The following is a 144,179-nucleotide window of genomic DNA, read 5'->3' as shown; positions in this document are numbered from 1 at the left end:
TTGTGCCCCTGGTGAGTCTCGTGGGGAGAAAATGCCACTCCGTTTGGCGAAATAACAGGAGTGCAGACTCTCAACAGTAATCCCACTGCCCCCCCACTCACAATCTGGAGGAGTCCAGCGTGACAGCAATTCCTCTCCCCCGGCAACACCGACAGGAAAAGGATCCCTGGAGTATTTAGTGAAGTAGGAGAAACAAGGGCGGACATAATAGATGAGACCAACATCACTTTCGTAAATATAATTAAATTACCCACAAGGACAAACAAAATATACCAGTGCAGTTAGGAATGATTAGTCACCAAGTCATATCACTTAAGTTGAATTTGACAGCTGCTCTGGGTTTAGTCGAGTGGCCCCACTCTGTTCATCCAGTCAAAATGACTGTGCTCATGCTATAATGGGTCACTACCCGTTGCAGTACGGTTAAATGGTTTGTTGATTGCATGAATAAGAAAAAGGGGTATTAAAGCCAAGAATGAAAAATGTTTAACTCTTTCCTCCACTGCAAGCTTTTGTTCAAACCTAGCAAATAAGATCTATTGCTTTCTCCTCCTAAAAAAGTGCTGATAGATGCGGTTCACTCAACCATTGCTTATTTTATGTGCCTCTGGTGAAGAACACATAGCAAGATGAATGGTTTAAAGCAAAGATGAACATTGAGATGTCTATTTAAATGACAGAGGGGGATCGGGGGGTGAAATCGTGTTTATAGTTTAAAGCTCTGTAGAAAGGTGATACGGTTGAAAATCTGACATTGTTATAGTTCTTGCAAAAAAAACAAAACAATTTCCTTTCATATGAATATGAAATTTCCAGCAGTTATTAGGAGTCCTTTGAACGTTACATGCTTCCCCCAGTTTTATCTCCCTGTCTAAAATGAGATGATGTGACAGGTGGGGAAAGTGCAACTTAAGTTCTTTAATCTTTATACTGTCACAATTCTAAATATGGAAATGCATTTAAGATGAAGAAGGCTTTGAGTCATTCACAGTAAAACTGACTGTGATCGGCCTGCTGTTGCAGGCTTCACAGAATGCACGCTTAAATTTATTGTCCACAAATTATCCTGTGATTGTGTTTTATGAGGTACTTGTACTAGATCTTAAGGGTTTTTGTAGAAATTGATTGCAATGCTCGCTGCGAACAAAATACTATGCTGTGAGAGCCTTGGGACTGAACCGAAACAGTAAATGTACAGCTGAAAGACTCTAAAACTCTAAAAAAGCTGGTGATAATTCTCTGTGACACTTTTCACTCATTTGAGCTATTGTTCTAGAAAAAACGATTATAGCCACTTTACATTGTTGGTGTACTCTTTCTTAGAATCGTTTGAAGTACTTTAGCCACTGTGTTTGAAATATTGGTTTACATGCAGGGTAACATTTGACATTTTCCCAACCAGACCAGACAAGGTCAGATCAGGTCACAGATCAGTCACATATCAGTCACATGGTGCCTGTTGACTTCTGGCTCACGAGGATTATGCAGTGATATCATTTAGTCTGCCGTAATGACTGAAGAGACTTGCCAGATGAGCCAACTCTTTGCCAACTTGCTTTTACCACTGACATGTGTGACTCCAAACAGATGCAGCCTATTTGCTGAAGTGCGGCAATAATTTTTCGATGCAGATTGCAGTTTATTTGTGTGTCTGCTGTCGCTTGGCTCTTTTTTTTCCTTTCCCTGTGGCCACTGAACCGTTCCATCACCCGCAGCCATGTCAACTCCTCAAACGCGGTTCGTCATTGGTGGTGAAAGCTTCATGATTCCAGTCTGCATAGCAATCATTGTCTCTCCTTTAACCTAAAATCTAATTTCTTTAGGTCCCCTTCTCCTCTACTGCCCTCCTTCTGAAGCCACTTCCCTGTACACAATACATCTTCTTTCCCCCTTGAGCAGTCAAATTCCTTGTTTCTTTAATTAGTGTTTCTCTATTATAAATGGTCATTCTTGCTACACTGGAAGATTTGTTACATTCATTTTCAGGCCTTTGTGGCGTTGACTCTTGCACTTCTACTAATGGCCTTACTAATACTTAGCTGTAATTAAGCTGTAACTAAGCTTCGAATCTCCTTCTTGAATATAGCTTTAGTATTTTAGTGGCAACTTTGGTCCATGCTCTCTTTATCCATTCTGACATATTCCTGTTTTGCCGTTAACAGCTGTATCAATATCGCACTTTCATGCTGGGGATGGAGAGACATGTTTCCACGCCAGCTGCCACAGCTCTGTGGGCTGTTTTTCTTTGGTATCTTGACACAAGTCTTTTGGTGCAGTCATTAAGGTTTTGTACCTGGCCTCACACGGTTCCCAAAAAGTCAATAAGGGCCATTGTAGCTGTTGTGAGGCAGCAGTATGAATGCAATCAATGGCAGATTTCACAACTGTGTTCACACTTTTAGAGGGGTTTATATGTTAAGAAAACACAGGAGTAAAAGCACTTTTGTCCTGAAAAGACTCCCTGTCCAAAGTAAATCACACCACAACAGACTGAAGACTTGTTTAGAGGAAGAGAAGTGTAATATATTGGTAAGTGAACTCACCGCTGAACTGTGAATTATTACCTGACTGGTTGATTGCAGTGTTGATTAAAGGACAGTAAAGATAAACTGAACTGCCCTTCATTACATGGTTTACAGCCTGACCTGACATGAATGTCAAACTCAGGATAATAATGATTACTGAAGAGAAACACTGCTAACAGTTTTCAGCTGCAAATAACAGCGATAAAATGTTTTTTCTTTAGTTATTTAAATTCCTTCCAATATAGAGCAAACTAAAACTCACCATTAATCGGAAAAAGCAACTTAAATGCACAGGTGATGGCTATTAATGCGTATGTACACCTTGTATTCTGTAGCATAATATCCATATGCTCCTTCTCTCCCCCTCATTCTCACTATCTGCCTCTTTCTTTTCCCCACTGGGTGAAGGAGCTATAAATTAAAGTGGGGAATTACTGCTAACTGTTGGAATAAATTAAGGCGCTTTTGCGTCTGTAAACACCGTCTGACTGCGTAATTACACCCCCACTCCCACTGAGACACCATGGAGAGGGAGGATAAGTAAAGAAATGCAGCATAGATGGAAAGCAGTGACAGTGGGAGAGAGGAAAAAATGAGCATAATGTCACAGTGGGGTTTGAGGGGGTCAGATATTAGATTCACTCCTTTACTGAGTTGTGTGAGTCCTGGGCACTCCTATAGATTATAGGAGGAAATGTGACTTTGAACATAATGATCTCAATCATACTGTCAATCATGCTGCAAACAGCAAAGGTGCAAATCTTCACCTTCCTGTACCTGGGATGCTTTGGTATAAGAATTACAAATATGAGCAATTGGATCTTGTGCAAAACAGTGTGTTGAACATCACGCACCACTCAAGCTTTCACTCAATCTGCAATCTAATTACAATATGGTTATGTTAATGATAAATCAAATTTAGCAGTGCAATAGCTCAATGGATGTACTCAGAGCCACTTTATCACAAAAGGATCTTAGCAGCTGGCTGTAACAGGAGCCAGATACCCACAGCCTTCAAGGACAGTAACGTCATCGGCCTGAGCATCGCAGGCCACAGCTTCCCTGTAGCTTATTATGAGAAGCAGGCAAATTTAATTGACACATTTGAAATTGTGTCATCACATTAATTGCTGACAGGGAGTCATGCTCTCGAACAAGGTTGCTGACATTAGCCACAACTGGTGTAGTCATACTCCCAGTGTTTCAACATGCGGCCCAAGCAGCCAACTAAATGAAGGACAGAAAGCTCAGTTCATCTTACCATTTGATTGTATAGCAGCTGGAGTACATCAACAGTCAGCCTGCAGAGCCACTGAAACGGGTAGACCTGCCAGCATGACCGCAGCGGTGATTGGAGCCTATCGATGACTCGCATGCACATAATGGCAGGTGGCCCCTTTGATGGTGTAGTATTCTTCTGGCAGCACATGTCTGAGGAGCGTGCACATTCAGCTTAAGACTAGTGTTGCACAGTATGGCACGGACATGCACCCTTTGATAAGCGACAACTACAAATTATCCTTACTCACCAACCAACACCTGAAAATTATCTATAGTTTTAAGAAGTTGTGCCAGATATCCAATCACAAGGATGGAAAAGGCTGGAGTTTTGTGACTCCACACGTAATTGTGAAGGTATATTCTGATGAATATTATTAGGTTCCTTATTACCACAAACACCTGATCAGCATCAGCACACAGACTCAAGGCCCACCATAGTGCTGAGAACGCTCCTCAGACAGGTTTAGTTTGAGTTTCTTTTGAGCTTCACTTCTCAGTATGGAGTGCTACATGTGTAGGTTACTCACTCTAGACACTCAGTCACTTCAGCTCTCTGTTCAAAGGGCTAATGTTGTCATTTTTGTCACGCTTTAGCACTCTCAAATGCTACAGTAATTGTTTCCTGGAAAAACACTGACATAAATTAGATGCACACAAAAAATACATCTAATGCACTGCCAGCACCGGAGTGCATGATGGCATATCAAACTATAGCTGCATTTTCATTTTTACAAGGTCCTACTGAATCATTAATGTTATACGATGATGTTCTGCATTGTAATTATAGCAGCCACCGCTCCTTGCTTACAGTTTTGACTTATAAAATTCTGCTTCTCCAGACAATCACAAGCCTGGTTTTTCATGGTAGAAAAAGAGTGAGGGGTGTAAAACAGTATCAAAACTTGAGAAGGCGGCACATTTCTTGACATGTGCCAATGAAGGGAGAGCTAGGCTAGAGCGGTGCCACATCTAATCACACCAGCTGATTCATGAAAATCTCTCAAGCTGACAAGTATTGGTTTTTGATACACAACTGAAATGTAAGCAGCTGGTCTGAGCTCAGGCCCACCGGTGGGATTCACAACACTCACACTGCTCAGCAACCCCTCCCACACACCCACACCCACCCACAGCGAGCAGTGGTCCACATCACTCTAGGGACCGTAGCAGATGTCCAACCAATTTGAGGAACACTTTGAAAACACACTGTCAAGGTTCGGACTAACAGTGCCATAATTGGACAGAATGGTAACCTGACCAACATGATGTGCAGATCAGAGTGGAGCTCTAATTAAAAAAGGAGAATAAAAAAAACCCAACAACATCCACCAGTCTGAGATAGAGGGGATGACTGGGACCTGCCACAGAAAACTGATGTGGGAAGTTGTTGATTTTCAAAATGAAAGAGAGACCCTTGGTGATGATATTATTCATTCATAAAGATGGATTTCTGGACAGACACTGCAGGCATGTATAAGGCATGAGCCGATAGATAGATAGATAGATAGATAGATAGATAGATAGATAGATAGATAGATGTAGGATTTTGGTTCGACATCAATTAATAATCTATATTGCCGTTTGTTCAAGTTCACAATATAGTCAATAAACAGGGAACAACTGAGTGAGAGACAGAGAGAGGGTGAGTGAGAGACAGAGAGAGAGAGAGAGAGAGAGAGAGAGAGAGAGAGAGAGAGAGAGAGAGGTTTTGGAAATATGCACCGTAGCTCACTGTTATTCAAAGGACATATAGCCTAGAGGAAAGGCTTTCACAAATGTGTTCCAGCTTCCTCCTCCTTCTCCTTTAATCCTCTCCATCCTTTTACGCCTCATTCTTTCTCCTCTTTGCTCCTCTTCTTCAGCGTCAGCCGGCAGATTGTTTTTTTTTTCTTCTTCTTCTTCTTCCTCTCTCTCTTTCAGAAAATAAAACACGTTTCAGCGTCTCGGGGGCAATTTATTCAGTGCAAATAGCGGATATAGCTGAGAGCCAGCATATTTTGCAAAGGTGCACGGATGAGCAAGCACGGACCGGTCCGGTGACTAATTACCATAATAAGGCGCACAAGTTCGCCAGCGCACGTTTCGTTTTCTCCGTATTTCTATGTAGCCAGTGCCGCAGCGGGGAGATAATCGGGCGGAGGGAGCAGTTACAGAGAGGAGACAGAGAGACAGAAAGGAGCTGGCAGCATATGATCACACAGGGCTATCCAGTCACTCATCAACTGGAGCGTTCATAATCGCTCTGGCTACAACATATGGGAATACAACAAGGCGAGATTGTGGTCACACCTGGTTCTGGAGGACACCGGCGGACCCGAATCGGAGGGACTTTGCATCAAACACAGTGGAGAGAGAGATAGAGAGATAGAGAGAAAGAGAGAGAGAGAGGAGAGAGAGCGTGGCATCAGAGGCACCATCCGGTAGGTGAGCTTTCATTGATGTGCACGGACTGCCAATATGCTTTTCATCATCCGATCCTGCCAAAAATTGACATCCAATCAGTGTTTTATTGCGCCTTATAACCCAACAAGTATTTGACACATTTTAAAAATATAAATAATCTGCTTGTGGCACGGTTGAGGAAACAATTAGGCCTGTCTGTGAGACAATGCAATCGACTCTTTGCAATTTGCCAAACCACTTGATTGAGGATGCGGGTTTCAGTGAATAGCTGGCAGTCAGATGTATAAGCAATGGATTCTGGTTGAAAGGCCCAGTCTGGATGTATATTTTAACAAAGGAGAAGACACAAGATAAAAGCTTACAGGGATTAAGCAATGATTGACGCAGGTCTTCATGCGAGGAAAAGAAAAAATTGCATATTGAAGCAGCAAAATGTAAGTTGATAGCTGAATTGAATGCCTTTGCGCTTGTAATGTGGAGGCTATTTTATGGAGGGAATGTCTGTCTGCGTTTTTAATTACAATTAGGCAAAGAACAATGGGGTCTGTGAAACAATGCTTTCACCAAAAAAAAAAAAAAAAAAAAGCAAGCCTCCATTCTGGTTTAGCGGGTTAAAATTGATCAGGTGAGTTCTTGATAACCTGCATCTCCTCAAACCAGCTCCCATCTCCAGGTTTTCATTGACTCATCTGAAAGAAACATGTGGACAGATTTACTGCATGTTTTACTCTTGCAGCAGTGCCTCCTAACATGTTTGCCCATTAAATCGTCATTAAGTTGGTAAAACAGTTGGATGCTGCAAGCTGAAACCAACACAATTCTAAACATGTAAATTATAGAAATACTGTGCCTCAGAGGAGCAGTCACATAAACAGGGAAGGGCTCTTGGATCTACAGCATGGAACCCTCGCTGATCTAATCAGCAAGAATATAAAATTTCAAAGCATCTTGTGTCATAATTTGAATCAGTAGAAAAGTCAAGACTTGTGCAGGTAGATGTCCAGTCTGTGTCTGTGCTGTACTTCCACTTGATTTAATCACCTCTGAACAGCTAAACCAAATTGCAAACATTAGTGTCTGATCATGGAAGGATTTTGGGAGGCAATGTTGACCAACCCACTGTGCATTACAGCCCCACATCCAACTCATTGATTAATCCTTCATGCTGAATCTCAGGTTGAAGGTAGATGTGGCTGAAGCCCACAAAGGGGGAAACAAAACAGGATGAGGAGGACCCATGTGAATAAAGGGACTGCAGAGGCTTGAGACATGTCTGCTGTAATAACTTGATTTAACCTGCACACATGGCACCCAGGCGATAGACAAACAGATGGCATCTCCAAAGGAACTCATCTTGTGAAAGTTGGAAGAGATATTCTTGGATGGACTACCCTCTGACACGCTGGCAGCGGGGCCCACGTCTGGCAGTTATGGTGAATGGCCTCGCTGATTACACCCCTCAGTCTTATAACCAACCAGGATTGTTTTTTTTTTATTCCTTTAAAAAAACCAACCCAATCTCAAACATCCTTTTAGTGGCACTGCACAGTAGCTGCGATGCTCATGCTGCAGAGTGTTGCTGAATTGATTTGCATGGCTTCATCATACATCAATAGATATGCAGGCAATTGAGATTCACAATTGCATGACCAGCTCAGGCACAATGCAGTGTCTTTCCAGTGCTATTAGATGCCCGGTCGTTAACATGGAAATTGAATAGTATGGCTTTCTAATTTGTTCATTTGTAGATAGAGCAGGCACAAAATAGTACAAGGTCTTTGAAGTAGAGAGGTCTTTGAAAAAACCTTTTTTTATATTTGTTGACATGACTCTGTTACTGTAAAACCTAGATTACACATTATTTTGAGAGCACAATACTTTATTTCATTGCCTGTCAGTATGCCTGTTTATGTTGCTATTGTTCCCTTTCTTTCACAGTGTAGTCATGGCTGCCATAGCTACAAATGTCTCTATGGCTGCAGTACTGAAGTGCCTTGTTAATTACTTCAGAACATTTAAATCAGTATATTGTGGCACATGATTCATGTCTTTGGTAAGCAGCTATGTAATAAGCAGGTTAATGCATAGGGAGCCATTCACTATTGCATTTCGCCTGGGGCTTACTCTCAATAATGGCCAGCTCGATGTACGTGTGCCTTACTTGGCAACATGTAGCACATCACAGACTGTTGCTGCCACTGATAAGCAAAGCCAGTCCCAAATCATTAATGTTCATTTTAACTGGCCGTGAATGCAAAGCGAGATTACTTACAGGCATTTAACGTATTGATGTTATTGATGTCTGACAGATTATTTTATCCTGAACTTTGACAGATTCATTTCAACAAATGTCACATATCAACAGGGATGTATTGTGAAGATAATCCAAAACAAAGAAAAATGATGCATCAAAGATTTTACAGAAGCGAGATGAAATTGGGCTTCAACGCTGCCGGAGACCTTTGTTTCATGCTTTTAGCTCCTTTTAAGGAATTATAGATTTCTCAGTGTTGCCACAAACAAAATCCGAAAGAAAGGAAGCAGCATCAACCCGGCTAAGCTAGGCGCTCTCAGATACAGTAGGTTTCTTGTTCAAACTGGGAAATATGTGAACTTCCTGTCTTAAGAGCGCAGCCATTATATTCATGACAGCACAGTCATTATAGGAATGACAGCCTTCCCACTACCCATTGTTGCTGTTACAGCTGAAAAATTGATGGTTTGCAGTGTCTGTAGTGGGCAGTAGGTGGAAACCTGTCAGAGTATAGTCGCAGTGGACTGAAAAATGGGATTAAAACAGCTAGTAAGTAGAGTATGATTATGATGAAAAGCACCTATACTCACTATTGACTCATATTGTTAATTGCAAGGCAGGCCATTACAAGAATCCTACTGTGTTATTTTCAATGGTAATGTGGTAAAACTTGATGATTAAGTAGATTCATTAGTACTAATTAGTATTAGTGTGTAACAAAATGGAACATTTTATGAACATATGTTTAAATGATAGGTACAAAAATGACTGTTTGTCCTGAAATATAAGTGCTCATATTGCATAGCAGGGAAATTCAACCAAAATCTAGAAGTGTGTGTAAAAAACCCTCTTTTATGGCTGAGGCATTTCTCAAGGCCTTTGCGCTCTCAGATCTTCTCCATAAATAATCATATTAATGCAGAAAACTGTAGGTTTTCAGCAGTTTTGCAGACTTTTTTTCCCAAGATCTAATTTCTGCAAAATGTCTGCGGGCATACACTAGGGGGCTTGTCATTTTCTGAAAGCATTTTACATCCACTGTTTGTGCTGTTTTAATGAAAGCCGTTCTTGAGCCATTTGCAAAAGCAAGGACAGAAACACAGTCCCTCTCTTCTCCACTGCTCCAAAGCCTCAGAGGGGGAGGAAGGAAAGAGAAGGGAGGGCTCTCTGGAACCAGTGAGGCCTTTGGTGTTGGTACCCTTGCCACAGGCCTGCTCTGAGCTGGACAGCCTCTATCTTTGGCCATGAACACAAATTAATTAGTTGTACATTTGCAGGGTAAACAGCACGTTGAACTACTGCTGACAAAACTGAGGTTCATTGGATCAGTGTTAGTCAGTTGGCTGGGGTTCAAGAGAGGGGACAGCTTGTGACATGATGTGTTTCTACCTCCAGCTAATGGAGCCACTGCATCTTCATGCGTGGCCTGGTCTCAGCTCAATATCCTCTCACAATATCTATCGTGCTCTTTTTCATGTTGTAAAGTCTCTTATTCAAATGATAAATACTTATTAAGTTCATTTATATGTAAATTAAGGTATTGCATCATCTTCTTTGTGTGACTTTTCGAGCAGCCATTAGTGTATTTCATTGCAGAAGAGTTGGCAACGCTGTCTTTCATGGTTGGCAACATTGTCTTTCATGGATTTATCCAGACATTTATTGTAAACTTCCCGCCATCCTGTGCAGCAGACGCCTGAGTTTTATGAGTGCTATTTATTTGGCAGAGTGGGAATGGCGATATCAGCACGCGCACTCCAAACCTAAATGAATCCCTGCAAGGCAAATAAAATACAAATGAACATGAAATGGACATTTCCAATCGTCCCCTAATTGCTGTTGAGCAATTGTTGTTGTAGTGTTGATTGGCAAATTAGCATGAAATATGATATTCTAATCAATCAGTATTAGCCAGCAGAAAGTTAAACATATTTTAGCAGTATCTGGTCTTTACTACTAGTCATTTAACTGTTCATTTATTGTTTTAGCTTAGTTTTTTCATAAAACTAAAAAAGGATTTGTGTACAATAGAAACACAATCACATTAGTTAAAGCCTCTGCTTCTCTATACTGGCTCTGTTTATTCAACCTCGCCACCTTTAACAGCCACCTGAGAAAATAAGTCTTTTCAGGTGCTGTGATGCATGAAATTAACATTCAAACATGGCATTTTACATGCCATCTCTAAGATTCAAAATGTAATGAAGTCAAGCATTGAGAGCCTGCAAACAGGCCACATTGACCATGAATTATTGTGCCTGTGACACAATGCACGGTAAGCATCAGTGCTGATGCTGTTTTAAGTGACACTCTGATTGAAATGACATGAAACGTATTATAACTCATCATTTGAATCCATTTATAGATTCATATATCTTAACACACAATGGACAGAAAACATAGTTCATCTATGTTTGAACAGACTGAATCGAGGCGTAACGGCTGTTGTTCTTCATAAATGTGAAATAAGTCAGATGTGAAGATCATGCTTTCAAGGTGAGGAGGAGAGGTGTCTGTACCTGTAAATGTGGACAACACCCATAAGTCAGTATGTGTTTATGCCTCTTTAGTGCCTTATATTGACAGCTGATACAAGTTGTTCTGTTTGCACTGGTTGGTTTGGTGGAAGCCAGATGGATCAGCTGTTTCTTCAGTCTTGTAGAGGTTGATGGTGATGTTGGAGTGGATTTCATGGAGGTGTTGCAGCCTATAGCTGAGCATAACATGTGATGGGGCAAGATTAGTGATTCACAACTAAAGGTTTTAATGAGGTACATAAAAAATGATGTAGTAGCTTGAGTAATTGGAAAGAACAGAATTATGATTTGCTGAGAAGAAAAATTCATATATTAAGTCTATAACACCTGAACACCAGGTGTGGTGATTAATGCCAATGCATGAAAACTAGATGGCAAGCAAATATTAAATAGTTAGTAATTGATTAATATTAGAAGTAGATCAACACCCAGACACTCAGCACATCAGATCGCCAGCTTTGGTTAATGTGCATAAAAAGAAGGTTGGGTTTAAGCTCATATTTAAAAATTGTGTAAAAGTCAGTGCAGGTGCAAAGATGAGAGATAGACAATTTCATGATATCACTAAAAAAGACCAGACACAAACTGTTCTCCCTCCCCTGCTATGCTTCAGTCTTGCTGTGTGTGCACTGCATATCTGTCACTGATTACATCAGCTGTGATGCTGATATAACTATTTACTGTGGTTTGGGGCTAAAGTAGCAAATCCTTCTGCATTCATTTTGTCTTTTTGAGTGCTTTGTGTGTCTGCCATTTTGACAGAAGAGAAACCTCTTGATGTCTCAGTCTTTTCAAAACAGAAATCGGACCGTTGGCTGAGACCAAAACTCCAGTCAGCGGCTTAATTCATTTACACCATATGATCGACAAAAATTTCAATATATTTTTGGTCTTGCTAAGATTTACTGCCGTGAGAAACTGAGTTGCTGTACTGCGGCTGTGCATGCAGAGCGATCGGTCCATTCACAGATGAAAGCTTGGTGCAGAAGAAAGCTGTTTGAGGATGTGGGGTCATCAGCATTGATGTTGTTCAATATCTGATTGTACTTTTGAAAATGGCATCCTAGAGTGCCTGAATTGAACTCTGAATAACAATAGTTTTGGGACAGATATCAATAGCTAGAAGCTGATTGTGAGAGTTTACTGAACCGGAATAAAACCACAGTTTGTCTGTCTCGTGAGAGTCAGTGTTGCTCCACCACAGGCAATATTATTTCCCCCTTCATATAAGTACTGTACATTCCATTTTCAGAGACCCAAAAAGCAAACTATGTCCTCTCAATTTTAATATGTCCTTCACATAGTAGCAAGCGTTGTGTATGTACATGCAGGAGAAATAACATTCATATTCCTACCTGGTTGTGTGAGCACAGTTGGTTGTGTCATTGGTAATATGAACTTCATTTATTACACTTTTTAAGCCAAAACACACTTGTTGGGTCAAATGAGCCAGTGCCAGCATCTTTGAAACAATATGCAGCTTGTAACATGGAAACCAACTGCAATCTAATGCAGCCTTGAAAATAATGTCTAATTTAAGCCTGTACATGCATGCTGGGTGGATTTATGAAGTATTGTTCATGTGGTGTACATCTAATAAATCTTACAGTGTAACACAGGAAAGACTGCTGGAGGCCTACAGTGAGGCTAACATGCTGATAATTATTATTTGGGTAAATTATTTAAAAAGTCACCATAGCGGTTTCTATTCATTTACAAAGCTGCAATTTTTGTAATCTGAAATGCAAAGCAGCAGCAGTTAACAGTGGTTTTCCTTTATTGTATTGAGGCTCTAAATGAGGCGCGCAGGAAGCTTTCTGAAGGCCCAGTAGTATTGACATTTGTAGACACTAAAGCGTTTGAATCCAGCAGACGTCACCGAATGTGTCTTCTAATGATTTACTGATCTGTTAAAACCCTTGTACTCTGTAAATCACAAACCACTGTGTCAGTATTCATGCTCGGCTCTTTTTGTCGGCAATTCAGTCAGAAGAAGACATTTCTTCACAAAATAGACACACAAATTCAAAATTGTGAGCGTCAGTCTAGCTACAAAGTGTTGCTCAGTTGTATTTTATGGGCCACGAATTTTAAATATTAATGTTTCCCATGAGGAGGAATATGTGTAAGTTGTATCTGCATGTGCCATGCCCAGTCGAGTAACATGAAAGGCTTCAAGATACTGTATGCATTAATCTTCAAATCTGCTGCAGCAGAGCGAAGAATATCAAGAAACTTCATGTCAAATCCAATCTACAGCATGTGCTGATAGACAGTATTTTTAAGCCAAACCTCTCCACACATGCTGCTTACACTTTTTTTTTTTTAGAGTAACTAAGCTGAAATTCTCTGAACAGCACTGTTGCTACACTGATTGATCGTGCAAAAGTCAGAGGGAGAATTCATGACATCAGATTTTGTACCATGTTGTTAGTGCAGCAGGCTCCATTACGGGTTCACAGCAGTCTCTACTCATCATTAAAGAGTAGAGAACAAGCTTTTATTAAAAACAGAGTGTCCAGTTTTTCTCCCAAATCAGTATTTACCAGTAATAGTAGCACTAATGGTTGGATGGCAATATAACAAGGAGCAACCAGAGAGACCTTTAAAAATATGACTCCATTTAATTGCTCAGAAACCTACCTGTAGTTGGTGCACTTGGCTCAAACACAATGCCAAATGTGGCACCAAGAAGACACTTCACATTACATTTTTCACCCATTTGTATTCTCTTCACATTTTGTCATCGCTGGCATAATAAACCAGGACCTGCGCCCGCCTAATGAGATGAAAAACTGAATCTGAACCCAAAAGGATGCATTGTGTGAGGGTCTGTTTTTTTGTTTTGTTTTTTTCTGCACGGGCTAAAATGTTTCTTTTTTGTTTCTCTTATGAGGAGCTCCTCTTTGCACAGAAGAGCTTTATTTTTTCCCCCAGTCTGTCCTAATTAGTCAGAGGAGTACTGTAATGAATACTGCAACAGGCTGTGGGTAAGCCTGTAGTCCTCTGCAAACAAAGCAATTTAAAGTATGCATAAAATACCACATTGTTGTATATGGTTATTGTCCTGGTGGACCCTGAGGGACACTCATTTGGAATAATGCATTAAGATTCGCTGTGTTGTGGCCTGCATATTTAGTAATTTTGCTATCAACATAAAAAATGGTTGGTCATATTTTCTCTCCATATCTTTCCTTCAGCATTGTTTTCTTCTTCTTTTTCTGCCTCTGATGTCGACCTCTTTTCTTTTGTGCTGCCATGTTTTTTATTATCATCAGAGAGACAAATGAGAAATAAGAGCGAAAGAAAGCCTTGGGGCTGGTGTCCTCACATCGTCCCTTTATCTCTCTCTCTCTCTCTCTCTCTCTCTCTCCCTCTCTCTCCACTCTCACCCCCTCCCTGTTCTCTATCCTCCATCTTTCCGTTTTCCTGAGTGACAGCTGGCAGCCAGTAGGGTACAGTGGGCATGCCAACCCAAGTGCAGATATTTGCCAACTGACCTGAGAAAACACACATTTGAACGTGACTGACTCATGTGTGCTGTAGCTCTGCGTCTCCCACAAAGCTCCATGGGCAGCATGGACTGTATTGTGCCCAGCGTATGCTCGAGTTGTCCAAAAAAAGAGCAGCAGCGGTCATTAAAAATGTGCAACAGTACGTTTACGGAAGACCTGTAAATGGATCCATTGGGACACGGTTCAAGACCGAGGCCATGCAGTCAGCTGCCATAAAAATCAACCTTGAACACAGCAGTACGTGGACAAACATTGATTAGAAAATAACAATTACACGTGGATTGATTTTAAATTTAGGCAGACTTTTAGTTGGAGACGGATTAATGTTGACATCCTAAAATGAATTCCCTGTATGTTAACATATAATAATGAAAATGTCTGTATTTATTGCTTCTGGAAAGCTACTACCATTAGATTCTTTTTTGTTTTGACTGGAGTAATAATTAAACTCTGCTTTGTTGCCCATGTGGCCCTTTTTCCTCCCTTTTCCCACTCTCCTTCTCCCGCTCTTTTATATTCAGGAGCTTTATAGCTCACAGCAAAAGGAAGACATCTCCTGTAATGACTCTGCAATATGCAAACAGCACCTTTTATTATACAAACAGTGTGTGCTGTCCCACTCCCCCCTGTGCGAAAACACATACACACGCACACACATGCACACACACATACACACACAGTGTGTGTATATATATATATATATACATATACATATACATGTGCTTCACACTACATACAGCTCAGCAAGCTGTATACAGCAAGTCTCAAATATCAGACATTGTGACTGGTAAATGGTGTTGAAAACAGGAGGAGCATCCATTACCATCATATTATTGTTTCATAATTTTCACTGTTTTCTTCTATTTCAAGAATTCCCCAATGGAAGACAGTTTTCCTTTCATTCGTTTCACCCTAAATGGAAAATGACATTTGGGTCAGGTTCTCTGGTTGCTGTAGACTGAACAGCAGCACTGACAATGCAACATCTGATTAGTGTTTTGTGGATGCTGGATTGCTGCATTTTACAAAAAATTATGGAAGCGTAGAGGTCGGCGATCGCCAACGAAAATTACAGTGCACAAGATTGGCATTTGAGGTTATTCATAAGCAAGGAAACACACACACACACGCACAGTCAATATCTATGTGTAGATGAGTAATCTGGGATTATTCCAGTACAGAAGAGGCGCATGACCAGCACTTCATGCACTGCAAAAATACACAAAATGCATGAATAGAAAAAAGGAAAGAGACAAAACACAAGGCTCAGACTTGAACCTTGAGGGATAAAGCAAGACAAGCCGTAATGAAAAACGAGAGATACAGAGATTTGTTGTTGTGCTTTGATAGGGGAGACAGACAGAAAGAAAGAACCTAACTCTGACACAGAAACACCAGCAACAGTAATCAGCTGGGAACATGAAACAGTTCACAGACATTTCCGTATAACTTTGACGTGTATGTGAATGTTGGTATTTTTATTAGAAGTGGTAAAGATGTTAACGTGCAGCACTCTAACACTGATTGCTACCATTACTACAATAACAGTGACATTTGTATAATTATCATAACAAACAGAGCAGCCACCACATGGCCTTTACACTACACATGGCATTCTGTGTCACTGTCAGCTGGAAATGTGATGAACTGCTTTATGACATAGACAGGACAGGAAGAGAGTGTTGCTCTTGCACTGGCAGAATAATTATCTCCGACATCCTTGAGTCACAGCGATTAATCTCTTAATCTATTAATTAATCTATTGTCATGAAATTAACCTTTTCAAGTAAAAATGGCAAAAATTAACAAAGTTTCAGTTTCTCAAATGGGAATATTTTCTTTTTTTTGGTCCTCTATGATAGAATGAATATCTTTGAGTTTTGGACTGATGGTCTGATAAAATAAGATATTTGAAGACATCTATGGTGTCAAAATTGCAATATGCTTTTTAGCCAGCATTTCAAACCAAACAATCTTATTCTTTGCAATAATAACAGATTAACTGATAGTGAAAATAATCACTAGTTGCAGTGATCCCCTTCAGTAAAGGAACAGATAACACATTTTAATTAGCATTCTAGCTCAAAACATCACATACTATTAGAAGTTTTCACAGTGCACAGGCGTCAAATTATTTTTAATCATAGTTTTCCCTCGTCTATTCTTATTTCTTCCTCTTTTTAGCCTCTCCGTCCTTTCATGGTTATTTACAGAAAAAGAAACAAGAATGAGGGATGTTGTGTACCAGCAGTCTCTTTCACCAAAGTTGCAACATTCTAGATGTGATTTGTAACAGGAGATCATTTCCTCTCCTGTTGATTTTGTTGTTTAATTAATCAAATATAAGCCCATACTTGCTGTCCATGTGTAAAGCAATGACAGGGTTGTAGGACTCAGAAATGTATCTGCTATTTGTATGTGACAATTATTGAAACAGTTCTTTGTCACCATTTGCAATCTTCTGATAAACAGCACCTGCAAATAATTTCCATGAAACAGGCTCCAGAAGCAGAGTGGTGCATTTTGAGCTTGTCAGCCTGGTGAGGTGGCTCCACCCTCTAGTCATTTAAGTCACACTTAGGTTTCAGTGGTCATTGGGATTCCTTTTAACGAGCCCACTGATCAATCAATCCTGTAATTCAATCCCTCGATCAATCATGTTTAAATGAATAATTCACAAGCCATCACAGAAAGCTCAGGGAAATGGCTCACACACGCAGAGCCCTGCCCTTAAACTGCAAAGAGAGCTGAGTGGAACAAGTCTAAAATCAAACTGGATAAAATATCAAAGGGAAATGGACATGTGTGTATCAAGGTGGCGTATACAGAAAATCTGTTTATGTGGCTAATATGAAAAGCTTCCAATGACTGATTTGCATACTGTTGTGATTTCACACTATGATCAATAAGTGCAAAATGGAGAAATGGATGAGAGGCTGATTACAGTCGATCATAGTGTCTCAATTTTTGAAAGCGACATGAATAAATGTGTGCAGGACAGTTAAGAGTTCAGTGGTGTGCTGAGCAAGGAGTTTAAAGACGCTGACCATGTAATTCCAGTGTCCCCAGTTTGAGTGTGGTTGTAACTCAATAAAGTTTCACAGCTTTATTGTCATATGCACTGAGAGCAAGTAGCTGTCCTCTCTGATAGCCATCCGTGGAATGAAAATACTAAGTGAAACAAGCAAGGGCAGCACAGGATAGTAAACAGAATGGTGGAGAGGAAATCACTTTAAAGTATAAAAATGACACAACTGTAAAGGTCTATTGCAGAGGATACTAATAGGCACTGTTCTATCTGGATCCGGACCTGTAACTGATGAAATATTGAGGATTGTTAAATTTTGTCCAAGCGTTTTTATTTTAACGGGTGCAGCTTCTCCAGCTATTACGGTAAAAGCAGAGCGTCCCTCGGGAACTCACAGACCATTGCACACGGAAAAAGTGTTGAGATGTTTTGTTATAAAGTTATTAGATGTGAAATTAAGTTTATGGTTTAAATTAAGCTTAAAATAAAAAAAAAGGATTCTTTTTTATTTTTCTAAAAGTACTTTATTTATTTTAGCTTTCTGTAATGCATTTCATTTTAAAATCATTATGAGATATATTTAATTGATTTTTTAACTATTTAATTATTTATTTGAATCCCATCAGTTCACTGTAAATACTAATGAATGAATTCTACTTTATTTATTTGACAGTCTACAATCTAGCCACTAGACACAGTTGCTCATGGAACTACAATGCTACTTAAAGGTACTGAAAAATAACACAGATATTATGATGTTCTGGACCTTAACTTGAGAACATTTTCAATTGAATCATTTTAATTGAATACCCCATATCTATTGTGTTACAGTACTGCAAATCTGTTCAGTGCAGTAACAGTGTGTAACAGTAGTGTGTGTTTGTACATTTAGATGTATACTTTAGCAACACACACTTTAGCAATGAAACAAATGTTCTCACTGGGGCAGCTGTAATAAGATCTCACAGTCAAACCTTCATAATCACCACTCTGCTCGAACAATTAAGATGACACCATCATCATCATCATCCGTCCATCATCATCGGCATCACAGTCTCGGGAGAGCATTGATATCTTGTGACTGGGAGTTAGGTTTCACAGCAGTGTGTACTGTGTCTGTGAGGTCCAACCTGTGAGAGGCTGACTCTGCTTCAGATGTTACATGTGTAGGCAAGGGCAACATGACTCATGATATATAATATTCTGTATGTGTTAGGTTGTATACATTCCCACATGGTAAACATATTTGCCTGTAGGATTCATTAACCTCACAAATGATCACATGATATGAATACTACTGCTCACGGCTTTTAATTTGTCTTGTGATTTTTCAGCTTATTGTTTCATATTGGAGCTTCCCATTTAGTGCTTTGTTGGCGATAGTAATTGCTCTGGTAAAACAGCAAATGCATACATAATGTGACTGTTCAAACATTGTAGATGCACAAGACCAGAACATATAAGCAATCAAAGCCTGTTGCACCACCCACAGATAACAGCGTCACATCAGCCGCTTGCAGTGTGGACGCCCTGTCAGGGTGCAATAACCACCAACCGGCACAGACGGGGCCCAGATGGACAGGTTTACTGTTTCTGATTTCCTTCCTTCCTCCTGCCACTGAGCAGTCCCCCTCTCTCTCTCTCCCTGCTTCACGCTTTGTGCTTTGTGAAATGAAGTGCGATGATCAATTGCACTGAAAATTTCGCCAAAGGTTTAAAATGGAGTTCTGTGGTTGAGGTCTGCCTATGAATTTTTTAACTTTCCTGTGTGCAGAAAGAAAAATGGCTGCCCTTTATGGAACAGCCTCAAGCAGTTTGATTGTTAATACTGTAGGTGTTTAATATTACAGAAGAGAGTTGTTAAATATATAAACACATTACAGTATATTTCATAATATATGAGCTTTTTAGAAAATTGCATCAAAACCTTTTTATACCAGGATCTGATTTCTCCTTCTTTTTTCTTTTTTTCTTTTAGTAATGAAACCGGAGCTTTTGACCCCTTCTGGGAGTCCTTCATGTGTATTTTTACACTGTCACATTTCACAATCAGTCATATGGCCATGGATCACTTCCAGCACACACACACTTTCTGAGAATAAAGGAATGAATTGCGAATAATAAAAAAAAATGCCAGGAAAACATAAAATTTCTTGACATTGAGGTTATTGGCTTTGTGACTAGCGAGTAGGTTTATGGCAGGGTGCTTTTCAAAGGCTAAAAGGAGACAAAGGAAGCTAATCTCACTTAGAACGGTAAAATCTGCTATATAGCTAATGAAGTATTATACTGTGGTCAATGAGGTATAGGCACTGCAGAGCCTACGCAGTGTGTACGTGTGTGTGTGTGTGTGTGTGTGTGTGTGTGTGTGTGTGTGTGTGTGTGTATGTACAGTATGTATGTGCGTCATTGTACTTTGGTGTATGAGTGGGGGTTTGTTTGTCAGGAGGTTGTGGTGATAATGTTGGCATCAAGAAGTGAAGTCTTTCAAGGGAGAATGAGCATGTACATCAACAGGAGTGGGAGAGAGAAAGAGGTGGAGATTTTTGTGGAGAAGAGCACAGAGAAGGAAATATAGAGGCCAAAATAAGAAATAGAAAAGCAGTAGCCTACACATATTATGACAAGAATATTATCCTGTAAGGATCAGAGTTTTTGTATAATGCAGCCAGCCATTGGTTCAACCTGTTCTTCCCACGTTGTCAAATGCTGGTGCTTTGTCATGCCCCCAGGTGTTTGATACTGATTCACAAGGCATCCTTTAGCATCTGTATAAGACTCATCGGGCATCCGAATTATTCCATTGCACACCCATCTCTCATTATTATTCATTTTCCAATGTGCAGTATCAGAGCAGTTTCTGAAATTTAATCTATATAATGTATTTCAGTTGGAAGTATCTTTCGTGCCTGCACCAACTGTTACAAATCACTGTTAAAAAAGAATGATATTTTATAGTGTGACAATGCTGTAGTTAAAGTCTGGTTTAGGTACAAAAACCACTTGGTTCGGGTTAGGAATAAGATGACATGATGAATGATTACATGAAAGGTGATCAGAGGTGAAGTGAGTAGTGGTCTCCTGCAATATGATCTAACTTATATAGATGTCATCAGTCTCATGACATCCATTTCAGATGTTGTGTTGTGGGAGTTCTATAGAGATCCTTTGGACTACCTTATGTTGAAAAATGATGCTAACGGCTACCCAGTTCATTAGAAATTGACACCACAGCTCAATGTTTTGGTTTTCTGGCTCACAGCTTTTGGTGGTTTTGGTCCATGGTCAACATTCATAGTTGTTTTTAGCTTTAACAACTCACTGTTTTCTACCTGCTCAGCACCAAATAGCAAACAGACAAAGTTAGTGACTAACTGGTGAATACAGTGGAGCATTTAGCAGGAAAGACTTGCCTAAAGTTTTCCCTTTGGTGGAGTTGGTGGAGAACAAAACAGAGCTAAAAGGAGAGTGAATACTGGACTTACTGTACATACACTAAGTCACACGATTCCAGATGTTGGTCCGTATGTGCTTCATGTGTAAATAGACAACTGTTGGTTAAGATTTCACCATATCATTTTTTAAGGTGATAGTGCTGTGTTCATAACCAACATCTACTGTCTCCATGTTTCAAGTGTCAAATCATTTTATATTCATGCCATACAGAGATGAATGCAAACTAATTGTTGCCAAAATAAAACTGTAGAATGGGCATAGGAGCATGTAGCAATCTTGTTAATAAAGTGAATGTTTATTTAGTTCTATAAAATATTGTCAGTGTGACGATGTTCAGACACAAATCAAGGTTGAGTGTCTCTGTATGCTGAGTCAAGGGCATGTAGTTGGAAAGATGACAACTATATTTTCCTCAGCAGGAGAGCAAATGTCATCAGTCCTGAAAATATGGCTGAGCAGCAGTGCTGTGGTCAGAGGTCACAGGAGATAGTTTTTACCAGCAGTGTTTGTTTTTTTGTTTTTATTTCCAGAGACCTCATGTTGGTTGTATGGAAGCCAACAGGTTAAATGAATGGGATAAAAAAACACGTTATCTAACCAGGGGAAGACAGGGCAAAAATACAGAATCCTGGAGACTCAGTGAGACCCTGCTACTGAAACTGCTTATGATTGGCAGTGTCCACTCAGTAGACTGTGCATGTACACGAATCACTTCAAGAACTCACTTTATACAGTGCAAAACCTACCATCTGAGCTGAAGAAGCAAGAACCAAACCGCCAGAATAACATTTTAATTTTCATAATGTCAGATTGATATTTTGTCTGCATATGGGGCAAATTAAACTGCACATGAAACTGTTTGTTAGGGTTCTTGCTCGTCTTGGTTCTCATGGGCCACCTGAGGAAACCCCATAGTCTTTTCCCAGCAGTGATGGAGGGCACCACCTGCTCTTCTCATTGCTGTCTTGGTATCTGCTGCTCTCCATTTGTCAAGTCCTGTATCATTTTATGCTTGGCTCTCTTTTCCTATTACCTCATGTACAAACTGAATGGCAGCCCATGGGATATGTCAACATGCAGGCCCATTAAATTATTAGACCTCGTTTATTATTAACTCTGTTGCATACACAACTGGCTACAACCTTTTAATATTCATGCGGCATGACTGTTCCCAACTGATGCTAACATGACCAAGTGGGATCCGATTAATGCAGTCACACACACATGCAGAATGAGACAAACCTATACACATGTAGCTTTTTTAATAATTACTGCTACTTCAGGCCAGCATAAAGATGCACGCAGTATGGAGAGGAATGATGAACGCACACAGAGAGAGGGATCTTTAGAAAGATAGAGTCGGTTGTTTTGTGCAGCAGCCTGGTCAGATTGACGTGGCCAGTTGGATCAGCTTGGGCTATTTCTGTACTTTTTTGGTCCAAGCTTGCTGCAGGCAGGAGAGGCTAGAACACTGTCTGCCTGGCTGAGTGGTCGAGTGAGGGCAGCATCACGCAAACGGGGAAGACTTTTTAGAAAGAACATTTTGGAAGGTGAAAGTGCTCACTGAACTGCACCTCCAATGAGCTGCAACACGAACATGTGTTAAAGCTGCGAAAGCTGAAAATGGTCACAAAATGTAGTTTGGTCAGTGATAACATGGTCTGTTGCTCTCTCATGAGGCTGTAAATTTGTCATTAAACAGGACATCCAGACATGAGTCATCTATGAGATTAGTCTTTGTTTTCTTCGTGCCCTCTGTCCCTCTCTGTCCCTCTCTATTCTTATCCTGCGTAATTTCCTTTCTGTCTCACCCGGGTTTTTTTTCCAGCATGTTGACCTTGTCCCTTATTCCACCTTGTTCGATTGTGAGATATTCTACAAAGTATGTGTGACCGTGTGTGTGTGTGTGTGTGTGTGTGTGTGTATGTGTGTGTATGTGTGTGTGTGTGTGTGTGTAGGGGGGGGGTGGGGACAAAGAGGAAACATAGAGGAGTGAGAGAGAGAGAGAGAGAGAGAGAGAGAGCAGTGAAGTGTCCAGCACTTAAATTGCCTGTTTATTTCCAGTCATTGCATCAATTACACCAATACCGCTTACAAACGGGTGCACTGAGCATGTTTGCATGTGTGTGTGTGTGTGTTTGTGTGTGCGATGGGGGTGGAATAAAGAAAGAATTAAGAATGATAGATATGGAAATGTTGGTGCTATAGTATGCATTTTCTGGCTTCATGTGTGTCATAAAAACGCACACATGAGGGCAGGAGAGAAGAAATGTTAACAGATTAAAGTCAAACTGTATTCTGACTGTGAACCATTTGGCAATTAGGGAATTCATGCGTAACGATCATACACCTATGTGTGTGTGTGGAGGGGGGCTGCATGGGTGTGTCGTAAGCGTGTGTTATGTGGGGTCGGCCAACGGCTGCCCTGAGATCAGGAACGTGTTCTTCTGCTCTCTAGGGAAGAGGGGCGTGTCCGTGACAGGCTGCAGTGATTAGTGGAGCTCAGCGGACAGAATTTATCAGACTCAGCCGAGGCCACGGACCATTTCGGCCTGCAACTCTGCAATTTGTCTCCCAGTTCACGTCCTATAACTGCCTCAATGCAGCTCGCGTGTGCACATTTGTAACATAGTACAATTGAGCCTCCTACTGTGAGGTAAATAATATAAATATCAATGCTGGTATGTGAATGGTGAAATGACAGCAAATCATATATCTGTGTTTTTATTGTAGGGCGATGTATTGCTGTGCCTTTGATTGCTGCTTATTTTATTTTATTCTGTGGCTTTAAATGCATGTTGCATTCAATGGTTGTTAAGGGGGGGGGGGTTGTTAAGAGATTTATCTCTTCAGTTCGATGCTATGAAAAAATCTGAAGTCGATTACTTGATTACTCAGTTGAGATATGATGAATCAACAACAATTTTGCCACTTTACCAAGCAAAACTTCTAACATTTCAATGAGGACATGCTGCTTTTTCTTTGTCTTATATCATTGAAAACAGAACATCTTTGAGTTTTGGACTGTTGAGCAGTCAAAACAAGCTAAATTTTATGACAGCATGGGGCATTTTTAACGATTAAAAAATATTTCAAAGATGAAACGATGAATTGATGAATCAAAAGAAATTGTGAGAGATGAATCGCTGATGAAAACAACCATTACGCTCATCACTGTTATGAAGCCATTAGGTTTCCTGAGTAGAAAGTAAATCCATGTATTAGAAGAAACTAGTTTTAATCAGCCACTGAACAGCCAATCATACTGGCCCGGCTCATTACTGTCAAAAGCAGAGAGCATGAAAAACATAGATGACAGATTTAGTGGCCTGGCTCTATCCCACTGGGATGCATACACAGTTTTTATGGTAAGGAAACAATTCATCATAGGGTAATTCATCAGTGGATAACTTTTAATTAATGTTCAAACGGGCAGACCTTTTAAAATGGCAACCTCAGCTTGCACCCTCCCTCCCTTTCTCCCCCTCTCTCTTTCTCGAGTGTCCGCTCTGTTTGTTCCCCTCTCCAAACGTCCGCACACTCCTTCTTTTTCTACCTCAAAGTGTGGTTGGTGTGTTTACTCATCCACTTTCAACACTGTCCCACTCTATTTTCACAGCTTCTCCTTCCTTCTCCACTCTATATTCCCTCCATGTTTACATTAGTTTCACTGGCAAGTCCTGGAGGCTCAGTCCCTGCCAATATTTGTGTTTTGGTGAATGCTGCCCCTTATTACCAGCGTTTTATCATCTTAACATCTCTTCAGACCAGCTCATTTATTTTCCGACATTAGTTCCCCCCCCCCCCCCTCTCCTCTTTGTCCCCTCTCCAGCCCTGAATTAGGAACATCAAGGCTGAGAATTAAAAGAAATGGCCGAGCAGTGAGTGCAGTGGAAGAAGAACGTATTGAAAAAGCTCAAAATGGAGCCGGCACAAGCAAATTGGATAGTCATGAGCACAGAAGCGGGCCTTGATGTAGAAAAGTACACATTACAGGGAGGAAAAAAAGAGAATCCGACAGATTGATTCTGAATGAAATTAAAGAGGACGAGAAGGAGAATGAGCTAGAGTAAATTGAGCATTACATACTGCATTACAGTGTCCCTTAATTAACCGTGTAAAAGCTTTCTTATTAGGACTGATGCACTCCTCAGTTAACGAGGGAAGAGAGAATGCTCTTTTAGTTGTCACTGAGATGGGCCTCAAAGGAAAAAGTGAAACAGCGAAGCACTGAATAGAAAGGAGCGAGAACAATTTGGGGACAACGATAAAGAAAGGTCCGAGTTAACTGAAACATGTGAAATCATCTCACTCTTGTGTGTTCTGTCTCAATTATGTGTCATCTTTGTCATCCTAGTCCACACTGCTCCCCGCCACCTCCCTGTCAGTGAATAGACATTATGTGCAGCTGCGTTGAAAGTCTGATCACATCGCGGGGTATCTGTGTGTGTGAGAGTAGCGTGTGTGTGTGTGTGTGAGTGTATGTGTGAGAGTGTCAAATCATTTCAGCTTCAGGTTCTGCACCTTTACTGTCTATCACCATTTAATGGCAGTGAGATATAAACAATTCACAGCACATACACGCATTTGAATCTTTTATTTATATCCAGATAGAAACAGTAACTTAAGGATGAGCAGTAATAACAGAAGTGAAACAATGTCTGAGCTTCAACCTAAGAGCCTGGCATTTTATAGTGACGACATACTGTACACAAACATGCAAATACAGATTATAACTTGAAGAAATTGTTCAACATTCTGTTAAAGTATCTCATTTGCTGTCTTTCTGAATTAGGATGGTTTTAAACTATTTAATCCAGAGAGTCAGAGCAGCTGCAGGAAATAGCTCCAAAGCAGACTCCATTAAAAAAAAAAGAATGTAATTTTTACATTTCTGTTCATGCACAGATTAAATAAACATGAGACATGATGTAAATAAGATGGTTTAAGATGTGTTGCTTAAGGTATTTTTTAACTTTGGATAGAGCAAAGTGAGCTGGTTCCCTTTGCTTCCAGTCTTTATGCTAAGTTAAGCTAAACACTCCAGCTTCATACTTGAAGTGGCTGTAATCGATATTTGGAGGCGTTGCTCGTAGTAATGAACCTACAGAGAATTATCAACGGCTCTGCAGCTCCTCTCGGCTTTACAGACTTTTATAGTGAGTCTAAGTTCATTATTTAGCTGTCTCACTGTAACTTTAAGCTCAAGCTAGGTTTATATTGATGCAATGTCCCTGGTGCAACCGTGCTTGTACCATCTGTGCATCTTTTCCATCAAGTGCTTATCAAGTTGATCATGCAGCTCTGAATAAAGTGCATTTCCTTGTCAATAGCGTGCATCCGCCCTTATAATGCAGCTATATTCCCCATTAAGACATCTCTTCATGTAAGGGACAGGCAGACCATCTCCTCTTGGTTCACCTTTGTAGTTTTAATAGCTATAAGCAGATAAAGTCTTCCTCCAGGGCAATGGTTGCAGCTCTGTTGGAGAATGATGCACTTCAGGTAACACTTGCTGAGTTCCTGCTTATTCATAGTAGCTATACTTTGTTTGTACGCCCCCTGGCATTTTGGAGAGTAGTGGAACGAATGACGTGTTGAGCACTGTGCATGCCGGAAGCTTGCACACCATTTGTGGAGGCCTGCACCACAGTGTCTTATATGTGTATGAATAAGGCTTCAGACTACAGGAGTTTTGTTGTCTGAAGTCCAACTTTACCATTTTAGTTTACTCTCATTCCATACATTTTGGCCACAGCAGGCAGCTGTTTCCAGAGAAAAAGCTCTAAAAATGTACAGTGCACCTGTTCAGCAGCAAATAGCTAACAGACACAGTTAGTGACTATCTGTGAACATAGCGGAACATTTAGCAGCTGAACAGCTTGATATTTCCCTCAGGGGTTGTTAGAGATTTAAAAAAGGAGAGTTAATATCAGACTTAGATTCATCAGGTAGACAGAAAGCTAACTCTAAATAAATGATAATGTTGCTCTGTAACAGCTGGATGTGTAAATAAGCAACTGTTTGTTAACACATTCGTCAGATTAATTTAAAAGGTAACTTGTTTCTGTTGCCCCTCAGTGACCAAAAATGTGTTCATGGAGGTTTAAGCAACAAAATAATTATATATTTTGCCCTGCACTATTGTTGGCCTATAATGTTAGTCCAACAATACACTTTTTCTGCTAGAAACTAGCTACCGTATGTGTCTTTTGGGACTTGGAAGGTCAATAAATCTGAATTCTGTGGCTCTTCCTCAACTCAACCACTGACTTGCTCGTTTCCACTAAGAATGTAATGACTTTTGTCAGTCAGACAGTTGAGTAGCTAATACTAAAATATTTTTTAGAGAGAACAGCTGCTAACTAGTAACATTCCATACAAACATAGCATGAATTTGCAGGTAACATTGCAATATTTAGAGATACAGTATCAAATATGTGCATATGTGGTGGAGTAACAGCCTACATTAGCTTAACCATAATAAACAGCACGGCAACTGGCAACTGGCAACTGGCACTTCCCAAATACACAGACAGACATTTTCCATTTTTTTCATAACACTCTGACTTTCAAACTAATGTATTTGGAAGTTAGTTGAAACTGGGATCTCAGAAGCTGTGTGGTTTTTACTCATTTCATTTTTAAAACTATAACCATAGTCAACACTCGATTGCAAGGTTTTACTCTTGTTTTTATTTCTTTATTTCAATTTTATCAGTAGCCTACAGTCAATAGTATGCATCAGTCCAGTGGGCTTAACAATACAATAGTTTAATGTTAAGGCCATCATTCATTATTTCTCCTTCGATTCTGAGAAATGAAGTTTTTTTTAAATCAGATTATGATAGCAGTAGGCTAAGGAAGGACATTGTGACGTGGGTGGATGTGGCACGTTCGACTACTGTTTTTAGTTGTCTGACATTGATGGGCTTCATGCCATTTCAAATTGCTGCCGGGCAGCTACAACCCAAATTCAAACATCATGTTAAGAAAAAGCATTTCATAGCCTGAAATTGTAAAATAAGAAGTTGATCATTCAATATGTGGCAGATGATATTTAATATGAAAACATCTTTCTTTCTCATCTTTCTTTATATTTCACGTTCCTCATTTAATCCCTGCACTTGTCACTTTCATATATTTCATCAAACTGGACTTTAGACTGTGTATTGCATTCAAACTCCACTGTTACATAATTTATTTATGTACGTCACATTTAATTTTTGCTCCCATATTTCCTCTGAACAGTCAATAGCTTAAGTTTTATATCCTATTTCAAAACTATTACTGTTCCATTCCGTAAATAGATTTTAAAAATTCAATTTAACTTCAATATTATTATGAAATAACCTTTGTCTGTTTTCATTCTTTTGTGTTGCACTTTTTTGGAACAACTGCCGAGATGCATTCTTTGTATGTCTGCATAAAACAGCTAATAAAACAGATACTGAATACTTAATCATGCTGACAAAAAATCCCACAACCAAGAATCATAAAGATACAAAAATCTCCAGGGTCGTCTCCATCCTTCGCCCTCCATAGTAGTCTATGCAGTCAACCTATGTATGCCACTATTTGACAATGTGGCAATGAGAATAGGTTGGTCTTTTCAACCTTAATCCAAACACTTCAGGAATTCTTTCAAGCCTGTAGTAATGCCTTTGATTGCCAGCAGTGACTCATTTTGGTCCCTATTACCACTAAAAAAGCAAAACAAGGCCATACACAAAAAGCTTTATTTGATATATTGGGATGACCTTAATATGAACACTTTTTTTTTTTTTTGGATTTAGAAATGTTAAAGATAATAAGAAAATACTTCCGCCCATTGGACTGATGCAGACCACTGACTGTAGGCTACTAAGATATTTAAAACATTTTATTTTTTAAATACAAGGGAAAAAATCCTGTGATTACATGTTTAGAAATATAGTGGTTATACAATAATTTAAAAAAAATAACAGCACATCAGAAAAAACAATTCAGCTTCTGTGCACCTGAATCCCAACTGACATAACATGGTGCAGGCATAAAATATACTTCCAACTGTAATAATTTAGTTTTGAAAGTCATTCTGAGTGTCACAAAAAACAATGGAAAATGTGTGTCCATGTCCACGAGTCTATAGATTCAATTTCAGGACTATTTCACAAACTGCACAGTGGAATAAATGTACTTCTTGTGACTGTCAAAGCTCTGCCTGCCTCCATGTTTTTAGTGGAGACAGTGCATATGGTATACTACCACTCTCTATTACAGTAATAGACAACAAGCATATTTTAGTGCATTTTGAAGTGTAGTTTGACAGCTGCCTTGTTGCAGTTACGTTCAGTTTGCTCAGCCAGATCGGATCTGCAGTGTTCCCGATGATAGACAAAGAGTGTTTTATCATGCAACTGGGTCTGAGTCAGCACTTTTTACACACAGCAAATCTGCAATAGCGGCTCTAGCAGTCGGTGGTCTAAGATCAGACTAAACGTCGGTCTGGGCAGGAGCGACTGTGCTGATGTCATAGTGATTGACAGCTCCCGTTAAAGGAAGGATTTCTGAGAGCAGAACAGCAGCTCAGTCTTATCAAGGTCAATCAGGAGGCGTTTGGCAGGAATCCAATTGGAGGTTTCACCTAGAAAATTGGAGGTATGCAACCCAACCTGTGTGTTAAAGGGGGTGAATCAAAAGGTCAGCTTAGGTGTCATAGCAATGATGGGAAAACGTATGGGATGTGGTGACAGAGCTAAGGGGTTTAGGTATAGAGAATGAGGAGGGTTTGTCCCTTTTGGATAGGAAAAATTGGACTCGTCACGATACGTGTAACACGATGTTTTCTAAAAGCACTGAGTTCACAGGCAGCAACTCTTTAAACAATAACTCACACTTTCAATCAGTTCTTTTTTGTTAAAAAGCTTTGCAGTCACCAAAAAGACAGACCTGTCTCCTAAACAATAACGTCTAATTTCGACAAAATAACCTACACAGAGCAATGAAATAAATTAAGCTGTGATGTATGTCTGGCTGCACAATCTCTGCATCTATCTCTTCTTACAATATGACACTGTGTTTACTTAGTAGCAATAAATTAAAGGTGAACGTTCTTGTCTTGTTCATGTTACGGTCTGTGAGTTATAGTTGGATGAGTTATGACAGTTATTTGGGTAATAAAACCGCTGCTGTCTTCATTTGTGTTTGTTCCTTTGTTGCTCTTTTCTCTGACAGATATTCTAAGTTAAACATGACTACCACCAAACCAGAGTCACTCTCTTGATTTGATTCAGTGTGCTGCGTTGACACCTGATTGTTAAATCATAACTCAGCCGTGTACCTGATGGTGTACTGGAATTAAATCATAGACGACACAACAACACATTTTTGGCAACTGCTGCATTTGTTTCACTTCCAATTCGGTGGCAGGATTACATTTCTAACTCAAAGTACACACACCTCATGTCTGTTCATTTATCTGTTGTTTTGGTTTGGTTTTTTGCAGACAGCTTGTTCTTCAGTATTGGATCTTTTTTATTTTTTATTTTGAGCTCATGATGTTACATTTTTGGTATTTCAACCACACAGTTTTGGAGAGGTATAACTAACAGACACTGAGAGCATTATATTTGTACTCAAAGCTTGTGTCAGAGATCAGCGCCGTAAATTAGAATTCTGCTGATATATAAAAATATCTCAACAGTTAACACTTGATTTTGAGATTTTACAAAATGCGGCATGAAAAGACAACTTGGCCTTGTTATTTTCATGATCCTGGAAAAGATTTCTGTAGAGCTTATTGAAGGCCGCATCAAAAATGTAAGAAATACAAATGTCGAAAGGAGGAATATTCTGTATTTTTAGGTGTCTTATCTGATGAGGAGTAACTGACGAAGGAAGATGGCGTGCTGTCTCGTGTCACAAAACAAAAAAACACTTGATCAGCATCCGTATGAAGGAAAGGCGGTGAAATCAGGATGGAAGGGGCTGCTTGCAGAGTTTTAGAGCCTTACCTGGAAAAGCAAGAGAGGTGGTTTTGGAGTTGGGAGCTGCAGATGTCATTGACCAAGTTCTTTTCCAAGTATATGACACAATCCTCAAATACAAGGTGTGAGATTAAAGGCAAAAACTTGGTGTAAGGCTGCTAACTTTCAACATATTTTAGCTGTGATTGGTACCATTCTTCAAACTGATTCTTTGAACTTCATCTAACAACCTCATGACTGTCATGGTGACACAATCATTGACTGAGTGGAAAGGTGCGATGGGATGGAAAATCAAAGGAAAAGTAATTGGTGTTAAAAAAACAACAAGTACAGTCAAGTTTTTCTATCTATAAAGTGTTTTTGATGAAATGGAGTTACAGTCATTACAAACTCACATTTGATTTATTTGAAATGAATGCAATGACAGTTTGGTAAATAAAGAATAAATCACATCATCCTGCAAACAAGACTAGATTAAGGAAAGTAACACAAATAGAAAGTGAAATACTACATATGAGAAAACAGTAGAAAAACATGAAGATCTGTAATGGCATTACAGTTTCATCAGAAAATGTCACATCTTGATTGACATTGATGGTCAGCTGTGATCCCCGTATGATTTTTCTGTCATCTCTTTCTCTACAGAGAGTTGATCTGAAACCAGCGGTGGCATCTAATCGACATCGACTCTGAAAATTAAAAAACGCGGAAGACCCAGTTGGTCCTGATAAAAGTGGGAGGGCGCCCAGACGCAACACATCCTGCAGCAGAGTTTAAGGGCTGCGTGTCCACAAGAGCCGGAGAAGATACAGCTGGCAGACTTTGAAGAAATCGTGTCGGGAAGAAGAAGAGTGCAAATGGTGCTGCAGCACCTCCTTCCCTGGCAGCCCCACTTCAAAAAGTAAGCTTAATGTTAGTTTGATTTCACTTATTCTCTATTTACACAATGGATTGGTGTGTTTGAGCAGTTTATACCTTTTGTGATGTGTATTACTGCATAATCACAGCATTTTCCTCTGCATTTCAATGTGTCACTGACTGATGCACTCCTGCACAGTACATGTGCTGTGTGTGCTTTATGGTACTTAAACTCCCGCCCCAGTTTGTGCCTCTCATGTATCACTATCACATTTGCATCACAGTGGTGAGCATGTGTTTCTCTTTCCAGTAATATTTTTAGATTTTATTTTGTTTGTGTTTCACAAAAAAAAAGAAGGGCCATATGTAATTTCTGGCTACCTGGATCCTACATATAACAGTTGCAACTGGGGAAATGGATTAAAATATGTTTTTATCCTGCAGCAGATATAATATTTTTTCATCCAGATGGCCAGAAGAGTCTTTGAGGAGTCTGAAAAGATGTCCTCAAAACAGCGGCAAGCGCTGTTAAACGACCTTCTGGGTTTTTCAAAGATGGTGTGCTTCTTATTTTTCAGAGATGTGAATGCTTAGCAACCTTGCCCAAAAGTAATCAGAGGCACAAACTGGGGCTATTTTATCTCCATGTAATGTGAATTTAACTCATTGACCTTTGTACTGGGATAGAAATGAAAAGAAATAGCCTACAACAGACCCTCGTCTATGAAATGTAAAAAATACAATATTTTGTAATTACTGCTTGAAAGTAACAAAACTCTCTCTGTGCTTGGGATTTTTTTCATCCTATTCATATTTTTACGTGTAAAAAAAAAAAATCCATTCTTGCTCAGCGAGAAAGGGAAAGCGAAGAAAAAACACCTTAACTTTAACACCATAGCAAAAATATCCCAAGCCAGAAAAGAAGCTTGACTCTTCCCATGACTCAAATGGTGGCAGTAATGAAATAAGAGATAAATGAAGACATTAAACAAACTAACGCTTGTCACTGGTTAAATAGTGAACACTTTAGCTCGATTACCGCTCCTCATTTTCTCCTTTTGGGCAGGAGGCAATCAGTAAAGGTTGCACTAAAAGCCAGCACCCATTAACATAATATACCAAGTGGCTGCTATCAGTCAATGCTTTGATGTGGACTGTATCACCACCACGACTGCCTCAATTTGCTTCACAATTACAAAGCGTGTTGGTTCACAAGGGCAGGATTTGACTTTTTTTTGTATTGTAATAATAATAATCTAATATATCATCGTCAGAGATTTATCTTCTAAATCAGGAAAATAACCCACAATATGTTCTCTATTTTGAACCCAGTCTGGCTGGATTTCAGGGGTGAAAGTGAGGTCACTGTGAGGTTTCATACAGTAAGTGAGTCAAGAGTGTGGAAAAACTGTGAGGCGTAGAAGGATTGGAGGCAACTTTTGCTTAAGATCCAAACACTCCTACAGCTGATATGTCATGCAAGAGAAACCCACACACACTGGGAAGTCAAGTGTACACTGCACAGGATCTTTTCTGAGCCCCGGAGGCGGCCTGTATGTATTTATCCACTTTTATCTCTTGTATGGTGAAAGATGAACGTATACAGCTCTAAGTGCGACAACGCAGTGCCAAGATAATATTTACTTCATTATTAACATAAGCCTGCCTGCATGCATAAACTAGTGCTTTTTAAACCACAACTGTAATTCCGTCACACAAGGAGAGCTTTCCTCAAATGTACTTATATTAGATTTATTAATTAATGAATTACTAAGTTGCATTGCTGCTGTAATTTTCTTTTGAACGAGGTTTTATGAGACAGAGCTGGATTCTTACTGAGTAGTATTTGCCAACATTTATTATTTCAATCAATCAAAGGAATAGAAAGTTAGTTTTTTCTTTTAGATTTCTGTTTGGAAGATATACATATTGTTTAAAATGGGATTAAGTAAAGGCTGCATTAAGACAGTCACACAAAGAGAAGAGAGAAAAAAAAGATGGAGATGCTGCTGAAGCTCTGGTTAAAAAAATAGAGGCAATTATGATAGTCATATCAACATGTTTGACAGTCGTAAATGAAACACAAACAGGTGACAGGTAAGATGAAAGTGGAAGGCAGACATGGTTGTAAAGGGGGAGGCATGATGATGAAGCAGAAACAGTTTGTGAATATATGTGAGAAAGTGAGAAACTGGGTCTCCTTCAGCCCCCTCATCGCTCTCATAAACCACATAGTGTACGTACACGAGTAGAGAAACTGAGACAGGGAAAGCATGAAGAAAAATATGCTGAAACACTGAACTGATTTTTATTAAATCAATGTGGATTGAGTCCTCTGATGTTCAGGCTGTGTGAATGAAGATGTTTTCATTTTGGAAAGTACAATATGGGAGTTGATGTGTAAATTATGAATTGAATGTTGTAGAAGAGAGTAGAAGTGGATCAAAGTGAGTGACAGGGAGATGAGTAATACTGTAGATTAGCAGCAACAGGCTGGAATCACGCAATCGACATGTGATGGAAACTGCTCTTTACTGCACATCCTCTTCTGGTATTATTGAAGTATGATCAGGTCAACCAAACCACATTTATAGTTACTTACTATATTGGTGGATTTTTGGATTAGGAAGTAAATGTTGCTTTAGAACTATGACAATGAATTCATTAGTTGAGCAACTGAAAATTAATCTGCAGCTAAAAATCAGAAACTAAAGTAATTTTTTAATCAAGAAAATGCTAAAAGTCTTTCTTAAAGGTGATTTTCCAGTTTCTCTACGATAGCAAACTGTATATCTGTGGCTTGTGGATTGTTGGTCAGGACAAAATAGGACATTTTAGATTACATCTTTGTTTCCCACATGTTATGAATCAAATACTTAAAATAATTGACTGAAAAGCAGCAATTTACTGAGGCTTTCTTCAACTTTGACATCACCATCAACAGTCTGTATCAGCATCAGGAACTTGAAAGGGAAAAACAAGCCATCAATCCCTGTTTTCTTTGGTCCAGATGTATAGTTACATTGTTATTATAATGCCAATACTTTGACAGCTGCCTGCAGAAACTGATGTGGGAGAATAAATACAAACCAAATAACACTGTGTGGGTTCCTCAGATGGAAAATGTGCAAATAATGTAAACTATTTGTTTTTATTTTCCATCATTTTCATTCAGATACAGAAAACAGAAAACTTGAACTTCTATGAGCTCCGAGTTACATTCAATGAAAGTGAATAAATAAAAGCATGAGAGATGATGCAGTGATCTTTAATAGTTGCAGTGCAGCTATGAATCGATCAGCCGCTGCATCAGGTGTGTTAACTTAGCACCGATGAATCTAAAGCACATTCATTTCCCACATCATTTTAGCTCAGTTTCTGTTTAGAAGTGTGTTCAGTTGTTCATAGCTCCAATATGGCTTTTCTTTATCATCTTCGCTCCTTCACCCTGAAAGCACAATGCTGTCTTGTGACTCAGCTGCCTGCCACCCACGGCCTTATATTTGTATTAAAACTTGTCAGGGTTGAATTCAAATTCAACCAATTAAGGTAACCATCCTCCCTCTCTCATTTCTTCACAAAAAAAAAATCCAATCAGAATCCTAGCTGAAGCGTGACAACCACATCCTTGACTTAAATGCAGGAGATACATTTGCTTTTATAAGGCCAGTTTAAAATGATCAAGTTTGTTTTCTCAAAGCGAAGAGTCCTTGAGAATAAACAATTTTCTTTATTATATGTAAGGCCAACATTATTGGAAAGAAACAGCAACATGAAAAGCAGTGCAAAATTATTTTAGAATCCAGCAAGGCCGTGATCAAACACTGAAATATGACCACTGACACATCTAAAGTTTATTTGCCAGCCTGTCTGCCAAGCCTGCTGTCTCACTGTATCATCCACCCATGTGTCAGAACAGATCTCCCAATAAATATAAACATCTTTATTTTACATTGAATTATAGATCAAATCCATGAGCATTTAACTCAGCTTTTTAGCTTTAATTAGCAAACAAAGCCAGGTATTGCTTGGTTAAGAATATTCAATTCTTTTCTGGCCTAAAAATTGGTTTAAAATTGCAACTATTTCTCTGACAAATTATTAAACAAAACATATTTTTGTAAAACTATCCAGCACAGTTTTCTATAAAGCCCCTTGAGAAACCTGCTGGATTACACTATTGATCGCAGTTAGCATTCGGTACATTGTGAACATAACCCTACCAAAAATCCTGCCAGCATCATGTAAGATTTGCTTTTACTTGAACACAATGCGGGAGCATATTGCTGCAAAGGAGCTGCGGTCCTTTTGTTAATGCTGAAAGGATTTACCTGTAATCTGGCTGTCTCTAGGAAGAAACGTAGTAGAGCCAAAAAAATTCAGAGGAGGGGGGAATTATACTGGTGGCATGACAGAGCATATTATAGCGCTGTAAAGGTAGAATATGTTATAGTGCTGTAGAGCTATATGTCAGGGCCCTGTGAGCTGCATACCCACCAGCAAACAAAAGCCTCTAAAATGAAGGCACATTCCCAGCTGTGAATTATGTGAAGCACTCCGTAGATGCTGTACAATCTCTATTCTTTGCTCCAGCATATTCTCAAAGTAATATCTGCAGCATTGCACAATATGAACAATGGATTTGTACGTCGGACATTCATTTGCACCGTGCTCCCTAACTGATTGTGTTCATTATACATTTCTTATTTATATCACGATTGGACAAAAACATGCAGAGTCTCTAAAAATGATTGAGATGAAGCTGACCATGTGTATCACATCTTGCCTCCAGATCCATTTATACACATATGATGTGTAACTTATTTGATACTGAATTTAATCTTTGGTTTGTTTGTACATGCAATTGAAGAATTTAAGCTTTTGGTGTGTTTTTTTGAAATAATATAATCTATCATAACACAATAAAAAAATGCAGGCCTTATATCGAGTCTATAACAAACATTTTCATCCAGAAACACAAATCTTCATATATGTCATACTCTGCGTCTTTGTGTCAGCTGAGATGAGAAACTGCTGAGTGCAATTCCAATCACTCCTTCATGCCAGGAAATGGGTGCATAAAGCAAGAAAAAAAACAACCTGATACTTATTTAGCCTTTGACATGTTATTCATTCTGTCTCCATATCATATTCACGTGGTGCGTTTTCAAAGAAGAGAAGATGATAAAAGATTCAAAAGGATTGTAACGCATCAGCAAACAAATAATTCATAATTTATTGTGAAAAAAATAACAAGGACTCATTTTGTTCGGTGGCTTTATTCAAGACACTTGAGCAGCATCAGTTTATTTTACATAGAATTGACATTGAATATCTTGATGTCGCAGACGCAAATGGTGGAGGGCAAAATATTTCCATATTTTTTATGCTGTGGTGCACATTTGTGCCTTCTTTGGGGATTAAAGTCAGTTTTTTATCTCCATGTTTTGATAGCTTGAAGATTATAATATATTATTGGAAAAACAGTGTCTCTCAGCCTCAGTATTACAAGAAATATTATACACACACACCAAAATGAAAACCTGCCGCTCCTCTGTGGCTCTAACAACCTCTACGATTAACCAAAATGAATAGGCCATGCTTCTCTGGCCTTGTGTACTTCTATGTCTCAGACCCCCGATTTATTCCTGTCATCACCATAGCCATCATGTTTTCCGTCATCCTTTCCTCATGTCCAATCTCTAAATCTAAAATACGACTCATAGACATGGCATGTAAGATAAGCTTTGGGCCACTATTATCTTTTCCCTGCCATCAGTAAAGTGGATCTCCTGATACGTCAGCAGCCCCTTCGGTCATCCTAAATCCGGTTTTCCAGATTTCCCAGCACTATCCCTCTGTGGGGGTCTTAATGGGGAGATGGGATTCAAAGGTCTTGCTCAAAGCTGCTTTCTGCCACTCTCTCCATCTCACTGATTTTTTTATTTATTTTTTATGTAAATTGATCCAGTCTTGGGTTCCAGTATCAGATTGGGGGTTGTTGTGTGTATACTCTACTCTGCCTGAGGCGGCTGGCTGTCTGGCTAACACATTACCCCACATCCATGCTTTGCTCCCCATGTACAGATAACTGAAATGTAGACTCCCACCATATAGATTGTGCACATATGGGTTAATGTTTACAATTCAATCACGCACGAATAGACAAACACACAATGCTTTCGGACCAGAAACATTCATGTACACAAACATAAAGGGCTGTCACGTACTGTTCATGCTTTTCCATTATTTTCCAACATAGGAGGCAAAATGAGTAACCGTGATACAAAAACCCCCTGAAATGTCTGTCTGCCATAGCACCCGCTTAATCCAGAGAATCACAGCTCAATATGCTCTATTAATCCCTGTGGCTCTGTGCACCATTTCAATCTCACACCACATCTATCTTGTTTTTAAAGAGCTGACCCAAATACTCCAGCATTCAAGAGACTCACTACCGAAGCTCCTGGGATTCAAAAGTCATCCATTCTTTAGCACTGCTCAGCCTCACATGCACGCATACACATGCACACACACACGCTGAAACCCTATGAACATTTACAATACAATACAGGGTCCAGCCTTCTTGGCCATGAAATGAATTCTTATCAAACTTCTTAAAGTGTATAAACAGTTTCAGCTTTTAAAGTTTTCAGAAATCATTTTACTCTCCACTTAAAGTACACTGACACCAATACACTGCGGATTGAAGTGGAAATAGGCACAAAAATCGATTAGCGGTCGTACTTTAATTCATCAGGGAATATGTCGTGGAGCAGCACACAAATGTTACACCTGCTGAAGAATAGTGAGTTTGAGAGTTAAAGGGAAACTTTGCCAATTTTCAGCTAGCATTGAATCATTACAGTGTGGGTAGTATATGCAAATGAATAATGTTTAACTTCCTTCTGTGTTGCCTGCACCCAGACCTCCCTGCTCATTTGCTGGCAAAAATGCCACTGGGTGATGCAAAACGTGTCATCCAGCAGACTTTGGAGATTTGCATTACACCACAAACTCCATTTTTACATTTTCAGTAGAGGTGCCTTCAAGGACAGTAAATATTGTAAAATATCAGTATATTTGAAATAAAACTAGTTTCATGATACAGTATGTTTGCATTGATCCACATACATAACTAATGCCAGCATCCTGATACTTTTATGATATATCCAGATTCTTTGAGGAAAAACATTTTATAAGTTAAAAATACGTCTCAGCAAAGAGATATAATAGATCTTTGTCTCTGCTAACTTTGTCTCTGCTGGATGTAAACATACCGTCTGTAGAGTCAGTCAATCTGATTGGATGAGACACAAGCATTGTGGTTGGTGTAGGATTTGCCCGTAAGAGTAGGATGGCAAATTTAGAGCCCTTTTCTCATTTTCTCTAGTCATAGGGCACCAATTTAAAAAATAATTATATATAATAATAAAATTACCATGTAGGTGACCTAGTTTTAAGAAATCGTTATATTCACAGTGGTGAAGTTTCCCTTTAAAAGATTATTTGACAGATGGTGACACAAATACAAGATCTAAAACAAGAATAGACTTGCAAAAAATGAATGACACAATATTTTTGGCCACAATTGCATTATTATGCTTTGTTTGTTGTTGATAACATTCTAAAATTTAAAGACTGATATCAGATGTAGAAATATATTAATAATACAAGATGATGGGGAATAGATGGTTTCTGTATGAACAATATCTGAATAATATAGAAAGAAAGGAACATAGAATACCAACAATGAATACAGATGTGTTATTATTCTATACTGAAGATAGCTGGACTAGAGGAAAGTTTGTCTTGAACTTCATTTTATTTCTAAATGATCATCCCTCCCACCTTTTAAATGCCATTTTTCTCAGTGTTGCTGTGTAGGACTGAGCAGAGCAGGGCACCATCAGTGAGGTTAAAATCAAGTGACACATTCTGCTGCAGCCAAAATATAAATTGCTTTCAGCCAGTCTGGATTTCTGTCATCCATTTTCCCATATATTATCCTGTGTTGCCTGGAAAAAAATGTTTTCTGAATGTTTCATCTCCTCCAATGCTTCTCTGTTTAATTTTGATGAGGACATCGTCTACACACACATTTAAGTGGAAGTAACCTAATGGAGAATGACTGCTTATCCTTCTTTTGTATGAAGAATTTACAAAACATTTGGATCGGCTAATGATAGACAGTAATTACTTTTCTATTAAATTATCTCTGACCGACTATGTTTAAACAACTGATGGAGTGTTTGCCATTTTTTCAAACAGCGATTCATTACAAATTTAAAATTAAAATTAATGTTGACAAAGTTGATTCTCTAATTTGAAATATTTTGGTAATGAATAAGCACTTACAGCACAGATAAATGTTTGCAAATATATTTTCAACAAAGTCAACTCCCAGCAGGGTTGCCATTTGTTTGGTTAATTATCATGCTGTCTAACTTAACACTCCTGGGAATCCTGTAATGCGTGTGAGAGCCGACTGGCTCTGGCAGATCACCTCGAATTTGTGTGGAAATCAATACTACAGGCTGAGTATGTCTGCTGCTGTGTGGGCCTTAACGGTTTGACTAATGGCCCTGGTTATTGAAGACTGCAATGGGCTCAAGTTGTCACTGAAGGAGTGTTGCAATTTACCAGTTTCCAAATCTCTGTAGCCAGTACTGTACTTACTGTTATGACATCTCCCACTTAATCAGTAACAACAACAAATGATGATGCCAATCAACGTCTGAGGACAGCTTATGTAGACTTCCGTAGTACGTTTATGGTGGCTGAAAAAGGTTAATTAGTTATCACATCATCTACATTCAGCTGCTGATGATATCACTGTCCTTTATTCATTCTAAACAACTAAATTAAGAAGATATGAATTGCAGAGAAGTTTTAATGAAGTTTTAAAGTGTCCATTGCCATCCTGACTGCTTAATTAGAATTTAGCTCTTGAACATGCTGTTCCTTCTTGATAGTGAAAAGTATCTTCAACTCTGTCTGGCTAATGCAGCCATCTGCTGGCAACTCCTTGTGGAGTTATGAAGGCTCTCAAGATCTCTTAAATAATTTAGAAGTTGAGAGTTTTCTCAAGACTTCATATTTATGCACAAGGCTTAATTCTAAATGTACCATTGCTTTTGTCAGTTCCAGAGTTGCTTTTCCTAAGACTAATTGTTTACTCTGCTTTGAACAGTCAGTACAGTACACACCAAAGATTAGTTTTATGGCTGTCTGTAATGTTGGATTACTGTATAATTATTTGCAGTTATTTTGGTGCTCATTTTGGCTCCTAATTGATGACAGAATTTTGCGAAAGGCTCAAGATTCAAGATGACTTAATTTGTCTCTAGGAAAATTTGTCTTGGACATAAAGTCTGCCACATAAAAATGACATACAATTATAGTGCAGTAAGAGACATAAAGTGCATAGCACAGACAAGTGACATGAAATGCATTCAAATACATGCAACACTGCCCCTCATCTCATATCCTCCTTATATCCTGAGTTTAGGAGATTCACTGATGGAAGCATGAAATATTTTTTGTACTTATTCAACTACCTTTTCCTGTATTTAACTGGAACCCAAACTCTAACTCAAAATCCCACTAGGACCTCATATACGCACAAACTAAAGCCAGAAAGGTCAGTGTCTGTATCCATAAATCCCAAGGCAATGGTGTCATTAGAAAACTTAACAGTAACAGCACTGGGATGATTGCTGTACAATCATTTGTATGTAATGTAAACAGAATGTAAGCGCTCACTCATCCTTGAGGAATGCCTGCATTAATAAGTTTAGATTCATATAATGTCTGGTTCACTCAGACTTGCTGGATCCTGTTGGCCAAAAGTGAGTGATACCACCTGATCATATATGGCTTAACAAACATCTGTCTGAGCTTACTGGGATGGATGTGTGGCTGCAGGCTATTAAAAGCAGAGTTGAAGTCTGCAAACAGCAGTCTGGCATTGGCCTTGGAGGTTTCAAGGTGTTGCAAAATAAAATGTGTTATAGTTAGTATTGCATCACCAGTGCTACGATTTTCTTTATAGGGAAACTGACAAGAATGTAGCTATCCATTTATGTTTGACTTCCACACCATTATCTTTTTCAGACATGTCATTACAGTAGAGGTCAGGGCTACTGGTCTATAGTCATTACTTTTCTGGGGAACAGGCTTTTTTGGAAGAAGAGTAATGATTGCTGTTTACCAAGAGATGAAACTATATGTGAATCAACAGACCTTAGAAAGACAGAAAGCCAGGCTGGTATAAGTTCCTCTGCACATGTCTTCAAAAGGATAGCTGAGACATCATTAGGGTGTGTTGTTTGTTCTTTTAAATAGTCCTGTGACTTCTCTGGGACTGAAGTCTATCCTTTGAACACCTTTATTGTTATGGTGTTAATTACACTGTCATGTTCTAAAGAGAAATCATGTGAGTCAATGTAGAAATTGTTCAAGCTGCGTTGTTCTTTTAGCTATATTAAGTTTCTGGTTCAGTTGCCTCGGTGCTGATCTTAGTTACACTTGGACCTTATTTATGAAAGCAAGCCTCTTATGTTTGATACAATCCTTGATGTCTTTAGTAATGTAGGACTTGTTGGGATACTTTTTGGTTGTTTTTTGAGATATCACAGCATCCACACAGCATCCAAATACGTGTACGGTGATTTCTGTGGATTTGTTCAAATCAGGCTCAGACTTTAACAAAAGGGTTTGCTCCTCTAAAGGACTGAATAGTAGACAGGAATGAGCTGAACAGTATTGTGATCAGAATGGGACAGCGTTGATTTGGCTTTAGCTGTATGTGTGTTCTGGATATTTCTATAGCATTTCTCAAGACTTTTACTGTTTCTAGTGTCACATTTGATACACTGTTCAATGGTTGAAATCCCCCCAAATAAGCATGAGAGTATCTGGGATATGTTGCAACTGCCTGTGTACACAGTCTGCTACAGCTCTCCCTGCGTTTCCACTTGAGGGCACATAAACAATGTTACCAAATCAGAAGAAGACTCAAACAAAATAGTCAAATGTATTATAAATGGGTTATAAATAATCTCTTGTGTGGTGTATTGCCTACAGGGCCAATAAATTGATCAGCCCATATTATTGGCCGCTATTGGCTTATCACAGATTTATCGGTTTTGGCACATATGTTGTTCAATATGCATATTTTATAGAGTTACAGTATATAGGCAGCCTTTTATGTATATTTTTTATTCTTTTTCCAATTCAAGTTGGAGGTTTTTGTTCAGTTTTTTTACTTAGTATTTATAATGATTAAATTCCCAGTGAAGTTTACTGTTTCAGTGCATTGAATGTGCATTTATGTGTATGTTCTATATAGATAAGTTTATCCGCCCATATATCGATTTTGGAATTTCTTTCCTCCCTAATATTGTATTGGCATCAGACCCAGTATCAGCTAGGCCCTAATTACCTACATCACTTATCATTGACATAAACACGTAGTTCCACCCCTCGCCTTACTTGACTCAAAACAAGTGAAGTTAACAAGTGAGCTAGAACTATCCTGATGCAGCCAAGTTTCTGTAAAAAACATGATACATGAGTTGTGGTACTTCTGGTGTAAAGTTTGAGTTTAATCAGTGGCAAATGTGGAGACTGTGATGGGACTCATCATAGAGCCAGCTATGTATGCTCATCACTCCAAAGATTTGATTAATAATTGTAAAAAAAAAAAAATTATTTAGTGCAACACATCTCTGTAGCTTCAGTGTAGATAATGTATGATCATTGTAGTAATAATTTAGGTCATTTGTCCATTAGTGCTGACTATAATTTTTCTTTGTTTTTCAGGGTGGAGGTCAGTGGATTCCAGCTCACCACAACAATTTGAGGATTAACAGCAGCACTGGAAAAGACAGAGAAATGCCTATGTTCACCATAATGGCACCTGTAGGTGTAGCTAACCTGCGGGCTTGGCCCCTCCTGTTGTTTCTTTGCTTGACACTACGTGCTGGCATGCTTCAGTTTGTTGCAGCCACGATACAAGGGTACATTGGAGAGAGGGACATGATATGCCCATCTGTATGCAGATGCGATGAGGATTTTATCTACTGTAATGACCGTGGGCTCAGCTCCATTCCATCACTGCCTCCTTCTGCGTCTGTCCTCTACCTTCAGAACAACCACATAAACAACCCAGGCTTGCCGACTTCCTTGGAACACCAGCTTACCGTCCGTGTGGTCTACCTCTATGATAACGAACTCGATGAATTCCCCGTGCACCTGCCACCATCGGTCCGTGAACTGCATTTGCAGGACAACAACATCCGCACCATTCCTCGTAGTGCACTGGCTCGGATGCCCTTGCTAGAGAAGCTCCATTTGGATGACAACTCTATTTCCACTGTCAGTATTGAGGACCAAGCCTTTGCTGACAACCCACGGTTGCGCCTACTTTTCCTTTCACGCAACCATCTGTCTAGTATCCCCTCAGGACTGCCTGCCTCTCTGGAAGAACTCCGTCTGGATGACAACCGAATCTCCACTATCCCAACCCATGCCTTCCGAGGCCTCACCTCACTTAGATGTCTAGTCCTGGATGGGAATCTTTTGGCCAACCAGCGCATTGCTGATGACACATTCTCACGCCTTTCCAACTTGACTGAGTTGTCCTTAGTCCGTAACTCCCTCCAGACCCCACCTGTCAACCTGCCCAGTGCCCATCTACAGCGCCTTTCTCTACAGGACAATGCCCTGACTCATATGCCACGTGGTTCCTTGGATGGCATGGGCAGGCTGCAGAGGCTGGACCTGTCGGGAAATAACCTGACCACCCTGCCGAGGGGACTGTTTAAAGACCTGGACAGCTTGGGTCAGCTGCTGGTGCGAGGTAATCCTTGGCACTGTGGTTGTAACCTGCGTTGGCTGTATGACTGGCTGCATGCCCGTGGTAACTCCATCACTGTCAGAGGTCTCACCTGCCATGGACCTGACAGGGTGCGAGATATGGCTTTGACAGACTTGGGCAGCGAGATGGAGGAGTGTGAGGTGGTGAGGACAGCAGGCACCAGAGACAGAGTGGGTGGAGGTGGAGTTGATAGCTCTACCACCAACACCCCTCCACAGGGCTCTCTTTTCACCCTCCGCTCAAAGCGACCTGGCCTGGGGCTTCCTGACTCTGGCTTAGATTACACTCTCAGCAGCAGCGGTGTGGGAAAGAGCCTGGCCCTCAATGTGAAGCCTCTCTCTCATAACAGCGTTCGTGTAACCTGGAGCGTGGCCCAACCCAGCTCCTCCTTCAGGCTGAGCTGGCTCCGACTGGGTACTGGTAACGCCATGGGGTCTATCACAGAGACGCTGGTCCGGGGCGATCGTCGGGAGTACCTGCTAACCTCCTTGCAACCGCGTTCCAGCTACATTATCTGCATGGTGCCCCTAGCAGCCAGTTCAGAAAGCAAAGGGGCAATTTCTGGAGACTCTGACTCTGATGAAGCTCTGGTGTGTGCAAAAGCTGAAACATCAGACATCATCCCAGTGGAGGAGGTGGAGGATGAAGATTCACAGCAGATGACAGTGCTGCCTCTGGCAGGGATTATTGGTGGAGCTACTGCCATTGTATGTTTGACTCTTATATTTGGCGTCTTCTGTTGGTATGGACGTAAGAGTGGCCATTTGTGTTCCCGTGACCATTACACTCGCAACAGCTCCCGAAAAAGCAAGAGCTATGATGATTACATTGAGTCAGGCACTAAGAAGGACAATACCATCTTGGAGATCCGTGGTCCGGGGTTCCAGATGACGCCTATGGCGGCTTGCCAACCAATGCAGCCTAAACCCCTACAAGAGGATTACATCATTCATACCATATTCCCCTCCAATGGCACTGGCCTGTACAAAGGTGCCAACCATGTTTCTAATGCAGGACATGGCACCAACCGGGGCTATAGAGACGGAGGAATCCCAGATATAGACTACTGCTATACATGATGTACTATACCAGATCCTGTTCACAGTGTTATTGGTAAACTGTATAGATGCACAATTTCCCTTCGCATGGACACTTCTGAAGCACCCCTCTGTGCCTTCTTCTTCTGGTCTCCCATTCCAAATTACCTGCTGTTCTCTGCACTGAAAGTACTGTATGTGATTAACTGGAACTGAAACTGTGTGGGAACAGTTCACTGCAGGAAGCAGCAGCCAATGCCCCAGGTGTAAATGCACAGCTGACTGTTTTGTCACCATCTTAGTAATGGCCTGTGTATGTTTTCCTTTCTGCTCTCTCCCTGTGACATGTAAGCAAAGAATGTATACACTGTGGAAAGGTCAAACTCAGCGGAAGTGCAGGTAGAGTTCCTCCGCCCACACACAGGATCCACAACTGAAAATTGATTAAGAAATGATGAGAAACAGACATTTTTCATTCTCATTTCCTGCTCACTGGTCACATACAGTATGAAGTCTTATCAACTCATTGTTCCAAATGCCTCAACTATATTGATGTGCCCTACCAGCTATCCAAGGAAAGGGCTTTGTAAAGCTGTGAATTGTTCTATTTCAAACAACCCGTTAACCACTTGTCTTAAAGTAAGCTTGTTATTACCTTATTCAGTAGATGGCAGGTTGATGATCTTATCATGGCTGATCAGCCTTGGTTATACCTCTTGAGATCATTCACCTGAGTTCAGCATTGTAGTGTTGCATCAGACCAGATGCAGCACAAGTGTGTAGATAATTTACTTAGATACCGACTGGGCTGTGTTTGAAAAATGCTTTGCAATTTTTATCAGTGTTTTATTTTTTACCATAAAATCCTGCATAACTCTCTTTATTTATTTATTTTACTCCTTATGTGATGTTTTTTTGTTTCTGCTAAAATTGCTTTTTAAATTTTCATCCTCCTGTGATGAAACCCAGTTTTGAAGATGGTGGATTGTTCTGTCCTAAACAACAAAATATGAGAAGTGAAGAAAACGTTCTGATGGTTGTCTGCAGGTTCCTGTTTTCCTAAATGCAGCAGAATGAATTCTTGAGACTTTAAAATGTGTAATTTGAAAATTAGACTCTACCCAAAGACTAGCATGTTAGTCCAGTGAGACAGTAGAGACCAACCTCAACCCCCACCTTTCCCATTTTGTGCCTGTGTGCTTAACCTGTGACTACAGTTGGTGACTTTTGGTTATGAAATGTTTCCTTCACATTCTTAAAGTGACAAATGAAAATCCAGACTGGACAAAATACTAAAAATGGGGAGCCTCCTGTACGTGGCAGACACTGAACTTCCAAATGAGGGAATGGACTGTGAGTTAAACTGAGGAGACTCAAACCGCAAACACTGTCGACCTGCACTGTGGGGCAGCGGCCAAGCTGTGGGTGGGTGGATGGACTGGTGGGGGGGAGTTTGGAGGTGGGGTGATGCTGACTCCTCAGGGAGGGGAGTTCACCAATGTTTGTTTTAGCAATGGTAAAAGGCTCCACCTTTTCCACCTCTTTTATTACTGAGCAGCACTAAAAATGTAAATGTGTTAGCACTTAGCAGAGAACAGGGATAAATGTAATGACAGGCACAGGGAGACGGAGGGTAAAAAAACATCTCCAGGCACTGACAAAGATGCAGAATTGATGGTTCTGGCGCAATGGAGTTCACCCATGCATAAATCTGTTTGTCATACTCAGCTTCTCCCCTTGAGTTTACTATAATATTGTCCATCAGTTGTTTACCACTGTGTTGCTTCCAAAGGGGGAAACCAGTTGTGCTTCCTCGACTGTTCTGTTTGCCAGACTTTTACACTGGCGTTCGACAAAATGTCAGTGGAATGTATATTTTATCTTGCACCCAAAATCACTGGCTTAAACAAATAACATCTTACTGGCCTGGATCATTCTGTTTTGGGGAATGTTGATATAGTGTAATTGTTATTTTATAGTCCGTCTATTCAAGACACCTACTTCCTCATCATTTGCATAAATAAAATCATGGCCATAGCCACATGAATATTTTTTTCTGGTGAAATTATAGAGAGTAATGGTGCCATAACTTTGCGTAAAAAAAAAAAAAAAATGTGAACCTGAGATATGTGTGGAATTTGCTTTATAAATTCATCGTCAGAGGGGATCAATAAAAGTTTTATAATCTTGTTATTACTGCAACCTGTCATTTCACCTCATGCCTGAGGAGATGGATTTTTCTTTAACCCAGCATGACTTTTTCGTGAACTGCAAATAACATTGCAGAGAGGTTTTGGTGGGAGATCAAAATCTATCCCAAGAAGCCGACTTAATGCGCAAATTAGAACTACATATTGTTTTCATTTGATGAGGGTAACACTGGGATAAAGTAGTGCCAGCTACAGCCTGAGGCCAGACACTTGGAAGCAGCTGCGATTATAAGATGGCGCTGAGAAGAAACAACAAGCTGCTGGCCTCGGTGTCCTGTAGGCTTACGTGCAGCCTGGGAGCCCATCTTCAAATGAACAACTTCATCAAAACACTTCAAATTAAATAGAATAATCAGCCAGCTGTGGTTCGGATGTAGAACGGGTTGCCCATTAATCGGAAGATCAGCGGTTCGATCACCAACTCCTCCAGTCCACATTTCAAAGTGTCCTTGGGCAAGATATTGAACCCCAAATTGGTTCTCAAGGCTGTGCTGTCAGTGTATGAATGTGTGTGGGAATGGGTGAAAGTTGGCATGTAGTATACAGTGTTTTGAGTGGTTGAAACACTATTTAAATGATATCCATTCACCATTTAGCCTCAAATTGGTTGAAATTTCAGTTCATCTGGAGGACTTTGCTTGTACATCAGCTGGATACCCTTCAGCTACCTCTGAGTTCCCACCTATGACAGACACTAGCTTGTTTGTTTGCAGTGTTTGCAGACGGCAAACTAAAAAATGAAAGATAAGGACTAAACCAACATACAAATGCTCACATTTGTCTTTGACAAGGCAAACGACAATGTTTTGTTGTAAGTTGGAATGAGAAATCTGTCCAAAAAACACATTCACATATTACATTATTCTTTGCCATTGTGCATGTCAAAATATTTGTCAATTACATCATCACAAGCTGTAGACACAGAAACAAAAACTCACATTGACTTGTCTGCTTGTACACAGTAAACACTGATTGGGTTGAAGTAGAGAACAGTCATATTGTGTTCCCGCAGTCATATTGTGTTTGGCTGTGTCAGAAGAAATCTTATTCATAATGTCTGTGGTCTGAATAAGGGAAATACTGGGTGTTGGACTGAAAAGGCACTCAAGAGGACCTCCAGCTGTGACCTTGAGGTACAAAATGTTTCAGTCTGCTTTTGTTACTTTACAGCCATTGTATTATTTTATTTCATTTTCCTTCTTCAATACAACTTGAATTTCTTGTCGTCACACATTTGATTGCCACATAACTAGAGCGTGGCACCATTTATTACTGTCTATGCCTGTGAGAGTGTTGTGTGTCTGTGAGAGACTTTAGGAGCATCGAGACAGATCAACAACCTAACTTCTGTTGCAAAGCAGTGTGAACAGTTTGTAATGGTGGCTGAATTCCCCATGCAGAGCAACAGAAGTTGATTGGATTCGCTCCTCCTCAACACGCTTGAGTTTGAGTCAAACCAATGCAAGTTAGTTCATTTCAAGGGTGAAAGTTACAGATACCCGTCAGACTCTGAATGACAAGCCAAGAGGAACAATTCATCTCACCACATCTTTGTTTCAATATACACAAATACATTTATAATCTGCAGGTTGATCCTCCTCATTTAGCCTGGTTTCAAGTTATAGAAACATGCACAAGGATAATTGTAGTTTTCTCAGTGAAAATATCCAATTTATTGTGGAACAGAGAGAAAAAAGGGGAGATGCAAGGAAATGCTCTGAACCTCTGAGGTGAAGAAATCTCCATCAGAAATCAGTGTGATTACAGCAACCATTCTGTAGCTAAACTGGGATTGCAACAAGAAAGATGATTAAAAAAGATGATTCTTTGCAGCCTTTGCGTTGGTGTCCAAGGAAGTCTTCACTGCCAACAGCACATATGTCTCAGCTGGTCCTGGACAGCGATCTCGGGCACCTTTTGTGCTCACAGAGATGAAAGAGTATCCTATTGTCATGGTCAGTCGGATCACAACTCAAATAACTGTGACCTGAAGGTTGGGCGGTAACCTATTTCTTGCCTCAGTCCTGGACGATTTAAGACCGTCCCTTGTAAATTTTATTGTGCAGCAAGTAAAAAAGGCACAGGAAATGAAATATGAGCAATATGACAGTGGAAATGAGGACAAAGGGGGATATTACAAAAAAGGAGATCGTGGAGATGCTGGCAATGCTAGTCGCTGAGATGTCTCACAGCAGATGGGTTTGCTTTGTTTATAATGCGAATGGTTTAATAATGTTTTTCCAAGATTTCAATAGTTAAGGGTTGATAAGCTTGCAATCTGATCATCTTTGATAAGTGTACTGCAATATAGGCCAACCATAGATTTAGGAAGGAAAATCTTATCTGAACCATTAAGACCTTGAGCAGAAGACTGTGCTGGCTACAGTCATAGTACAGCACCTAAAACAGAGACACACTGTACTGGTGGTTTTTGCAGGGTAAGGAGCATAGAGTTTAGAGTTTAGAGTATAGAGTTTGTTTTTTTGAGCCCTTATAGGGCAATCATGGACCTCAAAGAAGTAGCTTCATATAACCCATTACAATAGATAACTAAAAATGACCTTTCCTTTCTTTTGTTGCTTCATCTTTAATTACAAAATCTAATCTAAGTACTCTGTGTGCTCTGTAGTACAAATACAGGAAATAGTCCAAGGTCTCAACAGTATCCTCTGTAAAACAAATAAATAGAAGGTGAGGAACATTCAGTACTCTGCACCAGCAGGAACCTCAATGTTGTGTACTGGAAATACAATATATGCTCTTGAACCTGTTTGGCTTCAGCTGAGCTCTATTCACTTAAATGTGATGTGTTGGTTAATCAGTAAAACCACAGATGGAAGGAATGTAAATGCAGTTCAGGTTTTTGGTTTGAATGGTCTTACAGTATCTGGTTTTCTATCTCAGCCTGTGATTTGATTTTCTTTAAGTAATACCCCAACATTTATCAGCCAGGGACTAGATCACTTTCCATTTTATTACAGCACAATGATCCTGCAGTAATACTATATCTTCTGTTATTCTCCTCAAGGTCTCAGAGACAGCCTGATTCTCAGAAATGCTTACGGCTTTAACCTGCAGGCATACAGTATTGTTTTCTGGATTTGCTACTATTGTTACTAGATAGGCTTGCATTCTTTTGTTTTAATTAGTTAATGTAGGTGAAGGACTTGAGACTTATTTGTGTGTAGGTGTGAGAGATTTTTCTCTCCAAGTGGATTATCAAAGATAAATGTGTCTGCTGTAAGTAGCCTAACGTGTGTGTGTGTAAGCGTGCTGGTTATTCTGAAGTGGTATTAATGATGATGTAAAAAATGATGTGACTCACATTACAGAGGTGCTGCTCCAGACTGGAATAAAATTACATTTTGTAAAGCAATTTAGCCAAGCTGTTTTACAATTAGATCAGGGGAATATCACTGACTCAGTTGCTCTGGATGGACACAGATAGTAAATTTATTCTACAGGAGTCACTTAATAAAACTAATACCATTAAGAAAAAGGCGTACGTGCATGTTGGCTATGTGCAACATGGCCACTTGAAGTTTTTAGCATTCCAGCCAAACACCTGCTGTTACAATCACAGGGATTGCAGTTGGCAGGTGCAGACAGGTGCTGGTCTGGCAAGGTTTGCTTGTGTATGTGTGTGTGTGTGTGTGTGTGTGTGTGTGTGTGTGAGCAAACTTGCGGGAATCTCAAGTTCTTCTATATTTTTTCAAGTTTTCCAGGAAAATGGTGCACATCAGTGTTATCATCACACATACAGGAGGCCCGCTCGAACCAGCATGTGATCATGATTGTAATTTCAAATTCAAAACAGGATTGTGTGTTTTTCTTAAACCTTAAAGACTATTTGACTGTCAACAGGATCTCATCATTTTTTCTTTTCTTATTTAACCATATTTTCTTTGTGTGTTTTTGTAAATGACTGCCTCTGAGTAATCACACTCTTCTTTTGTTGGACTCTGTGTTACACTGAGGGGAAATTAAATATTTTGTAGAAAGGATGTCTCGTTGCTATGTGATTAAGCTAATTTTGGTTTCTTAATAGGATGGGGTTTATTCCAAAACACAGTAGTACTATAAAGTGTAATTTACTTTTTAAACAATGGGTATTGTTTTCAGTTTAGTATGATAGAGTACATCATAGCTATCAATGCAGTGAATGGATTGCAGGTTTTAGGATGTCACCTCCTGCTTTTGTCCTTGCACAGATTCATTCAACAAAACCATTGACTTCCATTGCTGTAGTCTCCCATTTGATACTGCCTCCCTCTAATAGACATTAACACACCAGCCCAGCTGTTATCATCACTGTCACTCCCATAACCACTCCACTTACATACTCAAATATGAATACCTATTTTCTCTCTTGTTACACTCACATTGTAAATGTCATGCACATTTTCATATACTTATAATTCATATCAGGTAAACAGGTGACAATGAAAAGAGTGGCTTCTGAAAAATGTTGGCAATAGATATTTTTCAAGCAGAAAAAAGAAATGGCCGCCTCATAAAATAAACGTGCTGTGTTTTTCTTAAGCTTTTCACATCTCTCAACACTGCGCTGACACTGTTGGATATCTGAAAGAGGTTGAAAAGAGGTCCCCATTTTCTACCAATTACTTTGAATTTACAAAATGTCTAACAGCTTTTTAGCCTCTGACATCTTCCTCCCAATTTTTTGAAAAACCTCATTAAATGCTCATTAAGTGCAATCCAAATTTGGTCCGTCTCAACAGTTTCATACTTCAAAAACCTCAGTGGAGATGAACAGGATATGAGTCAGAAATAGTTGTGACAAATTCACAATGACTACTCATCTTCATTTCAAGAGTTATTTTCTATCCATGACGGATCCAGTGGAGTGTTCATTTTTAATCATTTGAAAGTCAACCTCTGATATTGTCAACACAGCCGTTTTGATCAAACAGCTGAAAGGTAGGTGGTACTGACACATCACTTTAATGGTTCGTCTCCTTCCAATCACCATATCCATTACACTGATCAAATCACATTCATCACCAGAGCTAAAAACAACAGTGTCCTCTTGGGGTTTGGCTCCTAGCATTTTATCCGTGCGCTTGCTCTCATGAAGGAGCAGAAGGTGTGACGGACAAAACGGCAGCAGCCAAACAAATGAACAGGGGATTTAGGATGACAGCTGGCTTTGGTGTTTGTTAACTGTGTTTTGACACTGAGTGGTCAAGTGCAATTTTAGTTCAGGTGAACCGGGCTTTTTAGATCCACTGGGGAGGTGAGTCACAGATGGTTCAGCATAACTCTTAGACAGCTGCTGGACATTATATCCAGCCGGGGGGCTGAGTGGATGCAGCCAGCAAAGCCTTGCATCCTGACCCCATAACAGGAAGGGACACAACAAAGTTATCAGTGTAATAACTGTAGGATCTCTTGATAGTTGTTCACCTTCTCTCAAATACAGCAATTTTAGAAAAATATTTGGTAAACTGGGTTTTAACAGTGAGTCACCAGTGTTTCAGTGTACATGAAACCTGACGTAAGAGTGGGCTAAGGACGCTAAGAGTTAGTCAGGATCTGTTTCAAGCGAATAGGTGTCAAAGAGTGATTCATTCCACACCTTTAACACAAACAGCATAAGAAAAAAAACATTTGGAAGCTTATTTAATGAAACAGGCAGTAGTCATTGTGTATCCTTGGAAGTGATGATTAGCATTTATACCAGAGTGCATGCAGGACAACAAACAGGTGTCAAATTAAAGGAAAAACCTGAATAAATGTGTGGACAAACACAGCAAATGCAGATGCTTCCACACAGGTGCACTGCATGGTACAATTAAGCAATTAACCAGTCATGCTCTGTGGCCTGTATAAATGCTGATCAGGCCCAGTTGGTTTTGGTTTTGTATCAAGATGACAAGAGCAAAATATTTGAGAGACTTTGTAAAAGAATATTCATTGTTGGGGCACAGTAGGAGCTCCAGTCACAGAGACTGCTCAGCTGGCTGCTGTTTCAATGGGAACAGTCAATGGGAATGATATCTGTAAATATGTGCAGAAATCATAGTTGACAGCACACATTTGATGATGGTGATGCCTGTGCATTAGTGCGATATGAAAGGAAAAACAGAGGAGCAAGTTTTCCTTAGGTCAGCAAGAACAGTCCATCGTCACATAGAGAGGGATATTATAATAGGTTTGCAGTGCATAAACCCCTCATTACAAAGATGAATGCACATTTGAGAGTTCAGTGGTGCAAAAACAATAGACACTGGTCTATAGAGAGGTGGAAAAAAGAGAGATGAGTCATCCTTCACCTTACTCTGGACAAATGGGTGAGGACATGTGTGGCTTACACCAAGAGAACAGTACAGTCCTGAGTGCTTGACCCCTACAGTGAGGGGATCCAGTGGCTCTGCTATGCTGTGGGGGGCATTTTGCTGACCTGGTTGGGTTCCACTTAAGCCAGACTCAGACTACAGGAGTTTTGGATGATTTATCTCCAATAAATTATCCCTGACAATTGGAGGAGAAATCTGGTCTGGAACCTTGGTCGGTGCCGAAGTCTTGCTCAGATTATCTGTTAATGTGAGGAGTTTAGAGAGATCCAATCTTAAATATCCAGAGCTGGTGGCAAACTCACAGGGTCAGCCCGATAATTAAAAACATGATATTTAGGATTTAAAACCTGGACTACTTTTCAAGCAAGGCCCGCAACAGCCAATGAGAGAGACAAGACCACAAGGGGACGGAGGTGAATGAGAGGACTTGAAATGGTGACCGCAAAGAAAGAACAAGCTGTTGTACAGATGTGTTGGACAACTGAGATTGAGACAAGGCGGAATGTGGAAAAAACAGAACTGCCTTTGTAACATGTCTTCCAAGACATATCATAACTGCACGCAGCAAGAGAAGAGCTAAGCAAGTTGTTGCACCATGTCAGGCTTAATTTTCTTTACATCTGCTTCCTCATAAGATCACATGACATCATGTGAGGTGGTGCATTGCTCCCTCTGGCAATAATCCTAATAATATCCTGTGGTGTGTGATGAGCAATGAGATTCAAATTTTGTAGTGTGTGCATGTTTGAGATTAGAATAGAAGAACATCTGTGAAATTTCTCCTTATGAATGTGATGCAACCCAATTTTAAAACTCTGTAGTGTGAGCCAAGCTTTAGAGGGAAGGGTCACTATAAATCAACACAAAGTTGTTCTGAGTGATCACCTTTATCCTACATTTGTATCCTGATGGGGGTGGTGTCATCCAGGATGACAGCGCTCTCAAACACCATCATCATAACACCAAATGAGCTAATATTTTATGGAAGAATGTTGTTCATCCCTCTAGTAGTGTTCACTGTAGAATCAATGCCAAAGTGCACTGAAGCTGATCTGACACTTTATGTTGATTTTTCCTTTAATTTGTCACCTGAAGATACAAAATATGAGGGTAGAAAATAGATGATTATTGATAATAGATAATTGTGACACAAAGAGGAACATAAAAAATGGCACACTACATCTCAGGATCAGTTACTACAGTGTAACATGGGCACATTCTTGAGGCTGTGTTTTCTTTATTAAATAATTAATCAAGCAATAATTGAAGATTGATTGTATGTGACAGTGATGGTGCCATTTCTGCACCAGTTTGTATGATAAGCCTTTTTATCCCCGAACCTGATCTAACAGTTCTTATTGTGCTTCATCTGTATATTTTATTTATGCTCCATTTTCCTAACAATCAATCACAGGCGGGATGGGTCGCACTCTGCAACACAATGCCCAAGGTTTCTACCATGTCTTTGTCTATCATGAGATTTTCATGGGAGCATTTCCTCGCTCTCAAGCAGCATCTCAAGTTGGGTAGTGTCTATTTAATTTACTGTCTCATAAAGCGGGGGGCCCTTGAGACTTTAACGGTGATTACAACTTATCCAGGGAGCCAATAACAGCTGAGAGCTAGGATGGGGAGGGTGCCTTCATCCTCTGCACACCTTCACTCCCTTCCAGCCAGAGCACTTAATCCTTCCCTGCATGCTCTCTGTCTTCACGGGTGAAGCTCCACAGTAAACACCAGACACTGCTTCTTCTCATCTTGGTTGCTATTGTGGTGTCTCGATTTCAGAGAGGACGGGGGAAGGTTTGTCTTTTTTTCACCTGCAGAGCTGAAATCTTCTCTTTCTGTCCGCCATTTCAAGAAATCTGGATAACTGGTCGTTATGCACTATGGATTTGAATAATGTCATGCTGGTGCTTCTTCATAATTGGCTGAAGATGTGTATGGAAATTATTTCGGTCTTGCATGGTAATAAGAACTAATAATAAAGCTGATAGGGGGATGAATCCTAGGTGGAATATAACACATTTTAGCTGATTAATAGAAGCTTTGTAGAATTCTCTGCTGGGAAAATGTGCTGCTCAGGGCAATATACAGTATAGAGCACATCTGTCAAAGAAATTATTTCTTAGAAAATGTTGCTGCTCTTTTATCTGTCAGCAAACATGTGTCAGTGTTTTTATAAGCAAGTAAATGGGAGAGAGAATCTGGCAAGCTCAACAAAAGCACCTAAAAACCAATCATTCAATTGTATTATATTGTTATTAATTATTTTGCATGAAAAAAATGTGTCTGTTTATTCATTAAACTAAATAAGGCACACGTTGTAAACACATCACATGCAGTACCTGAGGAAGCAGTCATTTGTACAGCAGTGATGTTTTATCTCTCACTTTCTTTACCAAGCTCAGTGATGAAGACAGTCTAAGTGCTCCAGACCTCTCAGTCTTTTATAGAATTACAGGGTACAAAATTAAATAGAGGCATGTGTAAAGGTTTGGAGGCCAGGGAGGAGTCAGACAGGAGAGAGGTAATGTCACTATGTTTCTGATCTTTATTGGGAGCAGCCCCCCCCCCCCCACACACACACACACACACATGCATTTCCCTGTATTGATTAGTTGGGAAAAAGGGTTGAGGTCAGCAGGCATATGTCTGAATTTCTTTCTCTCTGTCTCTCACACTCCATTTGTCTCTGTCTGATTCAATACACTCCTTCCCCCATCAGGGGGCCGTGCTTCATCCATATATCTGTGGCTCCCCTCCCCTGACCCTCTCCAACACTCTGTGGTTTCTTTTTGTCTGTCTCGTTGTCCTTCACTTGACATACATAAATCAATCAGTCAATCCAATTTCATTCAGAGCAAAGCCTGATGGATTTGCTTCTGAGCCACATGTCCTGATAAAGCATCCACAGTGTAATTGCATTCCAAATTAGATGATGTGGTTATGACCATGGACTTGATTTAGCTTCTTTTTCAGTTATCACACACAAAGGTTCAAAAAGGAGGAAAAAGCAGAAAAGAAATACACAAGCATGCAGGCATTCAAACACTTCAAACTCCCTGGGAAATAGTGTAAACATCTCCCTAGAGCAGTCATTCTCATCTGGGACACACTGTTAGTGTTTCAAGTACTTTCTAAAATAAATACACTGTCCATTCTAATTTCTCCCCTCAGACTTTTCTTGTCAGGTTGCAAGCACAGGATGGACTCTATCTGGACCCAACAATGAATAATGTTTTCTTTTTCCTTTGACTCAAAAAATGTTTTATACTCATTCATGTAGTTGCATTCTCTTTTTCAGATTCAAAACGTTGTGTTTTCTAAGTACATTTTTACCATTAGCATAAGCATAAACATGAACAGTAACAAAGTGTTAATAATTTACATGAAATTAACTGGTGGGTATGTTGGGAAACATTAAGTTGTCAGAGTAAACAACAAATCCTTTACCACAGATTGCTGATATGTTATTTCCAATTTAAAATAAATATGTTCTTTGTTAATCTACTTGATCCTCTTAATCTGACATGTTTAGGGCCAATTAGAAAGCAAACAAATCTAGATTTTGTCCATTTGTATGCAAGATGCATACTGTATGAAAAAAACAAGAGTAGTGTGAAAATCATCAGTGAAGGTGCAAGACTTGTAATTAAGATTAGATTTGCAGACATGACATGACATGATATGTGGAAAATTGTTCTCTCAAGTCCTACAAACTGTGACAGAGCCAGATAGCACTCAAGTGTGGTGGAGGGAAGCTTCTCTCCCGTGTGATAGACCAGAAAACTAACTAAACTAAACTACAGGTTGTGTTATTTTGAACAGAGTTTAGAGTTCTCAGTGTTGTCCCTTTGGTTTAGCAAGGGCAACATCTTTAAAATAACAGAGTATTATACATCACCAGACTATCTGGATGTTCAGCACCCCTATGATTTAGGGCCAGTCACTTTACTGTAACATTAGGGAACCGATTCATTAAACAAGCCATGTCTGAATCTTAACGCTTTCCCTCACAGATAGAGCTGATAGCTAATCAATAGTTGCCAGACTCAATCAATCACTGTCCCCCACCCACCCCCAACCTCTCCTGTCGCTGTTTCAGGCCCAACTGCCTCAGCTGCAGGGCTGATTTGTCCTCCGGTGCTTCTGTCATTTGTCTTTAGATTTACCCTCCATCTGATAGCTGCATCGCTCTTCACATGCCCTTTCCACATGTCCTTACCCTCTGTCAGTGATTTATATGTGTCCCTGATCATCATGCAGGACATCACATATTCATGCTCATTTGCACAAATCATTTAGTCTCATATTCTATTTTTTCTTCTTCATAGAATTGAAGCAATTTGCCACTGGGCGGGAAATGATCCCATGTTTGCAGAGTTCCTCTTTTACAAATTTCCTATAAACAGTCATGTAACAAGAGTGGATGAATTGCTCTATTAAGATAATCTGCATCTTTAAAGGATGACAACAAGTTCATTCATTTGTATGTGAGTGAAATCATTTTGCTAGACAAGCATATTTTCACCTGCATTGCAAAATTTAAAGAGTTTAGTGCTACATTAAACATTTTTTTTTTATTTTCAAGAGAGCAAGCATGCATTATAATTTGATTCAGTGCTTTAGACATTGTAGATGTACAGCACATCCATCCTTTGCACTTCTTTGACTGTAGATGTTTATTCTTTTTGCTTTTTGCTTTTTCATTTTCTCATTTTGCTTTCTCTCCAGGCATTTCACATGTGCACTGAGCTGTGAAGGAAAGAATTTGCACCCTCACTCTCTAATACATAAATGGCCATTTACACACACAAGTACACACGCATACTGTAAAGACAAAAAAATCATTATTATGCATGAACAGACAGCACCATCGATGACATTACCATGCGTTAAAAATCTGCTTGTCAGTGCTTTATATACAGTCTTTGGAGAATAAGTTTTGGTTCTTGCTGTTTTGTCATCATGTACTGTGAATCTACACATAACAATAAATATATGTTATTCATAGTTATTCATAGTTATTAGGATGCATGGTTCCCAATGTGCGAGCTGTGAAGTCCCAGCTTTTTAAAGCAGCGATTCTGAAATATTGTAACACGGTTGGTGCCTATCAGAGATGGCTATGGTTTTTATGACAGCCATTTCCTTCATTTACAGTCCTTTCCTATCTCTTTTCTCCCATTTACATTTATGATATTTGGCAGACACTCCTCTCTAGACTGACTTTAAATGTTGCTTATTAGGACAACATCATCAGATCAAATGAAAATACAGATTTAGCAGCAATCAAACCAATTGAGTGATGTGCTGATCATAAGTGCAAGAGCACTTCTTGAAGACATCTGTTCATCTCTGCCGTTTACTTTTAATGAAGTCACAGCGGTAAATCACAGGCCTATGATCATGCAGACCTCTGCAATCATTGATCATCTATTACAAAGATACACATATAAACATGGAAAATAAATCATCTGCATCTGCAAAGGCTACATGCTGGGAACTGTTATTCTGATGGAAGATTGATCTAATTTTCTGTGCTGAAGGTGATGAGATACTGAACCAGGCATTTGTACATAATTTTGTAGTGGCATTCAGTTTGTGCGCCATCTGCTGACTAAATACACTAACTGCAATCTAATACAAACGAGCCAATACAAAAGGCAGGTGCTGAGTAAAACAAGCAGCTTTTTTTGGCTGCTGTCTTGCAAGGAAAAATGTAAAGGTGCACTTAATGAAAAACTAAAAAGCATGACAATTTCATTAATTGATAGCTGTCCCCGATGATTCAGCATGACTGCACACAGGTGCAATTTGCTATTAAAGATAAACACACATGAATCTGCATTCTGTTCACACTGCATATTTAATAGATACTCAGAAATGTTCAGGTTGCTTATCTATATTGTACATCTGGTCTTATTTCTTTTTGGCGCTGTGAGATAAATTAATTTCATCTTATCTTGTCTCAGGGTCATCTGATCAAGTGTCTTCAAAAGCTGTTACCTGTCTTTAAAATAAGAGGGTCTTTAGGATGACATTATTAACGACAGCTTTGCTTGAAAAACAGGACAGGCATGTCTACTATGCAAATTACTTATAGAGTCAAATTAAAACCAAATCAAATGTCTAACCAGTTCATCTCTGTGCTGGATTACAGTTTAATTATGTTTGTATGTAGCCTTTGAATTGGCTTTAAAGGATGGAAGGACGGGATGCTTTGTAAAACAATACAATTTGAAAATTTAATGTGTGAGAATCATGAAAGGGAACACATGCATCTATTGAATCATGAGGTCAGAATCTGATAAGAGAGACACTAATGAGGATGTCCATTTAACAGGCTACCTCCTCCTCGAGGGGATGACATTTTATTTCAGTTTATTTATCAGTGGCATGTGCAGACATTAATATGGACATGTAAAAGATAAATCTCCTCAAGCACAGCTCCCAGTACCACCCACTTCACTGACTAGGACTAGGATTAAGACTCAAACCATACACCACTCACTCATAGTAAAAAAAAGACTGATGCTGCAGCTGCAAATGTACAACAGTATGCATGAGTGTATTTACTTTATCTTACAATGTAAATCCCAGGCAGATTGCACATGTATATAATCTCAGGAACTTCTGCATATTGCAGATTTATGTATTTCAGATTTATTTACACAAATATCCAGTTTACTGTATATAGTATTTTATTTTATCCTGTTTTTGTATGTATTGTTGATTCTATTTTTAGTACACTTTCAGCCTTATGCCCCCCCACCCCCTCATATACATATAGACTACTGTGAGTTACCTAAAATATTCTAAAAAAAATTTTTAAAGAAAGGTAAGGAAGAAGAAGAAGAAGAAGAAGAAGAAGAAGAAGAAGAAGAAGAAGAAGACATTTATAGGCCTACACTACATGAAAGACAATAAATGATAACACAATTACAAAAAAAATGTAATTAGTGACTAGAATGTGAGGAATATCTATTTTTTTATTTATTTGGCTGGAAAGAAAACACTAAAATGAATGGCCACTGAGGGAGAATGAAGCCTGAGGGTGGCAGTAATGCAGCATCATGATGCCAACTGCTGCAACAGCTACAGGAGAAGAAGAAGACAGAAGCGGAAGAGACGTGGCACATAAACAGAGAGAGGAAGGAAGCAGCTACCTGCAAGTTTACTGATGACAGCCACTGGATCCTCCTTTCATGTCAATTTGACCAGCAGGCTTAAATGACAGCCGTTCAACTATCCCTGAAGCGAGCGGGACTTGATTAAAGTCTGTGTGACAGGTGACGTCTATTTATTTATCATTTGCGTAGGAAGCTGTTAGCTGAGCTAGCCTGTTAGCGTTACTGAGAACTTCCAGCTAAACTAGCAGCTAATGTTGCTATCAGAAGGTGTCAACGCCGACAAAAAGAATGAAGGGAGAGCAGAAAACTGACCCATGACCTCCTGAAATGTATGTGATAACTCATGTCAGGATAGAAAGAGCCCAAGATCAGAGGCTCAGTCATTTCTAGGTCAGCAGGTAGAAACCACGTCAACAGACCAAATGAGAAGATACTAGAACTCTGTGTCATCGATGACCCATGATTAACTTAGATACAGGGCATTTAACTCAATAACCTGTCGCTATTGATAATGTGACTATGATTTTATTAGGATGATATTACAATATAATGTATATAGAATATACAGTAGTAGTATACTATCACTGTCCATTAAGGACTGTACCATCCACTCCTTGAGACATGGCATGAGTAAAGTAGATATGCTGAACATACATGAAAAGTACAATAAGCCTTTACACCCAGGGAGAAAGAAAACCTATAGTATTTAAAATCATGATCCTCAAGTATCTGGTCTATATGTAATGTTTAGAGGTGTACATCACATGTCCCTTTACAATAGATAGTATATCAATTCAATGGGCAATGATTGGATGTTTGCCGGTATCACAAAGTCTGCCATGATGTGATTTTGATTTGATTGCCGGCGATTGATATGAGATGATATCACATGCTGATTTATCACTTCCATTCATATTAAATCACCAAAAGCAACTAGAATATCATTTGACATTTTTATTTCTCAGTTCAGCCTGACATTTAAATGAAAAACAATCTAGTTTTTTTTTTTTAAAGAAAACTGAAATAACAATATAATAATTAATAATAATAATAATAATAATAATAAGTTACTATTTTTATACATTAAAGCAGAATCTTTGCTTCTCTTTCAAAACTGCGGAGGAAAAAATGAGACCAACCACCTCACTTTGCCCAAAAGATGAGCAGCAGTAGCACAGTCCAGGCTGTTTATAGTCTGTCTGAAGCATTTTATGATAGACTTACCTCTAATCCAGCTGCAGATGCATTTCAGGCAGCTGAAATGTGATTGTGGTGACTGTCTGCTCACCATGGTGTTGCTTGCATTGTGTTTGAAGGTGTGTGTGCCCGGGCGGAGACCGATGTGCCAGGGGAATTTCAGAATAAACATATGTCTTGAATATGTTTCTTTACACCCCTAGTAAATCAAGATGTTATGCTGTATTTTGCAAAAAAGGAAACACAAATTAAATACCTGAAAAAATCAAGGTACTTGGTCTCACGGATGCAGAATTATATAAACAAATAGAATATTGCCCTAAAACAGTCCTTTTCATTGATTTGGAGCATTACTCACAATGTGAAAATACAACCACAGACATGAATGACAGATACCTGTAGGCGGTTGATGGGTGTAAATGGTATTGCAAAATCTCTTAAGCTTTTATCATCACATAGCATGTGTTGACACATCATATACCTGTACTGACATGTACACTTACTGGCCTCTTTATTAGGTACAACTAATGCAATATGATACAACAGCTCTGCTTTAAATTCTACATTTATGAAGTTTGTACATTTTCAGTTTTTTATTTACATTGTCAGAAAAATGATAATACTACTTTATGTTTATTATTGAGGTCATAGTGGGTGATGGTGGTGTGTTAAGGTGCATTAAATTGAATCGTATTTCTAATATTTTGTCTACTCCATGAACATATATGAGGGTGGCAAAATATTAGGAACACAAGTCAATATAATTCACCCCAGTACGCCACCACCACATAGTATGACCTCAGTAATAAAAATAAAAGTAGAATTTATTGGATTGGATTGAATTAGATTGTACATGTGCACCTAATGATACATGTTTACATTGTGGCAGTTATTGCTCTTCTAATTATTCCCCATCCGCATGGTCACTACTTATGATTATCTTCAACATTACTGTGACATAAAAATTGAGCACTCTGAAGTTTAAACCCTTCTCATGACTTTTTATTCAAAAGGAAAGTGAGGTTAGCTTGCTCCACTCTAAATTAACAATGTACCAACAGCTAGTGCATCAGGGTACATTTCATGCTGTCAAGAAGAAGCAAAGAGACCAAGCTGTGCTTATCTTTGCCTCTATTGTGTGTGCAAAAATAATAATGCATGAAGTCTGTATTAGAAAAACAGTAGCCTCAGGACAAATACATTTAGTGTACATGTCACATGCTTTTTCCATTAAATGAAGACAATCTAATTGATTTAACACCTTGGTAAAAAATAAACTGGGATTTGATCTTTTGTTTGTTAAGTCCTCTGTTTGCTTTAAACAGTAGGACAGTTTGTAAGTCACATAAGGATGAGAAATCAGAGTAATATTTTTTTGTGTGTACATCCATAACAAACCTGCATTTGTTTGCTTGTCCTGAACACATCACAGGTGGCCATGGGTCTCTGCAAGTGCCCGAAGAGAAAGGTGACCAATCTATTCTGCTTTGAACATCGCGTAAATGTGTGCGAGCATTGCCTAGTCTCCAACCACAACAAGGTCAGTGAACAAGTATCACATGACTCATTTTTGTGACAAATCTTTGACATTTTTTAATGACATATTAATTTTCTATTTCCACTTTCTGCCCTTTAGTGTATTGTGCAGTCATATCTGCAATGGCTTCAGGACAGCGATTACAACCCAAACTGCACTCTGTGTAAAAGTCCACTGAGTGCTCAAGAAACTGTCAGACTGGTCTGCTATGGTAAGTTTTTATTCATTAGGAACTTACTGAGAATTTATGCTCACATGTATCAAACAAATTCACTGCTGTCAAAGGATCCATTTAACCAATTAAGGAAAAAATCACTCACTTCCAGTCTTATTCGCTGAGGAGTTTAAATCTGTGCTAAGACTTCTGCCAATACAATAGAGATAAATGGATTTTTGCTTGTTGTGCTCACAGCATTGAAAAATAACAGTAACTCAAATACATTATAATTACATTATACTATACTATGTACGTCCCGACCCTGTTACTGTGCTGAAAACTGTTTTCTTCCTTCTTCCTACAGATGTCTTTCACTGGTCCTGTCTTAATAATTTGGCATCTCGACTGCCCCTCCATACGGCTCCAGCAGGATACCAGTGTCCCAGCTGTCAGGGTCCACTGTTCCCCTCTTCCAACCTGGCCAGCCCAATTGCTGATGTCCTGAGAGAACAGCTGTCATCTGTTAACTGGGCTAGAGCGGGTTTAGGACTGCCACTGGTAAGGGCCTGTTACTGTTACTGAATGCTTTGTTTGTTGATCTCACAACCATTCGAAAATTTTCCTGAAAGCAAATCAAGTGAGAAGAAAATGCACTTTTCCCAGTTGTATTTTAAAAAGATGTAATGCACAGATGTTGCGTGCTAAGATATTTATAAAATTGGATTTGCGGCTGACAGATTGAAGAGCCAATCGGAGTTCTTGAGGAAACAACAGCTAATGATGTCACAGATTACACTGACTGGTCTACATTTGATGGTAAGCCTACATGTTTAGTAGGCCATGATAAACAGTGTTATTTTAATTTAATCAACATATTATTCCTTATGATCGAATCAAACTCTCCTTTCCTCTTTCCATTTTACAGCACAAGAGCAGAGTAATATTTTCCCCAGCCACTCTTACAACACCAGCCTTGTCCCACCACCAAATGCTGTGCCACCCCCAGCACAGGAAGAGCTCGCAGTTCCTCGTAAAAACGGGGATCCAAGTATACCGGAGCACTCTGTGGTCAACTTTACTACTGCCACTACCTGTGACACAATTACAATAAACACAGGTAAAGTAATAGAAAAGCCCTCTGAACTGCTCTCTCTTCCCAAATTTCAAAGAACAGCTTCAGAAGCCTTGAATGTTTAGGGTCAGTTTAGAACATTTAGAACAATTTAGGGTCAGTTTCTTGCACTCACTGAATATACTGTGTTACTTTCCTGTGTTGGAAGACTAACTGTAATGTTTTGTTGTTATTCTGCAGCATCATCACCGAGAAAGATCTATGACACACGGGACACTGGTCACAGCTCTGTCACACAGATCGACTTTGACGATGACAAGTATCGGCGACGACCAACATTAAGTTGGTTCGCTCAAATTCTCAAGTTAGTATTCTGTCTATTAGAGCTGTCTTTGGTTGCTTTGTCATTAGTAATCCGTCATTATGGGAATGTTATTGTGATCTCTTATTCATTCATTCATTCATTCATTTATTTATTTATTTATTTATTTAATTATTTATTTCAGGAACCGCACAGGTGGAAAGCGGACATCTCTGTCCTGGAAGCAGCGAGTCTTTTTGCTCCTTCTTATCGGAGTTCTGGGATTCTTCACACTGATAATCATTATGGCTAAACTCGGACGTGCCTCAGCTGGCTCAGACCCAAATCTAGATCCTCTCCTTAACCCCAACATCCGTGTGGGGAAGAACTGAAAACAAGCATTGATTCATTCCTTCTTTTCCTTTCCGTGTTACACAAGATAAGCCTGTGTAGAACAAGCTGGAACGGGACTTTCTAATACATCGTTAGCCCAACAGAGGGAGCCGTTTACCCAAATTGAATGGAGAAGACTATAAGACACTGTGCCAGTGTTAGAGTGGAGGTAATCACTGGTTCCCTTCATTTCCATCAGGCAGTAGGAACATGCCTGGGGACTTAAGATGATTAAAAAATATATCTCACAACATTCAGGAGCTGCGATTCCAGCAAAGCAACCTCCAAACTCCAAAGGTGTACAAGGTCTGGTGCATATAGATGAAAAATCCACTTATTGTTGCTTTGAATAGCTATTGATGAAGAGGGGCAGTATTTATATTTACAGTTCTGGCTAACATTTGTCAGTGATCTTTGTAGGTTGATTTTTTTTCTCTCAAAAGCTCAATAGAAACTAAATAAACACTGTCGATGTTGAAGGAACTTCTTTTGCTGACATGTATGTAATCAGAAGTGTAACATTCGGTAACGTTTGCAAAGTTATGAACTGATTCCACTAAGGAGCAGTTGCTGCTCTCAGTCATTTGTGGAGTGGCCTTGTGCATTTCCACTTTAGAGAAGAGGCAGCCGTTAGAACTGGAGTCAAAAATACCCCACACATAATTAATACACAACTATTTATGGGTGTTTGCATTACTTCTAAAATTGAGTGCATTGCTTTTAGATTTGCCATACATACTGTATGTACATTTTCCTGCTGTTTTTTGACTGTACATTAAATGGGAATACTACAGAATTTCAGCATTTTAATGTTTTTTTAAATCCTATTATAGATTTATCTGCTGCTGTGCAAGACCAAAATCAAGAGTGAAGAATTTATGGAATTGTCGGTTGTGTCAGCTTCAGCGAGTCAGTTTTCTTTCTGAATAATATTGTTATAAAAGATGATAAAAATGTGTATTTGTATTACACATTTGAGAGCAGAAACTCAAATAATTTGTTTTCCATTGACCTGTTCTCAGCTGCTGTCCCAAAGCAGCTACCACGGAACTGCAGGGTGAGCTCTGCAGAGTGAATAAAAATGATGTTCTGACACTCATATCATCATCATCATCATCATCATCATAATAAACACAAATTGTTAAAGTGTTACATAAAATTGGATGAAATCTCACACAATAGAAGCAACAAAATGCACTAAAATGACATCACTTTGTATTCCACTGGTAAGACACTACATGTCTGTCTTCATAATAAACGTTTACATTCAAAGACAATGGTGTCTGTAACTTATTTCAACATGTATCAGATGCTAATGATTTTTTCAGCAGGATGCATCAAATCCAAAGAACTACTTTATCTACATCTATTTTGTGCCTAATGTCTGTCATAACCAAGATGTAAAACAGTTCCTGCTTAAATGATAAGGAACAGACTAAATACAGTAAATGTCTCATGTTCAGTTCTTTACTGGAGACAAAGTTGGATATTAGATTCTCCCACCTTGTACTGAACATCATGTACTTTCACTCACTGTGAAAATAAGGAGTCAGACCTACCTCATAGATAAAAACCTGACGAATGAGCTCTATGTTGTACATAACTATGAAACCACTCCACAAATATGTTGCACAGTACTCCCCCTGGTGGTGCATTCAGAGCTCAGGACCTCTTCAGTAATGTCCTCATGTACTCAGTGAGGTCAGTGTTAGGACAGAGACCAGAATCAGACTGATTTTTAAAACTATCATTCCATGTCTGCCAAAAAAAAATATAATTATGACATTTTATTATTAAATCATTGACATTCATCTTATTTTGTAATGTTCATGGAAATTGAAATATTGTCTTGTTGGCATAATACTAACATCAAGTTAGAGTTAGCTCTTTCTTGCAGATATGATTTAGATTTTCATACTGTTTGCATTCAAAGATTACCTCATTACTATTCATTTTTTCTTTTGCATTGTATTTTGGTTTTTTCGGTTCATATAATGTTTTGTGGCACATGGACATCTGAAACTAAACACCCCACTGATCAACGAATTCAAAGCATTATCCTACCTTAGACTCATTGTATGTAACTACATAGTGTAAGTCAACTTATTTTAAATTCATATTTATTTTTCTAATATGGAAGTTCCTCAGTATGTTTAGTGTTGTATGGGTCTGTCCTGTGTACTGCATGTATGATGGACTTCAGCAGAGGGTAGGCGAATATTGATCAAAAACTTTCACCATATCACCACAACAACATTCCCAAATACTTCTGCAAGTGACTGTAGAGCACTGCATTCGTTACTATGCTTATGACTGTGACAGATAGATGACATACTGCATTGCATGTTGTAACATTGTCACATACTGCTGTCCTTGATGATCTTTGTAATAACCCCCTTCAAGTGTAGACCCCAGTGTTATAACTATATTCACCAATATATCACGTGTTTGCATGTGAGTGAGTGTTTGTGTGTCAGTCGCAATCTCTAACTTTCCATTGCGTTTGCCAAACAGCCACAGCAGTGAAGGTCTGCCATTGATTGTCAGTGGATCTGAGCCATGTTCCACTGATGCAGGGAAAGCTGCCTCCGGTGGTGATTATTATGCACGCTGCAAAATGACAACTGGGATGACAGATCTGGCACCCGTACAGAACACAAGAGCTGTAATTTGTATTGTCTTGTATTTCTCTCGATGTGTGAAAATAGTTCAAGTTACGAGTGGTTTAATATAACAGCATAATGTTTTATGGTGTAATTGCTTTTGTCACTCTATTGGAATTCAATGTGTTTTTCAGTAACTTTGAGTTATTAGATGTCCCATTGCACTGACATAATAGGGACATTCTAATCAATAACTTCTCACTTTGCAGTTAATGTGCATACAGTAAGCAGCACAGCATGCCCACACCTCTGTTCAATACGCGTGACGACAATCATAAGTGGAAAAACCATCTTCATGATGAGCTGCTGAAATTTGCAGTGATTTGTTTTGTTTAATTTATTTAATTTGTACACCTCTTTGATGTACCACATTGAAGGGAACCTGACAAGTTGAAGAATGAGTGATGGAGGCCAGTGTCTTTTGGCTTCTGCAGTGATATGGATCCTACAGTAGATATGAAGACATCAATATATCATAAGTATTTATTCATGGTATTTTCAAATATGCTGAGATTCTCATTGATTGTAATATTTGGCATGACTATTTTGATTTCCTTAATCTTGCCATTGTTCTCTGAAAAGAAAGCAACATGTTTTGGTTTTTAAATCATTTACAATGAAAGTAATTCAAGAAATTAAGGAAAATAAATATAAATATAATTATACATAAATAAATAAATGACGTAATTTGATGAATAGAGTATATTACTTTATTGCAAGTGTAAAGCTTGTATATGTACATGTATTACTCATTAAAACTGGTATTATTGAAATACAAGCATAAACAGAATACAGGACAGTTTAATACAGGTCAAAGTATCTGCATGCAACAAATGGCCTTTCTGTCATTGGATGGCACAGGAGTCAATATTGATGTGTATATGTGTGTGTGTGTGTGTGTGTGTGTGTGTGTGTGTGCATGTTTTTTCACACGTGCTTCCCTGCTCATTTAGACGCCGCATCACAGAGAGAGTCATTGCGTTTCTGATACAAAGCATCAATGAACATCTCTGCCTTTGTCATTCCTGCGGCTCCTGTGAGATCGTAAGTACAGATGTTTTCTCTGTGGTAGATGTTTTAGTTAATAGTTAATACCTGAGTTAATTTCTCTGTAGCTGCTCTATTAACTAGAATAAACGTGCATTAGAACCCTAGAACTTGTTTTATAATTAAATGTTCAATAATGTTACTTGCAACTTAACAAAGCTGCTTTTCAACAAAGATGACTGCATGGGACTATTTACAGCTGCCTTTTCACAATATGCATGCATTTAACTGATCAGTAATTATGTTGTTGTTAAACTATTATTATTATTATTATTATTATTATTATTATTATTATTATTATTATTATTATTATTTCCTTTCTTTAAACTTAAAAAATCATTGAGGGCTGGCCCTCATTTACAATTATGTAAAGTAACAATGACTTTAAAAGATACAAAATAGATAACAATGCAAGATGAAAAACAAATGAATTAATACAGGTAGAAACAGAACCTCAAAGGTTTGTATCATAGATCTGAATCGACCAAGCCTTACTCAAGTATTCATTTTAGGTTGCTGAAAGCAGCTAGTCATACAGCCACATAGATGTGATAACAGATGGCAACTTCCCAATAAACTTTGAAGATAAACAAATACATATGCTTATCACGTCTTTCAGGCAGAGAAGATCATCCAACTCTTTTGAACAGAATACAATGATGAGTGCTACGAACATCACCAGTAATAAACCTACGTAAGAGCAGAATGATAAAAAGCATCCAAGAGCTTAAGAGTAGAGGCAGAGGGCCGATTAATCACATCACCATAATCCATAACAGGGGAAAACAGCTTCAGAAATCCTTTTTCCTACAAAACAAATGTTAGCTCATACATGTTAGTCTATTACCATATAAAAACAATTATTTATCATAATTTAATGACATAATTGTGTAGATGAAATTTTAATGTAAATGTGTCATCTATACGAATACCAATGTATTTATATCCTGTAACTCTTTCAATAATGAATCCAGTAGAAATAGTTTTTACTTTTGTTACCTCAAGCTCTGGAGAATAATGAAAATGTAGTTTTATTTGCATTTAATACAAGTTTAAGATCATAAAGTGCAGCTTGTAGAATGTAAAAAAAAATGTGTGTATAAATATGTATGGCAGTTAAAGATAAAAAAAATATGATTCATATAAATTGTAAAATGCTAGGAAAATGTATAGTTTAATGAGTAGTTTAATATGTAATGACATCTAATGACACCTAATTTATTGCAATTATTGTATGAATTGAAATGTGGATTAAAAAAATAGTACACCAGCATGAGACTGAATTATGTAACATTATTTTAAAGAAGTAAAATTATTTCCTCAGGGATCAATACCTTGCCAGTTTCTGAGGACGTCGCTCAGCTGATGGTGAAATATTTCATACCTTAATATCCTGATAAGGACAACAGAGGCGTCAAAGGGCAGAAGTCTGACATGTGTGACCATCAGGAGAAAGACCACAAGCACGGAAAGACCACAAAATCTCAACAAATGAAGCACCACCAAAATCAAGTCCACCATCATCACCATCACCAGCGCAAGTTGCATCAGTCTGACAATGACAGTCCTGAGTAAGTCAGGAAATTATTGTATTATGGAATATGTTACTAATTTAAAATAGACCATTTTAAATTCATTTTGACTTTATTTTTACATTAGTGGGATTCACTTAGCAGAATATCTCCGTCCATTCATGTGATATTGATTCATAAACAACTGTCATCATTGTCACATCTGGTCTTGGTATCCTGACTTTAAATGTGTATGTTTTCCTTTTGAAATAGCACCCATTCAACAGCTGAGGACAGCATTTTCAACAACCATCACCCTGACCATCGACATCAGCGTGATATTGACAAGACTCGTGACTCTCATTCTCACCATAACCATCGCAAGCAAAACCACCGCCATGTTTCTCTGTCAGGAACATCTTTGAGTTCTTCAACTGGTTCCTCTTCATCCTCCTCTTCTTCTTCCTCTTCATCAACATCCTCCTCCCCTTCTTCCTCATCCTCCTCCTCTTCCTCCTCCTCTTCCAGCTCTTCCTCCACTTCAACATCTTCCTCTAGCCTTTCATCTGAGACCAGCAGTGAATGTTCAGATAAAAATGCACTTAAGCATTCACAGTCCTGTACTGACATTTCCAGGAAACACAAGTACTTTGAAGACGGAGATGATGCAGTCCCTTTGATAGATAATAAAGGTCAGCAACACAGGCTCCCTGTCAAACAGAAACGAGAGAAAGGCAGGTCCTCTCATAGTGGCCCTAACCAGGGTACACAGAGGATTACAAGAGCCTCTAGACATAATGGAAGCTTCCGCAAAGCCAAATCCATGGAGGCCCTCAGCAGGCCCAGAGAAAGAGATGGACATGGAACTGAGGATGAACAAGAACAGGAGATGAGAAAAAATGAAGCCAAGAAGAACTTAATGAAGGAAAAAATGAAGTTTTCTGCGTTCCTTAATGAGATCACTCGGCAGGTGCTCAGTCCAATGAGACTCAACACCCTTGGGGTTACAGACACTCAAAGACCGAGCAGCCCAAGACAGGCTGCTGTTGGATCCAATAGGGTTGACGGCAGTACCGAGAAATCCAGACAGCAGAGGAGTCGGCCTGCCAGTGCAGAGTCAGTTAGCTCCAGCCAGTACTCCCACATAAGCAAGCAGTCCCACTCTTCTCGACTTTCTCACTCTAAATCTTTCCACCACCATCGTAGTGACCATTCAGTAGACTCAACCCATGACATGTATCCCAGGCCAAAAAGCTGCACTGATATAAGTTGTTCGAAAGGACGTAACTCGCGGCCTCAAAGTCCTCAGCATCATTCCCGTTCACCCTCTTATAAGCACCACCATCATCACCAAGGAGACCGTCATACTCACAGTCAACATCATCACCATGGTAACCGCAAGAGCCCAAGTTATCACCATCACCACAAAGACCACCACAACACAAGTCGTCACCCTCACCACAGACACCACCACAGTCCTGTCTATCATCATAAAGATGACCATAGCCCCACTTATGACCATGGTGAGCACCACAACACTTCTCATCCCAACAAAGACCACCACAATACATCCCGTCACCATCACTATGGAGACCATCATCATGGAGAAAGCTACAGCCCAACTCACGACCATGGAGAACACAATAGTGCAACTCATCATCATCACCATGGAGACCATCATGGCCCTGTTCATCACCACCACCATGGAGACCACCATGGCCATGCTACTCACCATAGAGATCCCCACAACCCAGTTCATCATGATCATGAAGGTCACAACAGTCCAACACATCACCATGGAGACCATCATAGTTCAAGACACCACCACCATAGCAAACACCCAAACACTGAACGCCCTACTACACCACGTCACCATGGACACCACAGTCCAAGCAATGACGACGAAGATCACCACAACCCAACACATCACCATCACCATGGAGACCACCATGGCCATGCTCAACATCACAACTCTGGTCATCAGCATCCCCATGGAGACCACCACAGTCCAGGTCATCAGCATCACCATGATGACCAACATAGGGAGGCTCATCAGCATCCCCATGGAGACCACCACAGTCCAGGCCATCAGCATCACCATGGAGACCACCACAGTCCAGGCAACCAACATCAGCATGGAGACCACCATAGTGAGGCCCATCAGCATCACCATGGAGACCACCACAGTCCAGGCCACCAGCATCACCACGGAGACCACCATAGTGAGGCTCATCAACATCACCATGGAGACCACCACAGTCCAGGCCATCAGCATCACCATGAAGAACACCACAGTCCAGGCCACCAGCATCACCATGGAGACCACCATAGTGAGGCTCATCAGCATCACCATGGAGACCACCACAGTCAAGGCCATCAGCATCACCATGGAGACCACCACAGTTCAGGCCATCACCATGACCATGAAGACCATCATAGTGAAGCTCATCAGCATCACCATGGAGAACACCACAGTCCAGGCCATCATCACCATCATGGAGACCACCACAGTCAAGGCCATCATCATCACCATGGAGATCATCACAGTCCAGGCCATCATCACCATCATGGAGACCACCACAGTCAAGGCCATCATCATCACCATGGAGATCACCACAGTTCAGGCCATCAGCATCACCATGGAGACCATCACAGTCCAGACCATCAACATCGCCATGGAGATCACTACAGTACAAGTCACTCTAAAAAAAATGACCTTGATGATGATGACCACCAAACTCATTTAAGGAGGGACTCTGCTGAGAGTCTGCCTCTATGCAGGAATCTAGAGTCTCTTTCTAGCAACCCAGATTCACCCAGGAATACAAGCAGCTCCTCCAGTCAAGACAAGGAACACACAAGCTTCACTGACTCATCATTACATAAAGTATGGCATTATGGAGTTAACACTACACCCATACTCATTAAAATCCCCTATAACATTCTGTTAATTAACAAATTATTGGTTAGTCAATAGTTCTCTGTGTTGTACATGCTTATTTACAGGTTATGCAATAATGTTCCACTCATTTGCTTTCCTATTGATTTGGGCCCCAGTGTGCATGTCACTGTGGACACTAGCTTAGCTATTACAGAGCAGTAGACTAGTTATCACACCCAAATAGTAATCAAATTGACATGTTGTTTGTAGTGGTATTACTGAATGTAATTTTTCTTGTCAAAGTAATTTTCTTTTCTTCAATACAGGAAAAGACGCATGAGCTGGGTAGAATGATGTAAGTATAATGTAATTATTTTTGTTTTTTTAACTAGTAAAAGTTGTGTCAAAGCTGTCCAAGTGACAGCCATGACAGTGATGCATACATGGGAATATCATAGGAAACACAAACACAAACATTTACACACATAGGAATGAGAGTAATATAAAATGTCTCATTCAATAAATATGCCTCAACAGCTCATATATATTTTCTCAATCAGTTTATTTTTCTTTTGTCTTGTTTAGGGTTTTCCAGGGGCAGAATGAAGGTCTGCACCAAAGTTTGCTGAAGACAGCAGTTAGGATGGAGTGTTTAGGAGAGGAATTCATGAGCAGCCAAAAGGTTTTGGAGGCAGAGCTTCAGAGGACACGTATGGAGCTCAGTACCCTTACAGAGAGGTTTAAAAGGTGAAGAATGACATTTTACTTCTATTACTTCATCTCATACTATTGCAAATACAGTATTAACTGACAATGAATTGTACTATTGTTAAAGTTAATAATTTCTTTTTAGACTGCATGACAACTGCTCCTCCGCACAACAAACCAATAATCTTCTTGAGCAAAAGCTTCACTCAGTGGTGAGATTGCAAGTATTTGTTTGTTTCGTGTGCACAAGCTACAAAAATATAAATTATTAAATTATTAGGAAGTCAAGTATTGTTACATAGAAACAGGTTTTAACACATGTTGAAGTCTTTTTCTACTTATTAATTCGACATTAAATTTGACTGAACATGACTTAAGTCCCTCACTTACTAAAGATTTATCTGTGCTTTCTGTACTTTCTGTGACAGACTCAGAGTTTGGAAGGAGAGCGTGAGAGGTTGAACCGTCGTATTTCAGCACTGACGGAGCAGCTCACTGATGCAAAATTTGCCAACAGTGTGGAAACGTACAATGTAAGATTTTTATCCTCATCTCAGAGACAGACAGTGACAACACAATATTCTGGTAGTTCTTTCTGTTTCTGTTACCTATGAGCAAGAGTGGACATATGAAGAAATGAGATATTGATAAGCCTGTGTGAAATTGTTAGTGCACATATAGCATATATAGCATATAGCATCTTTGAATTTGAAATATTTAATTGACAAACTGACCAATTTGCACACTTAACTTCTACTTACTGTAGGTAACATCAGTGCTGCACAAAACAGACCACCATTTTCAGTCAGATGATGCCATTAATCAGATGATTCTCCCCATCGCTCCCCCTCCGGCTCAGTTCATGGACAGCCTTAATTATGGAAAGGTCAAAGCTGCTGGGCAGGAGCAATCTCTGGGGTCAGTGCCAGAGGAGGAGGAATCAGACTGGTCAGAGATGGGAGAAGAGACCCCACGATTTATACTGACAGGATCAACCAGAGGTCAAGTATGGAGACACCAGGAAGGAGACTTGGACAAAGATAGTGAGTCAGGGGGTGAGGAAATTGTCAGACGCCCTTCTCCATATCCGATGCAGATACCTCATCTCCAGTTCACCATCCACAATGAGATTTTGCCAGTTGCCCAGACCAGTGCTTGTCCTTCTGGCTTCAAGAATCTACCTGATCGCATGACAGGTGAGGGTACATACAGGATCACAACAAGTCCAAACCATGGTTCTGCCATGCTGATCCGGTCAGCTAGCCTGGAGGAAATCCCTCTGGCATGCCATCACATGCAGAAGGAGCTAAGAGGCACAGAGGCCATGATGGACCTCCACCACCCAGGTGATGAAGCTATTGAAGATTCAGATAATGAGATCATTCATCACTGGAGAACAAGCAACGACAGGGATGCAGTTATTATGAGGCCGAAAAGCAGTCTGTCAGAGGCAAATAGCAGTCTGGCCAACCTGCAGTCAGCTGAGCGGATGCTTAACCATTTCATACGTGAGACGCAGACCAGTGAGGGAAAGGGGCAAGGCAGGGCTGAGGTGCATGGCTGGACCGGAGGGATTCCAGATGAGGTGTTGAAGGGTGAACGGACAAAGCTGTAACAGTAACACAAGTGAACTGTTCTCTGTGTTTGAATGCGTGATCCACTTTTGTTGTAAATTATGAGGGAAAGTTCAATGAACCTTTGAATTTAAACAGTGAGACTTATTATGCTCCCCCATTAGTTCAATAAAGATATACACTTAAATGTACTTATTTATATTTATTCAACACACTTGCAGTTTTAGCTAAATCTGTAAAAATTAGATCGTATATTATGTAGAGGTATTATGTATTTAATCTTACACTGTATTTTTCTGTACCTTGAAACATGCAGCTTAGATTTAGTCATAACATGATAAAATGTAAATGTTTATTTCTGTTTTATAGATACACACATAGGCATTTCTTTTCCTGCTCTATCTCACTGAATAGGAACACATCTACTTATTTATTGGCTTATTTATTTTATTTCATTGCATGAAACATTATGTATTCATATAAGTATATATTATTTTGTGTGGTTTGCCACAGTTATGCATTGTTGACTATTTAAAGCTGTATACTGCAAATGTTAAGTAGATCAGTTTTCCTGCTGTAAAACATAGATTTAGGTGTAATAATGTTTACTCACAGATACAGTCCTGTATTAGTATTATTATAATATGTTTATCCAAAGATATATACATTTCACAAGCTAGTGTAAATGTCATCCATGTAACTCTGTCCATCTAACATCTAATAAGATCTAATAAAATAAAGATACTACTATACTTTCTGATGTTTTTTCTGATAACCTTCTATTGTTAAACTCCATCTACATATCTATTTAGATGTATATACACTTACTGGCCTCTTTATTAGATACACCCATGTAATCTAATCCAATCCACAGCTCTGCTATAAACTCTGTATACATTTTCAGTTTTTGACATTGTTAGGAAGGTGATAATTCTACTTTATGTTTATTTTTGAGGTCGCACTTAGCGGTGGTGGTGTACTGAGGTGCATTATATTGAATGGTGTTCCTAGTATTTTTCCCCTCTCATGTATCTTAATGGAATGGACAAAATATTAGGAACAACATTATTTAATTCAATGCACCCTAGTACATCTCCATCACCCACTATGACCTCAGAAATACACACATTTTTGGTGGCATCTCTCTGATTCCTTGACATATACCTGAGTGTATGCACACACCTACTATATAAATAAAGATTGATTGATTGATTGATATGTACCAATAACCACGTTTTCACTTATCCAGAACTTCCAGAGTAATTGAAATGATGTGTATTATGTAATACAGACAATGCTTTCTTCTGCTTGAATAGTTAGAAGCTATATTTACTGTAACATTCCATGCTGTGAGGCTGGAGCTCCTTCACAGTGAGGGCCAGTGACCCTGGGTCAGATCCAGGACATGGACTACATCTCCCACTTTGCCTCAGTGTTCCTTGAGTAACAGAAGAAGCTGTCTTGTTACCACTGTGACACTGGCCTGGATATACTGTTTGGGCGTTTATAAAACGATGAGATAGTACCCTCCTCTGGCTGCTGTTTTGATTTTGCCTAACTACCTCAACTTTTGCAGAATTCCTGCCTTATGAACAGCACACAGGCCCTATAGAGAGAGTTTTATCTATCCCTCTGAACTTCTTATGGGTATTTAACATAATCAGCACATACTCTGGAGCTACATAGTCCTTTCTCCTTTGGCTTAAGTGAAACATTCCATCAATGTGATTTTTTTTCAATTACCTCAGACTTCAATATTTTCTTTGGCTGAAATGGAAAACAAATAAAGTGTTTTCTTTTCATCTCAAAGTTATTCAAGTCTATGTGGCATGCTTGAAGTTGTGTCATAAGGATCTGTGTTACCCAGTTAATAACTCCCTGTCAGGTTCAATTTAGTTTGTCATCCACGCCCCTCTGTATGTGTGATGGGTGCTGAGCAGACAATGGCCTGGATTCACAGAGCAGTTTAATAGGATAGGTAGGCATTAGAGGTAAGACGCTCCCAGCATCCAGGTTTGCCAAATCCACTGTGCCAAATCCACTGTGTGGCACCCTGGACGGTACACAGTGGTCGCAGGAGATATCTGGACTTTTTTTTACCACTTTTTGGGGAGACAAATAAGGTGAATTTTGATGCACTTATATCTGTTGAACTGAAGATGCACCAGTTGAGATGTAAAACTTTAAAACTTTCTTCTCAAAGGATTTTGCACTAACCTCTTAAGCTTTTCATTTTTGGATAAAAGTTTGTTTCTTACATTGCTATTGTTTCTTTTTATTTTTCATGTTCTGTTGCTACCGGTTTAATTTTCAAACGCAGAGTTGAATTACAGTTTTGTCATCTTCATCTCTGAGCCTTTAGAGTCCTGCCTCTTAACTCTTCTCCTTTCTCTCAGACAAAGAACAGCATCGTCCCTCGTTGCCACATCACTCTCCTTCCCCTATTCCCCCGGTAAGACTCGGATCCCAAAGCTGCAACCATGGTGTTGATGAAGATGAAGTTCCCCTTTGAAAAAAGGGTGAAGTTAGCCCAGGGACTGTGGCTCCTCTCTTGGACTGCCGCAGTCGCTGGGGCTATCACCTTCACCCTGGGGTGCATCCTCAAGACGGAGCTCCGGAAGAGACAAGAGGTACTGTCTTACGTCTTATATGCTACAACTTTGAAGCTGAGAACAGTTCCAAAACATTGCTGTTTCTGACTTCTTTTCTTTTTTATATTTAAGTTACCAGCAAAATCTCAATGCTAAATATTGTAATTACATATAGTTTTAATTGCAAAAGTGAGTGAGATGTAATGATACTTCTCAGTGTAACTGAAGCTATATATGAGTATTGGGAGTTGTACGATGGCTGTGAATGAGTTGATTACACATTGCTGTACTGATTTACACTAATTACACAATGAACACTTGACAAACGTCATTTGTGCCAATTGTACTTTCTTTGGCACTTGGTCTTTTTGGATGAAAACAAGAAAATGTGAAAACAAAAAATGTGTCTTGCAAAGAGAAATCCAAATTCACATTGTCAAACTTAATGTCCTTGTTATGTGAAGACAGACAGCTAAACATACCTGTGACCCACTTTGGGTCCTGACTCATCATTCGATAAACTGCGCTCTATCTGCAGACTTAATCACCTTAATCCCCATATTTAAAGGTTGTCATCACACCTTTGCATTATTAACAAACCTATTACACAGACTGTAACTAATGTGGATGTATTTAATTCCTACATTTACCTAGTGTGCACATTTAATAATATGCAAACTCATAAACATCATCTTTGTGCAAATATCACTGCGTTTTTCAGTATTTCTAGTACATCAAAAAAATTAATTTGCAGTCATGTGATCCCCTTAATATAAAGATTTTATCTTGTGACAGCTGGAGGATTACTTAGTGGCTGCAAAAAAAGTATAAATAGCTTTAATAAAAACATTATAAACAGGTACATTACATATAACAATAAATTAATTAATTATAGAAACATATAAATGTTACTGTCATACAATTATCTATACTACATTGTAGTTTCCACCACTGATTTTAATCCAATAATTTTAAAACTGTAATATTTCAATGGAATTTCATGTAATTCATCATCGCATCATGTGAAAGTATGTGTATACATTTAGCACCCTTAACAAAAGGCAATAAAAAGTGCCTTAGTTCCTCTGCATTGTCCAACTACACAGTCTGAAGGTCAACATCAACATATCCCTAAAGTACTTCAGGTTTGACTTTGTGTGGAGGCCTCCCACTCTGCTGAACATTTTTCCATCAATCCATGTTATAGTTTTAGGGGAGTGCAATTATTGAAACCAAGAAACAATAAGATTTGTATACAACATAAAGTCAATACATAATACATACTTAATACATTCACAGGGAAGCATCCTGATTCAGTATTATCACATTTGACAGTTTAGTTTTAAGAACTGAAAGATGGGAATAAATGCTGCTGGGATAATTTGGACACAGTGAGTGAATAAGATGAAACTGCAGTCATAATAGGTGTCCTTGACCAAGCTGAGGCTGAGCTGCTCCCGCTGAGCTGCTCAATGCTCAAGATCTGATTGAACTGACGCAGGCATAATTATGCATGGTTGTTATTGAATGTCATGCTAATGTAGAAAGTTATTATACATACATGCAGGACATCTTCCCTGTATCAAAAGTTTGACCAGGGTTAATCACTACACATGTTGTGTGGCTAGGCATCATTCCAACCCACAGAGTTTTAACTTAAAATTCAAGATTATAAAGTTAGGCTGAATCATTATGGGTTGTATATGAAATGGCACACAATACATGTTATAATTAACAGCTGTGCATCTAAACTTACTCACCATCAGTGGGTAAAAAATTAAGTTAAAAAACTGGTAGAACTGATGCTTAATATATGAATTTAAAAAAATCAGGTAATTTCAGATATATTACTTTAGTCAGCATATTTTAAACATTAATTGAAGGATTATGCATCATTTAAAAAATATATATATTTAGATGTGTTTTTGCTATTAAAACAAAGTGAATTTATATTCATTGCATTACTGTGTGACTTGCAGGTAATGGAAAACTCCGACATACATATTGTGCCCAATACCCTCATGCTTGTTGGTCTGGCCTCCTTGGGTATCAACTACTTTGCGTCCAAGATCTGTCAGGATGCCCTGGATGCTGGGAAATTCCCTCTATGGAAGAACTTCTTGAAGCCCTACTTTGCTTGCTCTTGTTTCTTCACTGTCCTCATGCTGCTATCTGTCATCATGAGCTTCGCAATGAAGGGCAGCCTGGAGAGATCTCTGAAGGGTGGCTTGAAGAACGGCATCCGCTACTACAAGGACACAGACACCCCTGGCCGTTGCTTCCAGAAGCAGAATATCGATCGTCTGCAAATGGAGTTTCAGTGCTGTGGAAACAATGACCACAGGGATTGGTTTGAGGTCCAGTGGATCAGCAACCGCTACCTTGATTTCAGCTCTAAGGAAGTGAAAGAGTAAGTTGTGGGTAATGTTACAGAATGTAGTAGAGTGGGTTTCACATCTGTTAATATTTATGCAAAAACAAGGGGATCTCATTGTAGATGAGTTGTATGACACACATCTTTCATTTGTTTCTTTAGCCGCATCAAGAGCAACGTGGATGGCCGTTACTTGCTAGATGGAGTCCCATTCAGTTGCTGCAACCCCAGTTCTCCGCGACCATGCATCCAGTATCAGCTCACCAACAACTCAGCTCACTACAACTACCAATACCAGACCGAGGAGCTCAACATCCACCTCCGAGGCTGCAGAGAGGCCCTGGTCCACTACTACATGGGCCTGATGAACACCATTGGGGCTGGAGTACTGTCAGTCTTCCTCCTACAGGTATACTATGAAAGATTTACAGTGCTTCTACTATGATTTCAGGCAGAGTCGATGGTGCAAAGGTGAGATTTAAAATTTGGAAGCTGGTAAAGGCAAGACATCAGCTTTTTGGGAAGTCACGCAGAGTTAGATGCAAAGGTAAAAATGCATTCTTGCAGTTGAGAATGAGAATCCTGACCAAACAAAGAGGGAATATTGACTCATCTCCCCTTCTTTGGAGCATCTGATGTACAGAATTTATTTGAGCAATATCCATCAATAACCATTTCCTTTTGGTAGTCCTTCATGATGTTCTGTGATGAAAGCTGCTCTACATCTAACACCTATTTCTTCTACCTCCTTCTTCCTAGTCCTCTGTGCTGGTGAGCTTGCGGTTACTGCAGACCTCCATGGAGGCTCTGGAAGGCAACGAAAATACAGAGATCGAGACAGAGGGGTACTTGCTGGAGAAAGGAATTAAAGAGACCATCATGGAGTACGTAGACCCTGTGCTGAAGTTCCTCCTGCTGACGAACCAGGTGGAGGAGGGTGGTGATGAAACAGCCCCAGCCTAAACCAGCAATGATGTGCACACCTGTAAATAACACAGAGAAGGCAACTAATGAACAATCATGTAAAACTAAAAACAGAAGATAAATCACAATTTTCTAAGAGTTTCATGGATTTAGGGATAGTATTTTTTATCGTCCAAAGACCATAAATTAAATGTATATCATTCAAATTCCAAATGCTGAACTGACACCCTAAACCGCCTCAAAATATACCCACAGATGTTATTGAAAATGATTATTTCTGCTGTCTTGTCGTTCCTTAAAATAACTGAGCACATGTTGATTTTTTATTTCAATTTCATTGTTTCATTGTAAATGAATGATAAACCCTTTATTGTCATATTTGATTACAGTCCCACAAACACAAAAAAAATCCATTGCTTTTGAATGTGATGTACACTGCTAATTGCATTTTCATAATTCTTGTCTGTGTCACAATCAATAAAACAATCACCAATCACTGAGTAAACGGTAATTTGTGAGGCAATGTACATTTTTTTTTTTTTTTTTTTTTTGGATCTTATACAAAGGATGTAAAGCTGACTGTAGAGAGACACAGGGCACAATGCTCTGCTGTGCAACAGGACTATGACAGAATTTAAAAGATGATTTATTAAAGATTGAAGTAAGTAATTGCCTTATGGAGTGGTGTCACTTATTGCTTCTTTTTCTAATATAATCAAAGCAAATGCAGATATTATGCATAACACATCATTGGTCACCCTCCATAACACTGCTCCAAGTTGCTACTTTGAAACCCTGCCTCTTTTCTCCCCTGTCAGTGAAAGGAATAGGATTAAGAAGACTGATTAATCGATGTCAGTAATGCAGTGAAAGCCATCAAGTGCGTCCTCTGTAGTGTCACCTTTGCTAAAGCTGCTAATCCCATTTGTTAATACTCAACCTGCTGCCCTTGCATTTAGACACCTGCGTCAGGTGGATGTAAGTTTCAGTATGAACTACCGTATGCAAAGTCTTATTCTGTTTATAAGAAAAAAATTATACTGGGGAAAAAAGGTAATTGATCAAATTAAGATACAACTTTTCAAATAGAGACACACAGTGGACAGCCTGTGTTCTGGAGGCTCATTGGGCCTTTAAAGTTCTGTTTAAGTTAAACAAATAAAGAAATAAGAGGGAAAATTATTGCATTTTCCCTTTACATTTCCTCAAATGACTCATCCTTTGAACTCATTTGTAATATAAACTCATTCATAGCTTTATTAAAAATGAATTTAAAACATAACTGTGTCCTGACTGATTTTCAGAGGAAGACCTCCTCTGACTTCAAGCAAATATTTAATTCAATATTTAGATGTAGAACCATTTATAAAGATGTTAGAGTTGATGTGTGTATTGTTGTTACAAATGCTTCAGGCTGTAGATCTCAATAATTTTGCTTCTCTAGTTTGAGTGTTGCCTTATTATGAAGGTGTAATGTTTTTTTCTCACCAGTAGATGTCCAATATTTCCATCATGTCATATGATCATGTTGACAAGTCAATGAAAGCTTTTTTTCTTTTAAAGGATGTTTCAAACAGGGCCAATATGTAATATTGATGACAGATGACAAACATTCCTGTCAAACACTGTATAGAACAGTATAATAACACAAACTGATTAATGTGAAAGATACTGTGTGTAAAACCAATGCAAAGTTTTATCACAAAAGAAGCAATGGCATGAACCCCCATGAATTCTAATTATATCCGGTACATCACCCATGCAAAAGATTTTACTTTTATGAAGTTTAGTGTGTTTAGTGGGTGGTATTTCTGTCCACCCGGAGGAGGGGGGGGTTCTAGTTACTTAGTGACTTCTTTCCTCTTAGCAACTTTGTATCAACATTATATCAGCAAAGGGACAGTACCAGATACTCTATTTCTCTGCAGTATGTAAGTGAAGTAAACGTCATTAATCCAATAATTCTTGTTATAATTGAACCTTTGCAAATACTTTTTTGGTTTGTTTTGCAGAGTTTAGCTGCTGCATGATCCAGTAAGCGCATTATATGTCAAATTGACCAAAACAGTACTTTGGAGTAGGATAATTATATGTATAATTATGTGTCAATAGAAAACTGCTTCCCAACAAATATCTCCGACAAATGTGGACAGAGACAGAGGGTGTACTTATGGTGCTATTTGAGCTGCATCTAACAACAAATAAACAATATAATCTACCGGCTGCGTCTGTACAGCTGCAGTGACGTGTTGATCACGTGGGGAGGTGACAACGCGCTCTCTAACATTGGAACCATCTTTTCGACTCATTCCCGAGATCCAACCTTTTTGAACGCATACCGTGTAAAACCCGTTCAAATTGTATATAGCCTGTCATTTCAAATTATCTCCCGACTGACACCGGTTCATTAGCTCTTTGCTGTTTTACCGACTTCTTTGTATCCATAGCTAATTCATAAAAACTTAAATTACGTGTGTTTCAGACCTCCCAGAGTGGCTGTCACGCCCAGTACAGAGCGGTTCAGAATGAGCGAATCGTCCGCTAATCACTCACAGTCTGAAACTGTTGCAGCTGCCCGGAAAGCTAGTTTTAGACACCTGGCTAGCCAGCTGGAACATAACGGCCAACATTAGATTAGCTATAGTTACAAAAAACTGCAGGTTTCCATTCAGACAGACTGTAAGCAGCCACTGGAGGGACATTCATCAGAAGTGAGCGGTAGGTGGACAACACAGACATTTTGTTCCTTCATTTGCAGTCTTATAAAACTGTTGGGACAAACAACAAAACTCCTAAGCTAACCAGTTACCGCTAAGTGACCGCATCGTTGTCAACTGATGATGAAATGTAGAAAGTCTGACAGATAACCTTAAAGTATCATTTAGTAACATTTGCTGTGGCTATGACTAGCTTAGAGCGTCCCTAGTCTTTTAGCTACTGTAATTAAATAGAGTGTTTTGTACTTGAGAGGGATATTTCACCGTTCCGCTGTTTGGGTTTGTTTGGGTATGTTCAGGACAGTCTTACTCTTAGGGAGCTAGCTAGCCCCTTGTCCCAGGCCCTCGGATGCCGCCGTCATACCTCTTTATTTACTAACACTATTCATCTGTAGTTACGCTATTTCTATTCATGCTCGAAGCCCTTTTTACACTCCACATACATGGGGCTGAATAACAGTGACATGCTCAGACCGAAACGATCATTTCCAGTTCAGCAGGGTGAGGTCCACAGCACTTTTGATTTGTTTACAGTGATTAGAATAAAGGGCGAGTTCACTGACATGTCTGGTCAATGTGAGGAAAGGTGAGAAATCAATCATGACAGTAGTGGGTTAAAAATAGTTCTATAAAGAAATTTTGTGATTGTATGTAAAAAGTGAAATATATTTTATACTTGTTTTTGTTTTTAAGTTTTAAAAAAGAGAAGTTCTACATGGTCATAACTAATGAGAATGAGAGATATGAAATTGATGATCTGAGTATATAGTGGACTTTGTTTATTAAAACATGATTAGATGACATGACTTGCTTACTAAAAGAAGACATTGCTATTATCAGTTTAGCTATCTCTGCAGCAGTTACAAGGTCTTTATTTGAAGGTAAATGAGACCAATGCGAGTATAACTATTAGTATGAACACCATACACACTGTAGTCACACTGTTAATATATGTATCTATAATTTAGATTAGAAGGAATTGTGAAGTTCTGTGTTGATACTATATCACATTCCTGTACGTTTCTAACCGCGCCTGTGGCTACAGAGGAGGGAGTTGCAGACCTGCTGGCCATGTTAGCAAGCATTTGTGGATCTCCTGCTTTAAGCTGCACACCAGATCTGAATTTGTGAATTTTCCATGTGATGTCTACAATCTATGAGCTTTGATGTTGACTGATATGAATAGACTGTTTTGGCCAATCTGTTTCAGATTAGAGATGGAAGGAGATGAGTGCAGTTTTCCTCCAGATTCATCTGATGATCTCTCACAAAGAGGAAGTGTTGCCTCCTCTGCAACCCTCTCACGTGGTACGATGCAGGAAATATTGATATTGATACAACTTGTGGAGGATATAATTCAAATTCCTTGTTTGTGCTGTGTTTGAATTTCTGTGTGTTGTGTTGTTTCACTGTGGCTTAGTTGTCTTTGTAATTTGTTTTATATTTGTTTGACACACAGCTCAAGATGTGCTCATATACCTGTTTGGTGAAACCGCAGTACACCTGACTGTAGAAGGGCTTGGCAGTGTAACTGTGCAGGAGTTGGGCCGCATTGTTCGTGAGACTATCCATATTCCCGAGTCTGCACAGGATGTTTTTGCCTTCTGGTTGACTTCTCCACTGCTCGGTAAAAACCTGTCTTTCCCCCACAGTTTTTACACTCATCAATGCTCTGACTCTTCATTTGGTTTAATTCTACAGACACATCTGTATGACATTTGCCTCCTGCTTATTCCTCAGAGCTACAGTTAAAAGCAAGGCACCAACCATACAAACTGTGCCGGCAGTGGCAGGACTTGCTGTATCGCTTCACTGAGGCCTCAGAGGAAGACATTTCACAAGGTGGGTGTTCGTGTGTATGACGGTGTGTTTACTGTACATACATAACTGCATTATCGTCAGCTTGTCATAGTATCCTGACTTAATGAATGAGGCCTGGTTTCTTCAACTTTAAATTCTAGAGACAGGGAAATGGTGGCTGCGATTGCATTGCAAAGAGATGAAAACAAAGATCATTCCTTGTGGTGATTTTCCGTAAATCCAAAGGGAGAGTAGGAGTGAAACTGAAATGATGAAGTAAAAGTGAAGTGAAGCAGCGGAAGTGTGGATAACTTGTAAAAATAGTCTCTGCAGTGCCTTTGCTTCCTGTTTAAAAAGACAACATCCAATCACAAAAATCACATATCCGCTAATACATTAAGATATACGAGCTTTTGTAACTACAACTTAAGGTAGTTTGCTGGGGTGTGATAAAATGTGACGACCGACCAGCTGCATGTAAATATGAGTTTTATCACAAGTTATTTCAGTGCATGTAAATCTGTTCTCTGATTTCCTGCCTTAAGTTGTTTTCTCTCGGTTTCTCGTGTCCAAACACAGTGAGTGTCTTTGTATGATGACCACATCCTGTTTGTTCTTTTCTAGCTATTCCCTCCTGATTTGGGGTTTAGTTGCTTAGCTGCCATAAACAACAGATAACGACGCTGCCAGGTCTGTTTGGAATAAATGAAAGCAGATTGAGGTAGTTTGTATAATGTAAGCAATAAACAACTGTGGCTTAACAGACAAATAAAAGGCTTAACGTGTAGAAAATCAAATTGCATTACGAGAAAGCACTCAGAAAGAGAGTGGAGAAGAGATTACAGTTGCACTGTGGTTACTGGAAGTTGCTGACATTAGTTTCTTTTTACCCTTAAATCTTTCACATTATGCAAGTATTATCTTGAAGCACTTCTATGGTGAGAGATAATATGAGAACCCCAGTAATCAATGTGTAACAGTGAACACAACTATATGTTGAAAAATGCTGATTAAATGTAAAGACCTGAATGTTATAAAAGATTATGTATAATGGTTGTGTTGTATGTTTAAAAGGAATTACTGGCCCATCATACAGAGGTGACCATCTACAGTATGTATGTTATTAAACCATCAGGATTTTTTCTAAAATTTATAGTTATTAGGTCATCTGAGATTAAGAGTGTAGCACTCTACATGAGTCTTTTTTCTATAATGTGTAAGATATATAAGCCTAACATGTCATGCATTATGTATTAGTAGGCATATGAACCATAACCAGCATTAGCATTACAGAGAAATGGGGATGGTTATTATTTACTATAATCATATTTACAATTCTTTTGCCATTGCAATCAAAGTTTACAGCAATTCTGACAACTCTGACAATGTGCAGGTGTGTTAATGGTTTCACAATACAGGGAGAACAAAGAACTGAGATGACACAAAAGTTCAACCTTGTCAGAATTGGTTCCTATAATGATCTTCTGCTGAAGTGTAAATAATAATAATAATAATAATAATAAATTGTAAATTAAGTCTCAGGACACAAATTCTGGTGTTTATGCTTGTTTGTTAGTGCTGTGATGGGTGCTTTTAAGTTCAGTGATGTCAAAGAACCGGTGACAGTGTCGCAAAGTGCACTGAAAAAAATACAGCAGTGACAGCTTAACACATATAAAATGAAAAAAAATTATGTTGTTATTCCATAATGGCTTACATGCTGTTATGTGTTTTTTCTGGAGTCAGAAGTTCATCTGACTATGAGCTGCAGCACAGTGGGTTGGAGAGAGGCTTGGGTGGTAGATTTGACTCTACCTCCACATCTGCCCTCACTTCTTAAAATACAGACACCTAATGTAAATGCACTCATTGTCTTTTCCCTCAGATGAACCATGTCTCCAGTACCGTCGGAATGTGTTTTACCCCAAATCTAAAGAGCTGCAGGTACTCTGACCTTTTATTCTCTGCAAAAACATGAATTAATCATTGATATGAGTAAATCATGAAGACTTTGGATTGGATAATTCATGTTGCCGTCTCACCCCTGAGCAGATAGAAGATGACGGAGTGCTGAGACTTCTGTACGAGGAGGCCAGGAACAACATCCTGACAGCTCGATACCCTTGCGATCCCGAGCACTGGACAAGTCTCGGAGCCTTGTGTCTTGCTCTTGACGAGGGTACCGGTCTCGACAGTGAAAAATTAACCGCGACTATAAAGTAAGTTAGACAGGTTTATTAAAAGACTCCACTCTGTTCTTTCTGCCTTAAATTAACAGTTTGTAGAGCTCACAGTTGACTCTATTAAAATCTGGCTTTTTTAGAAAATGTCATAATAATTTTGTCAAATGGTGAGAGGAGGCCTCATTGCAGTTTAATGTGCTACCAAGCTCTCGTCACTCAGCCCACATACGCTAAAGGGCAGATGGTAGATTAAGAGGCTTCAAGTGCTTCGGCACAATCAGCGACAACAAGTTTCAATTTGATGAAAATCCACAGGCATTGTGAAAAAAGGTCAACAGCGCTTCTTTTGTTTGAAGAGGCTTTGATTGTTTTTAATGCTCGTATTGTAACACAGCTGTGTTTTTCCATGTGTTGATTTGTAAGTGATGAGTGAAAGAATGCTGATTGGAGTGTTTTTCTTTTTTATCTGTAAAGGCTTTTAGACTTGATTGTGGTTAAAGATAGGAACACAATATACTGAAACAATAAAGGAGTGTAAATACTGTTTACCTGTTAACTAAAATTAATAGAAATATGCAGTTTCTTTACTATTAGGTGTTTGATCATTATTAAACTGAAGATCTGGACAGTTTCAAAACAAAGACTATGAATCCATCCCATAAGTTCAAAAATCACCTCTTGATTTCTTTATTTTTCCACATGAACATTATGTTCCAGAGTAGAGGAGAGGAGAGCATACTTAGTTTATCCTCTACACATAGATTACATGATGTTTACTATAACCTAAATACAGCCAAATTAAATCCTGTTACTCAAGATATGAGGCGATTGGACTGAAAGCTTGATAATCTTGATATGCACTGATGGGAAAGTTCTTTGTGTCATTATTATTACTGGCTACAGATTATATTTGAGACTCAGAGGCAGTTGAAGTCTTAAGGATACTGAAAAACAAACGCTGTCCCAGATTTTTTTAATTTGATGATGTGAATGATTTGATGATGTGAAGTCCGGGGGGAAAAAAGTTGGGATATGTAAAGCACCAGTCATAAGTTCGGACACACTGTGCAGTGGACTAACATTTTCCAAACCACATAGTAGTAGTAGAACAAAAAAACATTTAGCTTTAATGTAATATGTCACTATAGCATCCTGTTAATTATAAAAGAAGCAACCGGGGACTTTTAACAAATGAATTGAATATAATCTCACCCAGGTTTGCATAGATAGATGCAATGAATTCATCTGTAACTTCTCAGTTGTTGTGACATCCTGTGCTATTATTTCATAGTATTTTAATTTGAGTACAAATTTCTCTCATCCGCTTCTCCACAGAGAGAAGAAGCTGTCTTCTTTTCTGCCTGCACATGTTGCCATGGGGAGTGGAGGTCTGTTCTCCACCCTGAGAGGAAAGTCGAGCCGTCAGGCAGGACTGGAGCAGAATCTCCTGGAGGAGTACAGAAAGATCAGCACATCTGCCGGAGAGACCACACAGCTCCTACACCAGTACCTCAACACATGTCACACTCTGCCTTATTACGGGTAAGGTTTTGTGTAAATAGCCATTCATACCCAGCTGCAAATGTTTGATTTAAGAAAAAGGCAATGACAAATAATATACCTGAAATCACTTAGTATTTATTTATGTTTCCGTTCTACATTAACTGTACATACAGGTGTGGTTTCTTCTTTGGGGAGATCGACAAACCAGTGCAAGGACTCCTCCACAGGGTAAAACGCAAAGCTGTCAGTGTTGGCATCTGTCTGGAGGGAGTTTATGTGATGGATGTCAAAGAGAAGGTGAGCACTGGATCCTCTGTGATTGACAGCTTTGTGAAACACCAACACAGCAATATGTTTCTCACTTCAATGCAGAAAGGTTCCTATCAAGTAGTTGATATAAATTTGGTTTGGTGAGCTCACACAGAACAGGAATCTTGCTCACATACAGTGATTTCCTTAGTAAAAGCAATTTAAGTAATAGTAATGATAATGAATAATTAAAACAAAACTCACATGGGAAAGCTATCAGTACCCCAATCAGCTATAGTGCTTACCATTGTATACATATCCTTATATTGTGCCACAGTACATAAATGATTTAAGAATTAAGGGCATGAACAGCCTCGGGGTAGTTGCTGCTCTAGAACCTGGTTGTCAGTTTTCATCACTCTTCATGAAGATTCCTGATTTCCTTTCTCCAACACTTTCTCTTTGTAGCACGTGCTGCTCGGCCTGCGTTTCAGCGAGCTTTCCTGGGACCACAGCTACCCCGAGGAGGAGGGCGACTCTCACATTCTGTGGCTGGAGTTTGACGGAGAGGAGGACGGCACCCCTGTCAACAAGTTGCTAAAAATCTACTCAAAACAAGTGAGGAAATGTTTGTTCAAATTCAATTACATTCACAGAACATCTAATATGAAGCCAAGCAATCCTAAGAGCTATATTTTAAGAGGTCATGTGTGATGTTTTTTTCGTTTCATGTGTTTCATGTGGACTTTAGGAAAATACAGAAATGCTTGTTTATTTTGCTCCTTTTCTATTTATTCTGCACCATTTGAACATCTATTTGTGGATGTCTAGCCACCAGAGATGATGACAGATGTAGTCGTCTTATGTGTTTTTCTGTTCAAATCTTTTCAACAAGTAGAGAGGATATGCAGCTATTTCTCTCACTCACAGCACCTGGTGTTTTGCTGTGCTGTGCCCATTTCTAGCTAGTGGAGCATAACACTTGAAAGAGTGCTCAAGCTGCAAAGATTTCAGATAGTTTAAAGCACCCATCATCCTTCCTGAATGTTTGTTGGATTAAAAAAAGACTGTCTCAGCCACCAGATGGTGAAGAGATGTTACATAAGCGTAGTAATACATAATCACACAAGGGCTTAATCCAAGGCTGGCAATGTGACCTTTTGTATGCCTGCGGTATACGTAAAGTAAATTACTGCTGTTTATTATGTATGCTTCTAAGAATCACAACCATACTTTCCCTCAGATTGTTAGACTCATATTTTTCTGTCGGTCAGGCCGAGCTGATGAGCGGCTTCATTGAGTTTTGTGTGGAGCTGAAGTCTGCGTCCGAGGGAGGAGCTTCAGCTGAATCGGACAGAGAGGCCAGTCTATCTCAAGAGCCCGGCGGCCAAGGCGGCAGCAACAAAAACGGACGCGGAGGACGGCGCGGGATGCTGCGCAGGCAAAGCAGCGTCGTTTGCAGTCGGGTCCATTCACTCAACACTATCAGCTATGTGGACAACGGTGAGTCTAATGGTGACCAGGCCCTCTTATAATTAGTATAGTTGATAGAAAAATGAGTTACGTCTATAAATTTCATCCATTGTTTTGTCTTTCAGGAAAAGAGATCAAACGCTTGAAGCCGAAAAGAGCCGCGTCCTTCTTCAACCGACAGGCAACAGCACCCTCGTACTCTGCCGTGCAGGTGACAGAGAGTCTGGAGCAGGGTTAAACTCACTGATCAGCTCTGCCCAGCACTTCTCACAGACCAAACCTGAACATTTTACACTGAGATTTAAAAGAAAAGACTTTACACAAGCTTGAGACATTTTAACTGAAAATATATGAACATGCAAAAGGACCAAGCGAGGGATCTAAGTGTGACAATATTTATCTTTTTGAAGTTGTGTATATTTAGAGCAATGTGAAAAACAAAGTGATCTATGCTTCCAAGGTTAAACTGAAGTGAAAAAAATAGCATCATATGATGAACCTCTGCAGGCAAATGTTTACAGAAGCCTGAATCTGTCTGAGACAAGCCTTAGAGAAATCCTCAGACTTTGACTTCAAACGATGACTGTATATCTCATGACCTTTTCTGACTTTTCTGCGGCCCTCTCGAGCTGCGTTTAATGCCATTATCACTCAAAAAAGTTCAACCTCGTCTGAGTGTAACCACTGCATTACCTCTATTTACTTTATACATAACTCTGAGTGGGGGAGGAACATCAAGAACGTTGCAATACAACCTCGTATAGTATAAAAAGTGTTCTAACTATAACAACTCCTCCTCCACAAGACAGTCAGCATGACAAACACTTTCAGGGGACGATCTAAAAGCGGGTTCCCACTATTCTGCTTTTTGTCAAACTGCCAGTGCCTTGTACTCATGACAGTCAACAGGGTCACTGAAGCCACTTTAGACATGTACTGGTAGAAACGTTTACTGGTCTGGTGTCAACGATCAGAAAGAGTCCGTATGGGAGCACACCGGCTCTGTTGTGGAAGTTTCTTGTAAGTACATGTATTTAATATTTGTTGGCATTTGCAGTTGGTTCTGGGAAGAATTTTTCCAATGATTTTATTTGTAAAAGCAGAACAGAAAATAGTCTAAACATGTAAAATAAGTGGATAAAACAAACATACAGCATCCAATAGAAAATGACTTATTCACAATATTAAATCCTCACTGGGGTGCAGAAATGGAACCGTCGCCAATAAAAGAATCAAATTGGAGGCAAAGATGACCTAAAGCATATAATAAGTCACTAAAAAGAAATTAAAAAATAATGTATCTAATATATTATCTTGTCCTAAACAACTGAAAGTACAGTACTGGGCTGTTGTTCCTGTCACTGTATTTTTTTTTAAAGTTATTGCCCAACCAGTTGTGCACAAGTTAACCTCAAATCGGCACTATGAGTACTTGTGACATTCAAGCGCAGGTCTTGACTTGACTATCACTTGCTCAGTCAGGCCTGGTTAACAAAAACTAATATAACAATGTCTGTGTGCAACTTGTGATATGTCAAATGCTAAAAAGAAAAACTTCCTGTTTCCATTATCAGCTCTACTTAAACCTGTTGAGTCATGACAGCTTTTAAAAACTGCAACCTGCACGTCTAATGATAACGACAAGTTGTTTTCCTCGCAAACACAATCACGTTAATTGATAGCAGACCGGAGGAACACAATCTTTGTATAAAAATATTTTCTGTGCCTGCGGCTCAGACCAACCAATCGACTTTTGATTTTGCTGTTGAAGTCCCAGTCTGCACACCAAAGCAAGCCTATAACATGCTGCAACACAGTATGCTACCTTAATGACAGAGTTTTAGTTCTCCACCAACAGCCCTGCAGGTGTCTCTCTGAACTACAGTCTCACGCTGATACAGGCAGATTATACATTTAACAAACAAGCTCACCTCACTAACAGCCATCAGAGAAGGAATACATCTTGAAAACACTGCCTCCCACTTGAACGCGAGTCCTCATTAATATGTGGAGGCATCGCGCACTCTTCCAGATCCTCCTGAGCATGCAACCTGCAAAATGTTTTTACTTTTCTACGCTCTGACTTGTGTGTATGTGTGTCAGCGACCGTACGTAACTTACACTATGCATGTCACATTGTAGAATAGGCATTCCGACACATCATGTGATACTGCACTATTAATACTAATACACTGTTTATAACTCCTTTACATCTGCAGATTTTTTTGTATTGTTAGCTTTTATGAGAGAATATTTTTATTTCCATTTTCATATACTTGTGTGTGTTTGTACACGAGAATGAAGTAATAGGTCATTTAATGCGTTTTCTTCTCAAACAGTCACTTTGCAGAAGCATAAAGTGCCTTTTTGTTTGTACTAAGTTGTCATCTGAAAAGTTGTTTTGGTGCTTGGAAACAAGGAATGAGCAATTTGTGGTATTGCTATGATTTAAAAAGTTGTGTTTTGTCATGTGTTGAAAATATGGGAATATTTTCAACTAGGCAGTGCATTTCACCTTTTCTTAGCCGATGTGAGTATATTGATATACTGAATAATGACACTTGGCTGCTGTTGAATAGTGTGTTATCTCAGTGCAGTGATCAGCCAGATCTGCCTTCATTAAATATATCTCACATGCTTTTTTTTTTTTTTGTAAATAAACATATATTGTGCGCTTGTTTCTCAGAGAATATCTCTTAATAAGCGTTTTTTTAAAATACAACTGCACTTCATACAGCCCAGGTGTACTGAAGCCATGCTCATTTTTAACTAATACGTGTGTGATTTTATTGACACAATACGGTTTTTATATGTATACATTTTGACCTGTTATTTAGTGAGATGCAGTAACCCATTTATGTAGAGAAAGTCTGGCTCTGATTATGTACTGAGAAAAGTTTCATCTTTTTGTTAATTTATATAAAATTTACTTAAAAACAGACTTTGTTTTAAATAATTTCCTTCATTAATCACAAATACTTAAAGGAGGTGGAGTTTTCTGATTTAATATTCACACAAAAAAACGTACTATTCATAAATGTACCTATTTCAAAATAACTGATAAACATGCTTTTCATCACCACAGTAATATTCCCAGTCAGCAAATAACTGAAACTGACAACTGTAGTTTGATTTTACAATAAAAGCAACAACTCACTGGCTAGACCCCCTGTGTCATTTTTAAATTTGTATGTACGCTGTGCAGGGTAACACTGTTGATGTTTATTTACACACTTTCTTTTTAATTCCTAATGTGAAATTGTTTTACATGCACCTAAAAACTCCAACTAAGTGGCTACTGGCTGTACCAAACTCTACTGGAATTGGCATTTTATTCTCTTTACATAATTGCTAATAATTTTCAAATTCCAGTGTTACAATATTGTCCATGATGCAATTTGTTGACTTTGTCAGATTTTGAATCTTCGACCAATAAAATGATTTTCCTCTCTCTCTCTGAAGATGAAGTCTGTTCCCCTTTAGTTTTTCTTTCTGTGATTTGCCTTTTTTTTTCTTCATGCGTATCCTTTTCTTGGTTCCTCTCTAGCATATGACATTGAGCTTGTTTTATAAAGCCCACAATTTGGAAAGTAACATATTTTTTTTGTGTTTTTTATCTTTATTTTATCATTTTAATGTTGCACACGCTACAAATTCAGTTTATAAATACTGACATGCGCAGTAATCCACTTTCGGGAATAGCTTGACTAGAACTACAACACCCAGAAGCGAGCGTCGGTATCTCTGGACTACACTTCGTTGACGACGTAACACCGGATAGGCTACAAACCCGGAAACTGCAACGTCTTCAAGCTAACTGCTTGTGTTTGCGGAAAAATGACATTTTCCAATGAATTTCTCTAAAAACCATTGTTATTTGGAGCAGACAGCTGAGCTACGTGTACACTGAGCTGTTACTTTGCAGCTAGAGGTTAACGTTCAGGTGTTCAGGTGGTGGTTGTGAGTTGGCACACCCGTCATCTTTTTGTTTAGCGTCATTTTGTTTGTACACTTCCCAGCTGGCCGCAGTTCAGTATGGACAGTGAGACGGACGGCGGTCCCGACAGGAGGCGCAGGGTGCACGGCATGTTGAAGCTCTACTATGGGCTGAACGAAGAAGGAAAAGCCCCGGAGCAGCCGGAGTCCCTGGATCCCTGCGACATCAACGGCCCGCATTTTGAGCCGGAGCACTACCTCAATAAGGTGACGACCCCTGCTGTCATGTTTACACAGTCATACACCTCACTTTATCATAATGGAGTCTGCTTTCAGTGTTAATAGAACTGCTGGCTGTGTGGTACGCAATGAATGAAAGGCAAGTGTTGTCATATGACAGTCACCACCCACCAGGTAGTTGATAGTGATGACAAACTGACCCCCCCCTCCCCGCCTAAAATAAGTGGGGAAATAATTCAGTTTTCATTTCAGAGCAATGCACAACTGAGCCAGCATCTGATATTTAATGTCAAAGAAATGGCAAATAATTCAGTGACATAGCAATTCACCACATTATAAAGCAAATCACCTGTGCATACAGTAACTTAAAATGTTAAACACATATTGCACACTGAAATCACGCATTTACTGGTATTGATAATGTGGTAATGATAGTCAATCATAAATGGTTTATTTAACACTGGTTTGGCTGCATTAGTTTTACTGTTTTCAGACATGTGCTTTAATTGGAATTCAGTAAAAACAACTATATGCTTACTCATGGTTTCGACACAAGGGAACAGTATGTTTATGAATAAAGAATATTTTACAGTTTACATCCCCTGTTTTAAATGTGCCTCTGACCACTATGTGTTTGTGTCCAAATGCAGCTTAGAAGAGAGTGCTCTCTTGCAGAGTTGATGGACCAGGAGACCTGCATGGTCAAGCAGATCCGTTCTTTGGACAGTGACATGCAGACGCTGGTGTATGAAAACTACAACAAGTTCATATCTGCTACAGGTGAGGGAATGACTCATTGACTCACTGTTAAATAACTGTTGAAATCTCAGCTTTTGTTGAATTGTGCATACTTGTATAGTTAGACCATCCTTCCATCTTTTTCCAGACACCATACGAAAGATGAAGAATGATTTCAAAAAGATGGAGGATGAAATGGATTGCCTGTCTGCTAACATGGCGGCAATCACTGAGTTCAGTGCTAGTATCAGTGGTACTCTTCAAGACCAGCACACACAGATTACAAAACTCTCAGGTGAGACTTAAACCTGTCAGTTTATTTTGTTAAGCCAGTTGTGGAGCTCATCATCATTCTTATCTTCACCTTTTGTCATGTTTCACTCCAGGGGTTCACACGCTGTTAAGGAAGCTGCAGTTCCTGTTTGAGCTGCCTGCAAGATTGAATAAGTGTCTTGAGCTGCAGGCCTATGCTCAGGCAGTGAGCTCCCACCGCCGTGCCCGCTGTGTGCTACAGCAGTACAGTCACCTGCCCTCCTTCAAGGGGATCCAGGATGACTGTCACGCCATCATGGATAAGCTGGCGCAGGAGCTTCGACAGAAGTTCAGGTGGGAATACCTCAACCTAGATTCAGACTAGAGACGCTGCTGGGATTGACAGAAGAGTCACATTTACTGCTAGAAAGAAATGTGATTGACAGGAGTGCACCCAGAACGACAGCCATAAAGATTAATTTAAATAATTACAAACTGATAGCTGACAAACATGTAGTTTTTTCAGGCTCTTGCCATTATTTTACCCTAAATTCATTATTACATCATAATAAAGACAAGCTGATGTTTTGACTCACTTTTGCATTCATCATGTTCAGCTAAGCTAGAAAGTTGATTGAGAAATCATTTGCATCGGTTCAGTCATCATTGGATATTGTCCTGCACAAAAACATTTTTACAGTTTGAATTTTACAATTCAAATTTGAAGTAGAGCTTTAAGTCCTGAACATCAACTATTCCCTCCTGTTTTCTTGTGCTCGTAGGGATGGCGGGTCAAGCGCCAAAGATTTATCAGAGTGTGTGGAGTTGCTGCTACAGCTGGATGAACCGGCAGAAGAGCTCTGTGATAAGTTCCTGAGCCATGCACAATCTCGACTTGAGTTGGACCTGAAGGGCCTGGAAGCAGAGATAAGACCGTACCCATCTGCTCCAGCCGTGAAGGACGCTGCCGCACACAAGCCGTCACCTACTGCAGCTGCTGGATCTCCGACTGATAGCTCCCCTAAAACAAGCACTCTGCCATCTCCCACCTTAAACACTGACATCCTAGAATTCATTGACAGAGGCTGCAATGAATTTGTCAGCAGCTTATGTTTAGTAATCGCGTCTTACCAAGAACTTTTTATCAACCATGCTCAGACAGGCGAGCTAGCATCCAAAAATATTCCCCAGATGGCAAATGGAAAGCTGCACGTTTTCGTGGATGATCTGGCTGCACGGTATTTCTCGCTAGTGGAGCGGAGGATACAAGAGGAGAAAGGGGTTGGAGATAACTCCCTCTTGGTCCGTGCTCTGGACCGCTTCCACCGCAGGCTCCAAGCCGTGGCCAAACTGATGCCGGGCTCTGCTGTGCCAAACCAAGGGACTGAGATTGTGGTGCGTGCAGCGACAGAGCGAGTCAAGCAGTATCTCTCTGCTCTACAGAGCTTCTACATGGACAGCTTGACAGACGTGAGGCAGGCCCTGGCGACGCCTCGGCTCTCCGTGGCTGGCGCTTCCGTGGCAGGAGGCGGGGCTCATTTAGGGGGGGCGACGTCCGGCAGAGATGCTCCAAACAGCCTCCCAGAGCTGCTCTCCTCCCTGTCTGCCTCTATTCTCAATCAGATTAAGTCAGTGTTGGCATCAGTGCATCTCTTCACAGCTAAGGACATTACATTCTCCAACAAGCCATACTTCAAGGTGAATAGCTGTATATTTGTCCTGTTTAATGTCATTTTCTACTCTGCTCCATGCTTTTGCAGTGTGTTTGGAGAAATTAGATGGTGATGTGATGTGGTGTTTTTCTAATATTTGAAAGAAGAATGTGGTGGAACTATATGTGTGTGTGTGTGTTTGGCAGTCCAGAGTTTTTTTTAATTGGGATGAAATATTATTTTAATTTGACACATCCTGACAGTAATTACAACCTTCTGTTGTTTGTCTGCACAGTGAGAGTGACAAGCTGTCTGTGTCTCCTCCTCATAGGGTGAATTCTGCAGCCAGGGTGTACGTGAGAGCCTGGTGGTGAGCTTTATAAAGTTCATCTGCCAGTCTTCTCGCCAGTTTTGTGAGAGCGCAGGAGACAAGGGAGGTTCCACTCCTCCGGCCCTGCTGTTGCTGCTGTCTCGCCTCTGCTTGGACTACGAAACTTCTACTATCTCCTACATTCTCACTCTCACAGATGAACAGTTCCTCGTGCAGGTGAATTGCTTGTCGCCCTAGACACCTCTTAAAGTTAACATACTTAATCCCTAAATGTAGCCTGCTTCACTGACTCCTCCTTTTTGTACTCTCTCAGCACCACAGCCCCGTAACACAGGTCACAGCTTTATGTGCAGAAGCCAGGGAGGCAGCACAGAAACTACTGAACCATTACGTCAAGGTACATTTCACAGTTACAACTCCTCCTGGGGAGTCGCAGCACCATCACTGTAGTAAAAAGACCGCTACAGCTAACCTTTTCACACTAATCACTTTATTTTATTGTTTAATTTGCAGGTTCAGGGCCTGATTATCTCCCAGATGCTGAGAAAAAGTGTTGAAACACGAGACTGGGTCAACACCATTGAGCCACGAAACGTCCGTGCTGTGATGAAGAGAGTAGTAGAGGACACCACCTCCATTGATGTGCAGGTGATACTTTATAAAACCACAATATAGTCATCAGCATCAGCAGTCATTGCTTGCAGGCTAAGTGATTAACCCTCTGTGCTCTGCCATAGGTGGGTCTTTTGTATGAAGAAGGTGTGAGGAAAGCACACAGCAGCGACTCCAGTAAAAGGACGTTCTCTGTCTACAGCAGCTCGAGGCAGCCGGCCCGCTACGCTGCCAGCTACACGCCAAGGTACTGTAGCTGCTAATAGACACAGTGCAGTCCTCTTGCAGCTTTAGTTTAGTTTATTGACCATATTGAAATGTATTTGCAAAATATCAGATGTTTGCATGTGTCTGACGTTGACTCAATTTAGTAAGACTGTCATTTCTCTGATGTGTAAGATGCATAATTTAAGATGGAAAATATGTCAATCTAAACCATGTCACAAGAAGTAAATCCCAAATGGAAAGCAAACATCCATCACTACACTCAACACACCCACCAGTTACACACATATACCATAAATGTTTCTACACAAGGAGAGTGAGGAGTGATTTTATTTTTAAACTAATATTGAAATTAAACTTACCACAATATACAAGCTCTAACATTTGCTACTATGAGGTCTCCATTACATTACAATGCCTTGCAGCTGTGTGTTGTTTTTGAAATACATGATTTATACAGGTGACTTGTATTGTTACTGAGCTGTCAAATTTATTTATTTAATTAATCAAAAGAATGGGGTCATTGTTATAATTGCACATGTAGCTGAGTGATCTCCCCCTTGTCTGCCTGCAGTGCTCCCATGGATACTAATCTACTGAGCAACATACACAAGCTGTTTTCTGAGCGGATTGACATCTTCAGCTCAGTGGAGTTCAATAAGGTGAGTGTATATCTTCATTATGCTGTTAACTCTGTGCAGTCTTCAGTGAAAAAACATCTAACACTCACACACACACCACCATCCTTCTGTCCCAGGTCTCCGTTATGACAGGAATCATCAAAATCAGCTTAAAGACGTTCCTGGAGTGTGTCCGACTGCGCACCTTCGGCCGTTACGGGCTGCAGCAGATCCAGGTTGACTGCCACTACCTGCAGATGTACCTGTGGCGGTTCGTCTCAGATGAGAACCTTGTGCACTTCTTGCTGGATGAGATAGTGGGGAGTTCCGCCCACCGCTGCCTGGATCCTGCCCCGATGGAACAGAGTGTGATCGAAGTAATCTGTGAACGAGGTTAAAGGTTCAAAGTGCAGCACAGCCAGATAGTCTGCTCAAAACACCTTGTCACAAAGAAGACAGAATTACAGCATACTGTATAACAGTTTATCAAACACTGGAATCCTTCTGTTGCTCAATTGTTATTAATCATTATATTTATTGATTCAAATTCTTTAAATGATTGTGCTTGATAATCTATCTACATGGTCTAAAATTATACTGTAAAAACATTGTTCAAGATCTCAATAATCCTGTCAGCGACACCCTAATCATTACAGTGTGAGGCAGAGTGATAACACTTTTACTACTGTAAAAATATGACTCCTCTGACACTTAAAACAACAGAAAAGCTTGACTGTTTTGTTCAGTGTGAGTGAATTAGAGGCAGATCTGCATTACATTCCAGGTACTCTCAATACAAACTACACATGAGCCTCTACTACTAGGTTTAATATTATAGCTCATCCTCTGAAATCATTGTCTATCTGAGCTCCTTGTGGATTGTCTCACAGACCCTTCAGAAGACAATAAAATATGTCAAAAGCAAGAAGAAACTCATCTATCTACAAAGATACATGTACTAAACTTTGTTTTAGTACATTTCCCCTTAAAGGAAAGATGTTCAAAGTGAATACTACATATAATTGAATATGAATTATTGGCGAGTGTCCTGCAAATCTCATTTATTAATCAATCAATTTGCTAAATAATCTGCTATCTGAATGTCATGTGATTATGTAATTATTTCTAACACTACAGGAGACTTACAGCCTTTAATCTTAATTGATTCTCTGTTTTCTGTGCATATGTAGCACAGATGAACAGTATGTTTAGGAATGATTTAAATGTGTATGTCTACAATAAAAGTATGAATGCGAGAATCAAAAGGGGTGTGTCCTTTCTTTTACAAAACCAAGAGTGTCATGTTGGGAAAATAAATAATATATAAGTAACAACGATGTAATTTCACACTTTTGTGCACTCGCAGCTTCGATGTTGACAGACAGGTTTGTTTTGAAGGATTTTAACTCCGATAAAGTAACCGTAACAAGGTAATTCAAGACGTATTTCACAACATCTGTGCTGTGGGACATTCCCCCATTGTAGTGTACAGTTTACTGTCGCCACCTGACCAGCACATCTGATTGGCTGAAGCTTCTTCTCTCCACCCTCTTCTGATGACCTCGGAGGGATCTGATTGGCTGAGGTGCTTCGGGGGCGTTTCTATCTGCAGGCTGCTGAATGGACGCGCAGGTTCACAGTCCTGTCTTCACCTCCATGCTTCACAGCGGTAAGACATTACATTTTATATAATACTAACTGTTTTTTAGTTTTAACGTGCACTGTATTTTCTGCACAGATGTGGGTTAGTCTGACGTCCAGGTAATTTTAGCATCATCGGGTGAAATGACTGTAATACTGAACGGTCTTTGTCTCTACAGGGCCACTGTCTCTCCATGATTTGTAACAGCAATTGCAATAGTAAACAAAATGTATAGTTAATTGTCTAATTGTTCATTAACATTAATTTGAAATTAACTGTATATATAATATATATAATAATTTGAAAGCATCTTCATTATGGTCTCCTAATCTGCCCTTAATGATGCTTACAGTCTGAAGTTTTCACACATAATACTATATACAGACAGAAGGCTGTGAGAGAGATGACCATTCAAGATATGCTCAGATCCTCTATTTCAGTAAATGCCATCATTTAAAATACTGTTTGAAGTAAACATCTTCTGTTAGAAAGTGTACTGAAGTAAAATAGTATAAGCATAATCAGCAAATGTATTTAAAGTCTCAAAAGTTTAAAACAAAATAAACCTTTATCATTCTTATCATTACATTGAGTTTAGAAACCTTATGCAAATCCCTTTATAACTTAGTACAACTGCAGTCTAATCAGGCACACTAATTGAGAACATTTCTGTGGATGTTAATCAATAATAAAGCATCGTATTAATCACATGTTTTCTATGTGAAATTGAAGTGACTGGTAGCTATAGAATAAATATAATGGAGCAAAAAGTACATTATTTTGCTCTTAGTAGCATACATTGCGACTCAAGTACAACTACTTTAAAAGTTGTATTTATTATATGTACAGTACCACCACTGCCACTATGCACTGAGCTGAGGTCACATGTTACACTCACAACATGTATGAGCAGTTTGAAGAGGAACACTGTGTGTCAGTATACATCATTCAGAGGTTAATTGACTTTAACTTAACTGTGGAATATACTGAACATTATTGTAGCATCTTCAGAGAAACAGCTGTGTGTCATTTGTTTTAGTGTCTTTAGGTTCATCATCATCAGAAGACTTCCTCTCTCTTACTGCATTACCCTTATCCCCTTATCATAAGATACTAATTTGCTTTTTATCTGTTCTTCAGTTGTCTTACCTTAACTGAAATGTATCTATATTCATGTTTTTACAGGAGACCAATAATGGGGCCAAACAGTCAAGCACTCAAACACAGATCCTCACATGACACAGAGAGGGAATTCGGAGGAACCCTGGGTGAGTCACAGCAGAGCATCTTGCACGGGTGCCAGCATACGATTATCTGCTTCTGTCAGCATCACCACGCTTCCACTGCCTTATTATCGTAGACATTTTCCTGCTTTACAAAACCACAAATCACATCATACACATAAACGTATTAATGCAGCGAGGGTATAAATGTGTTTTTGCCATGTATCACTTGTTCATAGTTGCAGAATAGTTGCATATTTGAATAAAAGCTGATTTTATGAAATGTAATGAAGTTTGCAGTCAACTTACAACATTATCAACATCAACAATAATACAAATTTACTGTTTGTGATATTTTTTTATGAAATTAAACAAATCTGGTAGTTATCTTTGGTAGATCATAAAACAGCTGCTACAATAAACATAATAAGATAATAAAAATCTCACTGTGGTGAAGATTGGAAGCATCTGCATAAGTATGTATGTATGTCAGAGAGACCACTGAGTATCAAATTCAATCAGCCTTCCAGTTATTATTAAAGTAAAATGATGTCTTGAAAATGATAGTTAAGCTCTCCACAGACTGCAGATCTGACAACACTGAAATGAACCATGAGTTTTGTTGCTTCCCTAGTGAAAGCTGGTATAATTGTTTTGCTGTCATGCAGTTTCTTGAGTTGCTTGATTACTTATAGTTTGTATATAGTTGCAATATTAACCTGTTACATCAGATACTGGTCGTCTCACTCAAATGTGCTCCATCCTGAAAATGTTCCTGCTTCATTTCTTTTTATATCTTCAGTGCGCCCGGGCTGCTATGCTGCCAGTTCAGCTGGGTACTCAAGTGTAGCATCTCACTTTTGTCCATATTTGTCTCTCAGGTGCAATATGCATTCCCATCTTTCTTCCATTAACGGTGCTTTTCCTGATCTCTGTGAATCAATCACCTGAGGCCAGCCTATTCCAGTGGCCCCCTCCTCTCCCCTCCACTAACCAGCTATGGGACTCTCTGGCCCCTATGCTCCTGGTGGGCTGGATGAGTCTGCACGCCTGCCTCTACCTGCTTCCATTAGGAAAGGTATGACATGTTTATTATTCTGGCTCAACTTTGGTGGCACCAATCAAATAAACCTTGATGTTAACTACAAACCATAGCATCATCTGCTGTGTATTAAAGTAAATATATCTGTAATCTATGATAAGATATGATCTCAATTAACTTCATGAACTACTAAATTAGCTCTATGAACTAAATCTTTGAAAAAATAATACAATTAACTTTCAGTGGAATTACATTGTGATAGTAGTAAAAACAAAAAAACAACAAAAACCCTAGAATGAATGAAATAAATAGCAAAAGCAAGACTGTTTAACTGTATTTGAACAGCAGCCACTGTGGCCACACTGTGTTAATTATAAGAACTGGCATGTTTTCTTGAGCGAGCTGCTTTAAAGACATCATCATGTTTATCTATGACATGTTAAATTGTAGTGTAGCAAGAGCTCAATTAGAAAAATGGTCAGAAAGTCAGCGATATAACCATTAATGTCAGTTGGATGACATCTATTTAAAGTTTACTAACAGTATTCACCTTAAGCTACTGCTTATACCAGTCTGAGTAAGACTATAGAAGCTAAAAACCTAAGTGTAAGGAATTGAACAAAGTTGAGTCTAGTTTCTTATGAATTCAACTTATCATTTGAGAGTTACATAGTAGTGCTTTAAAAAGTTTGTTTTTACATGTAATAGATAACATAATGCCTAACAGTTCATTAAGTTGAACATCAATTTGATCATTTTATATGTGATTTTGCATATATTTTCTATATCATGATACATATTCTTATTAATATAATGATATTAATATCAGCCATAGCATGAAGGTATACTGTATGTACATAAACACAAAGCTATGCACAATTTTGATGTAATGACTTTCTATCCAAATGACTTGATGGATGTGTTCTGTACAGATTTAATATAAGTGTTTTTATCCTGCAGGTGTCTGAAGGATTAGTGCTGAGGGATGGAAAGCGTCTCAAGTATCCCATTAATGGTATTGTTTCATTTGCATTTATGGTACTGATCATTAAAAACATTGGAGTTACAAAACGTGTTTATTTTAAATGTTTAATCTGCATGTGTTTATACTGTGAGTAATGAAGGACATTTGTAAGGATAAGCTGCAACATTTCATAGCTACAGTTTTAAGTGTTTTTTATGTTTTGAGTGCAAATGTCCACATTTTTAATCCTTCACAGTAGTAATATTCACCTTCTGTGATATTTTATTTTAAGGAAGGATCTAAAAATTCTGCTTCACTGTGTAGCTTTTAGTTTAATCTCTAGCTAAAGTTCACAAGCTAAAGTTTACTTATGTTACACAATCAAAAGTACTTTCCTCCTCTTCCAACTTTTACTTTTTTTATACTAGCCAGTCTGCGTATCTCTCCCCCCCTGGCTACAACATTTAGTTTTGTTTGTTTCCGTCCCTCAGGTTTTCATGGCCTGTGCATCAGCGGTGTGATGCTGCTGTTGTTACTGATGCTCGGGGCTCCTCTGGGGTATCTGTTTGAGCTGCTGTTGCCTCTGGCGGTGTGTGCAATAGGAGTCTCATTCCTTCTCTCTGTCTACCTCTACGTCCGCTCTTTTTGGGCTGCCAATCATGCTCTCGCTTTGGGGGGCAACACAGGTGAGAATAGAGTTTCATCAATAAAGAAAGAAACCATCCACTAGTGATGTGTTGTGCCTCTGTGGGTTGGTTTTGTTGTTTGGTAGAGGACTGTGGTATTCCTTTGAGTAGCTGGCAAAAACTGAGGTGAGAAGCTACGGTGGAGTTTGAGAGCAGAAACATTTTCTCATTATCTAACGGCCAAGCGTTGCAGGAGCCTGTAGGCATGAGGCTGAGAGTGAACACTCGCTTTCAAGTAAGCTGACCTTGCTACACCTGCTCTGCTGTGCTTTGCTGCTTCTAGAGGCAGAGACCTGAGAGCATCCAGCATTATGATTCAGTACCTGCTGGTGGATGAACACCAACAGGATGAAAATGAGCGAGACGACTGCAACATGTTGTTTGGAGTGCCATGTTATAAAACCAAATAAAGAACCTCATCCTGGCAATTCAGTTAATATAAAATCAATTCTGTTAACAATGAAAAGAAAAGAGAAGGGGGGGATGTGAACACAGAAAACACCTAACCTCAGTAACACCCAGTAACTTACAGATCGATATGGACTTTTTTTCACTTGTCATAGCAAGAAGAACACAGCTGGAGCTTATAATGATAGCATTGGCTTCTTTCTATTTAAGTGTCCCAATAAGCTAAACCAGTGACAGTGAGTGTTCACCAGTTAATGTTATTCATTACAGCCGTGCTTTGACAGAATCTCTGCTGTCTGGTCTGTTGTAACAATGTGATTGTATCAGACTGGATTTAATTAAGCCACTACATGTAAACAGCATTAGGCTACAAATAGGTTTCAGCTAATTGCTAACAGATTGCTAGTTAATTATAACTAATTGTTGATGAAGTCACAGCAAAGTCAGACCACCTGTAAAGATCTGATGTTCATTCACTTTTTATTTATAAATTATACCTGCTGACAGTGAAAGGAGGGATATATTATATTTATGTATATATATTATAAATATTTATATGTCAAATATATAATATATCCTGTAGGTTTTAAAAAAATATATCATTCTTCTGTTTTATTCAGGAAATCCTCTGTATGACTTCTTCATCGGGCGGGAGCTGAACCCTCGGATCGGAAACTTTGACCTGAAATATTTCTGTGAGCTCAGACCGGGTCTGATTGGCTGGGTGAGTTGACCTGCAGGTTCTGCTGATTGTTTCTGTTCACAGGTTTCCTGAGTTAAAAACTGGGAATATATCATTTATCAACTGCCTAGAGCAGATTTATATTAAATGGTAATACAAATGAGTTGGATTCATTCAATTTCCTCCAACTCAATTATATTTGGCTTTTGGGGAAATATATTGAATCCTGTCTGACATTTCCTCATACACAGAGGAAATAATGCAGTGAAATAATAGAACTGAATTTAAGGCATATCGTCAAAGGACCAAAGAAAAAAGTGACTTAATTAAATGAAGAGGTAATTTCCATTTTACATATTTGCAATTACTTTTATAGCCATTATGTTTAAATATTTATTTAAACACGAACATGGACTGCTTAAACCCAAAACACTTTCTTCACTTTATTTTTAAGCCTGCTTTGCTACTTTTAAGATACATACTGAATGCATTCATTAACAGTAATGGTGATTTCAGTTTGAGAACCAGACGAGGCCAACAGATGGCGATGTTGTTTAACTGAGTTTGATACTGTCAGAGTCAGAAACTTCTCTCCCGCTGATGACCTGACACATTAAGAGATTTGCTGGAAAACGAGGCTGCACATCTTCGCTTGTGTCTTAGTCATCAAACCAAATGAGATAAAATGTAGAAGTTCAGGTGAGAATTACAAATGAGGAGTTCTAAAATGACAGCAAGCTTCTCTGTATGTCCATTTCACAAATAAACAATATAAACCAGTAAAAAGATTGAGTCATACTGGAAAATATTGATGTAATGAGTCCTTTTATTATATATAGTATACGTATTTTTCTCTCTGTATTTGCAGTATAAACTGTGAAATCTTTGCACATCTGAATGTTTTAAGGCCAGGTGCGTAGGAGAAGACAGAAAAAGCTCCTGCTAACTGGCTTCAGACAGTGTGTGGGAGATTTTTCTTTCCTGTCAAATGTTGAAAGTATTTGACAACATCTTATAGTTGGTACTGATGTCCCAAATATTTAACATTTGAACAACTAAGACTCCTGTGTTATTTAATGGATTGCTTGAAAATTGTGATTAAAATCTCCAGATGGTGTTTGTTATAAATCAAATTCATTGGATTCAAGAGCACAGTTACAGTAAAAGGCCTGATTATCAATAGAATATGAAATAATGATCTTCTATTCATTTACAGTTATGCATTGTGTTTTATATAATGTCTGCAGACTATATAAAAAGTCTACATTGGCACTGAGATGTCGTGTCATGATACATATAATATTAGGTTATTCTCTTTCAGTCTCTGTTCTTCTCAGTATTTCTTTTACAGTGACTGAAACATTCAATTAGTGCACTGGATCACCTGGCAGCTATAATAACACACAATAGATTTATTGCTATTGCATTTCTTACTATCAGTGAGCCAACAATGAAACTCTCCCTCTTTTGTTAATGAAGGCATTTTCCCTCATCGTGTGTGAATATGACTGAGTGAGTCAATGTGACCAGGATAATAGAGCAGGTGTGTCACTGTAAGTTATAAATATATGAGGAAGTGATCTTTATTTAAAAAAACAATGAAAGCTAATATATAATATAGTTTTCTTTTAACAGAACATTTTGAAGTTAATGGTAACATTAAAGGGGATTGTCTGTAGAACTAATGAAACCACTGAGGAGTTAGTTTATGTCTCTGCTGGTTGACCTTTTTACTGTTGATCAGTCTCTGCTGCATTCTTCCCAAAAGAAGTGTTTTTCAGCTTCAGCAGTTGGGTTTTGATCTTCCACACATGACTTTGCAAGAAGAGAAAGCTGGCAAAATCACAACACAGTGTACAAGTCACATTTGGACTGTTTGCTATTTCAACTGACACTGACTTTTAGTGTTGATTTAAACAGTTCACACCTGTAGTTCTGAATAAATCAACCATAGAATGAGTTTGCGCAGTGCAGGGGGAAAACTGTGCTTACCCGTGATAATCGGTTAATCAGTATTCTCTTCATCTGTTTCTCTCTCAGGTGGTCATAAACCTCGGCATGATGATGAAAGAGGTGGAGCTGCGAGGCTCCCCCTCCCTTGCCATGATACTGGTCAACAGTTTCCAGTTGCTGTATGTGGCAGACGCTCTGTGGAATGAGGTGAGGGCTCAACAGAGTCTGATATACAAATTATAATATAATGAATTAAGAGCATTTTTGTAAATTTGTTTTGAACATGCTGAGTAAATAAAGTTTGTTATTGTACAAACATGTTACTAGTGCATTTCTGTCTTCTTTTTATTAACCGTTCTGCAATAACAGGAGGCTGTTCTGACAACCATGGACATTGTGCATGATGGTTTTGGCTTCATGCTGGTCTTTGGAGACCTGGCCTGGGTTCCCTTCACATATGGCCTGCAGGCAGCTTTTCTGGTCATGCACCCACAGGCTCTCAGTTTACTCGGAGCCGCAGCTATAATAACACTGAACGGTAATCACATGTCGACTCTCTTCCATTACACTGTTGTACGTCATGTTTCGTGCTTAAAGATGATGATGTTCTCTTTGACACCAGGTATTGGATATTACATCTTCAGAAAATCCAACTCACAGAAGAACCAGTTCAGACGAGACCCAACGCATCCAAGTGTTGCACGTCAGTAATTAATTTTTTTCTCTAAATCAAGACAAATACACTCACTTCTTTCACATCATATATCTTATAACGTAGCTCAGCAACACTTACAGTATGTTAAGACCAAGACCAAGAACATTTCATTTTTGTCTCAGATGGATTGTAGAATAAAATCACGAATCGCAGTCCGCTGTCCCAGTAGAGGGAGACAGGGAGTTGAATGATAATTAGCTTGTCTGTGTAGTGATATGCAAATTTTACTCTATGTTCTTCACAACTCGTTGCAGGACTGGAGACCATCGCCACAGCAACAGGGAAGCGTTTGCTGGTGTCCGGCTGGTGGGGTCTCGTTCGTCATCCTAATTACCTCGGTGACCTCCTCATGGCCCTGGCGTGGTCCCTGCCCTGTGGTGAGACTGCTTAAAACACATAGTTTTACATGCAGGCCACACCAACGTAACACAATCAAAGGTCTTCATTAGAAAATGTGATGCAGTCATAAAATCTATTTATTATAATATATACGTTGGTGTTTTTAATTCTATTTTGTAGAACACATTTCAAGCCATTCTTCCCATTTTGATCTAAAATATACAGTATTATCACTTCACTCTGTGTGCAGTCCAACATAAATCAAGATGTTGATCCTCCTTTGTCACTATTCCCCATCTGTAAAGTGGGTGGACAATATAACAGAAACAATTTATCATACAGTGCTGTAGACCTGCTGTAAATACCATTAAAGGCTGTTCAGTTTTTGGTTGAGACTTTAAAATGTGTTGATTCATCGAAATAGTCAGTTTTTAAGACTTTAAGTCGGCAGGGTTTTGGAAATAAGTTCAGAAATGATCCTCGATGTTCACTAGCTATCACGAACTAACTAGCTCTTAGCTGTCTACTGTTTTAGCACCGAGATATTTTCAATAATTGACATTTTTGATACTCTGTGCTATGGAGATGTTTTGTTTTGTACCAAGAAGAGTTTAAGACCAAGCATTACACATTATGATTTCTATCACATTTCCTTCCTGTCCTGATAATTGTATGTTTGCAACTGATGCAAAGGCTGGTCTCTTTGTTCCTCTGTAAGCTGCCTTACATTCCCTTGAAAACTGGCTGTCTAAAATGGTAACTGACAGACCTTTGTTAGGGCTGACACATACTGCTCATTTCTATTCAAACTTTACATGACTCACTTATGTAACTGCTTTTGTAATTGATAAGTACATTAGTTGCTGGCCTTAATTGCTGCTGCAACAGTCACAAACTGTGACGTTATGCACTGTGGTGAAGAAAAAACTGGATGATATAACATGTTCCAGACAGATGAAAGTGGTGAGGAACAGTATTCTGATGTTGACCCTGACTGAACAAACACTGACTGAAACACTAAGTCATTTACTCAAAAATGGGACAAAGTGCGGTCTCAAAAAAAAAAGAAAACCCACCGAGATGACTAAACACTGAGTATTATGCACTTCATCAAGTGGTATTCACTTCAAGGGTTTTGTATAATGACTTATTGAATCCACCCCCTATACAGATAGAGAATAAAATGGGATATTTGCTCTTGATTACAGCTTGTTTGAAATGTGTTCTTGTTATTGTGAAGCGACCTTGGGTTTCATGAAAGGCGCTATACAAAATAAAGTTAATATTATTATTATGTCTTTTACGTCAGAAACATTGTCTATAGTATAAATGAAAAAGGTGTTCTGTGTCTCTGTTTTGATCTAGCTTAAAATTCATGACATCAATGAATGCTCCTTATCCTTACATTCTGTTTATGCTTTTCTTCTCTGCAGGATTCTCACATCTTCTGCCTTATTTCTATGTCATATATTTCACCGTCTTGCTGATTCACCGAGAGGACCGTGATGAGAGACAGTGTAGGGCCAAATACGGACTAGCGTGGGACACCTACTGTCGACGTGTGCCCTACAGGATCTTCCCTTATATATACTGAAAAGGAAACAAGAGTGGATTTAACCCTTGTGTGTCCTTGAGTTCATATGAACGTAGCAATAACTTGAAATCCATAAATCCATTTTGGGTTATATGAACCATGGTGCTGCTACTGGGAATCTGCAGGGAGCTCACAATTTAAACCAGCTTAATTCGTAAAGGCTGCTGTTCAGTTACAAAATTATATTTGATGAATCACTACTCAGATTTAGGCTAAATCAATGCATTTTGAACTTGAGACCTCACAGGAATCTGATATAAGTCTGCATTATACAAGTTACTTCTAAAACATTCCACCATAAAAGGTAAAAGTATAGTAGCATATTGCTGATTGTTAGGCACTGAGTGGATTTCTTCTTCTTTTAAACACATATTATACAAAGATTATTATAACTAACCAATGTATCATGTTTTAAAGAGAACATTTTTTTAGAGTTTCATGCTTGTGAAATAATGAGGTTTGCATTAAGATAAAGGGTTAGGTTGTTATTACAAGACAAGAATCTTGCTAAAACGGAATGATTCAGTATCTAGCAGTAATAACAAGAAACCAGAAACTTATTTCAACATGAAAAGTTTCTTATTATAACAAGAAACTGAACGTTTTCCTTGTCATGGTGGAAACAATACGCTCCCAAACTAAAGCTGTATACCAGAAAAAACATGCCAACTTTGAAATTCTTTTCTCATAAAAATGAGATAAGTTCCTGGAAAAAACAGATCATTTTAATGCAAAAAGTATAATTTTTTAAAGTCTTCAACAAATACAATGCAATCCCATGTAAAAATCAGTGCCTTCAATCAAAAAACTTGGTCCCATAATTTTTATCATGTTTTTTTTTTACAGTGTCTTCTTTATTGTTAAGTGTATGAAATATGAATGAAATATGAAATACAGCTGAAATAAAACAAAACAGCGAACAACACTTGATCATGCATCTTAATCACGCCTATTAGTGTTTTGAACCTCTGAGCATTGTTAGGAATACAAAACCAATATTACGTTAATATGGGTGATCTCTAATACCATTACATACAGTGCATACGGAAAGTACATGCAATATTTTAATTTGCAAAAATTTCTAAAAAACCTTTTACACTTTGTCATTATGGGGTATTGTGTGAAGATTGATGAGAAAAAAAAGAAATTTAATCCATTTTGGAATAAGGCTGTAACACAATACATAATGTGAAGAGTTTCCGGATGCACTGTTTGTACAGAAAAGGCATTTTTCTTTTGTATGAACATTTGAGACAGCTGAAGAACCAGCTATAAGATGACACTAGCCTGTGTAGATGGAAGCTAATATCTGCCTCCCTTCTTAATAACTTGTTATCATCATCCTGTTTAAATGGATTTTCTTGCCAATGTACAGGCCATAATAGCAGACGTTTGCCAAGCCTCTGGGCTTTTTGTATGTCTGTCAGGCTTCGGCTTTGAATACACTCTGCTCCAAATTACTCTGAAGGATCAAAAAGTACACGGGAGTCCACTTGTGCAAGTAAACGCAGGCAGAGGCTATTGAAAAATGGCCTCAATCAGCATGAAAGCAGCAGATCCTTCTTGAAGCTCTGCATCAGAGCAGATTGACTGATTCACTGATCACTTAGAGGAAAGTTTTTTGGAATAACTGCTGAGTCAGAAGTTAATCTTCCCCGGTGGTCCGTTATTATGGCCAGCGACTTGGTTCATATTTAGACCCCTATTCTATTAACAGACATTGCAATTTTGTCTAAAAATGATCAAATTTTCCAGTATAAATCCCCCTGCATAGATACCGCAGATGATATTTCTCTTACATAGAGATGACAGAGCACTTTGCAGATGCACTCCTTGGTTTTCACCTTCTAAGCCCATTTACATTACAGTTGGCCTCTGGCTTCGCCCACACAGCACTGAAGCTATTTTGTGTTGTTTTTCCATACACAAAGTGCTAATTAGATACATGCTTGGATTTGCAGTGATGGGTTTCTGCATGGTGATTGGATTTATGTCAAATTAATATATAAGCTTCTTAAGTTATATAAGAATACTGTAGATATATGTGTGTACAAGTGTAAGTGCAGAAATGATGATAATAATGACATACAGTCCTGAACTCTTCTGACAGCACAGACTCACACTACTATTTATTGTCCATAAGGTGCTGAAATCTGAATCTGTTGAACGTGTCTCAGTTTGACAGTAGGATTGGGATGCTATAGAAATCAGAGAAAAAGTTGTTGCTATGCATATTCATAGAAAGATTGTTCAGTGGCCTTACCAGCATTATGATGTGTGTATTACTGAAGCCTCTCATCAGGAGCAAAATTAGACACCATCATGATCATTACTCTGAGCAAAAGGAGCAGAAACCCCAGATATAAAAGCCTCTGGGGCCTCATTCATAAAGAATATACTTTGATTTGATCTTAAAAAATTAATTTTAAAATCCATTGTGGGCAGACCTGTCTGACTAAAAGGACCATTACAGCTGAATAATACTCCTTCTATAAATGAAGCTTAAATGTGCCTCAGAAATGTGACTGTGTATCAGCCACACAGCAGTCGTCAAAAACAGCAACAACACTGATGACAATATTGATTTATTTTTGAGCAAAAACACATTTTCATGGTCAACATTTCTCTTTTATTCTCAGCCATGTGGGAACATGCTGATAACTGATGAAATGTCATTATTTTTATAAATAAGGCCATGATTTGATAATGAACTTGTGATGGATATTTTTATAAATGAGACAGCAGCTGACAGTCAGGGTGAGTCATGCTCAAGTCTCTGTCTGGACAGACGATCTGCAGTCCAAACAAAAGTGTGAACAAGTTTGACACATTCTTGGACAGAAATTGCTACAATTAAGAAAAAAATCCTTTTTTTCTCCTTTTTCATTCTTAGGATGAAAACAGGCACAACACTATATCTCAATTCTCAGTTTGGGAATGGCAGAACAGTCTGTCAATGAAACAAAACTGATTGAATGATTTGTGAATAACAAGGTTCATTTTTCAAATACAATTCACTCGGTGGGATATGAAGATGCAGAACAAACAGGTCTTTTCCCCTTTTCTCCTTTTTCCTAAAAAAAAATCAATTTGAATCAATTTTGTCTTCTTTCTGTGCTTTTTCTTCTAAGTCACTGAAGTCTCTTTTCTGCCAGTGAAATTAAACTTGAAACTTTGATTATATGTTAATGTATCAACTGCATTGCTTTAATACATATCATTATGGTTTCCCTATGCATGTCTGCACGGCCAGAATAATTATTCAACATCCTGGAGTGCCTTGCATAATAATGAATTAGCAAAATATGTGTGTGTGTGTGTGTGTGTGTGTGTGTGTGTGTGTGCGCGCGCATCTATACTGGTGTGCTCACTGGCCAATTGTGTATGCCAATCTTGACGTTTCAAGCCCATCAGTTGTAGCCAGTTTCCATGGCAACACCTCTCTGAGAGCACAGACGTAGGAGAAAGGGGAAAGGAGTTGAGGCAATTATCGCGGTGGAGGGTGCTGAAAAAGGAAGAGCTCGGGATGATGATTGTGAAGCAGCGTGAACCGTGGGATTAGACACTGTGAGAAACAAATGCATGTGTTGCGAGTGAGTGAGCATTTGTGTGTGTGTCCCTATCCTGAGATAAGCAGATGTCATGTGTAGAGGCATCAGGGTTGTGATTGTCATGACTACATACATGAAACTGACAGTACTGTATGTGCTGGCCTTAATATTAATACAAAAATAATGTATTGTGCAGAAAAAGCAGCACTGCCAGGCATGTAAACTGTAGATTCAACTCGAATTGGATTTTTCCGTGTTTTGAGTGAGAGCCTCAAAGTGAGTCAACAGGAATCTCTAATACAATTTTGTTTCCATGGTGACAGCAGGGAATAATATGTCCTTTTCAAACAGAGGGAACACGCCAGCTTGAAGCATCGTTGTTGCTCTGATTTCTGTCTGAATCATTATTTATCCATGGGATAACCTGGCAAACCTTACAGACCCTACAAATGAGTCCCTGAGCCAGCTTTGAGACACACTCAGCATTTTTATGCTCTTTTTTTTCTCCTGTCAAAATAAGCGAGTAAAAATGTTCCTGCCATAAAATAGTCACTGAATTTCAAATGTAATACACCTGCAGTGACATTTCCATCAGTGATCTCTCGCTGTGAAGATGAACTCTTCCAACTTTTGTTATGCAATCTAATAGGCATCCAGCACACTATAATTTGATATATTAGTATTCTGGATGCACGGACGTTAATGAAAAGCCATCATCCTTGTCGTGCCGCCTCTCCAGGAGAAGCTCTTTTAACATCAGCGAGGCATTTACATAGAATTCAGTTATTTTCATGCCTTTTAAGAGCTTGTGTGGATTTCTCTGAAACCACTTTTAAATGCAGCTGTTTTTCAACAGCTTTCGATGTGGTAGTTTGTCTCCTTTTCGTCTAATGCACCACTCCGTATCCTCACTTATAAAGTCCTCTCGTCATCCTCAAAGGTATATTTTCCTCATCTAGTGCATCACTGTTGCTGGCAAGTATCCAAGTCTGTGAAACTGGATGGACAAAATACTGACCCTCAAAAGACAATAATAAACTTAGATCATTTTGGCATTACTGTTTTATTAGAATACATGTGAACTGCTGTTTATGAACTTTACATCATAGTATAACCTAATAAATATAAAGTAATCCACCAAATTTACCATAGCGTACACTGATGATAAATGTATAAAAGACAGATACAAATAGATATACTTAAATACAATTTTCTAAAATGCTTTGTTCAGAGCAACTACATAATGACATTCAAATGAGCTGTATTTCTCCTCTTTTCCTCGTGCTCCTGTGCTTTAGCAGTGATTGTCCAGACTTAACACACTCATATTGTTGGTAGAGTTTTGAGGTCTCATTTTCCTGCAGTTATTTCCATGGGGTACTACTTTCATTTGGCACAACATGACTGTATGTCTTGCCATCAGAGCCCACTTAAAGAACACTGACAGACTATTAAAGTTGCTTTAGTTGAGATAATGTTTAAAATCACACAAGCAGTTGGAGTTGCTGCCACTGACATAAAAACAGATTGTGATTGGCACAAGAGGTGTTTATGTGTGTATGTGGGTGTGTGAGTTCATGATTGCGTACCGAAGCTCTGTCACACAGCTTTTAGTAATTGATTGTATTTAAGCAGCCATCAAGAGCGTTCTGTCACTTGTGGATGTGGTTCAATACTTTGATACAGAACCACAATTGTTGCGGCTGCGATTTAATGACAAAATGTTCTTTTTGAACTTGAAAATGTTCTGAAATTATGCAGTTATGTGACATTTTAATAGCTTCCTGAAATGTGTAGCATGTCAATATAGACGAGAGAAGAATAATTCCATCTTCATTTTTGGATTACCAATAAAACAGCTGTTAAAATAAATCTGTAGATAATCAGTCATTTTCTTATTGTCAACGAATCCCATCAAAAAAAACAGAAAACAATGAAGGTGTGAATGAAGGTGTCTTACTAACAAATGTTGTGTAGTAAAGGCCTGATAGAGCTCCACTGTTCAAAACCTATTCAAACATGTCAGTGAGCCACACTGTTGCACATGATGACATATTCCCTCATTACAATGAACATGGGCACTGCAGTTTATTTTTAGTCAATCCCACATACCGCATGCTGCTGCTGTAAATACTCACTAATGTAATGTGTATTAATCCACTGCTGAAAGTAGTCCCCGAGAGTACTTTACTCTAGTTTACTCTAGTTTGAAAAGCATTGATTAAAACTACATTGTCCAGCTGACAGGGTAGAGAAGTTGGACCTGTTGACAATAAGAAAATTATAGAATTTGACCTGCCTTATTTTTTTAAATCCCAGTATTGATTTTCAGTTAAAATCTATTTTATAGTATGTACTTCTACTTTAAGTGTAAGTTTCATATTATGCTATAATATGAATTCTAACATTCACATATTATAACATAGCAGAATGATTCATGGGTCAAAGTGTGAGAGATTGTGAATGTAATTTCATGTAGACTCATAATGAGGTGTGAATTTTCATTGTAAATTATTTGACATGATTATAAATCTCTTCAGTAGGCTGCAGTATTCAACTCTGTCAAAGTAAATATAACAGACATGTCATCACCACCATGTACAACAAGTGGAGCCAGTGTAAGACACCACAGTTTGTTCTCAGGCCCCCAAGTTTCTGTTTTTCTACTGATGTTTAAATCACACAATTGAACCATCACATATCTACAAATAGATCAAACTGATGAACACATAGCAAAGGCAGCACCAGATGAGCAAAGACTGTGCAGATTACAAGTCTTGGTCATCGTAGCAACATTAATGTCCCGTGTCTGTCCCATCTGATACTGTATGATTGAAGACGTATTGATATGACTTCACTGTCTTGACACTTCTGAAATGACTGAAACATCATCATAGAGTCACTATTGTCTCATCTGCCATTGTGTCCCACTCACCGTTATTACATACATTGAATAACACTGCATCGATATGTGTCATGAATCGTATTACATTGCTAGTTTGCTTGTTTTTAATTGCTTTTTGTACATAAGATTTCTATATTCTACCTCAGATCAGAAAAATGTTGCTTTGCTAAAATTACTATAGTATAGATGCAGATGAGTAAGAGTAAACTATGAATAATAGGAATAAGGTGCTCCCTGCACACTAAAAAATACAACAGAACAAAGTTTTTTTTTCTTTTTTTCAGGAAAAACTCATTGTGCCAAAATCAAAACTGAAGACTAAAGACACAGCCTGACAGTGTCTTAGCATGTAGGTGAAGACACTGCAGGCACTTTCTAACCTCATTATTCTGTTTTCATGTCTAATTGACTTTTTGATTTGGCACAATGTTTTTCAGATATTAACTTTTGGCGTTATATGTCTGAACACAAAGCTCTTTGGAGAGCATGGACCTAGCATGTAGCATATGATGCGTCCTTACAGCTATGGACATACTTATTTTGAATGCTCACACATGACAAGCACTGACCATTGAAGTCAAACTTATGATTCATTTCTTGTTTTTCTTACAGTGTGAATTTGACTTTTGGCAGAGGCTGGCATCGAGGAAATGACATGTTGGTCTATGCTTCATCTCCATCCCAGTTAAAAGTGTCTGTGCACACACCACCATCTGTTATTTCCCTGCCATACAGTGTTTTTCAGTTCTCCTGGACCTGCTTCTTACAGTTTTATGTACTGTAACACAATCAAAAACGTGGTTTGATTTTAGAGGTGTCCATCATCTTAAACACAATGCCAAAACAATCCTGCTTTTAATACATTTTCAAACTCAAAGAATACAGACGTACTGTTTAGTTTTCCAGTCCCTAAGTGTTGGGAGAATCACAGTGACTTGAGGGACAGGATCAATAAGAGCAACATGGGATAACTCCAGCCCTTCAGAAATATCGTTAAATCTTGTAATGGATCAAAGGCAACACAAACACCAGCTGCGTCCTCCGTTTCTGTTTCATTTCAATCCTTCAAAACATTGTCCAGCTGTCCAACAGCAGTATCTGCGATAAAGTGATATAATCGAGTGGAGGCAACACCTTTACATTCACATTATCACTCAGATTGGTCTTCTTGTTTTGTCCCAATGTTAAACTGTTGAAAACCAAAGCCAGTGATGGGAAGGATACATGGAGAGAGAAGGAACTGATGTCTCCATTCAATCCTCTGGGTCTTTTTTTAAATTTCCTTTTTTTCGCTCTCTCTCCAGGTCCCCTGTCTGTTAGAAGCTCACCAAGGCGTAGACCATACTTCAGCAGGAAATAGGCCGTGTCGACAGATGAAAAAATAGAGACAGAACAGTAAGTGTGATGTCTTTTTTTTCATACCACACTGACGGTATTGTAAATTTAAACTCACCTGTAGAGATAATAGAAGAAAGAGAGCAGATAAAAGCCCAGCTTACACCAGGACTCCTTCTGACAATAGTTGAGAATGTCGGCGTTCATTACACTGACAGGATCGTACATGACCTCTGACCCGTCAGCTGGCCGGTGGAAAAACCTGAAAAAGCAGAAACGTTTAGCTCACATACATCCACCAGACCAACATAGGCTTGTCAGACATCTGCCCTGGGACACTGCATACTGTACCTCCACAGATGGTAGAAGAGCAGTGGGATATTTAGGCCAAGTGTGACCCACTCTCCAGCACACATGAACATCAGACAGAAGAGCCCATGGATAGAGTACTCTGGTACCACCAACTAACCAGAACAGACAGAAGGAGTCAGGTTATATTGTAGGTCTGCATATTATTGGACACAACAACGGCAACTATTAAATAATCACACTGCTACTAGTCCTCGGAAAACTCTGAAACACTCATGAGTTGCATGTTGTGACAAACACTATGAAACCAAAATCGTACCGCAAGGCAAATACGTCCACACAGAAGGTGTTAATGTTACTCATGGCTCACTGCTGGTACAAGTGCAAATATAGTTTAATATCAACTGGTTGAGATGGTTGTAGTAGTTGATGTAGTAATGAAATAGCTTGTTAAGGTTGTTGATTGATGAAAGCTTGCTTCCAGACCTCTGAATCACTCCACACATCTCTGATTTTTTGGGATTCAGTAACCCTTTACTTTAAGTCTCCTTGTGCAGCAGTTCAATGTAGTTGATTGCAGCTATTGTAGCTATTGTAGCTATAAGTACTGTAATTATAGCAATAACTCCTTCTTGAAACTAGCATGACCATAAATGCACAGCAAAACACAATAGAGACTTCCACACTGAGCTGGAATGAAACAAGTACATATAAATTAGGTAAAGAACATAAATAAACATATTTTGTTAATTACAGGGGGGGGGGGGGGGGTCTGAGTGTATTGGTTGTGATATCACACACAGACATCCAAATGGCTCCTTTAAAGGTATGGTTTATCAGTACATGCTGTGTACATTTCTCTGTGGACTGAGCATTTTGATACTCTTACAGTATTTATACAGCACCTACACCTGCTTTAAAATCAAAAAGAGAAATGGAAATCTCCTTTTCTACAGTATGTCTTCTGTAGAGAAATAACAACTGCCATATTTCTTTGTTTACCACAGCTTCTGTGTGGGCTAACAGGTATGTCACCACTGATTGGTCAGGGCAAAATAACCCTCTGGTTTTGTGCTGGCATGAACACGATCTCTGAATGATTGGTGGAGTGAAAATAAAATTATAATACTGTCTGATTATCAGACTAGATTGATCACCTTTCTATTTAAAAGAAGTGATTTGAAAACTGTATCATGCTCCATGTTTGATATTGAACAAATGTGTATCATCGGATTTCTTCTTCAATGTTATGGTGATGGAGAGGGTATGTATTAGTGGTACTTTAGTTACTAGAAAATAACTAATCAATAAATCAAATGACACATCAATATCAAACGTGAGATATCATATGCAGTCGTTTTTGTACGTGGTTAGAAGAAGTCCTCCACAGAATGTTGGAATGTTTTTTTTTTGCTGAAAGATTTCGTGAAAAAGAAATATCATAGCACTCATAAAACCTACTTGACAGGGTCAGTGTGCTCCATCGCTGTGTGTCTGCTGAGCAGTGATGGAGGCTTGTGGGGATTGGCTACATGTGAAATGAATCAATGTGCGTCATGGTCCTCACAATGGTTAGACAGACAAATGGTCATGGTTGTCTGAAGCCCCTCTGCTTTAGTCATCCACCAGCAGCAGGTGAAAAAAAACTATTACTCACTCTGCGAAGCAGGTTGCAGATTCTTTCGATATTGAGAATCCTTTCCCTCTGTGAAGTAAACACAAAAAAAGTCTTATTGTCAATTTCTTCGTATTTCTTAATCCTTTTTACTTTCTATGCTTATAAATAAAAAATAAATCTCAAAGCAAAAGAAAGATTTTGTTGACACACATTATTGGAGTCCGAAAAAAGCATACTTTCAGATAGAGAAATTCCTCTTTAAATACATATTATAGATAGTGTAATGATGCATTTTTTACAACATATTTGATTCTTCCTATGTTACATGCCATATACCTCAACTGGTATACAGTATTAACCCAGAAAAACAGACTAACCCAGTAACAGTAATGAATGAATGATTGACTTACAGGTTTTAGATTCAGATTTTCTAACCTTTTTTTATTTTATCACATATTGTGTTGTTAAAAATACCAGCAGGACACATTTAATCATAACCTGATTGAGACTGCACATTAGTATAAAGCAGCAGCCACATTTAAAGTAGAAAATACCTCATGTTTGTTATGTCTTGTATAACAGTTTGAGTCTCTTGTGAGCCATGAGAGAAGGCTCAGTTATCTGTTTTGGAAATGAAAGCCATCCATTCTGCATCCACTATTCAACCACCAGTGGCCTCCTATGCTGCTGCTTTATTTGGCGATCGATTGTTTTCAGTCACCACACTTGGAGCAAAAGGGCAAATACACAAATAGTCGCTACTGGACTCAGTAGGTAATACTCTCCTCCAATCACACGCATGAAATCACTCACAAAAATGTGCATGTAGTAGCTGGCCAATTGGGACATCCCTACCAATTACGTGTCTCAAACAGTTCATAAGGCAGCGCTTCCCTAAAGCTCTCACCCTTCTTACTTCAGGAATGATGAATCTGCTCTCTGATCTGACTTCCTTATGGATGTAGTCACTGCTCCAGCAAGCTTGTTCCTGCCTGGCTTCATTGCCTTTGCAGACAGAAATCTCTTCTGCCTTGCCTTGGTCTGGACCATGCAGAGAGTGGTACGATGCAACCACCACCCTGCATTTACTGCTGACAACTTCTACTGTTTCAACACTGGCAATGGTGGGATTATTTGCAGTTGTGTGATGTCACGCTCTGCTGCGACAAGGATGACCAGGAGCTTGAGGTTGATCTCTACATCGATGATTAATCCCCTGCACCATCCAGTGCACTACTGCCACTGCTGCCGGATGCCTTAACTGAGACTGTCTCATCAGTTCTCATCTGTGTCTGCAACACTGCTGAAGTCTTTGTCTACTTAGATGACCTCATTGGGCCAGAGAATGGGCCCCTAAACTGGTTAGGTTTTGCAATCAACTGGAAAAAGAGAGCTCCCCATCCACACCAACAGGCAGAGTACCTGGGAATTGTGTTCAACTTTGTCAGTCCATCTCTTCACCTCTACAGACTTGGCTCCTGAGAAGGAGAGGTTGATTAGGGCTGGACGGTCTGGTAAGAGCTGGATCCATCATGCTTGCTACGAACCCCATCACCTTGTGAAACATTTCTTATAGAAGGTTATGTTACCAAGGTGATGTGTGTCTCTGCCTAACAGTGCGAACTACCATTGATGCTCAAGGGCCTAGTGAGTGATACCTATGAGCCTCTGCTGCACTTCGCTCTGCAGGCGTTGTCAGTCAAGACATCTTTGCTACTTGTGCTGACTTCAACTAGAGAGTGAGTGAGCTGTGTGCCCTGTCAGTTCACTCCAGCTGCCTGCTGCTTTGTGGTGACCACAGTGGTAGCTACTACTCTCAGACCAAACCCCTGTTCCCAAGAACATAAGGAGTTAATTTAGGTCAAAAACTATACTGTCAGAGGCATTTTGTCCTACACTCCATAGGGTTGAACACATGGCCCATATTTGACGCACTAAACAGCAGTTCATGTGCCATAGAGAAGGAGTGGCTTGTAAAACCCATCTGAGAAGTGCCTAGCTAGCTTTTTGAGTTAATCTCCTAAACCTACTGGGAGGCAGATAAGGACCTTCTCACTGTGGTCCAAACACATTCCACAGGTGGTGTAGCAGGGCTAACAGGCTTATTCATTCTGGTGAGTGTTGAGGACATAAGTCTGACATTGTCCAGTTTCATGTTGATGTTAGTGGGCTGGGCTGGGCCTACTACTGCTCCGCTGTGACTAACAGATAGCTGTTTGGGCTCAGTGAGGCCTACTGTACCCCTAGAGTCAAGCAGAGAGTGGAGCCTGTGTGAGATAGAACAAAAGTTACCATAGTTCTATAGGCACAGCCGGAGCCCTCTACCCATGGACCCTGCTGCTCCCAAACTGTCTGTTGAAGTGGTTTCAAGATGAGAACGTCAGCGAAACACTGCCTTATACTGTGTGAGACACATAATCAGTAAGCACGCTCTGATTGGGTGACTACATGCATTGAAATTTCAGTGGGAGATATTGAATGTGTGTGATGGGAGGAGAATATTACCCCATCCAGTAGTCCAGTAGACTTACTTATTTTACTACTTATTTTATTATATACTGTCTGAGGCATCTGTCAGGACAAGAGCTTCCAGTGTTGAGGCCCCTGTAATCTCTGTTCCCTTTAGCTGAAGCCACAGGCTACACCTTTGAGCATTTGTGAATCTGAGAACAGATTCAAACCCTTGGTGACCTGAAAATGGACTTTGCCCTGAATATACAGCATCCAGCCTCCAAACCAGATGCTGGCTCTTAAACCTCACTGTTTATTTGCAGTTGTTAGTTTGGTCTATGTCATTATATCCTTTTTGCTTGCTTTGCGCACCACATTCTGCCTTAAAATGTAAACAGCACAGTGCTGGATCTGCCTGCCAAGCTACATTATATGGTTTGTAAAAGCACTTCTAAATTGTTTCCCTGCTGTAATTCTGCTTGGATTTAATCATCTTCAGCCACCCAGAGGTGCCTTAATATGAGTCAGGTCATTTAATTCACTCTGAATTTTTAACACCTCTAACAAGGGAAATGTGACTGAAGACATTAAGGCAGCAGAGACATTTCAAAATATATAAAACAGATAGAGAAGAGAAACAAATGCAGGGAACAGTTGTCAAGTATGTAGCTTAAAAAAAAGAAATTAGAGATCTAATCAAGCAATCATTGTCAAATGAAGTAGCAGGAAAGAATAAAGCAGTTGGCTTTACTGGCAAACAGCCTTATCATTTGTAGCCACTGACATTAAAGAAGGCTTGAAGTGAAAGGAATGTCAAGAATATGATTTGTATCATTTGTTATTTCACAGGGAGAGTGATACTACAGCTGCCACTTGAGATATTTCTCTTTATGGGGTGATTCAACTTTTAAGGAGCTTTCAAGAAGAAATGCTTTTACATTTCAGTCACTTCCAATCAATCACAGTGTTTCATGAAGTGTCCCGTAGCTCTCTTAGGGACTTACCTGTGATTAATCTCTTTATGCACAAACCTGATTTGGAAACACATGTTTAGTCTCTTCCATTTTGTCCTTCTGTAATTACTCTCTCATTGACAAATATTTACTGCCTTTGTCCTTTCTTTTTTTTGTAGATGATGGCAGTTGAGTGCACACACATTGCTCTCTGCTAACAGCAGAAATAATTGTTGTTTATTTTCTGAGGCTGTTGCCATGTTAGATCTTTTTTGTGTTTGTGCAGGTTATTGATTTTGTGTGAAGCTGGCAGCATCACATCCGGCCAGAACATGCTATCTCTGAGCACATCTGACATGCTCGACATCATTTCAGAGTAAGGTTGATGAACATATTGTTGGCTGTCATTTACAGTAGAAAAACACCTGCACAGTGTAATGCAGTCCAATCCAATAGCCTTGATACAATACTGCTGCTGTGAAGCTTGTCATGTTCAATATCTGTTATACTGTCAAATAAATGTTAAAGTAACTCTCCATCCTTGTTGGACAGGAAAGAAATAACACATGAACACTGAACGTTCACAGTCGTATTTATCCCAGAACTACTGTATTCAAATTCATTATATTTTACAGGTGTTGCTTTTATTGTGTGAAGCTGGCGCGCCTCCACACACTCCTACACTCTATTTTCATAGTTTCCTCTCCCACTCCTCATCTCTCCCACTTTACAGTTAAGATGCAGAGCCACATAATTGCTGGAACATTTAGCTTACTTGTGACAGCTGCTGTTAATATGCCAATGTTATCGTATTTCTTGACTAAGAGAAAATATACATATTTAAACACCAGTGCAGGAGAGAAAGGAAAAAAATGTGCACTTAATTATACTCAATTACTGTTTTCTCTTTTTCTGTGGACTTAAATAAACAAGTTTATCCTTCTTGAGGCAAAATCTTGCATGTGAAGTTTTTTCTGAGGCGACAGTTCAGTGTCTCATTGTATAAACAGCAGCTTCATTTGCATTCATCTGTTTAATTTTATGAGGCAACGACGTCTGTAGAAGGTTGACTGTTTCATTTTGCATGCAAATCAGTGTTCAAGGCAAATGCTGCACCGGGCGCTACTGTTGCAATCACCTGCAAGCCTGGATTAGTAGGAATTTCTTTCAAAGAAATATAAATATTTGATCTTGAGAAATGAATGGACTGACTAAATGTAGCTAATAGAAATATTTGGTTACACTCCAAAAATATTTCCATAAAATGATGTTTGCCTTTCGAATGATTACATGCATCATATACTGTGATTCATTTTCATTTTAAGCCTGTTCATGAGAATTTTATAAACACTATATTGGCAATGTGTAATACTGATTGATACACTTAGGGTCATATGCAACTGTTATGAAGAGAAACATTACATTTTTTCAGTCTTTATCTGTGTAGATGGTTAAATGGTGAAGCTGAAAAGAGGGGGTTTCTCTGTGTGCGCACAAGGTTTTGATCATTCTTGAAAGAAGTGAAACAGCAGGGATCTTACCGCTCTGGTGGGATTGCTCTGATCAATGGGGTTTTTGAAGTCTGTGCGCAGCTCATCAAATGCAATGATCTGAAAAATAACACACATGTAAGTTTGTTTTTAAGGTATAGTAGCTTGAGAGTAGCAATGAATGCACATATTGTATAAGGCATGTAATGTATTTATTGTATGTATCTATATCTATGTGCGTACATATTGTCACAAGTCTGAGCCTATAGTGCTTACTCATGCTGTCATTTATTTCATGGGGTGGCAACTTAAAATAGTTTACTGGACACCTGCTACATCCTTTACAGCTGCAGCCTCATTGCTCACTTTGCCTGAACACACATGGTGATTACTGTAAATGGTGAATGTGTACATGTATAATTACTTGCAACATGGCTTGTTCCCTTTATAGCCTATGTGACTTCCTGTTGTGTTTGTGCCATGTGACATAATGTGGTTTCTCACTATTTGAGAAGCTAAAATGTATGCTAAAGAATTCTGATTTGATTTCATTATCATCAAATTATATATAAAGAACTATCAAAGGACAGCATAAATAATCAGTTCACATTCAAAGTCTACAAAAAGTTTGTCATATGCATGTTTGATAAATGAGCTTGATGAGCTTGAGAGGATATACTGGGGATACAAACAAAGATTTTTCTAATCCATTATTCTGTTCTCATAAAATGTTATAATTGAGCAGCTTTTGACTTTTTTAGGAAATCATGTGGAAAACAAATGTCATTGGTATGTTATGACACATTGATGGCACTTTGACTGAGTGTGAGTGATAATTTTCTCTCTCCTTCTTGCTGATTGATAGCTCTATAAGGTTACTAATCATTTGTAGTGTAAAGGCCACCTGCTGTGCTTATCATCAGTTCAGCTTTTAAATAGCAACGCCTCATCGTGAATGCTCATTGAAAATCAATAAAAACAGACGTTATTTGCAGATAAGTGAGCATCAGCATCTGACTGATCACATGAAAACAGAGTACGTTTGAAATAGAAACAGTCCTGATGGTAATTTCCCCACACGAGTCTATACGGCTCGCCTCGTCTTCTTTCACACTTCGCTCTGTTGTAAACAGATGCAGTTTCCATGGTGACATGGTGAGCCCCTCAGCGGGCTCCATGGTTACTAAAGCAGTGAACGAAGAATCTGATTGGTGGAGAGCTGCATAGAATCAGGGTGCTCTACCCGTGGGTAGGCAGGCTGGGGGAAGGGGTGAGGAAAATCATAGATTGATAAGCTTCCATCACATGTTGGAGTGCTGAGCCAGACACCCGCTTCTCCCCGTCTCTTTCACACACAGACACGCTGACTGACTCATATGCAGTCTCACCCACTTAGTCAATTGGTACGTTAGTCATTTCAAGTCTTGTATTCATAATGATGTGCATTATTCCTGCCTCCATGCATCCAATGTTAAAGGTGAGAGATAAAAGCTTTAGTGTTTGTTGAGTTTCCACTTGTGTAAGCAGAAAACCGAGCGTACCGGTCTCCAGCGATATCTGTGCAAATTCCACCCAAAATGCTGCAGGCAGACAGATTCACAACAGTCTGCTGGTGAGATTTATGATCACTGTGTTTTGCCACCTCCCTGTACTCGTTACAGTACATGTAGTTTGCTGAGGTCTGAACACCTCCGTTGTGGAATTGTTTATTGTCAGCATCTGTTCATGTGGACAGATGGAGTCAGCTGCCTTTTTGTCGAGTGTGCAGTCAGACAAGCTTCAGTGAATTATACCAGCAATAAAGCACCAGGTCAATTAAAGTCACTGTGTGGACATAGATGAAGACACACATACACACACCTGACCACCCTGTGTGTTCAGCCGTATTCATCTCCTCGATCTTATTTGACTAATTATGTCTTCACAGCTAGCTGTTTTAATTAAAGTAATAAATACAAAAGTGTCATTTGGTGGCTTTAAAGAGGCCATTTGAAGTGTCAGATGGTTACATATGAGTTCTTTAGTTAAGATATACAGTGAGATCCAGATGACACATTTATATACAGTATGTGAATGCCTCTAGAGGACCTGAGCCAGGTGTGTGTGCTGTTCCTGTTCCTGTCAGTGTTGTACAACTGTGTGTAGGTGGATGTGTTTGTCTGCCTGTGTGGGATGTTTGCAGGCTCTATGTGTGCCCATTTTAGTTTCAGTGTGTGCCACGGCTGCAGTGTGTACAGTGCCACTCACCTGCCATATGACAAAGAAGATGAGAGCAGCGCACAGCACCAATGTCAGCATGTAGCAGAAGGCCGCAAAGGTGAATGCCATAGCTGTGCCAGCCAGCCTGAAGACGAGATGGGTCGAGAGAGAGAAAGGGAACTTCCCCTTGCTCTATCTCTCTCTGGTTATTGCTCCTTCTCCCTCCTTCTCCTTGGAGGTTATTGTCTGTTTCCTCTCAGGCCCCCCACCCCCCACGCCCCCCCCCTCCTCTCCCGATGCCAGCTGAGTCTGTATCGTCCAGGTAGGTAAAGCACTCAGTTTTAGTAACAATCAATTATCAGCTTGAGCTATGCTTCCACTCATGCTCGTTTCTGTCTCTTTTTGTATGTCTGACAGCAAGACAACCTGAGCCCTCCTTCACTCTGATTTAGGAAGCACTTATACTCTAAGTCTGTTCACAGACACAGTTGGCCTGATGCTCTTCTTTTCAGTCTCTGACAGGCAAAATGTCTGTCTCCTCTTCCTCCTCCCTGTACTTTAGACCGAGCCTACACAATGTTTTTCTCCCTCACAGCAACGCAAACCCACAAAGTGTTTGACTGACACACTGACAGCAGAAGCACAGGATTCCTGTCGATACTAAGCACAGCTTTAAAACGGTCTTTTTAATAACAGTGAGGATTATTGTCAGAGATGCTTATGGCTTTTGATAGTTCAGGAGTTTGTCATATGGCTTTCACTTCATCTGTTGCTCTAAATCAACACCATTCATGACGCATATTTCTAAATCATATTTAACCCATCTGTAAACAACCACAGTTGGCAGATTAGCTGTGAGTTATTGTTTACACAGGCAGTCTCTTGGTGAATTACTTCATTTTATTACTAGAGCCACATAAATCTGATCATTGGCAAGGTATTGCTCTGCACATTAGACAGTTATGTTCTGACTATGCAAATAACTGGATGCCACTGTTAATTTAGCAATGAAATAAGACAAGTATAAATCAGAAAATATTGGAGTAAGGGTGCAAATTAAATCACTATTTAACATTACAACGTCATATCACACATCCAAATAGACTTGCAGAGAGAGGAGATAGTACAATATTGATGACAGGTTCAGTTAGCATGGATCAATATCTTTACTGATCTTAATATCGAGTAGAGAATACCTGTGTCTGGTTGGAGACGTGTCTGCCACTGAACAGTCCACTCTTTCCTCGTCTTTGTCAATTTGGGTCGGCACCATGTCAGAATTCTCTGCTCTGCATCTTTCTCTGAGACGCATCCCTCAGATTTCTCAAAAAACAACAACAAAAACAACAAAAAAAAACATTTACATTTGTCTTAAGCTTGATGTGCAGGTTAAATGAGTCAACTCTGGGGGGAAAAAAGGAGCGCTGAGGAAATCTGAACCAGAAACCTGCAGAACATCTACATGTTGAGAAGCATTTATTCTGATTTTGAAATCACTCTTGTTCCTCAGCAAAAATCTCCACATCCCTCAGGAGTTAATTAGTCCACCTTACTATTGTCTCACCATTCCGTCATTTCCCCTTTCTCTTTCTTTCTAAAGTCTTCTTTTCTTTCTAATGTCTTCCAGAGATGTTGAAAACAGACCTGAATGTATTTCCTGAGTCTACTGTCTCTGTCTGTCTCTTCCTCTATTTCTTAGACTGCGAGAGAAATATTTCTATCACGCTTGATGTTATAACGGCCAGCCAATAGCGTCGCTCTGTCTCCCTCCCTCTCTTATTTGCTCTCTCCCTCTCTCACTCTCTTACTCTCTCTCTATCTGTCAGTCTCCCCCTCTCTTGCATTTTATACATTTCCATAATCCCTTGTTCCCCAGAGACTGATGGGGGGGCAGGGCAGGCTGCAAGTGTTTTTCCTTTTGTTTCCATCCCTCTCTCTCTCTCTCTCCCTCTCTCCCTCTCTTTCTATCATTCCCTTTCACCAAAACCTTCAGTCTGCCGTCATCTCATGAAATTAAAGTCTGTTTCTTAGAGGCTGTGGCTCTTAATCCCCTGTCATTTCTTTTAATTCCCTGCTCTGTTCACTTTACACTCAACATCTCATTTTGTTCTTTTTTCCCTCAGTATATCAGTTTTATTTATTTATTTTTAGAAATCACTGCTGCCATCTAATGAACAGAGCTGATCTTTTATTAAAGCATCTAATATTATCACTGTTGATTCTCTGTTTATCTCTTTTGATGCTTCCCACTGATTCCTCAAGTTTTTTTTTTCAATAAATGTCCAAATCCTTCTAGATCAACTGCTTCACAAAAAACAGTATTTATGAAAGTGATTTGAGCTACTCTGCTGCTCTGTTAAATGGCACTGTACTGTAGGTCTGTACTGTGGCAGGACTGGGGGCGATGTGATGATGTAATGGATCCAGATGGGGAGAAGCATTGATCAGTGCCTTGTGGGAGACATCTTGTCAGCCCCTGCATAGCTCAGCCTCCTCTGGAACAATAAAACAATTTGTTAGACAACTAGCTGTTGACAATTGGAGCAAAATGTATCTGTAAGAGCTTAATTTTACTGTATATAATAATATGCAGATTGAATCCTCAAATAATAAGTCTGAGTCATTATGTTCACCAGCACTAACTTCTGCGGTTTGGTGCTGCTGAGTAGGAAGCAGTCAAAAACACTATTATGGGAGCAGTGACAGTTAATCAAAACAGTAATGTTAACCAGAAAATCAAAACTATGAGCTGAAAGATTATACAACTCCTCAAAGCTGTAAAATGGTCATGTGATCAATTGTTGAAAAAAATAAAATGATTATCATTGTTTTAATAAATAATTTGGTGAAGTTTTTATCCCCCCCCCCCCCCCCCCCCCCCCCTTCTTTCCCTGACGTTGTCCTATGGGAATTTGACAGGGTGTCAGCTGTTCCTGCATCAGCTCCTGCAGTTCTTAGTCATTTGACTAAGAACTAAGAAATGAGGTTATATCAACTTCCTTAGACTTTTGTCTAATTAGGCATCTGCTCAATCTAGCCTGTCATCTAACCATTTGTCATGGCTGTTTTTATTAGACTCATCATGTCTGACTTGAGGCAATTATGACTTCAGACGTTTCCTATAAGATTTAAGAAAAGTTTGAAGCAAAAACAAAATCTCTACAAACTGATTTAAATAAATGAAATACAGATTGTTATGCTGCATGTTCCCCCTAAAATGACATGCATCAGTCTGAACTCAACAGAATTGCTTATCTCCAGTTTCATATTTCCTGATCCAGATCTCTGAATCACTGACATGAAATGGCATTTCAGCCTGATTATCAGGTTTGTACATAACAGTATATGTCTGAGGGCTTCTCATGTAAATATGGGGTGAAGAATGCCAAAATCTGGGTTACAGCTTAGCCATCTAATGGTTTAGCTTGCTACTCTATTTTAGTGTGTTGTCAGTGTTTGGGGGATTCCCTGCAGATGTTATTTTTTAATGTTAATTACTTTTTCACTTGTATTATTCTTAAAGTGATTTGGGTTTTTAAACCAGAAAACCAACAACAGTTCACAAGAAAAACATCATTAGGTTGGAGTAATCTACAGGGATTCATGAAGCATGATGTGCCAATCAGTTTCTTGGTTTATTCAGTGTAATCAATCTCTTCTGTGTTTCAGTGTTGGATCCTAAGGAGAGGGTCCTCACTCTTCATGTGTAATCTAGTTGTATTCTCTAGGTGCAGAGGGCTGTCAAATCTTGGCTGAGAGGTTTTGACGCCATCTTGAGCCAGTTGTTCAGAAATCATAAACACCACATGATGGTGTCTGAACCAAAACCACCAGGAGAAGTTCATTAAGGTTAATCCTCTGGTGCTCAACATGAACACTTAAGTTTGTTCTGATTAAAACTGTCACTTAATCTTCTGCCATGTTGCATGTTATATATACTTACACAATTACTGTAAAACTATAGCATCCGAATATATTCTGCATTCCATTTCCCAGCTTACTGTATGAGAATTCGGCAATTTATAGTCAAATTTGACAATCTTTGACTACTGGGAGAGCAAAGGATCGTCCACAATCTGTGGTCTTATGATGACTGCTTTGATCACTGTGAGACATGCTTTGCATGAAAAAAGCTTTTCCACTGAATTATTTACATGCCTGTAAAAAATACATAGCCCCACTTGTTTTGTTATTTGAATCTCAGCAGGTTGTATTCATGTATCATCATAAATGAACAAGCAAAAAAACAACAGCACTAGTCAAACCTCTTGTTGAAACCTGGGGAGATGATATATCACCACAGTCTGTGCAGGCTTGCTCTTGTCTTATTGCCTGCTTTAGGCTTCCCACTAGTGGTGATAATAAGTCACTACAGTTCCTGGTGTATTTCAACACATCACACAGACATGACATGAAAATTCATGCATCAAAATCTGAAATACTTTATGTAGGTACTGCAGATGTTGCAATGTGGGCTGATGTCAATATATTACCAGTTTGTATGTTTATATTTCAATCAATCAGTAGAAGTATACACTGTTTTCATATTTAAGTGGTAGTAAAGACTCAGTGATTACTTTAAAATTGAACATTACTGTGACTTATTTTGTGTTTTTATTCTATTTAAAGCAGCTGGTAACTACAGGCGACAGAAAGTATAACTGAGTAATGGAAATGCAATGATGTAGTGTGACATGACTCTTGTAAACACCACTGGCCACAGTTTCACAGCTTCACAGGCTTTCAGCCAATTATGCAGCTCCGATCTCAAAGTCATAATAAATTAGTCTGGAGTGCATCATTGAAAAAATTCTGGTGAGACAAAAACACATCAAAAAGCTCATATGGACATTGTATGCATATGTCATATTTTACTGCAGAAAGTGCTGCAAGTAATATTAAAATAAACATTTTTACTGAGCCTTTCATATCTTCAAGGACAATAATTACACCAGTCTCCTGGATGTGGACTAAAGCAATGAAGACTGACACTGCAATTCATTTACAGTAGCTGTGGTTCAAATTTCAAAGCATTTTTATAATCAGTGTAATAATGCAAATGAAGACTGGCAGATTTTAAATTGTCCACAAGATGGCAACATACTGAAGGCAGGGGCAGCAACAGATGGTCACATAATAGGTGTCTAACAGCAGTATCGATTTGCAAATGACTCATTTCTAAAGCAGAATTTGAGATTCCTCCTGCGGTTTTATGTGATGTTCATGTGGGCCTTTGAGCCATCCAGGATAACTCATGGAGAGAAAACATCTTCAGTGTTAATTTAGTGGATAAATGGTGAGAAATCTACTGTTCAAGCCATTCAGTCTGCGCCTAGTTTTCAAGATCCACAGCAGTTGTGTGATGGTTGCAAGCTGAATTGATAACTCATTAATTGCAGTCATGTTGCCTCAGTGGGAAAATAAAGCACAGCCTGATCACAGCTGAGCCAGTGCAGTGAACAGCTTTTAGAGGAAAGTTACAGCAATGACTAATTATTAAGATCATCACAGGGGTGCAGGAGGGTGAGAAACAAATTGTGATCAATCTTATGTTTCCTAACCTGTTGGCCTTTGGACCTAAATAACATGTATTCCTCACAAGTTTATTGATTATTTTAACAATGACATTTTTTTAAATCCAACAAGAGCACCCACAAGAAGCAGTGTGGCATGGAGGCATTAACGCCTAATGTGTAAATTTCTGTTTATAGCACCTCACTGACAAGTTTACAATACCAAACAGCTTTATATTGTTGTTGTTAAGAAGCTGTTGGATAATCTCCTGGAGCTTCTAGTCCAACAGGATACATTACATCCTGACAGCCATGTAATGTGATACAACAGGATTATGATGCATTTTCTAACTGCTGTTCATTCTGTATGAACACCTGATGAAATAAACAGCTTACTGATCAGGTATGCAGATGACGCCCTTTTGCTTTGTTGTGTCAAAGAAGTAGCAAGAATGCCACAATTAGTGGAGTCTTTATCACCACAGCAGCTTTTATAGATCATGATGCTGATAGTTAACAGGCAGCTGTGACTGAATGATGCTACAATGAGAGGACAGCACACATAAAGGGTAAATCAAATCCCACAAAACAGCAATAGTTCACTGAACATGACACCTTTTTTTAAAAACTAATTTAACACAAGCCAAAATAAAGTCATACATCTGCCAAAAAATAGCTCAGCAGGACCACAAGCATAAAAACGTCCTTATCCACAGATACACTGCAGAATAGTTGCCGTAGCAACGAAAACACATTTAGTAAGGTTGCTTTTTAGCCTCTAACCAGAAATAAAATGTTTTGTGGCCTTTAAATGCAGTTCAAATAGCCCTCAACATAGTTTCCATGTTTTTATAAAAGTGAACTGTTGGTCCTTCTGCACACGACATCACTCGTTGCTGATTTAAATAGATGTAAACCAATATGACTTAAGGATTCATATTGTGGTATGTGAGACAGCCTTGACCCATTTCAGATTGAATTCATTAGCCAACTGTTTAAAACAAAACTGTGTGTATGAACTCAGCTGGAACAAATAAGCAATCAGGAAACATGAGCACACAGCACACTTTTCAACACTGCACCACTTGTGATGTGATGAATATTATAACAATGTGTGTGTTTTAAAAGAGAAAATATCCATATTCACTTTTTTCTTTTAAAGTTATATGCAAGAATTTTGACATTTTCTTTCTCTCTCAGGATTAAGAATGACACCTTTTAGAAATCTGTAGAAGAACATGTCCTTCAGTCCTGGTTTTTCAAACACCTGTTGCCATCCTAACATGCACACTTACATTTCTGGCTTCTTTCTCTAAAATTCTGCATCCATAAAGGTCAAGCAGGTAAAAGCAGAAAAAGAACAGCTGATGGAGGGCTTAGAATCCAGGTAAAATAGCTGAAACAAAGAAACACATGTATGTAAAAACACGATCACACAAAATCTGGCATTTCAAAGATAGTGACATTTATAATTTTTTTGCATTAACATCTTACATCAATTTTGCAGAAGTCCAAATGTGTTTGCAACAAGAAATTTCAACAATATGACTTTCTCACATATTATAGCAGAAATATTGATGTCCACATTTTCCCACACTCATACTGTCACTACAACATAGAAAATCTCCCACATGATCCAACTCAAAGAAAAATTGTTCTCACTAATAATGCCATGGGGATCTTTTTCAGTGACAGGCTAATTGTTCATGTGATAACAGTCGAACACATGCACAACACACTACCAACCATACACAAATAGCAGATATTTATAGACTCTTTATATAATGTATTCCCCTCTCTGCTGTATATTGTGAATGTGGTTTCCATTAATGATTCTATGCATTAACATTTATAAATCATTCTTTGTTATCTTGCCTGCCTTCATTCAGGGTTAAACAAGGTCTGAAGTGCTGTCCATGGTGCTGAATGACACTGAAATATGTGACATTATTCGAGCTGACTGGCCTGTGACAGACATTTCTGCTAATTTGAGCACATTGGAGGATGTGATAGTGTGGATATGTGAGCATGTGTGGAAGGACTCGACAAAGAAACCTTTGCATCGGTATCACGGGTTTGACTGAGCAGCACTTCCTCTTCTCTTACGCAAGATAGGAAGATATATCACCATCTGACTCTCCTTTACAATGAATTAATAAACCAGCTACAGCAGTGCTATTTAGTATTTCACAACTACATCCTGCTAAGATGATAACAGAAAGGGTAAGTCAATTAAAGATCATTTTGATGTATTCATATTCATACATGTATTTAATCTGATTAAATGTGTTTGAATATGTGCCCCTCTATGTTTATTTCAATGTATGACATTTCTGTAGTCTTTTAACCTTTTTATACATTTACATCACATACGGGAGGTTAGGATTTCTCTAAGAAAGTCAACAGTGACCTTATTATCTATTTTATAAACCAGAGGCTGCAGAGCACAGGACTGCTGGAACGAACACTTCCCCACAGGTAATATATGCAATCCTTTCCATAGGTTTCAGTATGGTTTTAACTGAGTCTTCTCTACAGGAACAGAAGCTTCTATGTGCTGCTGCTCATGGTGTTTGTGGTGTTTCTCCTGATGCGGTGCTCTCTGCTCTCCAGATCTCAGTCTAATCTCTTTTATTTCTCCCCAAGATTTTTTGTAATCAACACTCCATGCGGGCAACCTGCAGCCTCAAATTCAAGATTATTACAGGCAATCATCCACCAATAAAAGCAAAATGATTTTTTTTTTCCCAAATGAAATTTATATTTTCAAGCTTTGCAAGCAGTCGGGCTCTAGGGGAGATGTGGAGATGGTCTTCTGTCAGTCAATGATTCAACACTTCAAGAGTCAACAACTACCAGATGCTTTTGGATATAAACACTCATGGGCCTCAGAGGATGGACTGTGATTACATTGGTCTTCAACTGGAGAATTAAAATTTCCACTTGTCCAACACTTCAATTAATCACTGTATACTTCTGAAACCAAAACCCTCATCGCCTTCAGCTGTTGTTTGAGATGACTGATACAGTATGTAGATGTAAACACACTACCTGTAGGTATGTTAGCATTTTAACAAGCACAGCTGAGACTAAGTACTCTACATACAGAGTTGATGGAGATTTATTCGTGTCTGATTGGGCGATTAATATTGATATATTGATTGATATAGATTAAATACACACGAAACTCCAGAAAGTTAGTATTGTACTTCCATAAAGAGACAGATTTAAAGAAGTATATTCAAAATGTTACCACTAGGAACCAAACTAAAAATAAATTCTGGATACTATAATTCTCATCATGCAGCTCAAGTGCATATTTCATTAGACCATACCTGCCTTAATCTTTCAAACATACATTGTCTGTCAAACATATGACAGACCAGACTCAAGACCACCCTGATGTCATTATTAGGATATTCCCCTCCTCTAGTTCCACAGAAGACATTATGTAAGTGTTTTCCCAAGCTGGGTATTACCCACCATGACGACTTGACTAATTGCTATGTGTGAATTCTGTGTTTTTTTTACTCTGGCACCACCCTAAGACCAAACTACAACTCATTTTACCCCACTACTGGCAAAGTTTTTCCTCGATTTCTCACCAGTCTTGATATTGTTTGTTGGTGTGTATTGAGTAACATGTTTGAGGCCACTATGACTAGGCTACTCCATAGACTTTTAGATTCTTTTTCTCTTCCTCTTTTTCTTGCTTTCGTTTCGTTTCGTTTATGTTTTTCTCTCCAATAATAGCTAGTGTGCCTAACTTCTACCAGTGTTATAGTATCATTTACTTCAGGGTAAACTCTATTTAAGGTGTGTTTACTCTACTTCATCTCTGCCTTTAACGATCCAGACTAGAACAAAAATCAAACCACCAACCCACAGCAGACCATGCAACAACATCTGGGATTACTGAGTCTCAAAGCAAATCTCAGGTCTTCTTACGCCTTTATCCTATGGCTGGTTATCTGATATAATGAGTGCTAATGAGCAAATTATGAGGAGGGGGGAATTATTGTGGAGTGAAATGGTCATTCATCCTGGACTCCTGATGCGCAGTCAGGAGGACCAGCCGTGCGTGTAGCGCTGTTTCTGAACGTCTCCTCCCCTGTTTCTGCAGTGTTACTGCTTTTGCTTCTCGCTCATCGTTTCTTGTGCCAATGCTGCCCACCGCAAGAGTAAGACGAGACTTCCATTTGCATAACACCACACTCCTCTTTCTTGTCTGCCACCATCCCTCTGCTTGATATCCATCTTGTCCTGATCCGTGTAATGTGTGGTTTGCGTCCTCTTAATCCTTCACCATTCATTCACGCCTACTCTCATGTGCAGTCCTGTTTGGTTTCTTTGCGTTATCCAGAGCAGAGAGAAAAGGAAGGGATTGTTGTCTTTTTTTCCACTCAGTGTATTTTTCGGATAAAAACACCCTTAAAGCTTTTTATAAATTGACAGTTTTGAAGAATTTCTGACTGATACAAGCCGGACGAAGGAGGACAGAGTCAGTAATTTAATTTATTATTTTACGCATCAACAATCGCACGTAGCCTGGAGAGGATAAAGCTGAAAACGCACTACGCTTTTTTAACAACATTATTTAGGTTTGCAGAAGGTGAGGCCGCGGTGGAACAAGGGGATTTTTAAATGAGAGGAACTAATGTGTTAAGTTTGCTGAGGTAGGGTACCTGTCAGTGGGAGGATAAAATAGAGAAGAAGCACCGTGGAAAGCTACGCGTCATTTCCAAGACACCAGCGCAACAAGACAACAGCATTACACCAGCCTGCTGGGTGAATGGCACACGGGTTGTCTTCTTCTGTTGAACTGGTGCAGGGTGGGCACGCTGAGACCAGGGTCCAGCTGAGATTCAGGGCTTTCTGTGAGTATCTGTGGGACTGCTGTGCGCACCAAATGGACCAGTCTATTTGTCTCTCATGCACAGCCTACTGAGGAGATAATCGGCTTTTTTTTCTCTGCATCTGTGATGTGCAATAATCTAGTTGTTTCAGAACCCATTTATAACTTAACATTTTTAATTGTTTTTAACCCGGAAGAGTGATCTTTTATGTTTATTTTTACTTCAGTTGCTATACTGGCCCACATATCCCTGGCTTTTAATAAGCTTTTTAAACTCTCTAATGTGTGCTGCTTTTCATGGTGATTATGAAGCTCTCTTTACAGTTTGTTAATTGAAGATGACCTTTCCCTCTACAGAGTGATATGAAAGATAAGTTTATCTCCTGAGGCCACAAGTTCCACACTGAGCTGACTCACTGACATCTGCACCAGGTGAGTAATACACTTTATTAGAATATTAAAAATAGGAAATATACGAGCATCTTGGTTTTTCTACATCGAACTGCATGCAAACCAATATTACCTGTCATCTTTGTTAAGGTTTTCAGTCTGTTGAGGTCTCAAAAGAATGCATGTTTTGCTCACAGTCTTTTCCCCTTTTTGTTTACACATTTTTCCCACTTTGTTTTCCTTCTGTTTCTTAATTTATGACTTCTCATTCCCATGATAGTAGAAATGTCACATATGAGGAGGCTCCTTACAAATTGAGACAGCTACCATTTGGGGAAAAAACGCCTCTTTCACAAAGCGAGCGCTGGCATCAAAGTGTGACTCATGATGTGAAAGTGTTTACTTGCCAACCTGAGACCTCTGCTTACTAAACAGGAGCCTGTTTGACGATTAAATCATCACAGTTTTATTTGGGTTAAAAGTGTTAATTCTTTTTAATAGGTTTGGATCATTTTGGAATTACTGATTGTTATATGAGGAGTGTATAATATGTAAAAGTGGCATCTAGCTGAGTTTGTAAATAGTTGATGAATAAGTGTTGCTAAAGTTCTCCCTGGGGGGGGGGGGGGGGGGTAACAATTGGAACCAATAACGATTGGAACCAATCGAATATCTTTGGCGAGATTTGCAAATGATCAAAGTAAGGTGAAAACCTCTCAGCCTTGGTAGCTGCATTGACTGAAACAACTTGTAATCTTCAGGGAAACAAGGGAGCATCTCTAACAGTAAGTTACTGCACCCTGTGAGCTTGTTACTATCTTGTGTTTTTAGTGAGGAATGCTTGTCACTGAACAATTACTGACACCACAAGAAAAAGATGTAGATGCCTTTTGTCTCTGTAGTATTGTCAAAAAAAACACGTTTTATTTCTTGCTTTCCCACCAGTTGGTGAGCTTGCTTTTACCATAGAAACGTCACCCACTCAAAATTTGTGTAAGGCAGTTTGCCAGAAGAAAACTAACTATATATTATATTATATTATATTATATTATATTATATTATATTATATTATATTATATTATATTATATTATATTAACAAGTCAATGACACAACATGTTAGTGCTGTGGAGTATGTATTTAATTCCCTAAATCATATGAAGTACACAGTTTTGTATTCTTGGCTACAATGTTATGGGCTGATGATTCATCTCAAAGCTTTTAAATCTCCAAACTCTCAGTAACAGGAATTTCTGAGAGTGGAGAACATGGATGAAACGTTCTTTGAAAACTGGGAAGAGGATCACATGTTTCCTTTATAACTGGTTCTGCCTGTTTGGTGCTGGAGTCACTGTCCATGGTGCTGATCTTGCTGATGTTTCACTCAATCTGATGAGCAATCTGTGATGCATTGTTGTATAAATCTGTTGTTGGTGAATAAGTCCAATCATTTACTCATTTGTTTGTGAGGTAACAGCTTAATTCCTGCATCTATGCTTCGCTGCTTCACCCTGAAATGTAGCTCTGATGGAAAACATGCACTCCTGCTATGCAGGTCAGAGTGGAGATGGCAGGTTTTCTCTGCTGCATGTCAATGAGAGCATGCGCCGTACTTAAAGCATTGTCAAATCTCCTCTGCTGTAGGTAGGCAACCTATTTTTGAGATGGGTCTTCAAATTTTAATTAAGAAGCATCAGATGACACATACCTTGATGTTTCTTTCTGCTCACTCTCTCTGTTCACATTGATGCAGATGTTAATCTCCTGGATAGCATTGGTTTTGTACTCTGAATTGTTCACCCAAGCTATAGTGATGGCCATGCTGCTGCCAAGAAAACCTCTGTGAAATTGTTCTGGGCTGTCCCCCTGACTTAGTTTAAATGGCTTACTCAAAATGAAAAAGGGCTATGTATGTATCATAGTGTTGAGAGGCACCTCCACGAAAGACAAGGATTTTTTTTCTCCTGTAGATAATCTTAAATCTTTATCTATAGTTCTGCATCCCATTTCCCAAAAGCACCTGAAGGCTAAGATGATTTAGATCATAGACTTACAGTGGGACTACAATAATCCCAGCTTTAAAATGCTTTGGGGAAACAGGGCCTGCGGCTGTTAAAGAAAAACTGCTCCCTTCTTGTCAGACTCATGTTAGAGAAAATTATTTTTGGAATCCCATCTAACTTGACAGTACATGGTGGACTGAGTCAGTTTTTCCCTCAGTACTACAGGTGCAAAGGGTAACTTTTTTTCTTTTCTTTTTTTTTTTTTTTTTTTTTTTTACAGCTGCTTAGCTCAAAGTGACCACATTACATGTGTGGGAGTTTGACAGGGTAGTTCAATACCAATGACTCAACCATTAGTAGGTGCCAATATTTCTGGTGTTCGAAAGTCGGACCAACCAAACTGTTGGATCCCACGTCATTTGCATAGAAAAGAGCATGACTGTGAGCACTTTTGTGATGTCAAGCCTTTCCTTATAGAGGTTATTTCAGGAATAGCACTCTAAATGATGAACATCTGACTGATGCAGTGAGAGTGAATATCTCATCCTCCACACAGTGCAAGTGCAATGTCTTTTTCTTCTTTTCTCCCAAAGGTTTGTATAAACCTCCACATGCAACGTGGATTGAACATCAGAGAAGAAGAAGTATCGTCGTGCCGCCATGTTACTCCACAAGCGCATACTGAACTGCACTCCATCTTTTACCCCTTGTATGTTCATCTCTATCCTGCTGGTTCTGCTACCGGGAGTCACTCATCTCTCTCTGGGCAGCGCCAGCCATGAAGATGCTGGCAGCACACCACGCAACTGCTCCAGTGAAGATAACTGCTCTGATGGCGTGGTGCTGCCCATGTGGAATCCCCAAAACCCTGCAGTGGGTGACAAGGTGGCACGCGCCATTGTTTACTTTGCAGCTCTGATATACATGTTCCTGGGCATGTCCATCATCGCAGACCGCTTCATGTCTTCCATCGAGGTCATCACCTCTCAGGAAAAGGAGATCACCATTAAGAAGCCCAACGGTGAGACCACCACGACTACTGTACGCATCTGGAACGAAACGGTGTCTAATCTGACCCTGATGGCACTTGGATCATCAGCACCAGAGATCTTACTGTCTGTCATTGAAGTGATCGGCCATAATTTCGAGGCTGGGTCTCTGGGACCCAGCACCATTGTGGGCAGCGCTGCGTTCAACATGTTCATTATCATCGCTATATGTGTCTATGTGGTGCCGGAGAATGAAACCCGCAAGATAAAGCACCTGCGGGTGTTTTTTGTCACTGCAGCCTGGAGCATTTTTGCCTACATCTGGCTGTATCTCATCCTGTCTGTGTCCTCCCCTGGAGAGGTGGAACTTTGGGAGGCAGTCCTCACCTTTCTCTTCTTTCCTCTCTGTGTGCTGCAAGCCTGGATTGCAGACCGACGCCTGCTCTTCTACAAGTACGTCCATAAGCGTTATCGAGCTGACAAGACCCGCGGCATTATCATTGAGTCAGAGGGAGATGCAATGTTTACCAAGATGGACTTGGAGATGGACGGCCAGGGTGTAAACTCCCACACTCATCCCAAAGAGGCACTGGACGGGATGCTGGAAGGGGTGGAGGAAGGTGGAGGGATGAGTGCCGAGCAAGACCAAGAGGAAGAGGCCCGTCGGGATATGGCTCGCACTCTGAAAGATTTAAAACAGAGGCACCCAGATAAGGACATGGAGCAGCTGATTGAGATGGCCAACTACCAAGTGCTGGTCCAGCAACAGAAGAGCCGGGCCTTCTACCGCATTCAAGCCACACGCATGATGATCGGAGCTGGGAACATCCTAAAAAAGCATGCCGCTGACCAGGCTAGGAAGGTGGTGAGCTGTCATGAGGCCAGTGGACAGGAGGAGGATCCCAACACCATCTACCTGCAGTTTGAACCCTCTCACTACCAGTGTTTTGAGAACTGTGGCTCCTTAAAGCTGTCGGTGAGCAGGCATGGAGGAGAAAGTGGCTGCACTGTGAAGGTAAGAAGTAATGATAGAAATATTGTAAATGATCAAGGTCGATTTAAAATCAACTTTAACAGCTTGGGGCAATAATAATTCAACATTTTATTATAACTCAAGTAACTAAATATTTAATAAAGCTTCTTTCTTTCTTTGTGCCACACAGGTAGACTACCGTACAGAAGATGGAACTGCCAATGCTGGCTCAGACTATGAGTTTGCTGAGGGCACTTTGGTCTTCAAGCCTGGTGAGACCACAAAAGAATTCACCGTTGGCGTTATTGATGATGACATTTTTGAAGAGGATGAGCATTTCTATGTGCGCCTCAGTAACCCACGTATAGTGCACCGAGCTGAGGTCTCCCTCCTGGAACCAAGTTCTATCACCTCCAGCAACAGCACAGTGGGCCACATCCCCCCAAAGGCAGCCCTGGGTAGCGCTCACACCGCCACGGTTACCATCTACGATGACGACCACGCTGGCATTTTCACGTTTGAGAATA

At 39.3% G+C, this 144,179-nt stretch overlaps 8 protein-coding genes across 20 annotated transcripts in view; 7 read left to right on the top strand and 1 right to left on the bottom strand.

Moving 5' to 3' along the window:
• The first annotated feature begins 43,729 nt into the window (after positions 1-43,729).
• Positions 43,730-45,787, top strand: flrt1a (fibronectin leucine rich transmembrane protein 1a). Its single transcript, XM_053331816.1, has one exon. The coding sequence runs from the start codon at positions 43,730-43,732 to the stop codon at positions 45,785-45,787; it is 2,058 nt and encodes a 685-aa protein (XP_053187791.1).
• A 15,631-nt stretch (positions 45,788-61,418) lies between these two features.
• On the top strand, positions 61,419-66,551 carry zfpl1 (zinc finger protein-like 1). 2 transcript variants are annotated; one of them, XM_053331984.1, is made up of 8 exons: positions 61,419-61,557; positions 64,041-64,148; positions 64,245-64,356; positions 64,667-64,860; positions 65,040-65,118; positions 65,228-65,419; positions 65,615-65,738; positions 65,881-66,551. In XM_053331984.1, the coding sequence occupies exons 2-8, from the start codon at positions 64,047-64,049 to the stop codon at positions 66,065-66,067; spliced, it is 990 nt and encodes a 329-aa protein (XP_053187959.1). In that variant the 5' UTR covers positions 61,419-61,557; positions 64,041-64,046; the 3' UTR covers positions 66,068-66,551. The 2 variants fall into 2 exon arrangements, with proteins under 2 accessions (XP_053187959.1, XP_053187957.1); XM_053331982.1 differs by having other exon boundaries at positions 61,419-61,570.
• A 12,381-nt stretch (positions 66,552-78,932) lies between these two features.
• Positions 78,933-82,380, top strand: rom1a (retinal outer segment membrane protein 1a). The gene is made up of 4 exons (XM_053331813.1): positions 78,933-79,082; positions 81,023-81,453; positions 81,580-81,826; positions 82,177-82,380. The coding sequence occupies exons 1-4, from the start codon at positions 78,933-78,935 to the stop codon at positions 82,378-82,380; spliced, it is 1,032 nt and encodes a 343-aa protein (XP_053187788.1).
• Positions 82,381-84,932: 2,552 nt separating this feature from the next.
• Positions 84,933-95,707, top strand: frmd8 (FERM domain containing 8). The gene is made up of 11 exons (XM_053331964.1): positions 84,933-85,059; positions 86,269-86,366; positions 86,518-86,685; positions 86,799-86,900; positions 88,744-88,802; positions 88,911-89,077; positions 90,377-90,583; positions 90,718-90,841; positions 91,262-91,411; positions 92,068-92,296; positions 92,392-95,707. Exons 2-11 carry the CDS (start codon positions 86,276-86,278, stop codon positions 92,502-92,504), a joined length of 1,410 nt encoding a protein of 469 aa, XP_053187939.1. The 5' UTR covers positions 84,933-85,059; positions 86,269-86,275; the 3' UTR covers positions 92,505-95,707.
• Positions 95,708-96,070: 363 nt separating this feature from the next.
• vps51 (VPS51 subunit of GARP complex) lies at positions 96,071-102,123 on the top strand. The gene is made up of 11 exons (XM_053331492.1): positions 96,071-96,469; positions 97,093-97,222; positions 97,329-97,475; positions 97,567-97,786; positions 98,215-99,130; positions 99,416-99,631; positions 99,729-99,812; positions 99,929-100,063; positions 100,153-100,274; positions 100,827-100,914; positions 101,010-102,123. Exons 1-11 carry the CDS (start codon positions 96,302-96,304, stop codon positions 101,268-101,270), a joined length of 2,487 nt encoding a protein of 828 aa, XP_053187467.1. The 5' UTR covers positions 96,071-96,301; the 3' UTR covers positions 101,271-102,123.
• Positions 102,124-102,498: 375 nt separating this feature from the next.
• Positions 102,499-112,514, top strand: tm7sf2 (transmembrane 7 superfamily member 2). The gene is made up of 11 exons (XM_053331958.1): positions 102,499-102,541; positions 103,700-103,782; positions 104,619-104,815; positions 105,740-105,794; positions 106,235-106,429; positions 107,458-107,561; positions 109,560-109,679; positions 109,842-110,010; positions 110,095-110,175; positions 110,442-110,564; positions 111,960-112,514. The coding sequence occupies exons 2-11, from the start codon at positions 103,710-103,712 to the stop codon at positions 112,118-112,120; spliced, it is 1,278 nt and encodes a 425-aa protein (XP_053187933.1). The 5' UTR covers positions 102,499-102,541; positions 103,700-103,709; the 3' UTR covers positions 112,121-112,514.
• Positions 112,515-119,892: 7,378 nt separating this feature from the next.
• cnih2 (cornichon family AMPA receptor auxiliary protein 2) lies at positions 119,893-129,060 on the bottom strand. The gene is made up of 6 exons (XM_053331820.1): positions 128,980-129,060; positions 126,784-126,852; positions 121,878-121,925; positions 120,263-120,375; positions 120,030-120,173; positions 119,893-119,920 (listed from the first exon to the last, which is right to left on the bottom strand). Exons 1-6 carry the CDS (start codon positions 129,058-129,060, stop codon positions 119,893-119,895), a joined length of 483 nt encoding a protein of 160 aa, XP_053187795.1.
• A 13,290-nt stretch (positions 129,061-142,350) lies between these two features.
• slc8a4a (solute carrier family 8 member 4a) overlaps positions 142,351-144,179 on the top strand; it is a 16,802-nt gene continuing 14,973 nt past the window's right edge. For 11 of the 12 annotated variants that reach the window (XM_053331318.1, XM_053331319.1, XM_053331329.1 and 8 more), the window contains exons 1-2: positions 142,498-143,694; positions 143,843-144,179. The exon at positions 143,843-144,179 is cut by the window's right edge and continues 172 nt beyond it. In XM_053331318.1, the coding sequence (XP_053187293.1) occupies positions 142,540-143,694; positions 143,843-144,179 (1,492 nt within the window). In that variant the 5' untranslated portion in view covers positions 142,498-142,539. Of the gene's footprint in view, positions 143,695-143,842 lie in introns of all 12 variants that reach the window. The other variant, XM_053331317.1, reaches the window with a different exon arrangement.

The sequence above is a fragment of the Scomber japonicus genome, chromosome 13 (assembly GCF_027409825.1).
Source record: "Scomber japonicus isolate fScoJap1 chromosome 13, fScoJap1.pri, whole genome shotgun sequence".
Classification (NCBI taxonomy): domain Eukaryota; kingdom Metazoa; phylum Chordata; class Actinopteri; order Scombriformes; family Scombridae; genus Scomber; species Scomber japonicus.
The sequence above is the reverse complement of the archived record's forward strand: the minus strand, read 5'-3'. Positions and strand labels throughout refer to the sequence as shown.

What these genes read in the sequence shown, in the direction of transcription:
- tm7sf2 (XM_053331958.1), top strand. Translation starts at nt 103,710, where the DNA reads ATGGGGCCAAACAGTCAAGCACTCAAACACAGATCCTCACATGACACA. An exon ending in TCTCAAGTATCCCATTAATG is followed by an intron (nt 105,795 to 106,234) that starts GTATTGTTTCAT and finishes TCCGTCCCTCAG; the next exon opens with GTTTTCATGGCCTGTGCATC. An exon ending in CGCTTTGGGGGGCAACACAG is followed by an intron (nt 106,430 to 107,457) that starts GTGAGAATAGAG and finishes TGTTTTATTCAG; the next exon opens with GAAATCCTCTGTATGACTTC.
- vps51 (XM_053331492.1), top strand. Translation starts at nt 96,302, where the DNA reads ATGGACAGTGAGACGGACGGCGGTCCCGACAGGAGGCGCAGGGTGCAC. An exon ending in ACAGATTACAAAACTCTCAG is followed by an intron (nt 97,476 to 97,566) that starts GTGAGACTTAAA and finishes GTTTCACTCCAG; the next exon opens with GGGTTCACACGCTGTTAAGG. An exon ending in CCACCTCCATTGATGTGCAG is followed by an intron (nt 100,064 to 100,152) that starts GTGATACTTTAT and finishes GCTCTGCCATAG; the next exon opens with GTGGGTCTTTTGTATGAAGA.
- flrt1a (XM_053331816.1), top strand. Translation starts at nt 43,730, where the DNA reads ATGTTCACCATAATGGCACCTGTAGGTGTAGCTAACCTGCGGGCTTGG.
- zfpl1 (XM_053331984.1), top strand. Translation starts at nt 64,047, where the DNA reads ATGGGTCTCTGCAAGTGCCCGAAGAGAAAGGTGACCAATCTATTCTGC. An exon ending in TGACTGGTCTACATTTGATG is followed by an intron (nt 65,119 to 65,227) that starts GTAAGCCTACAT and finishes TCCATTTTACAG; the next exon opens with CACAAGAGCAGAGTAATATT. An exon ending in TGGTTCGCTCAAATTCTCAA is followed by an intron (nt 65,739 to 65,880) that starts GTTAGTATTCTG and finishes TATTTATTTCAG; the next exon opens with GAACCGCACAGGTGGAAAGC.
- frmd8 (XM_053331964.1), top strand. Translation starts at nt 86,276, where the DNA reads ATGGAAGGAGATGAGTGCAGTTTTCCTCCAGATTCATCTGATGATCTC. An exon ending in CTCTGCAACCCTCTCACGTG is followed by an intron (nt 86,367 to 86,517) that starts GTACGATGCAGG and finishes TTTGACACACAG; the next exon opens with CTCAAGATGTGCTCATATAC. An exon ending in CCAAATCTAAAGAGCTGCAG is followed by an intron (nt 88,803 to 88,910) that starts GTACTCTGACCT and finishes ACCCCTGAGCAG; the next exon opens with ATAGAAGATGACGGAGTGCT.
- cnih2 (XM_053331820.1), bottom strand. Translation starts at nt 129,060, where the DNA reads ATGGCATTCACCTTTGCGGCCTTCTGCTACATGCTGACATTGGTGCTG. An exon ending in TCTGCAACCTGCTTCGCAGA is followed by an intron (nt 120,376 to 121,877) that starts GTGAGTAATAGT and finishes TGTTCTGGTTAG; the next exon opens with TTGGTGGTACCAGAGTACTC. An exon ending in CTCTTCTACCATCTGTGGAG is followed by an intron (nt 120,174 to 120,262) that starts GTACAGTATGCA and finishes CTGCTTTTTCAG; the next exon opens with GTTTTTCCACCGGCCAGCTG.
- rom1a (XM_053331813.1), top strand. Translation starts at nt 78,933, where the DNA reads ATGGTGTTGATGAAGATGAAGTTCCCCTTTGAAAAAAGGGTGAAGTTA. An exon ending in AGCTCTAAGGAAGTGAAAGA is followed by an intron (nt 81,454 to 81,579) that starts GTAAGTTGTGGG and finishes TTGTTTCTTTAG; the next exon opens with CCGCATCAAGAGCAACGTGG. An exon ending in TGTCAGTCTTCCTCCTACAG is followed by an intron (nt 81,827 to 82,176) that starts GTATACTATGAA and finishes CCTTCTTCCTAG; the next exon opens with TCCTCTGTGCTGGTGAGCTT.